General features: G+C 37.3%; 10 protein-coding genes and 1 long non-coding RNA gene across 20 annotated transcripts; 5 read left to right on the forward strand and 6 right to left on the reverse strand.

Moving 5' to 3' along the window:
• The first annotated feature begins 3,997 nt into the window (after positions 1-3,997).
• LOC109012370 (protein indeterminate-domain 7-like) lies at positions 3,998-7,178 on the forward strand. 3 transcript variants are annotated; one of them, XM_018993967.2, is made up of 4 exons: positions 3,998-4,457; positions 4,684-4,949; positions 5,074-5,470; positions 5,938-7,178. In XM_018993967.2, the coding sequence occupies exons 2-4, from the start codon at positions 4,739-4,741 to the stop codon at positions 6,953-6,955; spliced, it is 1,626 nt and encodes a 541-aa protein (XP_018849512.1). In that variant the 5' UTR covers positions 3,998-4,457; positions 4,684-4,738; the 3' UTR covers positions 6,956-7,178. The 3 variants fall into 3 exon arrangements, with proteins under 3 accessions (XP_018849512.1, XP_018849515.1, XP_018849514.1); XM_018993970.2 differs by having other exon boundaries at positions 4,769-4,949; XM_018993969.2 differs by lacking the exon at positions 3,998-4,457 and adding an exon at positions 4,465-4,561.
• A 4,835-nt stretch (positions 7,179-12,013) lies between these two features.
• Positions 12,014-25,458, forward strand: LOC108991647 (beta-galactosidase 17-like). 5 transcript variants are annotated; one of them, XM_035691683.1, is made up of 20 exons: positions 12,014-12,228; positions 12,772-12,816; positions 12,923-13,027; positions 13,569-13,764; positions 14,129-14,217; positions 19,925-20,005; positions 20,609-20,703; positions 20,920-20,990; positions 21,204-21,294; positions 21,369-21,486; positions 21,569-21,664; positions 21,752-21,800; positions 21,894-22,081; positions 22,196-22,267; positions 22,431-22,580; positions 22,726-22,776; positions 23,652-23,811; positions 24,257-24,402; positions 24,523-24,588; positions 24,992-25,458. In XM_035691683.1, exons 1-20 carry the CDS (start codon positions 12,070-12,072, stop codon positions 25,094-25,096), a joined length of 2,133 nt encoding a protein of 710 aa, XP_035547576.1. In that variant the 5' UTR covers positions 12,014-12,069; the 3' UTR covers positions 25,097-25,458. The 5 variants fall into 5 exon arrangements, with proteins under 5 accessions (XP_035547576.1, XP_035547578.1, XP_035547577.1 ...); XM_035691685.1 differs by having other exon boundaries at positions 12,014-12,138; XM_035691684.1 differs by lacking the exon at positions 12,772-12,816.
• A 777-nt stretch (positions 25,459-26,235) lies between these two features.
• Positions 26,236-30,967, forward strand: LOC108991737 (mediator of RNA polymerase II transcription subunit 9). Its single transcript, XM_018966116.2, has 6 exons — positions 26,236-26,642; positions 26,731-26,793; positions 26,893-26,973; positions 27,541-27,599; positions 27,708-27,788; positions 30,276-30,967. Exons 1-5 carry the CDS (start codon positions 26,373-26,375, stop codon positions 27,763-27,765), a joined length of 531 nt encoding a protein of 176 aa, XP_018821661.2. The 5' UTR covers positions 26,236-26,372; the 3' UTR covers positions 27,766-27,788; positions 30,276-30,967.
• Positions 30,968-31,497: 530 nt separating this feature from the next.
• Positions 31,498-33,795, forward strand: LOC108991718 (LOB domain-containing protein 22-like). The gene is made up of 2 exons (XM_018966090.2): positions 31,498-32,499; positions 33,447-33,795. The coding sequence occupies exons 1-2, from the start codon at positions 31,781-31,783 to the stop codon at positions 33,577-33,579; spliced, it is 852 nt and encodes a 283-aa protein (XP_018821635.1). The 5' UTR covers positions 31,498-31,780; the 3' UTR covers positions 33,580-33,795.
• Positions 33,796-33,913: 118 nt separating this feature from the next.
• LOC108991716 (putative pentatricopeptide repeat-containing protein At1g17630) lies at positions 33,914-36,300 on the reverse strand. Its single transcript, XM_018966086.2, has one exon. The coding sequence runs from the start codon at positions 36,283-36,285 to the stop codon at positions 34,153-34,155; it is 2,133 nt and encodes a 710-aa protein (XP_018821631.1). The 5' UTR covers positions 36,286-36,300; the 3' UTR covers positions 33,914-34,152.
• Positions 36,301-36,832: 532 nt separating this feature from the next.
• Positions 36,833-43,301, reverse strand: LOC108991717 (chaperonin CPN60-like 2, mitochondrial). Its single transcript, XM_018966087.2, has 17 exons — positions 43,161-43,301; positions 42,687-42,818; positions 41,589-41,748; positions 41,315-41,490; positions 40,857-40,952; positions 40,670-40,774; positions 40,061-40,147; positions 39,859-39,948; positions 39,007-39,087; positions 38,831-38,899; positions 38,671-38,748; positions 38,337-38,432; positions 38,166-38,265; positions 37,977-38,080; positions 37,778-37,883; positions 37,302-37,380; positions 36,833-37,209 (listed from the first exon to the last, which is right to left on the reverse strand). The coding sequence occupies exons 1-17, from the start codon at positions 43,218-43,220 to the stop codon at positions 37,104-37,106; spliced, it is 1,725 nt and encodes a 574-aa protein (XP_018821632.2). The 5' UTR covers positions 43,221-43,301; the 3' UTR covers positions 36,833-37,103.
• Positions 43,302-47,065: 3,764 nt separating this feature from the next.
• On the reverse strand, positions 47,066-48,423 carry LOC108991603 (NDR1/HIN1-like protein 6). Its single transcript, XM_018965927.2, has one exon. The coding sequence runs from the start codon at positions 48,042-48,044 to the stop codon at positions 47,280-47,282; it is 765 nt and encodes a 254-aa protein (XP_018821472.2). The 5' UTR covers positions 48,045-48,423; the 3' UTR covers positions 47,066-47,279.
• Positions 48,424-56,257: 7,834 nt separating this feature from the next.
• Positions 56,258-63,839, forward strand: LOC108991710 (receptor-like serine/threonine-protein kinase ALE2). 4 transcript variants are annotated; one of them, XM_018966077.2, is made up of 12 exons: positions 56,261-56,726; positions 58,292-58,381; positions 58,780-58,905; positions 59,014-59,139; positions 59,242-59,451; positions 59,571-59,672; positions 59,953-60,060; positions 60,177-60,548; positions 60,865-61,158; positions 61,489-61,884; positions 61,996-62,239; positions 62,484-63,839. In XM_018966077.2, exons 1-12 carry the CDS (start codon positions 56,651-56,653, stop codon positions 63,175-63,177), a joined length of 2,838 nt encoding a protein of 945 aa, XP_018821622.2. In that variant the 5' UTR covers positions 56,261-56,650; the 3' UTR covers positions 63,178-63,839. The 4 variants fall into 4 exon arrangements, with proteins under 4 accessions (XP_018821626.2, XP_018821625.2, XP_018821622.2 ...); XM_018966079.2 differs by having other exon boundaries at positions 56,262-56,726; positions 61,492-61,884; XM_018966081.2 differs by lacking the exon at positions 59,014-59,139 and having other exon boundaries at positions 56,258-56,726.
• Positions 63,840-64,376: 537 nt separating this feature from the next.
• LOC109017377 (protein HOTHEAD-like) lies at positions 64,377-69,607 on the reverse strand. The gene is made up of 6 exons (XM_035691689.1): positions 69,429-69,607; positions 68,751-69,141; positions 65,994-66,304; positions 65,506-65,891; positions 64,737-65,305; positions 64,377-64,618 (listed from the first exon to the last, which is right to left on the reverse strand). The coding sequence occupies exons 1-6, from the start codon at positions 69,502-69,504 to the stop codon at positions 64,564-64,566; spliced, it is 1,788 nt and encodes a 595-aa protein (XP_035547582.1). The 5' UTR covers positions 69,505-69,607; the 3' UTR covers positions 64,377-64,563.
• A 7,078-nt stretch (positions 69,608-76,685) lies between these two features.
• On the reverse strand, positions 76,686-77,312 carry LOC118348951. Its single transcript, XM_035691558.1, has one exon. It carries the CDS (start codon positions 77,310-77,312, stop codon positions 76,686-76,688), a length of 627 nt encoding a protein of 208 aa, XP_035547451.1.
• A 9,596-nt stretch (positions 77,313-86,908) lies between these two features.
• On the reverse strand, positions 86,909-87,694 carry LOC108985827. The gene is made up of 2 exons (XR_001995259.2): positions 87,499-87,694; positions 86,909-87,284 (listed from the first exon to the last, which is right to left on the reverse strand). It is a non-coding gene; the product is annotated as an uncharacterized LOC108985827 (long non-coding RNA).
• Between the last annotated feature and the right edge of the window lie 17,475 nt (positions 87,695-105,169).

Consider the following 105,169-nt stretch of genomic DNA (forward strand, 5'->3'; position numbering starts at 1 on the left):
CCAAGCATGCGACTAGTTGATGGCAAATGATCATGACATAATAAACTAGTAGAAGTGCATATTAACCTTAAATAATATTTGTCAATTTTGACAGCCACACATGATCATGAAGGCTTGCTTGCTTGCTCAAGAATTCCACGATCGAGCAGCTAGCAACGTCGACTGTTGCTAGGAAAGAACTGGCACCTAATTAATCCCAGAGAACTACTACTACTATATATAAGACAATCTCGTGCAGTGCAACTAGCTAGGGTTTCGTAGAATAATAGGGTTTGTCTTACTAATTTCATGTAATGCTTAATTGTAATTTGACGGGTATGATTCAAAACTTGACTAACCGTACACAAAATGACAGCAATTTATTTATTTTTTTCCTTTGTGCATTGACAGACAGAAGCACTTTGTCTATTCTGGCATAAAGTCACCAACTTGCTTGGGCTAATTAGCCGCCTCATGAGGGCGGCATAGTCAAGATCAGTTGGCCGTGGCGGCCTAACCCAAGACCTAACGAGTTGCAGCCTTGCAGCCACGTACGGCTACCATATATATATACATATCAGGTCCATGGTCAAGGTTTTTATTAATCTATGGCGTTGATTTTTTTTTTAATATTTAAGTCATGGCAGAGATAAGAAAAAGAAAAGACCAGGAGAAAGAGTTGCTGGATTAAATTATAAATGCTTAACTAAATGAGCACTGTACCGATGTTACTTTTCAGATCAGTAAGCTTCTAAGAAGCTTAATCGGGAGAGATGCTTTTAGCAGTGAAAACAAAAATCTGAGGAGTTTGAGAGCTCGACTTAATCTGCATAAATTGCGTGAACTTGATCAAGGGCAACATATATGATAAAATAATACTTACATATGTGTGTGTGTGCACGCTGGGCAACGAAAGAAATGTGAAAAATGCCTGAAAATGACAAGCATCTTGAAGTTTTGTTCGAGTATTAATATATATATAGGAAGGAGAGATCGTATGGGGGGGACCTCACACCGACAGATTCGATCCCGGCACGTACACAGACAACCAAACTTAATTCCATTTATCTTGCCTAGCTAGTGAAGAACTCTTCCATATATACATCTTCATATTCCTTCCTTGAAATTTTTTTCTAATATCTACAACAGACCGAAAATAATATGAAAGTTGAGGTTTTGATTATTTACTAAGCTAGCTTGTTGACTCGTGTGATCTGGTTCCTTATATCAGTATATATCACTATAAGAAAATTATTTATTTGTGATAAGTTATTTCCTGTCAAAATAACTATTAAAATAATCTATTTTCATCTTAAATAATTATTTTCGTAGTAAATAATCCGTCATAAATATTTATTTTTCTTGTAATATATATATATATATATATATATATAATATATAAAAGCTTGGAGTGATCTAGCTTATGCCATCATGAAAAGCTTGCATATCTGCAAGCTTCTATATATAAGATTTAACATGCCTTAATCTCTCATAAAGTAAAGGCCGAGTACTCCATGCATTAATTATCAAGTGGCATGCATGGAAATGAGATTGCGATGCAAGATCATGATCAGTACTTAATGGCAAAAGAAGCTTCGCATTAATTTAGCCCTCAAGGCTCGTACGTTGTATGATCTCATGATCAGGACCGAAGACGGGTTTAATTACTAACAAGCTTCTTTTGCTACGGACCATATATATATATATATGCATGCAGCATTACTAAGAAAAATTAAATTAATGATTCGAGATCGGCTAACTTTTTATTTGAATTTAATATCTGTTTGTCTTTTCATAATAAAGCCACCTAATAGAGAATGCATGTCGTTTATTTTATGATCATGGATTCATGCATATGGTTGGTTATATTCCATTAGTTTTCAGCAGTACTACTCTAGCTAAGCTACCTGACCATTAATTATATATATATATATATATATATGAATCTTTTAGCATCCAATTCTTATATATTCAAAGCGACAATTTGATCCAACATGTGATGTGGTCACGTGCAATATGTGGTATATATCGTCAAATGTAATGATAACTTGATCAATTATCGTTACTTTTCACAAGGATTCGGATGTCTGTGTGCTAGTGCACAAGCATATCTATTTAAGCCAGCAAATTAACTGCAAAAGGTTAACCTATTTATCAGTCCAAGAAATTGTGTGTCTGTGCGTGCGTGTCTGTGTGTGAGAGATCAGAGAGAGTGAGGGAGAGAGAGAGAGAGAGAGAGAGAGAGAGAGAGATCAGGAGTAGTATGAAACAGAAGATCACCGATATGATCTATGATCATCAGCATCATTAGGAGTTTTTCCCTCCAAAATTAACATATATATATATATATATATTATATATATTGAGCTAGGTTTTTTGTTCTGAATTTACCATGCAAGCAATCCTAGATAATACAGAGCTCACTTATAAGATAAAATTGAAATGTTGATCATGCCGATTAATTTGATCACATCTATATATATATAACCAGTCATGGTCCCGAATTATATGCCAAATGCAAGGTGCCTGTTGGCTGCATAACACTACTGATCAGGCCTTGACATGATACCACAGGCACGAAATCGTTCCTCTCATCATATCTTATATATAACTTAATTTGTACATTATTTTAAGACTCAGATGAGCTGGGAAAGCATATTGAGACTACTCATGTCGAGAGAGAACCCATTTCAAAAACTAAATCATTGAAGAATAAAACAAGAAAATGACAAAAAGAAAATGATTTTTAATTATACCCATTATTTAAACCCTTCTCTTTTGTGGGGGATCACAAACTCATCGAAAACATGAACGAACAGAAAGACAGTGTAGCTCCAGATATTATATGTACCCACGCTGTTTATATTATATATATATATATATATATATATATAGGGCTATGGGCGCATATATATACAATTATATATATTCATTCATAATAAACTATATATCCTTAATTAACCTACTTTTATATATATATATATATATCTGCAACGTGCATGAGGCATGGACGTTCTAGCTAGGTTTATTAACCAAAGAATTAATTTCTCATTGCTGCACTAAAACGTAGAGGGGCCATTATATATTCCACAAAGAGTACTCCCAATACATTTTTCATGGTAGTATATTAATAATCAAATAGCGTGAAGTAGTTTAGCCGCCCTCCCCCACATGCAATGCCCTAGCTAGCTCCCTGGTGTGCAAGTGTGCCTTTTTAATTTTCAGCATATATTTAATTTTCACTGCTAGCAATGAATTATTATTTACGTTTGTCGAGTCAGCTGCCAACAGAAAATAATTACACATAACGAGTGAATTAATAGGTTTTAATTGTGAACATGACCCTTGACATTGGAGTCAAGTAGTACTAACTTCTAATTTAGTGGCTTCTAATTTCAAATTTTTGCTTATTTTTTGGTCTTGGACTATATTTATATATAGAGGAATACTACGTATATCAGTCACTGTTTATTCCGATATCTCGCACCTCTAGTTTTTTTTTATAGAATAGATCAGTGTTTTTTATAAAATATGGGATATGTGATATTAAACAGTGGCAGATGATAAGAAGATTTTTTTTATTATATAATAATGATGCTGAAATGACGTCGACAAGTACATGCAAGCTGTTTTTCTCTGCTGAAGATACTGTGATTAAGAGAGGGGGGGAAGGAAGAGGAGGAGGTCAAGCATTCGTGTGCGGCATCGGGGATTCAATGTCTAATCCACTACTTTAATTATTATTATTTATATTTTGATGAGCCGCATGCAAAAAGGTCAGATTTTCAGCTTTTTTATTAGGAGTAACAGCGAGTAATAATGAAATAAAAGATAAAAGAAATAAAAATGTTGTAATAAAAAGGGTTGAAAGAGCTTTTAGCCATGTGGTTAGAAATTAATCAATGGATCAATCATGTCACTGTAATTGTAGAAAGCTGGGAAGGATCTCCTAGCCATGATAGAAGATATATATATATATATATCTGTATGATCTCTCTCGGCATAATACTTTCTTTCTACATGATGATCTACATGGTTGCCTTCTATTTTTTGTTTTCCCTTCCTGATTGCTTTATGAGAGATGGGAAAGGTGGGAGAGGGGGTGATTGAACAAAAGGTTTTAGCAGAAACTTAAGCTTTTTTAAAAGCAAATATACAACAAAGAAAAGGAAAAGATTTTTCTGGGGCTGGGAAAGAGAACAGAGGAAAAGACAGAAAGTGCAACGTCAGAGTTAGCCTTAGGGCTCCATGGGTTGTGGTTTTGGGGTGTTGTTTTGGACTGCTTGAGGATTACAGAAGGGAATCTGTTCTCATCCACGTCTCTCTCTCTCTATCTCTCTCTCTCTCTCTCTCTCTCACAGTTTTGAGAACTGGTTCTTTATTTTTTGTTCATATTTGTGTGGCTATTGTTGGATTTTTTTGGTATTAGCAAGCTTGGATATCGAACCATGAAGGAGAAAAGTTAGCCAGAGGATCTGGTTCGGCTCTCTCTCTCTCTCTCACAGCTTGGTTCTTTTTAGCTTTAAAAAAAAAAAAGTTGTCTCTTGGGTTGGTGCCAAACCAAGAAGAAACCATATTCAAGGTGTATAGCGGGGATTTTGGGTTTCAGACACTATTCTTAAGAAATACACTTTTGCCTCTGTTGGGTTCTTTCTCCCACTATTCTTTACTTAATTTAGCTGCTTCTTTGGTTTTTTTCTTTAGATCTACGGCCCATGATGGAACCTTAGGTTATCAAGAATTTCTAAGCTAAAAGAAGATGATAAAAGGTTTGATGTTCCAACAACAGATACAGCAGCCAGTTCTGGAGGAAAACATGTCTAATTTGACTTCTGCGTCTGGTGATGCAAGTGTTTCTTCAGGCAACAGAACTGAGTTAGGGAACAACTATTCTCAACAACACTTTGCTTCACCGCCACCCCAAACTCAACCTGCAGCGAAGAAAAAGAGAAACCTTCCAGGCAACCCAGGTCTTTCCAAATCCATATATACACAAACCCCACTTGCTGAATTGTGTAATACTGTATTTATGCTTTGATATAATTTTCGTTTTTCTTACCTGGGGTTTCGACTTTCTCTTTGTTTTCGAATCAGACCCAGATGCGGAAGTGATAGCTTTGTCTCCCAAGAGTCTCCTGGCAACAAACAGATTTATTTGTGAGATCTGTAACAAAGGGTTTCAAAGGGATCAGAATCTTCAACTTCATAGAAGAGGGCATAATTTGCCTTGGAAGCTAAAGCAGAGAACAAGTAAAGAGGTAAGGAAGAAGGTGTACGTGTGCCCAGAACCTAGCTGTGTGCACCATGACCCATCAAGGGCTCTTGGGGACCTGACTGGGATCAAGAAGCACTTCTGCAGAAAGCATGGCGAGAAGAAGTGGAAATGTGACAAGTGCTCAAAGAGGTATGCAGTTCAATCAGATTGGAAAGCTCACTCCAAGACCTGTGGCACTAGGGAGTACAGATGTGATTGTGGAACCCTTTTCTCAAGGTAACTAATTCCAAATCATTAATTTTAGGGCATGAATTGCATGAGTCCTATTTAAAGCACTAAAGTCAGATCTCCTCGTTAACGGAGGATGGGATTTTTGCATATCCCAGATAAATAGTAAACCACAAATATACGTAATGTTTCTGGATCGATAAAAATTTACATTCTTGATCTGATACGTTAGAGAACCGTGACTGTACAGTATTCGCGCATTTAGACTATCCAACTGTTACACCCGATCAGGTAGAGGGGCCGGGGCGGTGGTTTGCTTAGTACTGTGTCGAATATTTAATGCACTAGCTAATGTGCACTGTCTGTCCATGGCTCCTAGAAAGCCAAAAAGAAGGGTTGCAGAAAGAAATAGAGAAGCGAAGTGAGAAAGTCAATACTTTTGTCACCTTGCGTTGTCTTAGTAGTTAGTGACATTTCGCTTTTGTTTTCTTGTGTCTGTTCTTTTTGGTTTTCAGGAGGGATAGTTTCATCACCCACAGAGCTTTCTGTGATGCATTGGCAGAGGAGAGTGCAAGAGCCATCACAACAAACCAACTTCTGTCCTCTCAACCTGGCCCTTCAGCGTCTCACATAAACCAGCTCCCGCCCCAGTTCAATCCCCAAGACCTCCACGCATTTTCTTTGAAGAAAGAGCAACAAAGCTTCAGTCTAAGGCAAGAGATACCCCCATGGCTAGCTTTTCCTGGCCCACCACCTATAGATATCTCCTCATCATCGTCATTCTTCTCCACGAGATTAGACCATCAAGAATTCGCACAGACTCACCCAGATTTAGCCCTCCATGAAACGCAGAACTCTAACCCTAGTCTTGGCCCCACTCTCCCTCCCTACCTACTAGCACCCTCTCCACACATGTCAGCCACTGCATTGCTGCAGAAGGCAGCTCAGATGGGTGCAACCATAAGCAGCAACACTGGCTCATCACCAACCATGATGAGGCCCACCCACCAGGCTCACGTGCCTACTGCTTCTGATTCTGGCAACAATACAACTGGTAAGTTTGGCTCGATTTTGTCCTCACGTGGAGAAATGGCCACTGGGTTTGCCCATGGCTTGGCTCCTTTTGGGAATAAAGCTGCAGGCCCTTCTGCCTCTGCAGCGACCACTACTACAGGAGCAAGTACTGGTGCAGCCTCAGGTGTTCCTCCTTCCCTTCTTCATGACATGGTGGGTTCTCTTTCTTCTTCCACTGGGTTTGAAGGAACTTCTTTTGAGGATGCATTTGGAGGGATTTTGAATTCAAAGAAAGATGTTAATCAGCATGAATCTCTCTCAAAAACACCCAACAGCAGGAGCAATCTCAGTAGGGCTCATGAAACTGGCGGGAGTCATGGTGGTGAAGGTTTGACTAGAGATTTTTTGGGTCTTAGAGCTCTCTCTCACAGTGACATTCTCAATATTACTGGTTTTGGTAATTGCATGAACACTTCCAACGAGCATCAAAATCAACCCCAAAAACCTTGGCAAGGTTAGCTCCTATATATATATATGAAACTTTTTTTTTACTATAATTCGGATTTTCTTTTCTTGTGCTATCAATCTTTCCAAAGGGAAGGACTCGTTTGAAATATTATTATTTCCATGCCGTATCTTAGCTATTATATGAATTTTAGTCGGCATTTTATACATTAAAGCTTTGTAACTTTCAAGTATTCTATAGTTTTAAAAGACTAATTATATATATCCGGAAGGGAAACCCTAGCTAGCCTAGTTGTTTTATTTTTCATTAAGCAATGATACCAAGCAACTTCAAGGGAGAAATTAATTGCTTCGATCTCATGATCAATGGAAAACATGACTACTAGTACTTCAAGAAATTAAGAATATATATCACTTTGTTTTCATTATATATATATTAAATGCGAAAAGAGTTCTTTGTACTTTTAATATTCTAGCTAGCATGCAGCAGCTGCTAGCTAGCTAGTTCAGAATGTTCCGTTGTGTGGACCAGTTTTTGCTCATCACATGTGATCCAAATATTATTGCTACTATGCAAGATTGATCATTACAGCTTTCTGACTCACGTGAAACATCTTGGATCGATTGAGTTATAACGTATAGTACTTTCGTGATATATAATGCCAAAAAGAGTTTCTTTTTTCTTAATTAATTAAATTTACCTGCATGCATATATCCCAATGATTCATGCTATATATATAATATTATATATTAATTATGAAAGTTATTTTTAATAAATATGATTAATAAGGTTGTTAATTCCGATTTTAAATCGAATTAAATACATGCACCGGTAGTACTACTTAAGCGTTTCCTTAAGAGACTCCCGGCCGGCCTGTTTTTGTGGGAATCACATTCTCGATTAATCATTATTAATATATGAATGGAAACAAGAAACTTAATTCCAAACTTTATAACTAATTTTTTGGCAAAATGAACAATAATATTCAATGCATGTGTACTTAATTACTTTGTGACAACTTATATTATATATATAATGATCTTTTATCATTGGAATTAACTTCATTGATAGAATATCTATATATATGCAGGATTTAGTGGTAATGGAATCAATGGCTACCTTTTTCCTTCATCATGATTTTCCTTAATGATCTTATGTCCAGTAGGAAAAATTAGAATTATACACATGTGTATAATTCTAATTTTTCCTACTAAGTAGAATTATACACATGTGTACATTAAATTATACACATGTGTACATTAAATTATTGGTTCTAAAACTAAGTAGAATTACAAAATAATCACTTTGAGGACAAAAAAAAAATATTATATATAGCTAAATAAAACCAAAGCATGCAAGCTGCATCCAACTGACCCACCTGCATATAATAATAATGTCTCTCTCTCCTTGAAGTGTGAGATTTTGAATATGCCAATGCATGATACATGTTTGTATGAAGTTTTGAGGGATTACATGAGATGATGAGGGCCGGTACGTACAAAAAGCATTGGATTCTCTATTAATATTGGAGAGACTCGTGAAATGTGCAGAGATCGATGTGCAAGTTTGCTAATTGGTTTAGATAGATATGGCTACCTGTTTGTTCACAAAACAAAAAAAGAGATGCCGTTTGACACCTGATGTGGGTCCAGATCATAGCTAGGGATTCAATCCCGAGGGAGAGACCGGATTAGTAAGATCATGCCCGTCGGCCGGCTACATATATCCATTTTATATATATCTTGCCTCTTTTATGTAAAATTATAAGAATCAGGTCTATTTCCCCCGGCCCTTCTTTTTACGTGGCTCAAAAAAGTAAATTAATCGGACGACAAATATAACATTTGACAAAGGAAATTACTTTAAAAAAACAGCCAATGGTATTTGGGTTGTTTCTAGCTTATAGCTAGGATATTTCAGAATATATATATATATATGTATATACTTGGTTAATTTATACGTACAATGTATGTAAATAGGTGAAAGGTTCCTGCAGTCTGTGCATGCAGTGACTTCTGAACAAATTTGTGACGACCCAAATGCCTAGCTCTTATATAGTTCTGAACTTTACTGCTTAGAATATTGCAATATGATGATCAGATGGAGCCCTTATAAATCATTTGTACGGAACCATTCTAGCTTCTTAATCAATATATAGTTAAAGTTATTATATAAATAATAATTTAAGGATTTGAAAGATCAATTACAGTTTTGGGACACATGTTTTCAAAGATGCCTGCATTAATCTTTATGGATGCGCGTGAGAGAGAGAAAAAGAGAGATTAAGCAATAAAAATGTGAGTTTTATCACATCATTAGCTAGCCTATCATCAGATAAAGTGGTACTACTACTTAATTCCAGTGAGATCGACCTTTTATAAAACGATCGAGGCATGAGAAAAAGATGCTTATCCCAAACTTATAAGATTGAAGTGTTAGGTCAATGGGGGGAGATGTAAGCACTAGCTTCGAAAGCAGTGTTGACACCTGTCAATCACTGCCTTTAATGGGTTAAAAGTTCAAATATATATAAAAAAATTCCTCAGAATCCCCACCCCACTTCTCTTTATCTTATGTTTAAGAGAAATATCAAATATTAGATGCATGCTTTATACGATAATCTCTAGCTCCAGCTAGCTTGATTTCTCTCTGAACCTTCATTCATTTCCTGGGGAAGCAAGCTGCAATCCATAAACCCTTACAAATAACTTCATTTAGAATCTGAATAAGTACTTGCAGTAGAGCGAGTAGTAGTTATCATTGGCAGGACAAATTACATAATGAGGAGGGAGGGAGCTATACAGGTAGCTAAGAGACTACTGCAGGCGGCCTGTTTGCCATTAAACAATAAAGGTTTCTCTGAGTCGACATTGAAAAGATCAATAATGACATGTTTCTTTGTCATTTTATTCTCTCTATCTCCCAAACTAGAATTCTGATCTCTGGGGAGAATAAATAAACATTGACGTTTGCAAATTCATAAAGTTCATACATATCTTTCACTGCTTGCCTCAGACAGGAAGGTGATTACAGAAAAGTAGTAGATCGAGTGGTGGGCTACAGCACAGTTCCTAAATCCACCTTCGATCGGTTTTTGATAATCGGTGCCTTGTAGATAGGGTGCTTTTTGTCGGGCACAGTTCATGGGATAATATATATATATATATATATATATATATTTATATGATGGTATCTCCAAAAGCTGATCATCATGATTAATCAAAGCTGCTGCTGAGTGTTGGGCATGCATGGGATATTGATGATGAACATGAATTAGGTTTTGTTTGTTGTTTGCGTATTTTTATGTTGCAGGCCAGGCACGGGCTGTGAGCCAGTTGACTTGTCATTGCAAAAGATGCTCCCCTTTCCTTTAGCTAGGTAGCTAGGTTAATAATTTTACCTTTTCTATTTGACCCGCCTCTTTACACCCCCCTCTCCCTTTTTAGGTTTCATTATATATATATATATATATATATATATATATATATATATAGGTTGCCATCCCATGATCCCCATGAAAACAGCCTCAAATGGTACTTTTGTTTTTGTCCTGATCTATTGATAGAACGGAGGGTGCATGCATAAAAGCTAGCCAGCTGGAGACTGGAGTAGTACTACTCCTTTTTATGTATTTATCATAGCTTTCAAATAATATCTTATAGATTAGTTTTTAAATGACATGAATACACACAAAAACACACACATTAGGTTTCATAAAAAGCTAACTAGCTACAATAATCAAGAACAGAGTAATGTTATTCATCATCTCAATTCTTATTATCTCATAACGTGACATTAAATAATTAGAGACGATTTATTATATTATACTAGTGAACCGATAATCTAATATCACATTAACAAGAAAATATCGGATGATAAATATAATTTTTCTATATTTTGAACAGATGCCACAAGTGGTTTTTTCCTTATTTTGTATATTCAAGATCAGTATAATGGCAGGGAGTATAATTGGGTTCGTAGGGATTAGGACCATTTGCCAAAAGAAGAAGGGCATAAATTAAATTAATTAGGGCCATTGATGCTTATCCATGTCATTTACATTGAGTATAGGAGCTAGTCAGTCAAGGTCTTCTTTGATCTTCAAGCTATGTTGGGAATAAATTTTAGGAAGAAGTTGTTTTCAGACTAGGGTTCGTTCTATTTTCTTGATTCGTGAATTGACAGCACCAATAAACTCATTAGCCAGATGTATTGACTCTAGTCATGTACGTCTAGTCTACCTTCATTACGTTCGAATTGGGCTCTGGGAATAGCCCAATTCGCTTTCAATAGTACTAGGCCCATCTTATAAAGGCAGATTCTATCATTATACACATGAAAATTGAGCCCAAAGCGATTGTCTATAAAAATCAAATTCTGCTTGAATTTAGAAAGTGTTTCATTTTATTATTATTAAATTTTTAAATTTTTATATAAAATATAATAAATAATTTAATTTTTTTAAATCTCAATTTAATTTTTTTAAATTCTAAAATAATAATAATATTTTTTTTCAACTTTTATCTAAAACTATCTCATCTTATTTCTGAATCCAAACCAGCATAAATAATATAAGTGTCTCGTATTATTTTTAAAAAAATAATATATAATATTAAAAAGTAAATTTGTTATATAAATCTCAAATTTGTCTTTTTTTTTTTAAAGGCACCAAACTAGCTCACTCTAAACTTAAAAGAGTAATAATACACTTATAACTTTTTTGTAATTCATTTTATAATTAATTAATACAATTATGCTATTTTATTAAAAATAAATAAAATTTCTAAAAACTACCTTCAATTTCAATTAAAATTTAAAAATAGACGCAGGAGAATGGAATCACTTTCCACTCTAAAAACGTTTTAATATTATTAAGACTGAAAACGTCTTAATATCATTAAAAGATTTAAAAAATATATATATATTTATAATTGTGAAATGTGTAATGTGTACTACGTATTTATTTAAAAAAAATATGAGATTTAAATAAAAAATTAATTTTTTAATAATAAATTTTATTTTATTTTTAAATAATTATACGATGTTTACGCAGTTTAGAATTACTTAAAAAAAAAAAATGATATAATTGATTCTGGCCGAAATTACCGGCATTGCATTGGGTGTCTACTGCGACACTCTCAAGTCGTCGACCTCGAAATACTTGGCAATGGCGAGGAAGCGAAGCTCAAGATCCACGACCGCCTTCATCTTCTTCGCCTTCCTATCTATCATAGTGGTTTGTGCCTTCGTCCCTGTCTTTGCTCCTCTCCCTTCTCTCACCTCTCACTCCAACCAATCCCGCCGCCACTCTTCTCGGCACAAGAAAGTAGGCTCTTTCTCTCTTGCTCTCTGGTCTTGATATTGTAATTTTTAAATGCAATTCAACGTGGTATTGTTTCCGGGGTTTTGCGAAAAAAATTCCTGGCTCAGTTTGGCTCGTTTAGAAGGAAATGCTTTAGTTCGAAGGTGAACAAGTGTGTATTTGATTGATGAGAAAATGAAGGAAATTAAAGGAATTTGGATATTGGATTCTGAGATAGTGTTTTTAAATGCGACTGCAGTTGTATATTTCTGGGTTTTTGACTTGTGGCTTAGCTTTATGCAATCGATGGAAATATTTGAACTTGGCTTAGGAGTGATTGAAATGAAAAGAACTTGAAATTTCGCTATTAATTTATCAATCAAGAAAGGAGAATGTCTCTAACTTGGAAACATATATTCAGCACAAATTTGCTTTATTTGCTTCTTTTCTTTTCTTTTCTTTTTTTCTTCAGCTAACAACTTGATTCTTAGTAAAACATTCGAGCTTGATCATTTTCACCCAAATCTTGACATTGTGATGCCTACCTTTTTCTGAGCAATTGGACAGGATGGTGTTTTAGCTGCCAATCAGAGACTTTTTGCTGTTTCTAATGTAAACCGCACTTAAGTGTCGTACTGATTTTGCAATTATTCTCTTGGCACTGAAAGATGCCGTGAATTTAAGTGAGGTAAGATTTTTATTTGATTGTTGTTATCAGGTTACTGCTCGAAATTTCGAGATCTCCAATGACATGTTCTGGAAAGATGGACAGCCTTTCCAAATTATTGGGGGTGACTTGCATTATTTCCGGGTTCTTCCAGAGGTATTTTTATTGCAAGATTTTCAGCAATTAGCACCTTATAACTTGAGTTTTATATGATGGTGGTATGCATTTGTTATTTTAGCCTGTAATAGAAGGTACTTCACTGATCAATGATGTAGAATAAGATGCTGAAGCTTTATGACGCAACTGAATTCAACTCAACCTTAATCTCAAATAATCGGGACCGGTAATAAGATATTGAATATCTGTTAAAAGAACAAAACTATAATTTTATAGGATAAGGCATAGAAAGCTGAACACTAATAAGCTTCTGTAAACTCTCTCTCTCTCTCTCTCTCTTTTGATAATTAACTCTTTCACTTGATATAGTAAATGTAGTTATTCAATGTTCCCATGCTGGAAAATCTGTGGAGCTCCCCAAGTTTCACATCCATGCAAATACACCCTTGACCTTCTTCTGAACTATTAAGCTTTGTGGTTATCTTATTTCATGGACCATCTTGTTGAACACAAAATAATCTTATCAGTTTAAGTAAACCTTTTCTTGTTATAATGTGGTGTTTGTCTTTTATCCCTGCAGTACTGGGAAGATAGATTACTGAGAGCAAAGGCTTTGGGTTTGAATACTATTCAAACTTATGTTCCTTGGAATTTGCATGAACCAAAACCTGGAAAGCTAGTTTTTGAGGGGATTGCAGATATAGTTTCATTTCTCAAACTCTGCCATAAACTCGGTTTCCTTGTTATGCTTCGGCCTGGACCTTATATATGTGCAGGTCAGCCATAACAGACAGATCTAGGAGCTTTATGATTTGTTATTGATTTATGAAGTTCACTGTGCATGACCAGGTTACTAGGCGTACATATTCAAATCTAATTCCGATAGTATCAGGAATTCATTGCACATTGAGCTGGATAATCCTATTAGTGTTGTGAATCCCCTTTTTTCATAACAAAAATGAGTGTTTGCACAAAATAGCTATTAGTTTATGCCCGCCAGTGAGATTGAATGTATATTATTAGTTTTTTGCTTGCTTATAAAAAATATTAGTTTTTTGCTTTATTCTCTTGTTTTGAAATTGATGGTAATATGATATGTTGTTGGGATGATAGTCATTCAAAATATCTTTTTTGTTTCAGAGTGGGATTTAGGGGGTTTCCCTGCCTGGTTACTTGCCATAAAGCCAGCTATCAGACTAAGATCATCAGATCCTGATTTCCTCCATTTTGTAAGTCTTTTCTGTGTTTTATTTTACAAATTAATCATGTTCCATAGACTTGTGGTGTATTCAAGAGAAATTATATTTCAAAATGTTTTGTATTTTTATGTGTTATTATAAGGATATTGTGAATAAGGCTATAGCCTAAAACACGTGGAGAGGGGATGCAACCACAATGGTAGTTTTTTCACCCTTTCGGAGTTTGGACACGATAAGAGGAGGGGTATGATAGTGGTACCGGAAGGGAGGAAGGGTGAGGGATGGAGGATTTTTGAAGACACTATTAAGGAGCTCACTTTCTCCTCCTCTGTTTGGAGTGGGAGAAACAGAGGAGCCTGTGTTCTGGGGCCTTCTCAGGCAGGCAAGATGAAGGGACACAAGGGAGGTGGAGATGCTCCTTTGTCAATGGCCTTGGGTTCTCGTTCGTACCGAGAGGTGGTGCAAAATGTACTGCCTCACGTAGTGGTCCCAGACACGTCCAGTACAGAGATCGTGCGAAGAAAGAAGGAAGATGGCAGTGAAATGTTGGGGCTAAATGAGGAAATGTTGTTACGGTCGTTGGCTGAAATGGAGGAGAAGATTGGGTTTCTTTTAGAAGATATTTTCAGTCTTAAATGATGCGTTAAAGGGAAAGAAATTATGAAGATGGGCTTGGGTCAGGTGGGTAAGATGTCTCATGCGCAGGAAGGGGCCGTAATGGGCCCTGGGCCTGGTCAACAGAGGTCTGGTCCAAAGAAAGCATGGGTATCTCGGGTGTCTCGGGCGCAGACCGAAATATCGGCCCAGTGCATCCCTCCTACGACGCCGATACGCATAGTGCCGGACTCCCCACCGGCACAGAAACTCTCGCCGGACGCCGTCGACCACCACGGTGAGTCTGTACAGGCACTACACTCCGGTACAGAAGTTGGCAAGTTGGTAGACACTGTCCAGACAGTGTGCTCCTCTCCAGCGACGCCGATATGGGTTTCGCCGGACTTCACACTGACACAGAAATTTCCGATGGACACTGTCGACCATCATGGTGAACCTGTTATCACAGACTCCGTGATTGGTGAGTCGGTAGAGGCGTCGGCTAAGGTTGGGTCTTTGTACGTTGACTCGCCGTTGTCGCCTGGGGTTTTGAAGACACAGAGTCAGTCGCACGGGGTGGGGGAAGGCACTGATGGGATGCTTGTGCTATCAAATATGTCGGAGCATGAAGTTTCAATACAGGGGCATGAAGTACTGCTGTCGCATGGGGTTTTGAAGATACAGAACCAATCGCACGAGGTGGGGGAAGGCTCTGATGCGCTGCTGGTGCTGTCGGAGCATGCACCAGTGGTGAACCATTTATTTTTGGCCGAATCTAGGGGTGAACCAGTTTTAACTTGTAGCTCGGAATTGGCTTTACTTTCTTCTGATAACATTGGAGAGGAGGGGGCTTCTCTAACTCCTCTGTGTACGCTTCCTCCTAAATATGGGAGTTGTCCATCAAATTGGGTCTTCAAGAAGGTAGAGGAGATTCAAGCAGTGATAGGGATTTCTTTTGGAGGTTATGAAGAACAATTCAAGGCCCTTCTTATAGCACTTGAAGCTAGCCATTCCAAATCAGCTTCAAAGCAGGATAGAGAACTTAAACGGCTAACTTGTTCTATTAATTATGATGCGAAGGAAGGGAGTGGAGGAAGGGATAGATTGAAAGGGAGGGGTAATCTAGGTTTCTTATGAAGCCTAAGATTTTATCATGGAATGTACGTGGGCTTAATGATCGCAATAAACGCCTTCGTATCAAATCTTTATTGCGGATGTGGAAGGGGGATGTGGTTTGTTTTCAAGAAACAAAGTTACAATTCATTGATAGAAGAATTGTACGAAGTTTATGGGGATGCTCGTATGTGGGTTGGGCTTATTTGGCTTCTTTGGGAGCCTCAGGAGGAGTTCTAATAATGTGGGATAAAAGAGTGGTAGAGGTGATTGAGGAGTGTATTGGAGATTTCTCGGTTGCGACGCGGTTTAAAAATGTGGTTGATGGATGGGAATGGGCGTTTGCAGGTTCCTATGGTCCTAATGTGGACAGGGACAGGAGAAGGTTGTGGGAGGAGTTGGCGGGCGTATATTCACTATGGGAAGTGCCGTGGTGTTTGGGGGGTGATTTTAACATTACGAGGTTTCCTAGTGAACGTTCAGGGCATGTCCGAAATTCTGCGGCTATGGAGGATTTTTCTGAGTTTATCTTTGATCTAGACCTCATGGATCTCCCTCTGGTAGGAGGAGAATACACCTGGTCAAACGGGAGGGTTTGGTCGAGATTGGATAGATTCCTTGTCTCTCCTTCGTGGGAAGCCCATTATCCGGAAGTAAGCCAGAAACGGTTAGCTCGAGTTAGCTCAGATCATTTTCCTATTCTTCTAGACTGCGGGGGTATTCACAGGGGCCGCCGATATTTTAAGTTCGAAAATATGTGGCTATCAGCGGATGGGTTTGTAGAGAAGGTGAGTGCTTGGTGGTCATCATATCAGTTTGTTGGTACTCCAAGTTTCATTCTTGCAAGCAAGTTAAAGGCGCTGAAACAAGACTTGAAGAAGTGGAACTTGGAAGTGTTTGGTCACATTGACGATCAGAAGTCTGCAATGTTGGAGGAATTGCAAGAGTTAGAGCGCAAAGAATTAGGGGGAGATACCTCGGAGGAGGTGGTTTTGAGGAAGGGTATAGTTATGGCAAACCTGGAAAGAGTTCTGTTGGCAGAAGAGATTTCATGGCGTCAAAAATCCAGGGCCCTTTGGTTGAAAGAAGGGGATAGATGCACTAAGTTTTTTCACAAAGTGGCTAATTCACACCGGCGCAACAATGATATTGAGTCGCTTCAAGTAGACTCTCAGGTGATTTCTTCCCCTCCCGAGCTAGAAAACCATATAGTACACTATTATGAGAACCTTCTCACGGAATCCGAATCTTGGAGGCCGAAGCTTGATGCCTTGCCTTTCGAGGCAATTGACTCACAGAGAGCGTGTGATATAGAGAGGCCTTTTGCAGAAGAAGAGATTCACAAGGTCATCTCTGGGATGAATAAGGATAAAGCACCGGGTCCGGATGGTTTCTCAATAGGTTTTTTCCAAACTTGTTGGGATATTGTGAAATGTGATGTAATGCAGGTTTTTAATGAATTTCATTCTTCCCAAAAGTTTGAAAAATCTTTCAATGCGACTTTCATTGCTCTCATTCCCAAGAAACATGGGGCTTTGACTATTGAGGACTTCCGTCCAATAAGTCTGATCAGTTGCATGTATAAGATTATTGCGAAGGTTCTTGCCAACCGGCTTAGCCCGGTGTTAGAGCATATCATTTCCAAGACTCAGAACGCATTTATTCGGGGGAGACAAATTCTTGATTCGGTACTTATTGCAAATGAGTGTTTGGACCACAGACTTCGGGAGGGAGGATCAGGTGTTGTGTGCAAGCTTGACATGGAGAAGGCGTATGATCATGTGAACTCGGAATTTCTCTTATACTTGCTTGAGAGGTGTGGTTTTGGGGTTAGATGGAATTCATGGATGCGTCATTGTATATCCACGGCCCGATTCTCAGTTCTAGTCAACGGCACACCTGCTGGTTTCTTTGATAGTTCACGGGGTTTGCGGCAGGGAGATCCTCTATCCCCACTTTTATTTGTTATAGTTATGGAGGCACTAAGTAGGATGATGCAGGCTGTTGTTGGAGGAGGGTTTTTAGCTGGTTTTCAGGTGGGCAATGGCTCGAGTGGCCCTATTATCATTTCACATCTCCTTTTTGCAGATGATACTTTAGTCTTTTGTGAAGCGGATAATAGCCAAATCCAAACACTACGAGCATTGTTACTTTGCTTCGAAGCAGTGTCAGGGCTCAAAGTGAACCTAGGTAAGTCTGAAATGGTTCCTGTGGGTGCGGTTCCTAATATCCTCAGTTTAGCAAGCTTGCTGGAATGTAAAGTGTCTTCTTTTCCAATGAAATATCTGGGCCTTCCATTGGGAGCAACGTTTAAGAATAGAGCTATTTGGGATGGGGTGATGGAGAAGATAGAGAAAAGATTGGCTGGATGGAAACGAGTATATTTATCAAAAGGGGGTCGCCTCACTCTTATTAAGAGTACACTCACTAACCTTCCCACATACTTTCTATCCTTATTTCCTATGCCTGCAGGGGTGGTAAATAGGATGGAGAAACTTTTTAGGGCATTCCTATGGGGAGGCATGGGGGAGGAGAAGAAATTTCATCTGGTTAGATGGAAAACAGTTTGTGTCTCAGTTGTGAATGGAGGGCTGGGAGTGTGTAACTTGAGGACTTTTAATAAAGCCTTATTGGGAAAATGGCTTTGGAGATATCACTTGGAGGAGGGAGCATTGTGGAAGGAAACTGTTGATGCTAGATATGGCGTCGCTAGGGGAGGGTGGTGTTCCAACGAAGTAAGAGGGGGATATGGTGTGGGTTTATGGAAGTTTATAAGGAAGGGGTGGCCATGCTTTGCAAATCAAATCTGTTTTGTAATTGGTGAGGGCAATCGAATAAGTTTTTGGCGGGACATGTGGTGTGGAGATCAAACTTTGGAAAGGGCTTTTCCGACACTATATCGTATTGCAGTTAATAAGGAGGCGTCAGTAGCGGAAGTGCGACTATTTTCTCATGGTTCGTATCAGTGGAACATTCTTTTTAGTAGAGACCTACATGACTGGGAATTATCTATTGTTGCAGATTTTTTCAGATTACTATATTCTACACGGATCCCTATAGCACAACATGATCGTTTGAAATGGAGATCTAACAATCATAAATTATGCACAGTGAAGGCGTATTATAACATCTTGACATCTCAAGATAATACTCCGTTTCCCTGGAAGAATATATGGAGGTCTCGTGTGCCTTCTAGAGTAGCCTTTTTTGTTTGGAGTGCCGCCCTTGAGAAGATATTGACCACGGATAACTTGAGAAAGAAAGGATGTGTAGTCATGGAGTGGTGCTACATGTGTAGAAAGAATGGTGAATCGGTGAACCATCTCTTACTACATTGTGAGGTAGCAAGGGCATTGTGGGCTGAGATTTTTCAAAGGGTTGATTTAGCTTGGGTTATGCCTATGAGAGTGGTGGACCTGTTGGGTTGTTGGAGGAAGATGCAAGGTTGTCATCAAGTGGCAATGGTATGGAAGATGATTCCGTCGTGCATCATGTGGTGTATTTGGACGGAAAGGAATGCGCGCTGCTTTGAAGATAAGGAACGCACACTGGCCGAGTTGAAGAAATATTTGTTCCACACATTATTGTCTTGGCTTTCCGCCATTGTATTACAGGGGGGCAATGTTCATGATTTTTTGTCTTTAATCTATCGCACGTAGAATGTAATTAGGTGTTCTATTGTATACTTCCTGTGTACATGGGCTATACTTACTTCACTCATATATATAATATTGATCTTTTACTTATCAAAAAAAAAAACACGTGGGGTCATGGTGAGTCTTTCTTACAGAAAACTGCAAACAAAACTGCTTGGGGGATTTATTTTATTTTATTTTTATTGGTGAAACTGCTTGGGAGGATTGCTGCTATCATTTTTAGATTAATATGTTTTACATGCTTGAGTGGTCTCACTTAAGAAGAAATTTAGTATGTCAGTTTTCTAGTTTCTAAAATTTACCGTTTGTCTTTCAATTATTCTTTAAAATTCAATTTTTTACTACTAAATAATATCTATTGTGAACTTTTTAAGGTTGAAAGATGGTGGGAAATCCTACTTCCTACTGTAGCTCCTCTTCTTTATGAAAATGGAGGCCCTATTATAATGGTTCAGGTATGTTGAGTTGTTACTCTCTGACTAGAACACAACAAGAGTTAAATTTCCTATTTGCAAACACTGAACAGCAGCTCTTTTTAAGATGGAAGGTGGTCCATTCCAAGTCTGGGGAATTGTGTAAAATAAGTTCAAATCTGAGGCATTCAATATCATGTATGCATGGGAAAATTTTAATGATTGTAATATAAACAAATTAGATTGATTTCAGAAATAGGATTTCGTTAATGTGCAGTGAGGTTACGGTAAAAATAAAGATCAAAAGGTTCATGGAAAAATTGAAAACTGTTTATAAGATGGTTTGATGGATGTAGCTTATCTATAAACTTTTAATGATAAACCTCATCTCTCTCTTATATGACCAAGAAAAATATCATAAAAAGGGAATGGAAGTACTTCCAAATGATAATCCTAAATAGTGAGCACATTGTATATAATGGATATTTCATCTTATTTTCTAAAAAAGAATCGGAAAATTTATGAAAACTATCATAAAAATCTTGATCATTGTTAACATTTGTGAATAACTCAAATTTGTTCAACTTTTACAATTTTAGATTTTAATGTTTATAAGGTTCTAATATACTGAGATTATTTTGACAGATTGAAAATGAATATGGTTCATACGGAAATGACAAACCTTATCTTCATCACCTAGTCACCTTGGCACGTGGTCACCTTGGGGATGATATAATTTTGTAAGAGTTTTTCTCTCTTTAGACTGACCTTCTTTGTTCTATACAGAAATATGCAAGTTTAACCTCATAAATTTATGCATGCATTTATGAATTATCAATCTTTCCTTTACTTGATTTATTGTTTAGTACCTTCCATTCAATTTATAGTTTATTGGCCATTGTATTTACAAAAGGGTTCTATTTATCCTTTCCCTGATTATATCTTAATGATTTCAGATATACTACAGATGGAGGTTCTAGGGATACTCTTGAGAAAGGAACCATTCGTGGAGATGTTGTCTTTTCAGGTAAAGTTCAAGATCAAACTTAACTTGAATAATAAGTTAGGAAATTAATCTTTCTTTTTTTTTTTCTATATTTTTTACCATTTATTTAATTTCTCTGTCATCAATACCTATCGAACCCATATTTCTCTGTGTGTGTGTTTGTATCTGGGTTAGAATTTATATATATTTACAATCATCTAAGTAGTCATGACCTACTCTTTCTCTGTCGTTCAGCTGTTGACTTCACTACTGGTGATGATCCTAGGCCAATATTTGAGTTACAAAAGGAGTTCAATGCCCCTGGAAAGTCACCGCCACTTTCAGCGCAAGTATCTTGCTAACTTTCATTATTCTAATATTGTTCTTTGGTTTCATGTCCCATGATGTTTGTTACCTCAGGGAGTTTTACACAGGTTGGCTTACGCATTGGGGAGAGAAACTCGCAGAGACTAATGCTAAGTTTACTGCAGCTGCTCTGGAAAATATTTTGGCACAAAACGGTTCTGCTGTGCTATATGTATGCTCTCAAATTCCAAATTTGTTGCTATTAAGTTATCACTATTGTGGTAATATTTTGATCTGCACTTTCTAATTTCCAGATGGCACATGGCGGTACAAACTTTGGATTCTATAGTGGGGCAAATACTGGTGGAGATGAGACTAATTACAAGCCTGACCTTACGTCTTATGATTATGTGAGGAAAATATCGACTTCTTTGTTGTATAAAATTGAATTATTGGTTTGCAGTATACACACACCTAACTGATGCTTGTTTTCCCAGGATGCACCGATTAGGGAATCTGGTGATGTGAACAATGCAAAATTCAAAGGTATGATATTAACCAACTTCCCCTTTAGAGCCACAAGTCCACTCAACTTTTGTTGCAAATTATGATGGGAAAAGATGTGTCTACTGCTTTCAGAACTTCGGAAGGTTATAAAGCAATATAGCACAGCGTCTATTCCTTCAGTGCCTTCCGATAATGAAAAGACAGGATATGGCCTAATCCACTTACAGAGAAAAGGACTTTTCTTTGATATCCTGAATAGGTTGGATTCCATTGAGGTGGTTGAATCTGAAAATCCGATTTCAATGGAGTCTGTGGGCCAGGTGAGTAAGAATCATATCCCATAGCTTATAAATTACGTTGTTTACAGCTGCTTCATAAAGATCCCAAACTGCTAAATGCCATACACTTAAAGTTTGAATGTTCTTTTTGTTCAGATGTTTGGTTTCGTACTATATGTCTCTGAATATCCTTCAAAGGAAGATGGAAGCATTCTATTCATACCAAAGGTGCAGCCTTCCCTTAATTTTTATTTAAGCTGACTAATTTGATATGTACAATTTGTTGCTATGGAATCAGAATATGACGCGTTTCTTCCTTTTGTCTGATAAAAGCTTTGGAACCTAAGAAAGTACACAAAATCTTGACTTCTCTTACATTTATTGACTGCAGGTGCATGACAGAGCCCAAGTGTTCATATCATGCTCTTCTGAAGATAATGGTAGAAGACCAATATTTGTTGGTACAATTGAAAGATGGTCGAATCGAAAACTTGGCCTTCCCAAAACTAAATGTGTCTCAAACATCAGCTTATATGTTTTGGTACTGCACTACCTTGTTTTAGTTATTACCATTATAATGATCAAGCGATTTGACTTAGGGTTGTCAGCTTATCAGTGAAGTGTTATGATTTGATGCTTTTAATCATAAACTTTTTAATAATTCTAAATCCTTTCTATTCTTGTAGGTTGAAAATATGGGTCGCGTAAATTATGGGCCATACATGTTTGACAGGAAGGTAAAAGAAGTTGAAAAATAGAAAGTTGTGTTGTTGTTTTTGCATATCTGATTTCTGAGCATAGAGTTATTATGTCATTTGACTCCTAAAAATATAAAACTCGTTTCATACGCATGATTGTGGAGATATGAATTCCAGTCACACTTGAGGTCAGTTTACTTTCTCAGAAAAGAAAAAAAAATGTAATTTTACTTCGATTATCCATAAGACTGCATTCTGGAGAACTCCTTGACCTAACTATAATCATTTGTTCGCTGCCGGCGACGTCGCGAGAAGTCCATTGAACCTTATGAAATTCTTACTTATAAAAACAGAACTATAGTCCTTTGTACTCGATAATGTAGGTTACCAGCAAAACCTTGATGTGTTAATTTCTCGCTGTGTCGTGATTATCTATATGACTATTCATCCATAAATCTGTAGATTTGGACACTTAAAATAAGACAGAATTTGTAAGGTTAAAAAACTAAAGTTCGAGAAAATTTTGTTCCAGTCTAAGACATGCAGCATTTAATGAAATCTGAAGGCAATACCAATACTAATACCAAACAACGGAGTCATTTTTTTACATGTTTTAAAATTATGTGTAATACTTTTAGTGATTCTTTAGATAAAGTTGCTGATATGAGTAACAAAATATGGCGTTTTGTTGTCTTCATCGTCCTCATTAATTCTTTGGGTGCAGTTGTTTATAATTGCTGAACAAGTTCCAAGTTCTATAAATATATCTAGGTTAAGATTTTAATGATGTAAGGTATAAGTAGGCTTGACCTGGTCTCTGTTCAGGTAATTCTTTCTTAGCTCCCTAACTGATATCATAATATTGCACTTTTCTTTCTCTCTTGACATCTATAAAACAGAGTGCTTTCTTGCAGGGTATATTGTCTTTTGTTTATCTGGATGGGAGAATTCTGCACCAATGGAAAATGCTCTCAATTCCTTTGAACAACCTGAACAAGGTCCCAAGAGCTAATCCCATCATTCAGGTTGCATATTCCGAATTGACAAAAACTTCAGCCCGCAGAAAAGCCAAAGGTAAGTCTATCTGTTCTCAAGTGGTAAAAGCCTTGGGCTTGGGAGTTTGCTCTTCTTAGGTCTAAGGTTCAAATCCCCTTGGGTGCAAACAATCTATAGGGGCCATCGGATTGGGGGATTTTCCCCTTGAATTACCTGAGGTGCACTTGTGAGAAACTCCTTGTTGAGGGCCTGTGCACCCCCGGGATTAGTTGGGACGTTGTTCCTGGACGCTCGGTACCAATTAAAAAAAAAAGTCTATCCGTTCTCAAAAAATGATAAAAAAATCAAGAATAATGCTCTATTGTACTCATTGATTTATTTTCTTTAGCAACTCTCCCTAATTATATTTTGTTTTTATGAGTGCAAATTCGATCCATGTTCCAAGTATGTGTTAATTAGTGAGGTTATGAATGATGATGGAGACAAGACAGTTGACGAATTGCCAATGACTTTCCATATGCAGAGAATGTTTCAGAAGAACCAGCATTTTATGCCGGCCATTTCTCTATTGACAATGTAAACCATGTTAAAGACACATTCATATCATTTAGAGGTTGGGGTAAAGGGATTGCATTTGTCAATGAATTTAATATTGGAAGATATTGGCCGGTAAACTACTATTTCACTATGTTATGTAGTTTTTCTTGTGGTTTTGTTGCCTGGTTCGGCATTATGTCTGTAGTAGGTGTTACATTTTCTGTGAGGATTAATAAATGGTGCTTTCTACAGATGATGGGGCCACAATGCAACCTTTATGTCCCTGCTCCAATTCTTCAGCATGGGGAAAATATTGTGGTAGGAGATGCCAAAAACTGTATCTTTCCCCCCGTTGTTTACCGCATATTAGTGTTTGCCTTGTGATTGTTTTCCTGGTATATCATTTAGACTTCAAATTTTCTCTAGTTTCATGGTTAGTCGTTGTAGTGACTTCATTTATATTAACATGTATGTTTTATTGGTTATTTGCTTTGTCTCTTTTTTCTTTCTTAATGAAAGACCTCCTTGTTTAATCTCAGAAGCAAAACAAGTAAAATAGATTTTTCTCTGGCTTGTTTTTGGTCATAGAAAGAAAGACCCCCCTCCATTGCTACTAAAGAAAAGATTGCAACGCATATAATTTTCCCTTCTCAGATTATGATATACTACCAACTCTGCTGTAAATGTTTCTGCTTGAAATTTGCAATGGTGCTGTTTACAGGTTTTACTTGAGTTAGAATCTCCAAACCCTGAGCTTGTGATACATTCAGTTGATCAGCCAGAATTCACATGCGGATCAAGTATAGCACACGTGCGCCAGCTGTAGCACCCCAAGGAAAGCCCCGGTCCTTGTTGAACGCCAATTTGAGAATTCTGAATATCCTGCAGATCTATCCCACTCCCAGGACGTCTCTGCAGCTTGGTTTTTGCTCTCAAGTACACCTAAGCCCAGCCAGCCTCTTCATATTTTTTCCTCTCCTTACAAGTTGTCAATTGATTGAAAGGATAAAGCACATGAACATCCCATCCTGGTGTAATTTTCCCTTCTACACTGTCAATTGCGGTCTTTAGCTTTGTGGGTTTTGCTTTTGCTTTTTCCTTGCTGTGGTAGTAATGTAATACCCCTCAACCAGAGGAAAAACTTTAATGCACCATTTATTTTGGATGTGAATTTCTTTGTATTGTAAAGTTTTTAAGATTCCATTTGTCAGTTACACGTGATGTCAACGTATTGGGCTGGGCTAATTGTAAAGAGTAATTGCTACATCCTCAAAGGAATTATACAAGAACAATTTTATAAACTGACGTGACTTTATTTGATCTATTAAATCTACTTTATAATAAAAATAATTTTATAATTTGACGAACTATGTTAAATTACGTCAGTTTGTGAAATTATTTTTATATAATTTTTTTGTAATTAGAGTATTTATCAATTGTAAATGTCTACCAAAAAAGGTATGGTCTATGTTTTCTATGCTCCACCGATTCCTCTCCCACCGTCTCAAAAAATTACGAGTGTTGGCAGCTGATCATTCGATCAAATGGATAGCAGAACTTGGGAGTGCGTACAACAGTGACTTTGTTAGAGATTTTAGGGGAAATAAACCCCGTCGTTTTGTCCACTTGGAGATGTCGTAAGTTGTGCAGATACTGGATGGTCCTTCCTCATTCTCTTGGAGCTAAAAATAGAGTCAAATTTATTATTAAAAAAATTAATTTTTTTTATAAATTTTATATTTACTCACTTGATTCAAAAAAATTGTGCGGTATTTACACTCTATAAATATAAATAAAAATATAATATTTATAATCATAAAATATATAAATATTATATTTAAAAAAAAAAATAAATATAAAATTCACATAAACCAAACGTTGATTATGTGGACCTCGCTTCAGAATAGTACAGACAGCTCAACGAATCCAACAGTCGAGTCGCGAGCCTTATCTCTTTTTCATGCAGTCTTGCAACGACGTCGTGTATTTATATCTAGCTAGTCATCCTTTCTCAGGAGCGCGCCCGGCCGCGAGATTGGCAGAATCCCTAAATATCCCAATTATTGTACGCCGGCGAGCTACGCAGAGCGTGCGAGCGAGAGATGGACCATTACTCAGGAGGAAGCTGGACTATGATTCCGTCCGTGCCGACACACAGTAACACCTCTACACCCCCAAATCAAGACCATCTCTACCTCAGTCACCCGCAACCACAACAGCAGCAGCAACAAGTTCAACTCCAACAATTTCAACAACAACGTATCCTCCAACAACAGCAACAGCAACAGCAACAGCAGCAGCAGCAGCAGCAGCAGCAACAGCAACAGCACCATCAGCACCAATCACTGGCGTCTCACTTTCACCTCTTACATGTACCCAATGAAAACCCTAATATATACATGCATTTTGTTGTTGTTTTTTTATTTTAATTTTATTTTTCTTTTGTGATGTGGATTACAGATGGTGGAGAATTTAGCGGACGCGATCGAGCATGGAACTAGGGATCAGCAGTCAGATGCACTGGTATGAATTTTTTTCTCAGTTTTTCCTTTCGCATAATTCCATGCCTCTTTTTGTTTTTGGGATTTATTTGTTTAACTAATTGCGTAATTGTTTTCAAAGGTCAGTGATTTGAACAACCACTTTGAGAAGTGCCAACATCTGCTGAATTCAATCTCGGGTTCAATTAGCACCAAGGCTATGGTAATTGCCAACCCCTAGTTTTATTAAGGTTATCATTTTTTTTTGTTTTATGTGAATCATATATTATAAAAATCAGTCGTGGTGTTTGATAATTGATTATATTGGGTGCGTTTTGTATGTTATGCACGTTTTAGGGTAGACAAATCCATTGTTTCGACTGGAAATTTGGAATGAAGTAATGGATCCATTTTATATCGGGTTACAATGGTTTTTTTTTTGAACAAAAGTAAAGTAGAACTTCTAGAGATAAAACACTGTACGCCAGTAAAAACCAGTCATAAACATTATTGGGTTACAAGGTGATGACCTTGTTCATAACGATATGTTTCTAACCAGATTCATAATCAAATAATGTAGAGTCCTTCAATTTTCGTAGGAACATTCAAGGATGGACTTCTTTGATAATCATTTTCGCACAATCAAAGATTCCCCTGAAGTTCATTATAACTTGTGCTTTCTGGAATGTTGAGAGTTTATTCATCTATAATAACGACTTTATCTTGCATGCATCTTTAGTTCCAGAGGTGCTTTGTTTAACTGGGGAAAGTTTCTGGGTATTGTTTGCAGACAGTTGAGGGTCAGAAACGGAAGCTAGAAGAAAGTGAGCAGTTGTTGAATCGGCGGAGGTATTTGCCCCTTGCATTTGGAGGGTGGTTTTTTTTTTTTTTGCATTACATGCTTTGCTTGTTTAACATGTGTTCTGATTATTTTCTTTGGAATAATTTCGTTACCAGGGATTTCATTGCAAAGTACAGAAGCTCTATTGAAGAGCTTATCAAGTCTGAGCCATAAAATCGCCGTGCTTCCATTATGTGGTAAGAAAGGCATTACACTTGTTTAATGACCTCTTCTTCTTTTTTTTTTTAAATTTTTATAAGTAAGATAAATTTTATAAATTTGAATGAAATAGGTATATCCTGTGTACACAGGAGGTATACAAAAGAACACCTAAATGCATTCTATAAACGGTAAATTAAAGACAAGAAGTCATGTGTACTGTTCCCATTTAGTACAATAGCTGAAAACCAAAGCAGTGAAGTGTGTACAAAGAAATTCTGCAGCTTCGCCACTGTGCGCTCCTTGTCTTCAAAACAACGCTCATTCATTTCCTACCAAATACACCACATGATGCACAATGGGATCATCTTCCACACTGTCGCCACTTGGGAACAACCTTGAATAATTTTCCAACAGCCCAATAAATCTACCACCCTCGATGGCATTACCCAAGCAACATCAACCAACCCTTCTAAAGATCTCATCCCACAGCACCTTCGCCACCTCACAGTGCAATAAGAAGTGATCTACTGATTCTCCATTCTTTTTACACATATAACACCAATTCATCACAACGCATCGCCTCTTCCTCAAGTTGTTTGTGGTCAAAATCTTTCTAAGAGCAGCAATCCATACAAAGAAAGCTACATTAGAAGGCACACGAGACCTCTAAATATTCTTCCAAGGGAAGGGAACATTAGCTTGTGATGTCAATGTTTTGTAATTCACCCTGACTCTACAGTTCTTACTGTCATTGGACCTCCACTGCATTCTATCTCTCTGTGCCGTAAGGTGTCCCATGGAGTATATCAATCTGAAAAAATCTGAAACGGTGGACAATTCCCAATCATGAAGGTCTCTATTAAAAAGGATGTTCCACTGGTAAAAGCCGTGGGAAAACACCCGCACATCCGCCACTGAAGCATCCCTATTAGCTACAATACAATAGAGAGCTGGAAAAGCTCTATCAAGAGCGCAATCTTCGCAATGTTCCCCTCCCCACCCACCCCTCGATCCAATCCCCTCCCCACCCACCCCCTAATCCAATCCCCTCCCCACCCCCTTACCCTCCTCAACGCATCGTTATCATCCCCACCCCCTTATCCATCTCAACACAGCATATCATCCCATGTATATTTTTCTGCACTCATATATTTGAGTTTGCATTTCTGATACAGCCCGAAGCAACATTTCCTTATTAAGGCCAACATCTCCCCTGCCACCTTCCCATAGCTTTGATCCCCTACAGCAACGGCGATACCACTACGCAAGTCAGAACTAGCACCCAGGCTACCTGGTCCTCGGGCACCAGTCCAATATCCTCGGTTTCTGCAGAGCCTCCATGTACGACCGGGCAGGGAGTTGATATGGAGTTGCCGTCATTGCTGGTGGTTCCAACCCAACAACACAGCCTTCTCTGCCAATCTCCCTTAGAACCTCCACTAGTTTTCTCCAACCCCTATCGTCTTTGTCTTCCGAGATGAAAATACAGTTTCGGCGACCACCCTGTTTGCATTCCACCAACGCCATAAAAGCACCTTGAGAGTTAGAACACCTTTGTGCTATGATACCCGTGTCTCCTTCCCGATGGGCTGTGTAAAACTCCCTTCTTCCCACATTCAGGCAGTCCTCCAGCGTTAAGGTGAACCAGCGTGTCGCGGCTAACTCCAAGTGAAGACTTTTCACAAACTTCCACCCTCTTTCAGTAAGATGCACCCAACGTCCATCTCTTTCAGAAAAATCCATTTGCTTTCCCATACGTGCAGTAAAAACACAATCAAATGCCCATGGACAACATTGCAGACCAACTTATGATGAAAAGAAAAAAGTGTAAGATCCTTTACATATATTCGTCTGAACGAAACGTTACGGGACAGAGATGGATCGGAGTGAGACAGAGAGGATAGGGAAGTGTAAGATCTAGCATCAAACGTTACAGGACACAAAGTGTAAGATCCTTCATGGGAACTTTAAGATCTAGCATCAAAATTACAAGATTTAATGACCTCTTGTAAGTTGCCAATTCTATTTGGTGGGATTACTTATTAAAAAGAAAAAAGTTGCCTGTTCTATTTGGTGGGATTTGAACTCTTTGTTAGGTCTGTAAGAAATGACAAAAGGTTGACAGATTGAGTGGAGCCTTGAGACTTCGGGTGTGTAAGAACAATGTTATCTGTCCGGTCTCACCAAAAGGAGTGAATTGTTTTATGCTGAATGTTGTTGACCAACATTTTATAAGCCATTTTGTGGGCAGACTCCATCAATATCATTGAGAGACTTTGAAAGATTCTTGTGTAGAAAATATGGTTAGGGTTCCCTTTGCGTTTAAAACATAATAAAATTTGTGTTTCCCTGGGATGGTTCTTGGATATAGTTGTTTCTTATCTCAAATTCAGATATATTTCGCTCACATAAATCTGGTCTTGCGATGATTTATATCATTTCTCTGCCCGCCCGCCTTAGATCTTATGCATGTGTGATTGAATCCAACTGATCGAAGTAACTCTTTGGCTTCTTGATTTCAGGTCTAGTTGCTGTCAGAACGTTCTGTACTACTCCCAAGTTCTAAATGAAAGCCAGAGGTCCTGGAATGTGGGTTTAGATTAATTTCCATGGTTCTTTATATACAATATTGTTAGTGTATCATACTTGAGCCTAGATATTGAGCATGGAAGGCATCTCCTATGCATTGAAGTCATTGTTTGATCCAGTTTTAACGAGACCCACTGGTGCCCTCAATAGACTCCCTCCCCCTATTGCTTCAATTTATTCTGCCGAACGTGCTTTGCAAAAGTTGAAGAACTGTTGTTGCTTTCGGCGAATTATGCATGAATGATACTAGCTGATTTAGAAGAAGAAGTATTGCACAGGTTTCTATTGGGATGAAGGCTGATTCCTTAACTGGCTGGAGGAAGATTAGGAGCACTTTCTCACTGCTTCAGCATAATAGTTTTTACTATTGGAAGAATGTTGTGACTCTATATGTTTAATGATATTAGTACTTCGATTACAAAATAAAAATAAAAATAAATCACCATTTAGTAACAGAAGTACCGAATTCGAAAATTAAATCTATTTTATCTCTCATTTAAAATTAAAGAGTCATAAAATCCATTAAGTTGTTTGATTTTGATCCCACTGGTGATTTCCTATGTGATCTAGCATTTTGATATTTGAAAAATATGAGACAATAAAGAGTATCACCTACAATTATTTATTTGTTTATTTAGATCCCACTTGTGATTTTCTATTTGATATAGAATATTTTTATATTTTAGACGCAAAATATAGAGTATTGCCATACAAATTAGCTGTACGGAATGAATCATTCAGTTATATATTCCAGATTGCAGTTCGGTTTTGACTTCGTAAACGTTATCTACTTTCATGAGATGACTTTATTTCCTTTCCTCCCAATTCCAAACAAAAAACCCAAATGTAACTTTGATTTTTAGTTATTATTTTATTTATTTATTTATTTTCTCAATTAATTGGTGGTCAAAATGAGAACACATACAATAACAGGGCAATGAAGACATATGGCATTAACATGACTTTCCCTTCCAAATTAGGAAAAGTATGAGCAAATAACAACAAATCCAATATTGTTTTTAAATTTAAATTAGAAGTTGTATATATTTTCAGTTGACATTTTCAAGGTACATCTAAATACACCTCTTTAAACACACTACTAACCCATCTTAGAAAAAGCTTAAATTCCCATGCATCACCCAATTCATCATATATAGCTCATGAGTTGGTTAGGATCTCTCTCTCTCTCTCTCTCTCTCTCTGTGATGATATATCTGTCTCCCTCTCCTCCCATTAATTCTCTCCATCTCCCATTTTGGTTTCTTGGGATCGAGAAAATAAGGGAGAAAAAACACCAGAGAAAACCAATCCCCATCAAGCAAAAAAAGCTGCACTCTACGTACACTTACCATCCCCGCCGGAAACGCAGTTGATATCTCCACCCCTCCCAAAACCAATTACAACAAAATAAACAACAACCCAACGTCCCTACAAAAGCATGAACATTAATCCTCGACATGGTAACGGAACCACCCAAGCTTGTGCTGCATGTAAATACCAACGCAGGAAGTGCGCGCCCGACTGCATTCTCGCCCCTTATTTTCCTCACGATCGCCAAAGACAATTCCTCAACGCCCATAAATTGTTCGGAGTTAGCAACATCACCAAGGTCATCAAGAACCTAGACCAACCCGACAAAGACGAGGCCATGCGTACAATCATTTTCCAGTCCGATATGCGTGCCAATGATCCCGTCGGCGGCTGTTATAGAATGATCCGAGACTTGCAGCGTTTGATAGATTACAACAAGGCCGAGCTCGAGATTGTTCTTCACCAATTAGCCTTGTGTCGAGCTCAGGCTCATCAGCATCAACAGCCTCACGTCCAAATGCCGGAAGTGGCAGATCCAATATTCAACTCCGAGAATCATGTAATTAATAGTGCTGCAGATCCTTTGGGTTCATACAATAATGGGGTGCAATATCATTATCTAGGACTCCCCCATCAAGAACAATACTTTGTTGTTAATAATGATAATTTGCAAGAAGATGTTAGTGCTTGGGCTGTGCAAGAATCTGCGTCTAATTTGTCATCTTTGCACGTTAAGAATGTCGACGTTGGCGATGAATGCGATGATATCAAGCCGATTTTTGAGAGACCATGTGAAAGAAATGAGATCAAGCTGGGACATGATCAAGAAAAAGTTCATGAAAGGAGGTTTGTTCCATCATTGCACTTGTTCATATCGTCCAGGTTACCTGGAATTGCAGTTGAATTTTCGACATGATGAGAATCTCAATAATTTTGCATGCATTTTTTTATCTTCTATAGAATTGGCCTTAGGATCGAGCTAGTATAGATATAGGACATCTTATATGTTGGATGCATGACATGATGAGTAGGGCAGGGGATCGATATGGTGTCAAATATAAAAATTCATCTAGTTTATGGTACTGTCAATTAAAATTCTTATTTTAAAGTAAGATGAAAAATATATGATAATTTACTGGTGAAAAATATAATAACGGATATTTATTTTCAGAAGCTACGTACTGGAAAGACTACTATATATATATATATATATATATATATGCACACGTCCAATCTTGATCAATAAGCTGTAATTTAAACGTTTTAAAATAGATGGAATTTGAAAAGAGTTCAAATTTTGAAGTATTTAAGATAAGCCTATCTCATTGCATGCTATACGCGGGATCATGATCTTCAAAATTTGCATTTCAGGGTTTTACAAAATTAATTAATTGCACGTTTTTAAAATGTGAACGTTTGTCACGTGTCTCCAAGGATCAACACTTGTTTACTTCTAGGATCCATTTATAAGATAAATAGTGTTCTACGAGAATGCTAAAGAAATTAAACACGTTGTCCAAGTATATATGCATGGACGTAATCCACTATACATGCCTTTGGAACAGTACGTGTAGATCAGGAACAGTCTAACTTGATGCCTTGATAAAAAAGTTCGATTGATCTAGCCATAAATATACACACACCACTCATGAAGCTAGCATTCCAACAGAAATTTCAGCGTCTTCCTTGTTTGTCCATAAAAAACATCACAGAACCGTCGGACATCCTCTGGTTCATTGTTCTTTTTTTTTTTCCCCAGCTAATCTTACTGAAATCCAACTGAAAATTTGCAGTTATGAAGCAATGTTGAGGATAGACAATTCGATATTAAAAGAAGAAGATGGTTCCATCCAACAAGCTGCTCAGGAGGACCACGATCTAAAAGGTGCAGCTACTTTGTTTACCCTCACAAATTGTAATAGTTGAAGTCATCATAGAGTAGCAAACATCGATGATCTTCGTGTACATCACTTTTTGTCAGTGGATCAATAGATTTAGGGTTTTGTTGTCAGTAGATTTAGCAGAATGAGGAATGGTACGTATACGGTATACCTTAGCAATATATGTTCCCGGCCCGGCTCCATATGTATGATCTTTTTTTTTTCAACATAATTGATAGAGCATTACATTTTGGTATGATAATTCTCTTGAAATGGTTTCTGATCTCCAGAATGTTTGATAAGTCTTGCAATTAAATATGATAAGGTTGTATGGGGAATGCAAGGAAAAAAAGAAAACAGGAAAAGCATGATCATGTTGTTGTACTTGTAATTTTTGCTCCTATAGGTTAGTTGTGAGGGAACTGTTCTTCTATGAAACATATCATGGATTATATTTAAGAAGACCTAAATTGTGCATGCGTTACAATGGCATCCCTCATCTCTAAGCAAAGAAGAAGGTCCTTCCATGGAAAACCAAGCAAAGTGGATCTATTTGTGACTGAAATATTCCTAGTAGGAACATTTGATGATGTGACCAAAAGCAATAGCCAGTCTCCCATTATGCTGCAAGCATTAGTTTCGTTTCCTCATCAACATTTTGTCCAAAGATGCTGTTATCAAGTGTACTGCATTCAGTTTCCATTTGAAGTGCCAATTCCTCAAGGATCTCATAAACTTTCTTCAACCCTGGTTGCTCAGCGTTCCCTGCTGAGAACACATGAAGCTTTTTCTTTAACTCAATCCAACTCTGGCCAGGGATTTTCTTCAAACCTTTTGTCTTTGCTGAGACTCTCACCCTTGCAGAATCCTCCCATCTGCCACTTGCAGCATAAATATTTGAGAGCAGCATGTAGCTCCCAGTTGTGTCCGAATTCAGATTAAAAATATAGGAGGCAGTCTCTTCTGCAACATCTGTATTTTTGTACATCCTACAAGAATTCAGAAGGGCGCCCCAAACACAATCATTGGGTTCCATTGGCATGTTTTTTACAATGTCACTTGCTTCCTGTAAAAACCCTGCACGCCCAAGGAGATCAACCATGCAAGAATAATGCTCCATCTGGGGTTCAATCCTAAACTTTTTACTCATTTGATTAAACAGCCTACGACCCTCATCAACAAGCCCAGCATGACTACAAGCAGAAAGAAGCGCAATAAAGGTGACACTGTCTGGCTTTAATCCTGATTCAATCATCTGATTAAAAGTTTTTAAAGCACTTTCACCAAGTCCATGCATCCCATACCCTGCAATCATTGAGTTCCATGAGATCAAATCCCTACCATCAATTTTCTCGAACACCAAATGTGCTTCCTTGAAACTTCCACACCTTGAATACATATTGATCAAGCCATTTCCTACCAAGATGTTACTATCCATCAGAGCCCTAACCGCATGACCGTGTACTTCCCTACCAAGATTCAGTGCCGCTAGCTCTGCACAAACTGATAAAACACCAGAAACTGTCACACTGCTAGCCATAACTTTGGCAAGCTGCATTTGCCTAAAGAGTTCCAAAGACTCCTCACCTCGTCCTTTGGAAGCAAATCCATTGATAACAGCGCTCCAACTTATGACATTAGGTCTGCCTGTAGAATCATCATTTGCACTCTTCAGCTGGGAAAATATTGCAAAAGCCTCATCACATAATCCAGATTCGGCATACGAGGTTATCAAAGCATTCCAACTCACTAGATTCTTCATTTCCATCTCCAAAAACAAATTATGTGCATTCTTTACATCTCCACATTTCCCATACATGCATATCAGGGCGTTCTTTACAAACAAGTAATCTTCAAAACCACCCTTTATAACATAACCATGAAAGACCTTACCCCTGCCAACTGCAACCAAATCAGCACATACAGATAATACAACAGCAAGCACTTCAGCGGTAGCCCCTGTTCCTCTCGTCCTCATAATACCAAACAACTTTATGGTTTCTTCTTTCCGTCCACATCGAGCATGACTTGACAACAAGGACGTCCATGTCACAGGGTTTGGCTCCAACCCTTCCAACTCCATCCGCCAAAACATCTCAGAGGCACCATCACAATTATAGTTAAAGGCATAGCCCGAAACCATAGTATTCCACGAAATACGGCTTCTAATACCCATTCTATCAAACAACCAGCGGGCATCTTCCATTCGCCCAATCTTCCCATACATCCCTATCAATTCATTCACCGCGTGAAGATGATTCTGGAAACCCATTTGTAAAACATGACTATGAACATTCTTGCACAAGTTAAAACTGCCCATAGATGCGCATGCCCTTATAACCAAAGGCAAAGTGAACCCATCAGCCCAAACCCCAAGTTTTCGCATTTTATCGTAAAGTTTAAAACCGTCTTCAAAATACCCATTCGAGACAGTAGCTCTAAGAATTGAATTCCACAAAAGTACGTTGGAAAGACCTTCAATTGGGGTGGCATCAAATACTTTCCGGGCATCGGTAACAATCCCGAAACGTGCATAAACCGACACAAGCCGAGCGGCCAAGAACGCTGACCGATGCGTGCCAGAGACGAAAATATGGGTGTGAACTTGTTTGCAGAAGCTAACTGTGGAGCACTGTAGAAGAAGGTCGTTAAATGCATCAAGAAGCTCATCATGGGTGATAAAGGCGAGGCGGGCTTTACGGAAACATGCAGAGATCGGTGGGAGACGTTGAGAGGAAGCATTAAGGGGCATGAAGGTGAGGTTTTAAAAAATAAAACTAAAGCCGTTGACATGAAAGATTTTTATGGCGGGTTGTTAATATTTTTAATTTTATCCTGAAATTCGTGCTTTATATTGACATATCCCAAGCCCTGCATCAATTTGTGGGGTCACGAGCATGAAGCCGCCATATGTGATTTGTCAAAATGTCCCAACTAATATTTATCATTGCTCGCAACTCCATACTCAGTGATTTTATATTTTTGCAGTTTAAGTTCAGTAAGTTTCACACGCTTTTTTTTTAATTAATATAAAAATTTATTTATTTTTATGATAAATCTCATCTTATTTTAAAAAGTGTGCCGAACGTACACACTCTAAAATTGGATCTAACATATCTTTCAAATAACTAGTTTCTACAATTTTCCAATTTAAATGCTTTGTATAAATATAAAGACGACATATAGGCTGAACTAACATTTAATATTATGAAGTATTGTGCTTAAAAGATTAAAGAATTTTAATCCATGCCATGATATGATGCTCCAATCACACAGTTTTAACTTTTTACACAGTCGAATATTCTAAAATCAGACTTTCATTCGAAAGAATATTCATTTCCAATATCTCATTTTTCTGTGAAAAGTCATAACAAAGCTTGGGCTTCGGAACGAACTCACTTTTGTTTTTTGAAATTTTAATAAATACATGAGAAAAAAAAGAGGCCCAAATATTGATATATTGCAATGCTATTGTGTTTGAAGAATAGTCGTCTTCGCGGTCCATATCATAAAAAAATTTGGAAACCTGCGGTTGAGTTTATTTTTGAAGAATGGTCAGTGTGTGTGCTTCTAGTAGCCCATATCATCCAAATTTGGCATCCGGCTCGCAGGTTTGTGTTTCTCGTCCTGATGATCCACAACGACTGCCTCAGTTGTTGTCAGTAGCAACGACACGCTGTAACACAGCAAGCAGCAGCACATTGTTAGTTTAAGAAGAATGAAAACATTAGCCAGATATTGGGCATCGTTTGTTCATATGTTCTTCACCTGGCAGCATCTACCAGAGCCGTTCTAACCACTTTGAGAGGATCTATTATTCCCTGCTCCACCATGTTGACATATTCACCTGTTTTGCACAAGGACACCATTATTCACTTTAAAGTATCCGGGAAAGATTATATAAACAGCTTCAAATAACCAAACTTTATGTTGTCCAAAATGTTACATGACTTCACTATGGGAAATAGAAGAGAAATAAGATCCAAGCGCAATAAGTTAGATAATTCAAACTTCGAAATGATAATTATCCATATCAAACTGTTCGAATTTGCGTTTTTCGTCATTTAATAGAAAACTAGTCGACTTGGCCGGTGTAAAACTTGTTCCACTGTGGCAGTCAATGTCAATGATAGACCAAAAATACCACAATAGAGGTTTTGCATATAATTGAAGCCCAACACCAATCAAAAAGTATTATAAAGATTACCGTGACACCTAATTCTTGTAACAACTAAAAGACCAACCTTTAGCAGCATCAAACCCAAAATTACGATCATCTTGTTCCAACAATTTGCCGATAACAACAGCACCATCAAAACCAGCATTTGAGGCTATTGTGAATGTAGGTGCCTATAGCAAAGCAAGATGCCCACCGTCACTAAAAATTCAACCGCAAATAAACAGTCAGGTAACTGCAGGCTAAGCAAATTCAACAAAGAAAACCTTAAGAGCATTCTGGATTATCTTTATCCCTCTCTTCTGGTCTTCATTTTCAGTTTGAAGGTTCTCCAAAACTTTTCCAGCATACAAGAGGGCAACACCACCACCTAATGATAGCAACCAAGTTATAATTGTTCTTAAAGAGGTTTACATATGTATAACCTAGATGAATGACAAAAGAAAATTACCTACCTGGCACAATACCCTCTTCCACAGCCGCTCTTGTAGCATTTAAAGCATCGGTTACCCTATCTTTTCTTTCTCCAACTTCTGCCTCACTAGCCCCTCCAACCTGAAAGATTAGTTGCATATCAGAGCAATCACTTGCCACAATGCAGCAAGCCAGAAAGGTGAATAACATACCTTGAAAACAGCCACACCACCAGATAGCTTTGATAGCCTTTCCTGTGCTTTCTCCTTGTCAAACGTGGCAGTACTCTTATCAATAGCTGTTCTCAGCTGAAAATCATAATATAGCATCAGCAGTTGTTATCAGTGTTCTCTTTGTTCATTTCATTTTTATCTTTTAGAGTCCAGGTTAAGGTAATCTCATTCGAATAACTTCAAAATCCAATTGGTCTCTTTTCCAACTAACAAGAATGTATATATTTTTTCTTTTTGATAAGCAATGAAATTTTATTAAAGAAAGTTTGAGAAAAGAAAATGTAAAATTAAAAAACAGAAGCCTCCTGCATACCTGCTCACATCTTTCTTCAATCAGCTTCTTATCTCCACCCCCATGTAGAATTATTGTGTCATCAAGAGAGACAGTAACCTGTTATTTGAAATAAAAGTGAGTCTTGTCCCAAAGAAATTCAAATATAGCAAAGGAGCAAACCCTGCACAAAAACAGAAACCTTTTTTGCAGTACCCAGCATTTCAAATTGGACTTTGCCAAGGGTTAAACCACGGTCTTCGGTAATGACCTGTACGATAAATGTCTTAGCAAAACAGAAAAAAAATAACATGGAAATACGTATCGATCTAGTTTAGCATATATTATATATAAAGGTGGAGTGAAAGATTGCATAACCTCTCCCCCAGTAAGAATGGCAAGATCATCTAAATTTGCTCTTCTATTTTCTCCAAAACCTGGAGCTTTAATGGCACAAACCTAAACACATGAAATTAAACTAGTGAAAATAATAAAAGTTGAAACTAGAGCAAGCAGAATCAATGCCACAATATCTTGCTGATAAAGGGGGAAAACAAACAATACAATTAAAGTAGTATCAGACACTATGAATCCCTGATATGAAACAAAGAAGCACGCACCAAACATAGTAGAGAACTAATGTTTTATGTATGGAGAAGTTGATAACTAATGAATATCAATAAATAAAACATTGATTAGACATCATAAATCTAAGCAAACATAAAATGTTTGTAATTAATTATGAGAAAATATAGACAATCATCAAGCCACTGATAAGATTTTCAAGAAACACATCATTTGATGGAATTTTGAAGATAGGCCTGGAGACTATTGCAGGGCTTGAATTATAAACATTATTTACTGAGGAGCTCGTCTCAAGGTATGATGGCGATGACGACAATAACAATCTCAGATCCGAAGTCCTCTGGGCCTCTAGAATGTTTGGTAGTCGAATTTTGCTTCTTGAAGTCGAGTGCACCTTTATTTTTTTGGCACATCCCAGCACATAAGAGTCTTTTTACCGCAAATGTTTTTTATACAAGAAGAGAATGCATATATTGAGCATGACACATCACTACCAATTATCATGTAGCCCCCCAAGGAACCACACACACATAGCAACACATATATATCTCATAAGGATTTCACCATCAATGCAATCCATAGGCGCTTACATATCTCTGGCATTACACCTTGTAAAGTAACTTCAAAGTAAAGCCAACTAATCACCTTGAGCCCAGCACGATGCTTGTTGAGTATAAGCATAGCCAGTGCCTCACTATCAACATCCTCAGCCACAATAAGAAGTGCTCTATTTTTCTGTTTGGAATTGAATAGCAACAAAATGAAGTATTGAGAAACTTTTCTGTGAATTATTTTTCTTTTTTAACTCTCATCTGTGAAAAGAAACCACCAGGAATATGTTAATTACCTGTACTGCAGGCTCCAATATTCTCAGAAGTGAATTCATGTCTGAAATTTTCTTGTCATAGATGAGGATTAGTGGGTTCTCTAGTTCCTACAAATATTCAATCAACATATTTTTATGTTGTACGTCAAAATAAATCAATTTTGCCACATCAGATAAAAGGATTCCATAAGATGTGCAACAGGTGCAACTAGAAAAAAGTAACAGATGTAAAGCAAAGATGAAAATTCAAGGACAGTGGCAGAGGCAAAAATCAAAGGGCTTCCAAATACTTTTTTTATTTTATTGGCACCGGGACTCCGAGAACAAACACCCGACTAATCCCGGGGGTGCATGGGCCGTCGGCAAAGGGCCGCCAAATGCTAACTAATAACATCGTAAAAATAGCAGAAACTTCATGTCAAATTATAGGGTCAAGTGAATAGTCTATGAACAAATTGAAATATAGAAATATTTGCATCTAAGCTGCTAAGGAAAAAAGTAAAATAATGAATAAAAACAAAAGCAACACATGCTTAATATGGGCAAACTTTTATTATAGTAAAATGTGATGAGAAATGCACTATTTGAAGTACTAATATACTGGCAATAAGAATACAGATCTTGACTTACACATTTCTGGGTCTTCTGATCAGTCACAAAATAAGGAGATATGTAGCCTCTGGCTAGCTTCATTCCTTCCACCACTTCCAACTCATTATCCAAAGTATTCCCATCCTGTAAAAATTGGAAATTGTAACAAGGTAATATCGATCTGTATCAAACTATCATAAATATCAGCAGAAAAAGGGGTGCTCACTGCAACAGTAATGACCCCTTCCTTTCCAACTTTCTCCATTGCTCTTGCTATCAAATCCCCAATCTCATATTCACCATTAGCAGAAATAGTAGCAACCTAACACAGGAGCATACAAATAAAAAGTAAATTTAGCAAGCGAAATTAACATTATTCATATTACAAACACCAGTGGTTACTCATAAATACTTTATTCTAATAATTGATATGCTTGGCATGAATGCAAAAGATCTAAATGCCCTTATTTTTAAGCTAGATTTTAAACATCAGCTTCCACTAAATGTGCATGAAGTCAATTTCCATTCCTTAGAAGTACTGAACAGATTTTATTCCACTAGAGAATCAACTAATCCTGCTTCCCAGATGAGAATAAAAATAAATTATAGGAAACATAAATTGACCCTGCATTTTTACCAAATAAATTTACATGGAGAGATTACTTTCTCTAAAAAATCCATCACCTGTTTAATTTCTTCTGGTGTGCTTATCATCAATGCTTTGCTTTTCAGATCAGATATAACAGTATCAACGGCCATATTGATACCACTACGCAAATCCATCACATTCACACCAGCAGCTATTGACTTGCAACCTTCCATGAGTATTGCCTGAGTTAGGACAGTTGCACATGTAGTACCTGTAACCAGATGAGACTTGTATTGAAAATAACTAAAAAACATCTAATTAGAAGTCTGATTTCAAATAGTACAGACTAGAGAAACAAGAAGGAACTACCATCTCCAGCAGCAGTATTAGTAGCACTTGCAACCTGCTTTACAAGATCTGCGCCAACATTTTTGGCCTTTTCCTTGAAGCTGATACTTTTGGCAACAGTGACACCATCCTTTGTCACTTTGGGATCCCCAGGACTTTTTTCAATTATCACATTGCGACCCTGAATCAACCAACCAGAACAATAATAACAAGGGAAAAGCAAGATCAACGTCATTTAGATATGAACTATTCTTACTTTCATTATATTAGGCACATGGCTTAAGACACAAGCTAGTCTAATGAGGTGAGAATTCAGCCTTGAAACATTGAGGTATAAGCCTTACGTAATTCTAACTTCTGATTAGATATATACATCTAAGCAAGCCCCCGCGTGCACACACACGTCTATTAAAAACAGAAGACACTGTCGAGCTATCGAAGATCTATTAACCACTGCCAAGGTGAGAATTGACATTTTAGAAAGAAAGTCCAGCATTTTAAACAAGTTGGAGAGAAAAAATAGAAGTCCGGTGATGTCAGCTGCACATCAGCACATGCTTTTTCAAAATTTTCTTTGAACGGAACATGTGCATCCATTTTAGCATATTACTGGCATATGAAATATATTATGGTGTTTCATGTGCTTGTTTTAAATGTGTAGCGTTTCCAACAGTCAGGAGAATTATTAACGAGAGGGTGCCATAATAAACAAGTCCTACATAGAAAAACAACCAATAGTTTCAGCCTTAACTTGTCACTATGATTGCATGGTTTCAAAGTAATGCCAATACATCATAGACGTTATCTTCCAGTGAGTATTTCAAAGAAATCAAGCTTGAGACTACAGAAGAAAAATACTTATGTTCCAAATAATAGAGCCTTTCTTTCCCTCAACGCACAATTGAACTATTTTCTTTTAATATGGACGAGGAGAAGGAAGAAAAATAATATCAACAAAAAAAAGTTCTTTCCACAATTGAAAACTTTAGCTCAACAACAAAAGGGTACGTTACTAAAGCAGTAAAACAAGTGCCTGCTGTGTATGTCGTTTATCTAATACGTCTCCAACAAATGATAAAAATGACAAAAAATGGAAATATACAAAATTTAAGACAATACCTTTGGTCCCATTGTGACTTTAACAGCTTCTGCGACCTCGGAAACCCCCTGCAGCATTGCTGCCCGAGCCCCGACTCCAAACTTGATGGCTTTTGCCCCATAATTTCTGCTGCATATGACTCTGTTACACACCTTTCCAACCCAAATCATCAACCAAGATGTACATAAGGTTAATCCATATCCACCAAAACATCATGGGAATTTTAAACAAATCGTAATCGGTAGACTTTGTAAGCGTTTAGTTATTGAGAAATGCAAGGAAAAAAAACAACAAATAAAAATCCCAACCTGAAATGTTATGACTACGGAAGATGAAAATTTACAGGAAACTGAACTGACATAGAACATCAGATTCGTATGCTTTCATTTCGTAGGCTTTCCCCGCAACCAGACGGAGGGTTGATAAAAATGAAAATCGAGGAAAATAAAGCAAAACTGCAATGAATCAGAGACAAAATGGTAGTAGTCCCTTACTAATTTTCTTGAAGTACGTGAAGTGATCGTTGAAGCTGCTTTCGAAACTATTCGATGCATTGAGAGAGAGAGGGAGAGAGAGAGAGAGAGAGAGACTTTGAACTTTACAGAGCAGAGGTTTTGGTAGGGTTTGGCTCTGGGTTTTAGGATTGAGGAATGGCTTAATTTTAGTGGATGGTCTGGAAGAATCTGGATTGTTCGTATGAGGTGGGCCCCAATGAAGATTGAATCGCATATGTTTTGACGGTCCTGATTCTCTTAAGCCGTGTATGACCTGCAGGAAACTATGGCTCGTTCTTGCGACATGCTTTTGGATCATCAGGCCCAATAATGAAGCCCCATGTTTGTGTCCATTTTTCAGTCTAAAATGGGCCAGCTAGGATCGCTTTCATCGGTATAAATATAACTATTCCCATTTATTTTTATGGTTGAAATTGATGATCTAAACGATCGTCCTTAAAAGTTTTTATTGTTTTGCTTTTATTATCAATCATCAATCAAGTTTATGATAACTACAACTATAATCTTGATGGGTATTGTGAAAACATCTACGACAAACAAGCAAAAAAGTAAACACAAGCAAATCAATCACACGATACAAATTTAACACAGTTCGGTAATGTGCTTACGCCCACAAAGCTGCAAAAGATTTTATTATACTGGGAAATCACAAAATGCACTTTAAGGTGAAATCTCACTGTTCTAAACACTCAAGGGATACTAAATTATTCATTAAGTACATATTTATAGTGTTACATGACAGAAACCACAATTCTCACTTTTTTGTGTTATTCGCTTCAATGGCATGTCGAGCTCGTCTCGAGTGAGATCTTTGTCCGATGCTTGCTCGAGCAACTTGTCTAGTCAGAGTCGAGCAAACTTTCTATATATCGACCCAAGCTTAAGCTCCTTAAAAATTTGCCAAATAAACAATAACGCATCATTGTCGGGTTGGTTATCAAATCGGACCGACGCACCAACAAAACCAAACTCCACAACCCCCACAATGGGGGTTTGTCTACCAAAAAAATATAACGCATTATTATCGAATCAGGTCATCAAATTAGACCGACACACCAATAAAATCAAGCTCCACAAATCCAACAATAGGAGCCTAATAACATGGTTTTGTCATGATAAGGAGAATTAAAGTACAAACATCCGATCTCCAAATATTTATTATGAGAGACTAAGCGGATGTCATCGAGTTATATATATCACTCCTACACCATGATAGATTATAAACACTACAAAATAAACTTCGTAATTAAAACATTACCAAGCAATAATATGCCAAGTATTTATCAGTTTCCTAGCTACATAATCCACATTAGAATTGGCGATGTACAAGCCAACCAAAAAGAGCCTTGAAACTATCTTAAAAGAGGAGGCTTCTTTTTAATTAACCTCATTCACCATCCAAAACCAAGATCTCACAATTATTATTTACTAATCATTGGTTAATCTCCTCCCCTACTTATGACATGCATAGATTGCCAAGAAGAAATCCAAAAATTATCAGCATATATCTTCTTTAAGTAGTGATTGGTTATAAAACAAATTATTTTTTACCATAATTCGGACAGCTACCTTGTATGCTTCATAATGACATTCGGCTTGCCCGTATTAACTATAAAAAAAATTTCATAAAAATAAATGTACAAATTAACATGATTTAATATGATATATTAAATTGTAAAATAATTTTTAGTATAAAATAAATCTAATGTATCATTTAAAATTATGTTCATCTTTTTATCATTATCACATTTTTCTTATAAAAAAGCATGACTACCGCTAGTGGTCCCAAATTCAGCAATCATAGCGGGAACTTATATTCTCATTTCACTAGTACCATCAATAACCAATAATAGCACGTATCAATCCATCATGTTTTAGATCAGATTAGGGTCGGTTTGGATTCATTGATAAAAGATAAAAATTGAAAGTTGAAAAAAAATATTGTTACAATATTATTTTTTAATATTATTATTATTTTAAGATTTGAAAATTTTGAATTGAAATTTAAAAAAATTTAATTATTTATTATATTTTGTGTGATAATTTGATAAAATTGTAATAATGAAATGAGATAAAATACTTTATGAATTAAAACGGGGTATAAGGCTAGAAAAACACTTTTGAACAGTGCATATATCGATTAATATGACTCATTATTTTTTCAATTTTTCATAAAGAAATTAAATTTATTTCAAACTATTTCATACATATAAACCTAACAACCTTAAAGAGTTAAACTCATTTCAATTTTAAAAAATTAAACTCATATCAACTTTAAAAAATTAAACTGATCATCTCAATGAGATCAATAAAATACTATTATTTACAACTCAACAGCTAAACGTAGCCTATAATATTTAGAGTTTTTGACGAAGTTCTAAGACTTAAATGATAGAAAAATAGATAATTTATCGGATAATTATAAATGTTATATGTTATACTTCATATGTTTAATTATCTCTCTGACCCTTTACTTATAATTTAATATAAATATATATACACATATAGTAATATAGAATGAACGAGAGGCGAGATCTTGCTAATTGGCTTGTATATATGAGATATCCATATGCATTAATCCTCAAAAACCTCCAAAAGAATGATAAATGCCTCCCGTTATTTTCAACAGTAAAGTTTTTGTTTTTATTTTTATTTTGTTCGTGTGAGAATATTTTCAGGGCCTACTGCAAACGCACGCAATCAGAACAATAATTGGAAGTACTCTCCTCATGAAGCCCCTCACCGACACATCAAAATTGAAACAAAAAATATTTTTGATAGTTATTATTCACCGTCACATATATATCTTATATCTTATAAAAAATAATTTTATATCTTATAAAAAATATTCTTATATTATAAAAATTATATAAATATAAAACATAAAAGTAATCAATAATAACAGATACATAACATTTCTTAAATTAAAATTGATTATGCATGCACAAGTACGGGGATGACGAGTCCATTGAGTGATTGAACAACAAATAACGTTAACAATAATAAAAATCAACGACTTTTGCATCCGTGCAAAGGAAGCTAGCTAGGGACATTGTTAGCAGATTAGATTCTCTAGTAAATGTTTTGTTTTGTTTTTTTAATCATAAGAGAGATAAACATAGTGTCGTGACTCGTGACTATTTTATAATTTATAGTATTTAAGATATTTTAATCATTATTATCCCGATTGATTATAAGATAAGCTGGGAACTACCCCCAATTACCTACCTATAATTAATGTTGGTGTGGTTGACATATACAACGTGTTAAGATTTCATTATCCAACTCATCATTTATAATTGATGTACATCATAACATCAAGGACAAAATATGGATGATATATAACATCTAAATACATGTTATAATATTTATTAATTATTTAATATTGTTCGAATATGCAATAAAATATACTTAATTCCATGTATGGATAATATTTATTTAAAATTTTATATTCTCAAACCGATGTGTAAAGCGTACTTAGTAAAATATTTATATGATATAATTTAATTTAAAAAATAAATTTAAAAATTTAAATTTTACAAATTAAATTATATCATTTAAATGATATGGATGCATGCATGTGTGATCTATGCGGACTTAATAATATAATAACTCATATCATTTAGTTGAAAGCGCGCTAGAGTACCATTTCAAGTTTTAATCCTATCAGTACTCGTCAATCTATACATTATATTAAAAAAAAAAATCACGATATTTAATTGCTCGCAGTAACGTTTTACCAGTGGACCGAAATACGCGTAATAACATGCAAATGATGAGATATATACAGCCCAAATAAATGTAAATCAATATTGTTAAAACAAACAGTACCATCTAATCAAGAGACCACGTAGAAATTAGGTGTGAACAATGAACATGTAAGATATTTAAATTCTCCAGGTATTATTAAACAATCAAAAACAGACTTTTTGAGGGAAAAAAATGTCTCCTAATATTACAATCAACTCCCCAATCTTTCTTCCATATTTTACATAATCACAAGAAAAAAAAAAAAAAAAAAAAGGTAAGACAAAAGAATAATAGAAAATTACAAAAAACAACAAAATTCACACCTTCTTGTTCTCTCCCTTGCTGCCCTTAGAAAGTCCATTTCCAGATCTTGATTCTGATATCAACCTCACACTTGGAGTTTGAAGTGGAAGCTGTCACCGCCGTCTTCCCAGTAGGAACAGTAGCTTTAATGCCATCACAAGAAACTCTGATTCCAATCTTTGGAGAATTGAACCCTCCCATCTTGGCCTTGACTTTGGTGTCGAGCTCTATCTTCAAGGACAGACTGTTCTTACTCTTCACGTCGGTCTTTAAAGTAGAAGCAGAATCACTGTCCAGCTGCCTGCCACTGCTCGTAATGGCAGACTTCAACAGGGTCGTGTTCTTTTTGCCATGCACGAAGGAGGGTACAGTTCCCTCGCCGATATCTATATCGTTGGATAGTATAGAGATGGCGATGGGGTCGTAGGTGTAGACGAGCTTCTTGTTAGGGTTCTCAGCGGCGACGCTGAGGTCGAACTTTGAGTTGAGAGTGGAAGAGGAGGTGACATTGAGGTAGGAGACTTTGAGGCTGGTGACCGAGAAAGACGGACGGTGGGGACGGTAGACGACGTAGAAGATAGCGCCAGCGATAGCGACGAGGAGGATGAGAAATAAGAAGGTGAGGGTGAGCCAGAGGCAACAGGAGCACCAGCAGCTACGGCCGTGGCGACGGCGGTGGTGGGGTTGGGGGCGGTAGGCGGGACGCGTGGCGCCGTAGAGTTGTGACTTGGTGGCAGGAAAGGTGCCGTTGGGGGCTGGAGCAGCACCGTTGGTGGCGGGCTTGGAAGAGGGATAGACCCTGTCTGTCATGGTGCGCGTACGCGTGTCTGCGTCACAGATACAGAGAGAAGGAAATGAGGAAGAGAAAGGTGGCTAATTTGTTGGGTATTTAAGGGAAGAGTAAAGCTGTTTGCTTTGGTGGTAAAGAGGAGAAGGAAACTGGAAAAGGGGTAAGAGTGCAAGAGAGAGAGGCTTCTTTTGAAGCCAAGAAAACAAAGACAAAGGTGTTTGTTTTGGTTCTGAGCGAACAAATAAAGAAAACTGGTGAGATGTGTCTGTTTTGGTTGAGAGAGAGAGAGAGAATGCTTGTTTTGGACTCAAGATATTTTAGAAGTAAAAAAGCTTGTTTTGGTCTGAGAGAAGGAGAAGGTGAGGGTGCAGAGGGTTGGAACTTGGGGGGATCTGAACTGTGATGAGGTGATGAATGGGGATGGAGGGTGAAATGGCAAGAGAGCGACAGCAACATCAGAACCACTTACCACGGCCAAAAACTACTCCCACTTCCTAATTGGAGCGTTGTAAACACTCTCTGTAAGCTATAAACCACTCTCTAAATTAAAATTTTTTTTTTCTCACGTGTTCACGTGGAATATTTTCCATTATCATCCCTAATCAATAATATTTATTTCGGAAATATGATTTTGAGAATAATTTTTTTCTATTTTTACACAAAAATAGGATGACGAGGTGGTAGATTTTAGAAAAATAAAATCTACTATTTATAATTTTATAATAATAGTTCTTTACATATTAAATTTTTTTTATCTTTAATTCTATTTATTGATATAATATATTTTAAGTAATTTCGTATATTCGCTTAAATAATAGAGCTTAAATAATTACTTAAAACATGTCATCTAGCAGCAACTAGATGTCATTTTAAATGATAAAATTTAAAATAAAGAGTATTATAATTTTTAACTTTAGTTAGATACAAATGAATTAATTAAAGTTTTTGAGCTACCTATCTTGATTCTTGGTTTTGATGAATAAAAGAAAATGATATTTAGATTTTAGTGATTAAATGAGAAAAATCTTGTATGAAAATGAAGAGAAAAAAAGAATAAGAGAATTATGTGCGAAAAATTGAAAATAATTATTATATTATCAATTTCGTGTGTAGAGTATATAATTTATGTCACTTAAATTATCATATTTAATTCATAAGATACAAAACTTAAGATTTATATGCATAATTTATATTATATAGACACTTTACTAGACATGCTAGCAGAATTCTTTTAAATTTTTCGTTTGAAAAATAACTCCTTCCACATGTTATAGCCTCTTGGTATGATATTCCCACAATATGAAACGTGGACCAAACGCGCCCAGGTGAAAGTGGACCTACTATCTGATCTCAACCAACACGCAGATGGCTCCGGCACACCTGCTTTGGACTGACTTCTCCATATTGTGGAAGTTATATTGATTGTGAAGTGGAGGCCCACGTTCTCTCATGTGCCAGATCTGATTACCTAAATTCCAAGTCTCCCTTCACATAAATTGCGGTCGTTTAAAATACACCACCCCAAAAAAATAAATACGAAAAAAATATCAACTGGTTAAGGTTTGAGAATATTTACAAGAAAAAGGATAATTTATGATTATTTACGACGATAATAATTATTTATTATGAAAATAAATTTATTTAAAAAAATAATAATTATTTTTATAAAAAAATTGATCACAAATAAATAATTTTTTTATAATAATGTGTATATATATATAAATAAACATCATGGATCAACTACTCGAAAGGGATAAAAAGGGAAAAAATAGGTCTATTTTTAGCACTAGTTGCAAGTTTCAATCTCTCTCTTCCCATGTAGTAATCATTGACAGGATTGAAGTCAAGAATCCAGCAAATTGATTCCTTGCCTTCCAATTGCTTAACACCAAAGTTTTTTTTCTTAAAAAAGATATAACCAGACTGGCAATATTAATTTGTTTTTAATTCATAAATTAATTGGTGAAGTTATAAATAGTCTTATACCCCAAGAAATGAATTTTTCCTTTTATAATATATTTAACTCTGCCAATATTTTCCAATTTATTTTATGCCCCATAATTTTTCATGGTATATAACCTCATGACTTAAATCATATATCGATCCAGAAAAGTTATAATATCATGATGACGATAATAATAATGATGATGATGATGCTCGACTGATCAATCTTTCACATGACCGATCTTCACTTTCATGCGTTCTTTAGTTACAAGATCATGATGGCCATGGTTATATCGGTGTTCTTACGTGCAGGGCATGCATGCAGTTTGGAGTTAATTTGGACAAATAGATAAAAAAAAAAAAAAAAAAATGAACGCGTAATGATGAAGGTTTAGGTGATATAATCATGCACGTAACCAGTACATGAGGGTCCCTTAATTTCGTTCTCAAAATAATCATCCTCAACCCTGTTAAAGTTAAGCACGTATCCAACAGAAGTCAAATAGTGAAATAATGGATAAAAACTTTCTTGTGAAGACTGCAAGGAAATAAGCAGCCAACTCGTGTTTTCTTCTGAGAATTTTGTGAAGTAGTTGATCTAGCAATGGAGATCACGAGGGTTTGAGTTAACCAGGTGTACTATGTATTCAAATTGTTAACGTCGTATGTATTTCGTATGCCTTTAGATTAAGTTATAGCAACTCGGGTTTTTAAAATTAGACTTGCGAAAACGAAAAAAAAAAGCTGGGAGAGGGTGGTCTTGAGGCCGAGAAATTTCTGATGCTTAAGTCAATAGAGTATTATGAAAGTTTGTAAATAATGAGAGTCTAAAGAGTTTTTTCATATCTAAAAATTACTATTAATACCGGGAGTCTGGAGGACAGATTGTGCCTATCCCCGTGGAGCCTATGTCATTTTTATTGTTCATTTTGTCAGAATCATTTAAATACGGTGTGCATCTATGACAACACCATTAGTGTGGCGTGGCTTCCTGATTGCTTTATTCTGCAGACTCTGTTGACCGTTCATTGATGTTCCCTTATCAAAAGATTAAAAGTTTCCCGTCTTTCCCGTTCTGCTATGTACAAGTCTCCATGAGCGGGATGTGGCCGATGAGTGTCAAGCATATCCGTCCCATCAGGCATCATTGCTTACTTTCTCTTGCAAACGAGTTGTTTCGTGGACAAGTTTAGGCATTGGAATCAGGGTGAAACCTATTACTCTAGGCCGAGCGTCTAGTGGGTTTATGAGTAAGGAGAAAATCCCCTTACACAAATCTTGCAAAGGTAAATGAAATCAAGTAATCACGTGAGAGGTGTATATGTATAGTAGTGATCTCATCTTATCATAAAACTAAGGATAAATAAAAATAGTACTTCGTCTATGTTTAATTCAGAATTTCCTGCATATTTGGAAAACAGATCAGAAAAAATGCCATAGATTAGCCCAAGGCATGCAAATATGCATGGAGCAAAAGTTTTTGGAGATCTAGTACTGTCATGCTATAAGTGGACTTGTCATCTTGGGTAGGGCTGTTCATTCGGGTTCTAGTCCAGGAGCTCGGGTATATCCGGACCTGAACCCAAATTTCAAACTCGGGCCGAAATCAGAATAGAGTTAGCCCGAATCAGACCTAGGCCGGAACCCAAAACCCAGGTCATAATCCGGAAACCGATTTTTTTCTTCTTCAGGTGTAGAGTTTTTTTTTTTTTTTTTTTCCATCCCAATGGGAGTGGTCCTGATGGAACAACTAATAATAATAAAGTTAAAGTGTGAACGTTTGCCACTTTTCAACGTTTCTATCTTTGCGGGTTCAGAGTTCTTTCTTCTTTTCGATTCATTCAAGTGACAGGTTGGTCCTTTGGGCTAAGTTTGAGTTGAATGAGCATGACTAGATCTCTTGTAACCTGACCAGTGTCTATGTGGTTGAACTTGAAGGCCACAGTTGATTAAATAGTTTTATAAATTAATTATTTAAATACAAGATTATTTAGAATTGGAAGCATTAGTATTGAAGATGAAAAATATATTAAAGATAGAGAGGCCGAACAATAAAAAAAAAGAATTAAAAAAAAAGTACCATGTGTACCCAGATTTCGGACCGGGCCAGAAAAAATTCGGCCCAGATGATTAGTCCTACTCCTGGGGTCGGGTACGTATAGAGCAGTCGCGAGAGGAGCAGAAGAGGGAAACGTGTGGATTCGGATTTCCTCCCTTGAGGTTGTTGAAAATGTCAATGTCATGGTTCCTACTATACGTACAACTAGCAACTTCATGCATGATGCAGAATAGGGTATTAGTATTGATTTCATTTAATTTATCTTTAAAATTTAATAAAAAAATATATTTTTTATAAATCTAAAATCACTATCGTCATAATCTAATATTAGATTAGTTAAAATAATAATATAATAATATTTTTTAATAATAATATTTTTAATTTTTTTTATATTTTATAATTATACTGAATATATGTTAATTAATAATAATATTTTTTTCTTTATATATTTTAAAACTAAACATAAAAATAAAAGTAAAAAGACGTTCTAGAGATGTAAAAATCATAGAAAATAAAAATTGAAAAGTAAAGTAATTGAAGTAATTTTTACAATAAAATATTACTTTCGAAGATGAACAATACATTTTTAAATTAGAAAATATACTTAAAATTATTGTAGTTCATAGTTTAAATTTTTATTTTTTTAAAAATTCAATATAGATAATTTTATTTATATTTCTTAAAATTTTGAAAATACAAGCTAATGTCAGTGCTCGAATTAATGACCTCATCTCTTTAATTATTATATATGAAAATATAGTACTTTGATGTCTGGATGCATGGTCCGCATGTTCTGTGCATGGTCTGGTTCTGCTCCATCTGGGGAAGAAGCTCCTCCTATCAATTTCTTCTGGATCGACTCCAAATCATAGTTGTGATTGCACAAAAACACAAAATGGATCACGTATGATCTTCAAGCTTCCACGAAGCTACGTACATGTGGCCCCACCACGGTTTTTGCTAAATGTCGATCTATCACTACCCGGACGTTACCACCCCCTATATTCAATTTCAGGTCGCTAGTGGCCCCACGCCTTGCATGAAAACCACATGCGCCGTCCCATTTCCACCACTCCAACACCTCAATCAGCTCTACCCCATGTTCCCTAGCCCCAATCTCCCTATATATTCAGACCATCTCCCCTCTCATTTTTCCATACGCTAGTATTAGGGGCGAAATTAGGATTTGATGCCTAGGAAGCGATTGGTAAAGTGTACTGTATGTATTAGCATAAGTAATATATATTTTTTACACGTGATTATATAAAAAAATAATTATATATTATAAAATTATACAATTTTTTTCGATTTATTCATTTTTCTAAACTTTAAGAAAAATTTATAGATTAAGAATAAATCTGAAAAAGTATCTAATAATATAAAAATCGTTAGATTTTTTATTGTATAATTGTATTACTATTAATAAGTGAACAAAAAAAAAAACATGTGAATAACTAATAAATTATTCATAAAAGAAAATACATTCTTCACATACTCTCTATCTCTCTAGAAACGTCTCATCAATCATTTAACTAGATAAATTTGCTACCTCTTATATGCAAGAATCTTCTAGATTTGTTTTAACTATTAGATAAACTCTTTTGAAACTTCTAGCTAGTTAACTGATTAATATGTGGTTAAAAACATTTCAAAGATTGTAAAGCAAGATTATGTACAGGTGATAGGCAAGAAATTTAATGAAGTCGAGAATGACCCAAATGAAAAAAAAAAATAAATCGTGTAGCTATATTTGTATGCTCAAAAATACAATAAAAACTTATATAATATCATTGATATGAAATTAAACAAACCGCACAATGTACACCAAAAGCAAATAAAGAGAGATAGAAATGTCAAATCAAAACTATTATATTAAGGAAAATATTACTCTTACCTAGTTTCTACCGATGTGAGTTTTTTATTTTTATTTTATTATTATTTTTAATTAATGATTAAGTAAGTATTTTTTAATAATATTATGATTTTTTATTTTTTTAAATATATTTAATTGTATTAAAAAAATACATGTAAAAAAAAAAAAAACACATTCTAAAAGTACTAGCGGGAGCCCCAGCAGGAGCTCCCAATGGTGGGAGTAGCACCGCTCTTATGTTAATGGACTTAAAGATATTTAAGTGATATATTTTGTGTTTGAGTATTAGGAGAGCAATTTTTAATATTTTAAGAATATTTATATTTAAAATTATAATTATATAATACATAAAACTAATTTTTAAAAGTTTTGGGGCTACGATAACATAGTTCCGCCCCTAGCTAGTATAGTCGTGCGTGAGCCATTCTTATTACTGTTGTTTTTTTCAGTAGTTAACGAATAGAGAAATATATATAATATTTGCAGTTTTAAGTTCTTCATGAAATGTTAAGGTACTTTTTTTTAAAATATTTGGGTAAATTTGACAACTGGATAAAAAAATCATTTTTTTCTCAAATAAATAGTATGTGTGAATCTTACACATTTTAAAACTGTATTAACATTATTATTATTTTTTAAATAATAACTACATACATTAAAAAAATGAGAAATACTTTAACTATAAAAGAATTATACAAAAACAACCCTATAATTAATATAGTTTGATGTTGTTCGTCATATTATAAATTTACTTTTATTATAAAATAAATCTAATAAAATTACATTAATTTATCAGATTATTTTATATACTCTAAAAATATATCTAATATTACTGCTTTACAAAATTCTAGATTGTTACATCAGACACCGATCTTCTTGGTACATGATCTATTATGAAAGCTGAACCATTCATCCGACTCCACTTCTCTTTCATGAGTCTCCTGTTCTCTTTTCATTTTTATTACACCACAGTGGCATTGACACTTCCCATCCACTACTCTTTTGACAATTATAAATTCGCCTATAAACAAACTTATGTTTTGAAAGCCACTGGCAGAATTTAGTGGGAAGGTGAGGGACAGCCATTCAGAGTCCAATAAGATTAGGTTTTCATTACCTAAAAAATCTACCCTTTCACCTAATTCCCCTGAATTTTGTGACGTGCTTATTAATACATTGATGAGCTGATGAAGCACCGGAGAAAATCATATATAATTTTAAGTTTTTAACCATTTTAATTAGAGATTGCTCTCCAAAAAACTTCCAAAAAAAATCACCGACACATAGGAGGTGGGAATCATGGCCATGCCAGAGGGGCCACGGTCAGCACCATTGTCATTATGTAAAGAAAAAGATGGTGTTCCCTAACAATGTATTCCAGAGCAACTACCAAATCTTTAGGTGCTTGTCGTCGCTGGTGGGGACATTACTATATACTGGTTTTAATAAATCAGACAATTCTCCATCATGGTTTTTATCATTGAGTTTTTAGGAACACAAAAACACCTAATTGATTATATTACTAGTAATCTTACTTATAATCGTAAAATATATAAATATTGTATAATTATTTTTAAAAAGAATGAAATTTATTATTAAAATATTAATTTTTTTATATAAATTTTATATTTATTTATTTTTTTAAAATAATTACACGACGTTTACACTATCTACTATTATAAATATAATTCCTCCTCAATTACATGGATATATATGCCATATACAGAGAAGTCGAATGAAAGTTGAATGGTCAACAAAATGTCTTTTGATCAGAACTCAAGAGTTGAGACCCAGGACCACATGATAAATAAAGGTAATACCTCCAGCTTCCTACCACTTGCATATATACATGTTCTCAATTACGTATCTCTCACGGGTGCATTAAAATGATCAGACAGTCTAAACCTTGCAGTACTTGTACGATGTAGGTTGAACACATTATGCATGTGGGGCATCATCATTGAAGGCATTAAAGCAGAATATCGAATGTGCCTACCATTCTCATAATTGCAATTTGATGTTAATAAATGAGCGTTTCCAAACCGATCACAGATATTGCAAACTCGGAATTCGAGTACACAAAACATTCTCCGAACTATATCATCTTATAATCTAACACATGAATAGGAGAATCATAGCTTCAGTAGCCTCCAGACAAGAGTCACCTCTGTTATGATTGGAAGGAAGTTTGACTTAACCCATGTAAAGCAATCATTTTGGAAGATTAACTGAAACGAAGTAAAAGCATTCTCATATTAAACAATGCAAAGTCATTCAATATTGGAACAGTTCCGACACACTCTCCTCCTTTGTGTATCCCCACCAACCCTAAAAGTCTCTCACTTAGTTCTACTCTAGTGTTGTGTGCTGCTTTTTGCTTGATCGGTTACTGTTCATTACCTTTAATCGCCCATGTCAAGCAAAACTGTATTATTAGAATGCTCAAAGTTCTTCAAACTTCAGAGCTTAGTCCCCCAACAAAAGAATCACTTGCGTTCTTCCTACCTAACTCAGACTTGTGCTTTCACTTTCACCCTGCCGTCTCGTCATTACTTTGGTGGTACTATATGTGGGTCTGCTGTGGTAGTTTTAAAATCATCATAGTTGTTCCTTAAAGTTAGGCTCAAGTTTTGCTTGAGGGTTTTACTTCAGTATGCACTTCTTTCTCTTCATTTCCCTCTTCTCAGTTGGATGGTGGAGTTAGAAGTCTCAGATCTCGAGAATTGATCTCCAGTTTCTCTGGAAGTGAGATGGGGATGCAGCTGATTCTCCTGCTGACGAAAATATGTTTTACTCTCAGCGTTATGGAAATTCACGGATCTGCAGGTAATGGGTTTGGATTTTAGTGTCCTGAGCTGGTTTTTCATATCGAATTACGCTTGATCCAAGTATTTGTTTGATAGAGTTTGTGTGGATTCACAAATCTGAACTGAAACTTGGTTTCTCAGTTTTTTCTGATTACTATCTCTGAGATCGACGAGTAGAGGAAAGCTGACTCATGTTAGTACGGTTGTAAAACGTCCTAAAATTATATGCGAAACTGTTACATTTCAAATTGGATGTAAATTGCTACAATCGACAATCTGCATTTCATGATACTTGCTACGGGGCTTTCACATTCCCATAACTCGATTGTTGGGTTTATCGCTTTATCTTGTTGGATTTGGTGATCTGTAACTCTCGAGTGTCTGGTGGAAGTTAAAACATACGTATGAGATTGCCCACATGATGCATTAGTTGCATAAAACAACTTATTGGTTTAAAACAAAAAATCTGGGTTCCTGAAAACGAATCCACCTTTGCTCAAGAAGTTTATGCAGACAGTAGACTAAGGCAAAGCTGTATTTAAAAAAAGGGGTTGGGGATTTAGATTGTTTGTTTTCACAATCATTCTCATCCCATCTAATTATTATAATTTTTCCAAATTATCTGATAAAATAAAATAAACAATTTAATTTTTTTAAATCTCAAAACAAAAATAATATTTTAACAATATATTTTAATAATATTTTATTTAACTTTTATCCCAACCCATCTCATCTGCAAAAACAAACAGTCCGTTGTCATGTTATATTTATATTTTTCACCTACACCCTTAGCTTTGCAATCTCTTTCAAGCTACAATATTTCCAACAGGCAGCAACTTCTGGGCTTCTTAGAAACTTCTAGTGTAAGCTTACATTGAGACATCGAGCTAAGTCCAACAGTGCAGCAAAACGAAACTTCTCCTATTCCTGGCATAAATAAACTACTTCATTATCTGTACATATTAATGGTTGCCAATTTTGTCAGCCCTTTGATTTTCCCATTTACTCCTAGACCATGCTGGGGCAAATACGTTATCTGCCTCTTTCTGCGTCTGAGCTCATATGACCAATGCCACCTTGTTCCTGACAGGAGCACACTCATAGAAAGGTCTCCATCACTGTGCTGATATTCAAATGAACTATTGCAGTAGCCGTCAATTGTTAACCAGTTGAAAATGGTCCTCAGCCGGTTCACATTCCTCTGTTTTAGGCTTTTATTTTATACCATATCTGGGTCAATTCCCTTCATAAACTCTGGCTTAGAGGTGTCTTTCTATTATATATCGAGCAATATAAAAATATATAGAAAATATGTTAGAAAATATTTTGAGCATACAATTGAAGTGTCTTTATAATGCCTAGAATGATTTAGATACACCAGTATGAATTCGACATTTCGAGGTGTCCGTTGTTATGAAGTTGCTGTCCTAACATGGCTACAGAATTGCCACAAAAAGTCAAAAACCACTCACTATCTACCAGAGTACACTGTGATATTATCATTATAAGCATTTGCTTATAAGAATTGGTGCTTTCAATTTTTTTTTCTTTGTAATGAGTAATGAAGTTGCTCTAATGATGCAGTACCAGTTCCATCACCCACCAGGAAATCGCTACGAAAACCACAAACTCTCCACCCTTTCAGGCCAGGCCAACCACCATCTATACAACCAGGTGAACCTTGTAAAGTGAATTATTAAGTTAGCCACTAAATAGTAAATAGAGTTCTACATCTCTAGATGCACGAACTGCTTGCCAAGGTGCAAGCATACTTGTTTTTGTTTTTAATAGTGCAAGCGTACGTTAGGATATAAATTCGAATTTTCTTATCGGCTTAGGCTATTGAACATGGTAGTTTGTTGTGTTATCGGAACATGTGATTTTAGAGTTTGAACTCTATCTCCACCATGTTGGAAATTTCCTGAACCGTTGTTGCCATAGAAAGAAGGAATCAAAATTCTAGATTTGAATGAAAATAAACATGATGTCAAGTAGATAGCTATGTTTCAGTATTTGTAGAGTTGATTCACTATTTGATCATTTCATGGATCTCTTTCAACGTGATGTCACAGACCATGCTGTCCCTCCTGCATTAAATCCTCACAGCTTTGGCCAGAAAAGGCATGGCAAGCTAATTACTGCACCTCCCAACAAAGCATTGCACAATTTTCCTCCTCTGAACCACTCTCCAGTTAAAGGTAATTGAGTGTAATTGAAAATTGCATTTTCTAACTTTCAAGGTAGGGGAAAAAGAGTTCATATGAATGTATCAATATTTTAAATGCATTTATTTCATGATGTCACAGACCATGCTGTCACTCCTGCATCAAATCCTCTCAGCTTTGGCAAGAAAAGGCACGGCAAGCTAGTTACTGCACCTCCCTACAAAGCATCACCCAATCTTCCTCCTCGGAACCACTCTCCAGTTAAAGGTAATTGAGTGTAATGAAAATGGTATTTTGTAACTTTTAAGGTAGGAAAAAATAGAGTTCCTATGCCTGTATCAATTTTTAAAATGCATTTCCCTGTTGTAGGAAGCTTTCAACATCATCCCATTAGGCCTTCAAGTATTGCACTTCCACCTTCTTTATCATCTTTTGGAAGTCCTGAAAAGAAAGGGGCGCATGGTCCTGCATCTTCTCCTTCAATTCCGTTTCATAAACATTATCACGCAAGAAGAAAGTTCAACAACTCTGCTCCAGAACCATCTTATCTGATTCATCCGCCCACTTACAGTCAGCAAGGTTTGATTGGAAAGAGCTTATATTAGCTTGTTACATTTCTTTATTCTTGGTGACTAGTGATAGTTAAATTTATCTGTTTATCTTCTGAATCTGAAACAAATCTTATATGAAATTTATAGGCCCTGAAATCTCCCCATTCCAATCTCCCCATCCGTCATCCGTAAGCAAGGGTTATCTCGCACCTGCACCATCACCAATAATACCATCAAGCCACTTCAGAAGTATGGTGAAGCACATTTTAGTTCTTGCTTTAACCTTGCACTTTTCTTTGGGTCATATATAAGAAAAATTGTTTGATACTCTTAGGGTATAGATGACATGGTATTCCCATTTTATCACAAAATTCTATACTGATAAATTTACTTACATAAACACTTCAATAATATGGCATTTTGTGGTAAGATGAGAGGACTACACATCTGTATTGATACTACCTAATAATTAATCCATCTACAGTAGCTAATTATAAGTACCTGACAATGATCATGTTGTGTCTGCAAGTGCCAATTCTTCCACCTACAATTTCTCCTTTGCGTTTTTCCCATGAAAAACCAAAGACTCCGCCACCCTTGCCACTGATGACTCTACCACCTCCACCTCCAAATGAAGGTACATAAACACTTGGCTCTCACAAGTTTAGTTCTTCCTATCATTTCCATTAAATTATCGGATGATCAGATTACCATTCTAAAAAATTTATTAATTATGTTTGATCCTATCTGCAGATTGTACTTCTGTGACATGCACAGAGCCACTAACATATACACCTCCAGGGGCAACCTGTGGTTGTGTATGGCCAATTCAAGTTAAACTCCGCCTTAGTGTTGCAATATACACATTCTTCCCTTTGGTTGTACAACTTGCTGAGGATATTGCAGCCAGCGTTTCTCTAAACCGCAGCCAAGTTCGCATTATTGGAGCAAATGCAGCTAGTCGGCAGCTTGAGAAAACCAGTGTCCTCATCAACCTCGTACCCAAAGGACTGAAATTCAATGATACCGCTGCATTTTTAATCTATTATAAATTCTGGCACAGACAAGTTTCCATAAAGGCTTCAGTTTTTGGAGCCTACGAAGTATTCTACGTTCTCTATCCAGGTTATATATCTTTTTCCTCAACTTCATGTTTTGGAAGGTTCAATGAAAAAAATTTCTTCTCAACAATCATTTTAATATATGAATGCACATTTTTTACATTTTCAGGGCATTTGATGTTTAATTAATTTGGTCACGTTTATTATCTGTATCCTGCAGTTTCTCTGTTTTTTTTTTACAATTCTGAAGTTAACAAGCCTGGTGTTAAAGATAGCAGGCTGTTTTATCATTCTTGAAGTTGCTCTCAAACAGTTCTTTTTCCCGTTGTTTTGAATTTCAATATTTGGATTTTATTTCTGAATCTCTTTTACCTGTACAGGTCTTCCTCCATCTCCCCCTTCAGTGACTTCAAGCATTTCTGCAACAGATGATGGACCATATGCTGGCCATGACAACAATGGAAGGATAATAAAACCTCTAGGGGTCAATGTGCCAAGGAGAAAAAAGGATGGACTTGGTGGAAGCATGATAATTGTAATCCTACTATCATCTTGCACTGCCTTCATTATATGTATCGGAGTTGCTTGGCTTTTGATATTGAAATGTGGTTTTTGTGTTCATTGTCCTGAACAAATTCCACATGCTTTAATATCTTCCCCTACAAAACCATCAGGTACTACATTTTGACCAAATCTCCAATTGATCCATCAATCATGTGTTTCTTGAACCCTCTAATAATTATTTCTTTAAGTTCTTGTATCTTTGGCAAAATATAGGCAACACCTAAATAATATTTCCACTCAACTTAAATATTTTGATTTGAATTACTATTAAGATCATTGCAAAATATAGTCTTCATTCTTGTTTCCTGATTTTTTTTTCATGGAATTTTGCTATTCAACTCACAAATTTTGATATAGTTTTGTATCTAAGATATAAATTTCTTAGTTTAGTATTAGGCAGAGTGCACTAAAGTACCATAATGAATTATATTTAAACTCAGCAGAAGCTGCTGGGTCTATGCTGTTTGGAAGCATGCGCGGTCCAGCATCAGCGTCTTTTAGTTCTGGCACGGTGACATATGTAGGAACTGCTAAGACCTTTACTTTGAGTGACATAGAGAGAGTCACTAATAACTTTGATCCTTCAAGAGTACTTGGAGAAGGCGGATTTGGGCTTGTTTACAGTGGCATCTTAGATGATGGAAGGGAGGTGGCTGTCAAGATTCTCAAGAGAGATGATCAGCATGGTGGCCGTGAGTTCTTGGCAGAAGTTGAGATGCTCAGTCGTCTGCACCACCGAAATTTAGTTAAATTGATTGGCATATGCACAGAGGATCATACTCGCTGCCTAGTATATGAACTAGTTCCAAATGGAAGTGTTGAATCTCATTTGCATGGTAAGTAGAAATTCAACAAATGTCTATTTTTCAATGCCATGTTTGGTTGAAGTCTGAGATATTTATGGATTTGCATTATTAGCTTCTTCATCAGTGTTGTGTGACTTCCAGGTGCTGACAAAGAAACTGATCCATTTGACTGGGATGCTCGGATGAAGATTGCCCTTGGTGCAGCTCGAGGCTTAGCCTATCTGCATGAAGACTCAAACCCACGTGTTATACATCGAGACTTCAAGTCCAGCAACATCTTATTGGAATATGATTTTACACCCAAGGTTTCAGATTTTGGATTGGCCAGAGCTGCATTGGATGAGGGAAACAAACACATCTCAACACATGTTATGGGAACTTTTGGGTATGAACTCATCGCTATTAAGCATCACCCTTATCATGTCCTGTCATGTTGTTATAAATGAAATAAATCCTATCATGAACTATTCCACTCTAATCCATGTTTACGTGGTCATTCTAATCTATTAGATCTGTATCTATATTCTTGCCTGATATATGTAGTTTCTTCATGCGAATGTTTTATTGTCTGTGCGCTTTTTCCTAATTTGACCTCCTAGCTATTTATTTTACTAACATCTTGTTTGCAGTTACTTGGCTCCAGAGTATGCAATGACTGGACATCTTCTTGTGAAAAGTGACGTTTACAGCTATGGTGTGGTACTCCTTGAGCTGTTAACAGGGAGAAAGCCGGTAGACTTGTCACAGCCACCAGGTCAAGAAAATCTAGTTGCTTGGGCCCGTCCCCTTCTGACAAATGAGGAGGGCTTAGAAACAATCATTGATCCAGCTATAAAGTCAAATATTTCATTCAATAGTGTGGCTAAAGTAGCAGCAATTGCATCTATGTGTGTGCAACCTGAAGTATCTCACCGCCCTTTCATGGGTGAAGTTGTTCAGGCCTTGAAGCTAGTATGCAATGACTTTGATGAAACACGTGATCTAGGGTCAAGAAGTTGCAGCCAAGATGATCTTTTGACTGGTTTAGATAGTAAGAATCTTAAGAAAGTTTCAGGTGAGATCACCGAAGTCTCACACCCCCCTCAACCACCATCTGGCTGTGATTCTAGCCCTGATGCCAAGATGGCATCAGCATCAGATTTGTTATGCACATCCATGGAACGTCTTGAGGCTCAGGAATTTGGGTCTTCCGTCAGACACTCTACTTCCGGCCCTCTCAGGGAGGGGAGGAAAAGGCAGTTTTGGCAGAAATTAAGAAGTTTGTCTAGAGGCAGCATGAGTGAGCATGGTTTTTCATTGAAGTTATCTCCGGGATCTAATTAGGTCCCTGCTGAATCCCATTCCACTTACCGCAATATCTATACCAAATAAGATTGGAGTTTGATTGCATGAAGAAATGAAAGGTCTAGACTTGCATAAAAATGTTGTGAAGTGAATCTTGAAGTGATGAGCAGATTTTGGCATAAAGTTCTTGACAATGGCTTTTTCTGAGGCCCAAAATCAGCAATGAAGTTGCGTCTAGCAGTGAAAAATCCAACATTCAAAGCAAATTTGGCTATATTTTTTTCACCCCATTGAATATTTCGGGTGCAGTGAAGGTCTGGTCTTGAATAAATCATTCATCTGCTCCTTTTTGGTCTAGTTATGGGAGCTGCTTATTGTTGATGACTGGGTTATTTAAAGTTAGGAATGACATGTCATTCTTCTTTGAAACGTCAAACCCTTTTTGATAAATATTTCAGTTAAGGCTTCTTTAGCCCAGTGAACCATAACTTCTGAGTTTGTAGCATGTAAAGTCCCTCGGTTGTCTTGAGTTTGTAGATAAATCTCTTGGATGTCTACGATTGATTTGTATGAAGTAGACAACCGAAGGTAGAATGACTGCTAATGGTTGCTAGATGGCTGAACAAAGAGTTTACTCCATTCAATGAAAGAACGGGGGGGTCTAATCACCAGAACCGAAACTTATGTTGGTCTATTCTCAAGTATTGATGTTTCATGTTCTGACCCTACTAATATGAAAGCTTCAAAGTCATTGGTTGGGGTAAATGATATTATCTCAAGCACTCACGCCTGTCACTACTATTAAGATGAAACTTAACTACTCTTGTTCACACATGCATACTCCAATATCAATGCATAGGTCAGCGTTTTGGTGGACAGAACTTTGGGAAATTTTACCGAAAAATATAAACTTATGCATGGCAGGAAGGAAGTCTGCTATGTTGGCTGGAGAAAGAAGCAAGTGATGATACTGCATTCATAATTCCATTCAAATCCAACTCTTTATTAAATCTTATTGGTTGCTAACGGCTATTAATTTCACTACATTTGGTCACTGAGAGATTTGGACAAAGAATCTTGAACTTTGTAACTTTTATAGGCCAAAATCCAAAACCTCTGCTCAACTAAGCCAAATATAACTAGTTAGTTTAGCTTCTTTTCTAAGTTTTCCTTTTTTCCAAATCAAAATCACACATTGTAGATCTTTTTCTGCCGTTTTCTCGGCAACCAAACGGACAAATATCAAAAGTTGTCAGCAATACATTTTAAAATTACAAAAAACTACAGTGGAATAAGGATTTGCAATGGCAAGCCATTTCTACACAGTGCTGCTTGCTAATAGTTAAAATACTAGATTACATAATTTCCAGTACTATTACTGAACAACACTTCCCTTCTTATATCTTCCTCCCCGACCTTCCTTCCTCATATGCCAGCTGTTCTTCCCAATCTATCCCTCAAAATCTTCACTCCCATGTACCTGAATATCAAAGAAAAGGAAAGAAAAAAAAAAAACAAAAGCATGTTAAGAAAATAGAGGAAAAAAAAAAACATTGAAAAAAACATTACTATACTTTCCATCTTCCTTGTAATCTTACCTGCCCATCATCAGGACTGTGCCTTGAGGGTTCGTGCCTGGTGATTCATTGAACGTTGAGCCATCAACAATACGGAGCCTCTGAACACCAAGAACGTTGTGCTCGGGGCTAACCACCTTGCCCACATGGCACCCGCCATGGTAATGCCAAATTGTGATAACAGTGTCTTTGCAGAACTGCTCCAGGGACGATGTGTCATTCGGATGCCTAGGGATGAAGTTAACATTAGCACTGACACTCATGTTAAGTATCTTCTCTACAGATTCCTTGCCCAACTGTGTGTAGTTTGTGACATGTTCAGACTGGACAATCGTCATGGCCATGCGAATGCCCTCAACGCAGCGTTCAAGATCATATGGATGCTTGAAGTAGTTGAAGGTGACAGAGGGGTTATCATCCACATTGGTGTTGATCAGTCTGAGCTCACCTGTTGAAATGGGGGTGGCAATTTTTTCTAGAATGAAGCCTCCCTTGAACGCTTCATGGGGTAAGTCTCGCTTGCGTTTAATGTAAGCTTGAATGGCCTCGGGTGTTCTTTGCTTTGGAGGAATCGTGGAGAGCTGCCCAATCTGCTCGATCATAGTAAAAATGCAGATGTTCAGGAAGAGTGTTAGTTCAAGTTTCTAATACTTAAACGTACAGCGGCATTGTTGTTGTTTTTCATATATATATATATATAAATATATATATATATATATTAATTAGCGTACCTCATATATATATATATATATATATATATATATATATATATATATATTAATTAGCGTACCTCGGCAGACACTATACCGTGGTGGCAGTGAATGCTGTCGCTGGACTGTCCAAATCCACTGCTAGCTTCAATATACACACCCTTCTTTGTAATCCCTACAGTTTGTATGAGTGACTGCTGAACTGGACTTTTTGTGGGAACGAAAATTGAGTTCATGGGGTTATCCGCCATGCCCTTCCCGACAAACTCGTTATCAAGCACTACAGGAATTTTCAACTTTTGGAGATCAGCTTTTGGTCCGATACCACTCAGCATTAGCATTTGAGGGGTCGCAATTGCTCCAGTAGATAATATGATTTCACTCCTCGGCCTATTGACAAGAAGTGCTTGATGTTGCTCACCCTTTTCGTCCTTGAAAATGACCCCCACAGCCTTGGGCTGCTTTCCTGTATCAGACATCACCGCCTCAGAAATTAGCGTTGTCTGATATATCTATTAAACAATAACGTGATCAGTACATTGATATTAATGATGTTAACATAATATACCTGATGTGTCAAAAACAATCTTTTGGACAGTGGCATGAACCAAGACAGTGAGCTTCTGAGGGTTCCCGGAAGCAAGTAGTTCAGCAGCAGTGTGGCGACGGCCGAACCTGTCGAAAATGGTCCCGCCAATCTTGGTTCCATAGATGTGATCATATGTGAATCCATTAAAGGGAGACACCCCAACATCCAGAAGACTGTCCCTTACAGCTCTCTGCCATGGCGCAAGATTAGGACGATGGACAATCTGCTTCTCAACCCAAGGGTAGGACTCGTTCACTAGCTTGGCATCCCAACCCACCTTGTTTATAAAACTGCATGCCACAGGCAATTGCTAAGTACAGTTATCACCAAATTTGTTATGAATTTCATTTAATATTTTTCTTAAAATCTTATCTACGAGTTTTCAATTGTTTTTCCTTTTTTTTTTCGTTGTCAATAATTTTCAACAGCTTTCAATTTTCTATCTAAAGTCATAAACAGTAGCAAAAGTAGGTAAGAACCAAGCAGCATGACTGGTCCACCAGGCTCCCGGATCCAAGAAAGTGAAGGGCTTCAAACCTCTTTTTGGGCTAGGGTTTTTCACCAATCTCAAGCTACTATATATACCTCTTCAGAGCATTGGTTTTGACTTCGTCAAAAAATAATACATCTTTAAAATTTAAAGAAATATAAATAAAATCATTTACATTGACTTCATCAAAATGCAAAAGTTTAAACTTTGAGCTATAGTGATTTTAACTTCATCAAGATGCAAAATTTGAAGATGTATTGTTTATCATCAAAAGTAATATTTTATTATAAAAACTAAAACTTCTTTCCTACCTAAACGGTGTACAATAATATAATAGTTTGTTCTTTAAATAATAACCCAATTAAATTTGTGTAGGGTTAATACTATAGGGTTATAGCTACAGTAATTTTTATTTGTTATAATAATATAATATAATATTATTAGCTAAAAAATCCAATGCTCCCATCTAATTTCAGGCTAGCAAAAAAGTTGTCAATGTTATTTGGGATGCCTTCCGTTTAATTTTTTATTTTTAATTGTTGTGATCTTTTTGAAAAGTGTAATTGTAAAATATAAAAAAAAAATAAAAATATTATTATTAAAAAAATAATATTATATTATCATTTTGATAAATCTAATAGTTAATCCAATATAAAATTATAGATAGAGAGGTTTGAAATTATAAAAAATATATACTTATTATCAAATTTTAAAAATATCTTTAATAATTTTTAATAAAGTCAATGCCAGTACTCTTACACAAGGTATATATAAGATCCTTCAGCCTAGCCCAAATTAATATTACTGACATAAGAATTGAATTGTCATTTAAGTAGATTTCAACAATTCAAACTATTCAAAACAAAGAAAAATAATATTCTCCCTCTTGAATTATATTATCTTCAATTTCATTAATTGATATGATGCAATTTTTTTTAAAAATGGTTGATATAAAAACTTATTAAACTGCTTGACATCAACAAATATAATTAGAAATAATAAAAAATAAATAAAACTAGTAGTTTAATATTAATGGGCATGAGATAGAGATGAAATATGGGGTAGGTGGGATTAGTAAAAATGAAGGTGAGCTGTGATGACCAATGGACCACATCCGATGGGATCAATTTATGACAGCCTTAAATGTTCGATCGGTTTCCTTTCAGATCTAACACTGTATACTTGAACCGAATCACAAGGGTGTATGAGACTATGAGTCATGACCATGCATTTAATACATCAAGTTTTGGTAAGATGGAAACATAAATGTTCTGCTACATGGTACAATATTGACAGTGTCATCAGTCTTGTGCATGCCCCACCCCACTATATATAATATATGAGTTAGGTTATTCTGTCGCTCAGAATAACCTGTTACATTTGACCGATTATATTTTTAAAATTTTTTTAATATATTTAAATATTTTTAAAAAATAAAAAAATTTCAATACACTTAAATTTATTTCTTTAATCACTAAATAAAATAATAATAATAATTTAGTCAAACGGTCAAATGGAACGATATGTTAAGGAGGCAAAGTGATTTTATTCATAATATATATATCAATTCTTTCCATTTTTCTTTTAATTTTTTTATGTAGCCATATATATATATATTGCATTGTTTTATATAACATGGTTAGGTATAAAAAAGTGGTTTCTAATTATTTCAAGTGATTTTTATTTTTTTTTATTTTTTCAAAAGTCTTGCATGCGCAACTTTATCTATCTTGCACCAATTATGCTTTCCATATATATATATATATATATATATATATATATATATATATATAATAATCAGTCATGTGAAAAATAGTATATATTTCTCTTTCCATTATCTTCTTGCACTTTGCGTGGAAGTACCAATTATATAGTTTCATATTCTAGTTGTGGAAGAATTTAGATGCAGTGGGATTGGAATAAATTGGGTTGCTTTTGTCTTTTTCTTCATGTTCAACCACTACTAGTACTCTTCCTTTTCATGCTTTAGATGCAGTGAGATCAAGCTTTAGCATTTGCCATGATCTGTGTTTTTGAAGTTTAGGGGAAATCTAGAGCCTGCAACGCCCCAGTTTTGTACTCCCTCTCCCTCATATAGATGAGAAAATTCATGAAATATATCATGGAAATACCGTCTTTCAACTAAATAACCAAACAAGCAGACAAGAAAACAAAAGCAGGCTGCAGCAAACATCCTAAATAATCTTAAGAACATGCTAGTAGCTAGCTGTGTGTGTAAAGCATACCTTGAGCTTGCTCGGGTGTAAAAGCCAGCATTGATGCCTGTGCCACCGCCCAAAACTCTAGCCCTAGCATTAATGACCCCATCTGTGGAAACAAAGGCTTGGGAAGCAGAAGTTGGAGAGATGTCTGCTAGGGCAATGTGGAAGTTTCCCAGAAATGAGACGTTTGCATTGGAGAAAGGAGCACCCCCTCTTTCAAGCAATAGAACACTGAAGTTTTGAGAAAGGGTGGCAGCCAAAGGACACCCGGCTGTGCCACCTCCCACTACTATGTAATCATAAGCATTGTTGCCACCACTCGATGATGTTGAGCCGGTGGATGATGATGATGACGACGAGAACCAGCTCGCTCGCTTGATAAACGGGTATGGGAATTCCGAGAAATTCTGCTTACCTGCATTGATTGCAATTTGATCATTTCCATGACGTTTCGTATAAAACAAATTACAAAGTCAAAACTCAACAAACAAATGTGAGCCAAATGAAGGCAGAGAAAATGAAAGGAAGCCATGGAAGAAGGATTAATGATCTTCAAGAAGAAAGTTTACGTACACTAGCTAGGAATAAAAAACTACGTAGAATCAACACAAACACACACAAAGAGACACGGAAAAAGCATGAACATAAGAACCATGTACGCGTAGCTAGATATGCTGGAAGAAATGGGAGGAAGAAGAAAACCTTGAGAACAAGAGAGTATGCAGGAGAGCCATAGAACCAAACAGAAAAAGAGCTTCACTGCCCCAGCTAAGGCCATTGAATCCGCAGACAAAAGGCCTCAGAACTCTTACAGGAAAAAGAGCTTCTCTATGACCTCTATGTGGCTGCCTCTGGTTGGTCTTGTTTGACGTGTCTCCAGACACAAACACACATATATATATAAAATATATACACGTAAAAAAGAAAAAATAAAAAACAGAATTCAGGCCGTCTCAACTGCATTTAAGTTGCCTGAAACTACAACTGGGAATAGTTATTAATGGGGGAAATGAATGCCACGGTTGAAGTTAGGCATGAATGGCCGTTGGATTACTAGTTCTCTGTGATCCGATCAAGTTCGTCCATGCATGACAGCTCATTTTTCCAACCTACACACACTAAGAAAGGTGGGGGTATTAATTTAGGCCGATATATGCGTGTATATATACTGCTGCACCAGTTTGGGTAGTTAGAAAATAACAGCCCCGGCCTTGCAACTTTTTACGATGCTCAGATGATCAGAACTACTCGTACCGGCCATTATCTAAAAATTGAAGGGTGAAGAGAAGGCTGGACATGACTGATTACAGTCAATCATGAATTTCTCTTATGTACATATGTGTGTGTGTATCCAAAAATTAAGCTTAAGGGCTCATCAATATGGTGCGCCGGATAATTAGTTCAAATAATTACCACTTCATGATCAATGATCACGTGGTTTTTGGGTTTAAATGGTTGTCATCAAAGTGTCCAAATTTAATCACGATATTTCTCCATTAATACAAATGAGGGTGTCGTGTCGTTTTCTTCAAAAAACAAAAAAAATATTAGATATATACAAATATTGAATTTCTTTTATTTGACAGGCTTCACCTTCTTTTCAACGTGCTTGTCTTGAACTCAGACTAGCTAGCTTGTACAAATTCTTTCTGAAGATGACATGCGGGCCAGCCATCACTTAATTTCCTTCTCTCTCTCTCTCTCTCTCTCCCCCTCATTGAGCTACGATTTATAAATTTCAAACCAGCCTCTAGATATAGAAGTTTGGTACTAGATGAGACACGATTTCGGTGGTATTTCCGAAAGTATGTATTGTGCCATTGCAGCAAGGAAGCATTAATATATTGGGTATGCATTATACATACATATAGTAGTAGTGGTGGATGAAGTGTTTGTGCATGCATGGATCATGCTTACAGACAAAGAGATAGGTGGGGGAGGTGACATTGATGCATGCATATATATATGAGTAAAACCTTGGAAGGTGTAAAGTGTAAACAACTGGTCCATGCTTCACGTAACTTCATCATCATCAATATTGAGGGAGGTGGTAGCTGATCGAGCAATTACCAACCAGGTTGATCGATGATCTGATCATCTCTCTCTTGTTATACGAAAAACACTCCCATTAATATTACATAAATGACAAACTTAGATTGTCGATCGATTACCAGTACCCATCGAACACAGAAACACCACCTCATTAAACGTACGGCTAAATTATATGGTCTAAACAATATAGATTCAGCGTATAATGTACGTACGTACGTAACTGCATTATATATTTCTCTTAATTAAATCTTCATTATTTGATATTTGTGTGTGTGTGTATCTAAGATATATAGGACTGACTCAGTTCCTCAATCATCTTCTAATTAATTGCCGACAATAAATAAATAAATAAATAAATTATTGCGACCATTTTTAAACCAATTATTAGGACAACAAAATGAGTAGACTTGAGGCCATCCACACCCTAAACGTACATTTACTCCCAACGGTGTACGTAATTCAAAATCGGGAACTTATATAAGCGCTAGCAAAACATTTTGGAACACAGAAATTAATACATAAACGAATTCACGAGTACAGAGGACACCGACAGCTTGTCTTAATATTATCTTTTTTAGGCCAACACAGAGGGGGACAGTTAGCTTAATTGCCACAATTAAGAGGACCCACAAATGAATTATACAACGTAATTTTATAAATTAACGTGATTCTATGTGAATAGTTAGATTTTATGTATTAAAATAAAAATAATTTTATAATTTGACAAACTACGTCAAGATATATCAATTTATGAGATTATTTTTATGTAGTTAGTTACTTTGTGGTCACGAGTATTTCTCATAATTAATTATTGCAAGTCAACCTGAAGTCAACAAAACAAAGACAGCGCGGCGCCTGAGGTTATCCTAGGAGTGTCCGAATTATCCACAAATCATATTCCACCGTGTCACCCGTGCAAAATTTATGTGCTATGTATTAGGAGCCATGTACAAGACGATCGAGCATAATTAATAAATAAATTCCAGTGTGCTTTAATTTGCTGTATGCATGGTTAGAATTCAAACGTAACATTCGGACATGTTAAAAACTGTGTGCATAATTCTCGTGTACCTCTTTTATGCTGCAGCTTGCTTGCTTCTTCTTTTTTTCTTCACGAGAACAAGACATTCTGACAGATACCTTATGCATCAACAAGTATTATATATATCTGGGTTTTACTGCCCATAACATTCAAAAGAAATTACCACGTAATAACATAACATCTTGAATTATACCGCGTAACTATCACATACACTAGCTTTTAATAACATAACATCTTGTAATAAGATGAAAAATACCAAATATCTAAATTTCAAAACTACCTGACAATTATTCTAAGAAAAAAGCTACTTACAACCGGGTTTGGGGAACCGGTGCGTAACCATGTCCTACGTGGCACAAAACGACGTCGTTTGCATTTTGAATTAGATATCTTGTTTTCCTGCATATTTTGCCTTTTCACATTTCCCTCCTTCACTTTCTCCCGCTCGATCCAGACCCTGCCTTCTTCTCCCCATTCACATCGTCATAGTCTTCTCCACCAGAAAGGAGCCCCTCGGCAAGGCATATGCAGTCCAAAAGATGAGGGTCGGCATCACACATCCTTGAGTGGCCCTCAGCTTGCTGTTGCCACCGAAGACGCCCTTCAGGAAATGGTGTTTGATGTGGAGTCGAAGTCGGTGCACACCGAGATGGCCAAGAAAAATATTTTTATCAAAAGAGGAATATTACCGGATTCAAGCATCTATGATCAGAGTAAACGCATGCGAACTACTGATCTGGATATCATGCATCACCCAAGGGTTGTGGCTTCGATTGTAAGGTACCAAAATACTATAGTGCAACCTCGGTCATATGCAGTCCTAGTGTCATCGGATGAAAGGCTTGGGTTCTTCACCAGAACATGGCATGATTCAACACTAGCATCAGCAGCCATGGGTATCAATTTGGTTGTCGGTGGCAAGAGCAAGGTCAACAAGCCGCCCTTGTCTCTCTCCAATTTGGGCTCTGTTTATATTTTGTTTTCTATTTTGGGCTCTGTTAAGAAATTTTGTTTTGAATCCTGTGGAGAATTATATGAAAATTAAAAGTAGTGCAATGAATTTCCATTTGATGAGCATTGGATTTTGAGTTGCTGAAATTCATAAATGTGTTGTACTGCTTTTATGTGGTGTAAATGTGAACTATAACTGCTAGGTGTTGGAATTGATTCTATTTTCTTCCAAGGGTTGGAACACAAAATAGTAACAACGTTGGTACTGGTAATGGTACTCAAATGCTTGGAATTGATTCAATTTTCTTGAAAGCAAAATCTACCTTGCACTTTTTCTAATTTTTCCCCCAATATTATCTTTTCCCTGAAGTTATAATTATATCATGTGCAAGCATTTAGTGAAAGGTGTTGTGAAGTGAATGATTATGCCCAAAATTCCAAGACTGCCGTAAGTCTAAAGTAAAACTGAATAGCCGGTCATATACATATACATAGCCATAATTCTAAGACTGCCATAATTCAATCCTCCTCCAATTAGGACCACCCGTATATAGCTTCATGTGCTCAAGAAAACAAAAAACATCCAGCAGCTTTCATACACAGCATCACAATATTCTTGTGTAAACTCTCTTGCAAATTAAGCAACTCAAGCACTTGAACCCAAAACTAATTTCGTTTGCTAGGGACGCTCTCTGTCTCTCTCTTGATAACATTAACGCAGCTACCAAAGGCTATTGAACACTCTGCTTTTTAGCTGAAACCTAAAGGAGCCACCCACTTAAAAATAAAAAATAAAAATTCGAGTATTGTCTAAAACAAAAAACACCTCCTGCTATGCATGAGTCATCCAGCTAAATTCAAACATGAAATTACACCTTTACAAAGAAATATCTACAATAATTTATAGTTTGACTCCTCTATGAAAGGCACTAAAATATTTACAATAATTTATAGTTTTATGTTTGGTGACGCGCAAAAAAATGTTTTTCACAAGTGTTGAGCTCTCCAACCAACTGCAAAATTCTCATCACTGTCATCATCACCATAAAAAAACCTAGCAACCTGCATTTCCAATTTCTTCTTCCTCAGCATTTCAACTTTCTCTCTATAGGCCCTGCAGGAAATCGAATGAGATCATTAAGCATAAAAAGGCTGGACCAACAGCATGTGAAAATCTAACCAAGTATTTACACAGCCGAACTTACTTCTACTCAACAGATTCAGCCTCTTCTATCATTTCAGCAACATCAATCTGCAATAACAATGTAAAAGCCAGGACAATGATTTAAATTTTGTAGTGTGAAGAGATCTCCTGCAGATTAGAAGGCTAGCAATTATAATTTATAACCCTCACCTCCTCTTCTTCCAAACAGTCATCCACCTCCTGCAAATCCCGGATCCAACTTTTCAAATTCCATGTACTCATCTATAAACAATGAAATAATCTGATTTCCACTTAAAAAAAAAATATATATATATATATAAGAACTTTCAAATAAGATAGGACTATCATCAACTAGTTAAAAACCTAAGAATTGATTGGATCAAGATGACTTGGGAGTTTGGTAAAGGAAAGTGATATAAAAAAATTATAATAAGACAAAAGGTAGAAATAACAACAAGCTTCGAAAAGCAAAATCATAAGGCTTGTTTAAAGTAAAGCTAAACTTGTTTACTTGAAAGCAAATTCAAGTATTGAGCACAGTAAAGTCACAGTTCTAGTAATATGAACAGATGGACGGATGGAGTGAGCCTGATGTCTGCTTGTTTTAGCTTTACAAAAAGGTCACAATTTATTTGATCAAGCATGCATCAGCCACACCAAGTTTGATTGAAACTCATGGGTGAACCAAAGATCATTATCTATATACTTTGCTTGGAAACTGATTAATGATATCATCAAAGAAAACACAACAAAGGTGAGCATCAGATATAAACTACATGTGAGTCCATTTTCTATATACTTTGCTCCAAAACAGAATATTAGTTAATTACTTGTTACATTAAATATGGAATCTGTGCAGTGATTTCACCCCCACCTTCTGTAAAACAATTTGGCTATTCATTTCAAACTCGTTTGCCTAACAATTTCTCTCTCTTACAAAAATATTTCTCAAGTTGAACAAACAAAGATGCAGTATTTATTGCTATTGCTATCTGTACAAATATTTAGTGTAACATTAAATAAACATTCATGTAGAACCAATTTTCTGGTTCTCCTATATTCTACACTAGATAATAGTAATACTATAAAATAAACAACGATTCGGGTCATTGTTCAACGAACTTCATTGTTCGTTAGCATTGCTATTACAATTCTTCTATATATATCTGTAGCCATTATATAGAAGAATTGTAATAGAATTTAGCTTTGTTTATCATTTATTTTCAATAGCACCGAAATTTATTTTCAATACTATCACGCATCAGATTTAACATTCAATGTCTTATAGCTTCACCTTTGAAAATAAATTTCTTATTTCGTATGTATGAAATCACTACGAGTGTTAGAATTCCACTGACTAATATTGCAGCTCCGGCTATGATTCCTTCTCTTTTTATCTTGCTGGATTTCCCCTGTTTCTCAGTATTTTCTAAAAAATCCTATATTTACAGATAAAGAGCAAAAACTCTGATAAAATAAAAGAAGTGAAAAACTACCTAGTTCTGAACTCACCTAAATTCTTCTATATATCTTGTTGAACAAATAGCAATGCTTATTAGTAGATATTAACGTTAGCTTTGTAAGATGGAATCCATAAAACCAAACACTGTTGATCTGCTGTAATAACAATTCTTCTATATATTTCATTGAGAATGTGCTAAATGAACAACAGAAAATAAAATCTAAAACAAGAGAAAGAAATACTCTGGCGTTATGCAGTGGAAGAAGCAGACAGCGAAATCAAGAGCAGACCCACGTCGACGCTGGCTCAGATTCGAAATATGTGACGAACAGCAACCGCAACAACCTATTCTTCAGTCCACGACGGCGATGACGACAGACGGAATCCTTCCGAGGATGGGTCTCTGGGGGTTCAGCTCAAGGTAGATCGCTTCGGCTTCTTTTGTTCCGTTTCCCACCTTTCTTCCATTTCATTCGTTTCCCCCCCTCCCTTTTTCTCTAATAAAATATCCGGTTCCACGCCAGTTTCGCACCTGCAGTTGCATCTAGAAGAATTGATAGAAAAATAGCTATTTACATTGATTTAATATCTTTGCTAATACAAGATCTATTGAAGTGTATCCTAAGGAGCCATGCAAAAATTTTCTCTCAACGACGTAGTGGAATCAATTTTTTTTCTTGGTATTCGTGTGGCACCAAGAATGACTACTTGAAAGAGTTTTATCTCTCACATTCTACCCATTCTTTAGGTCGAGCATTAGTGAAACAACACATATTCTAATGGACCCAAACTGACTACTTCGAGAGAGTCACTCTCCAGAGATATGACAAGAAGAGAGAATGATAGAGGAGAGAAGAAGAAGAATCCAGTTGCTGAATGTACTTTTCGGTTGAGAGCTTTTCCCTCCAACCATCTTTATTTATATTGAGTATTCATATGAAACGATAGTGTCTAACAACATCACTTACACTTTTAGTAAGTAAAAAACGACTGCATTACAATTAATGAGAAGTAAAAGTGCTAAACGACAACATTCTACTAAAGAAACAACTAACTAATTCTATATAATACGACATCGTTCCAAGTCTGTTCTTCGAATACAACTAACAACTATCACCTTCCCTTTGCAGCATTAACCACCTTCCTTTTCTGTCTTCAAACACACAGAACCACCTCCATCCACCAACACCTTGCCCACTGCCATAACCCCTACGCAGACTGCAACCCTTCCACAACAGCAACCCTTCCACTCCAGCATCTTCTCAGCCCATAACACACCCTCCCCCTTTAAAGCACCTTGCCCACAAGATGGGAAAATTGTTGCCGAAGCTTCCAATAAGGTTCCCATGTCGAGTCTTCCACTCCAGCACCTTCCCATTGGATCAAGACTTCTACCATAGCTTTGTTGTCCCTCTCACTACTCCTACACTCAAAAATTCTCTCAGGTTGAGGCCTGAACTCTCCTTGTAAGTCAACTGGAGGTAGGGAAGAGAAATGTGTGAGCTGGTCTCCAATATTTTTCTTCAACACAGAAACATGAAAAACAGGATGCAAGAGTGAATCTGAGGGCAAACATAATCGATATGCCACTTTGCCAATTCTGTGAGTAATCTGAAATGGCCCAAAATAGCGAGGTGAAAGCTTAAGATTCCTCCTAACTGCCACAGATTGCTGCCTATAGGGTTGAAGTTTAAGATAAACCCAATCCCCCAATGAGAATTCTCTGTCAGTCCTACGCTTTTCATAATAATACTTCATTCTATCTTGAGCAAGAGATAAATTGGACTTAAGTGTTACCAAAATTTGCTCTCGAGTCTGTAATAATTGGTCCACTAACTGATTTGCAGTTAAACCAGGAATGTAGGCTTGAAGCCTAATTGGAGGAGTCCCATAAATAGTTTCGAAGGGAGTCATCTTTTTGGAAGTATGAAAGGTGGAATTATACTACCACTCAGCCAAAGAAAGCCAATCTACCCATAACTTTGGTTTATCACTAGAAAAAGATCTCAGAAAGTGTTCAAGGCACTTGTTTACAGCTTCTGTTTAGCCATCACTTTGAGGGTGATATGCTAAAGAGTAAGAAAGATTAACCCCTTGCAATCTGATAAGTTCTTTCCAAAAGGAATTGGTAAATGTTGAGAAACAATCAGAACAATGGTTTTAGGTAAACCATACAGTTTAAAAACATTGTTGAAGAATAGTGAAGCCATTTAAGCTGCTGTGAATGGATGTTTCAAGGACATAAAATGAGCATATTTTGACAACCTCTCCCCCACAACCATAATAACAGAATACCCCTTAGAAATGGGCAAACCCTCAACAAAATCCATTGAGAGGTCAGTCCATATTTGCTCAGGAATAGGTAAGGGCTGTAAAAAAACCAGCTGGGAGGAGATTTTGGATCTTATTTCTTAGGCAAGTTTCACATTCACGAATAAACTGCTTGACATCATGCTTGAGACTAGGCCAATAAAAATCCACTCTAGCTCTATGCAAACATTTGTGAAAACCAGAATGACCAGCAGCAGGACTAGAGTGTAAGTAATTCAAAATTTGTTGCTTCAATGGTAGAGAGTCAGGCACATAAATTCTGTCTTTCTTAAACAAAATGCCATGTCTTAGTTTGAATGAAGAATTAGAAGTAGGATCAAACTGCAATGCAGTAATTATGCACATCCTGATCTACATCATAAGCTGCTTTTAATTCTGAGAGCCATGTTGGTGTAGGAAATGATAAGGCTGCCAACTCTCCAAGCTCATCAACCTGATCTTTACAAGACAAGGCATCAGCCACCTTGTTCTCCACACCTTGCTTATACTCAATCGTAAACTCATAACCAAGGAGCTTAGAAAGCCATCTCTGCTGAGCAATAGTGCCAATCTTCTGGTCAAGCAAATATTTAAGGCTATGGTGATCAGTTTTGATCACAAAAGCACTTCCTAAAAGATATGGCCCCCACTTCTTAACAGCTAGCACTAAGGCCAAAAACTCTTTTTCATAAATGAAAAGAGTTAAATTTTTCCCTTTCAAAGCTTGACTGAAAAAGGCTAAGCGCCTTTGGTCTTGCATCAAAACTGCTCCTATACCAGTTGCACAAGCATCGCATTCAATGACAAATGCTTTGGTGAAGTCAGGCAAGGCAAGAACATGAGGTCTAGTGACAGCAACTTTCAAATCATTAAAAAACTTAGTAGCAGAATTTGTCCAAACAAAAGCATCTTTTTTTAACAAAGAAGTCAAAGGGGCAGAAATTTGACCATAGCCCCTAATGAATTTTCTATAGTAACCTGTCAAGCCTAAAAAACCCCTTAATGACTTTAGGTTTTTAGGTATTGGCCAAGTAACCACAGACTCCAACTTTTTAGGGTTTGCCCTCACTCCTTCATTTGAAATCAAATGGCCCAAATATTCTATTTCTTGACATGCAAATTTACACTTAGATTGTTTAGCATAAAGTTGATGATGCTGTAAAGTTTGCAAAACAGTAGAAAGATGATCCAAATGAGATGACATGTCCTTGCTGTAAACTAGTATGTCATCAAAGAAAAAAATCACAAACTGTCTAAGGAATGGCCTAAAAACTTCATTCATGAGGCCTTGAAATGTTGAAGGGGCATTAGTGAGACCAATGGGCATTACAAGAAATTCATAATGCCCTTCAAGAGTTCTGAATGCAGTCTTATCAACATCCTCATCCCTCATGCGTATCTGATGATAACCTGCCCTAAGATCCAATTTAGAAAAAATTGTAGAACCTGAAAGTTCATCCAAGAGCTCATCCACAATAGGAATGGGGTATTTGTCTTTAATAGAGGCTTCATTTAAGGCCCTATAATCAATGCACATTCTCCATGTGCCATCAGACTTCCTGACTAGCAAAACAGGACAGAAGAAAGGTGACTGACTAGGCCTACTAACCCCAGAATTCAAGAGCTCCTTAACAATTTTTTCAATTTCTATTTTCTGATCAAATGGATATCTATAGGGCCTAACACTGATAGCAGAAGTTTCTTGTTTCAAATTAATCTTGTGATCATGAGACCTATTGGGTGGCAATCCAGCAGGTTCATTAAAAGCTTCCTTATACTGCTGTTAAAGCTGCTGCACTTGTTCATCCTGCAATGATGAAGGTTCAATGGAGCTACAAGCAACTATCTGTAGAAAAATTCGCTTACTTCCACAGCCAAAAGTCTCAAATGACTCATCATCATCAATAAGATTTGACTGAGATACTGTCAAACCTTTTAAGGAAACCTTCTGGCCATCACACTGAAACTGCATACTCATATTAACAACGTCCCAGAGAATAGGACTCAATATAGATAACCATTGTATGCCAAGAACTGCATCACATCCTCCCGAAGGAAGTGTAAAAAAATCAACTATGAAAGGTATGCCTTGAATCGACAAAGGCACAGCCACACACTTCCCAGTACTATCAATGAGCTGACCATTAGCCACCTTAACACTAATAGCCTGGCCAAGTTGCACATGCAATTTACATCGAGCAGCAACTACAGTGTCCACAAAATTATGTGTACTGCCAATGTCAATTAAAATTACCAACTTCTTCTTGCCAATACAAGTAATAAGTCTCATGGTCTTAGGTCCTCCTCCACCTACCATAGACTGTAATGAAATAGAAGCCATCTCAGCTTCAACTTCCACAGGTTCAACAACCACCTCACCAATAACATCGGTATTTTCTTTAGCACTTGACTCGCCAAATTCCATACCTTCTAGTAAGAATACTTTTGTCCTTGCACATTTATGACCTAGTTTCCATTTATCATCACAAAAATAACGAAGGAATTTTTTACGCCTTTCCACCATTTGAGACTCAGAAACCTTATGATAAGGAAGCCTAGCTAAAGGTGAAACTCTCGATGCTCATAAAATTGAAGGAGTTTGTCCAGGCTTTAACAGACTCGACTCTGGACTAAACTTACTCAAATCAGTAAGTGAATTTCTCCAAGGTTTCCTTATACTCACCACATATTGTTCTTGAATTTTGGCTAAGCCAAAAGCATCATTCAAAGATGAAGGATTCAGCATCCTAACAGGTAATCTAGTCTCATCACGTAGGCCACTCAAAAAATAGCTCAACTTGTTTTTCTCATACAAGCCTTTAATACGAGTGGAAAGAATCTCAAATTCAGCTTTGTAATCATTAACTGTACTAACCTGCTTGAGTCGAGTAAGTGACTCCATAGGATCATCGTATGGAGTAGATCCAAAACGGATCTGAACAGCTTTGATGAAGTCCTCCCAAGAATGAAAGGTTCCTGCCTCACTGGCATCCTGGAACTATACCAGAGCTTCATCATCCATGTGGAAAGAAGTAATGAAAATACGTTGGCCAGGTGGGACTTGGTGATATAGAAAGTACTGATTTGCATGATAAATCCATAGTGATGGATTACCACCACGAAACCTAGGAAATTCTAGTTTAATCCCTCTTACAAAACCTCTGTCCACAAGTTCTCTATGGTGCACTTCCCCCATGCCATCCTACATATCTTCATTTCTGTGCAGCGTTTGTTGATCTTGATTATCTTGACGTCTATTACCAAGATCCTCAGAATCTTGACAAGAAATCTTTGAGATTTGTTGTAAATCCTCCTGAAACTTTATATCTTCTGTTTCCCTTTCCAATCGTGCCGCCTCTTGTTGTTTCAACAACAAACAAACCACATCTTCGATTTGATTTTGTTGTTGTTCCTGTTGCTGCCGCAAGTGATTCCTTGAATCAACTATTTGAGCATACGAATGCATTCCCTCTGCCATGGCTGATACCAACTGTAATGGACCCAAACTGACTACTTCGAGAGAGTCACTCTCCAGAAATATGAGAAGAAGAGAGAATGATTGATGAGTGAAGAAGAAGAATCCAGTTGCTGAATGTACTTTTCGGTTATGAGCTTTTCCCTCCAACCATCTTTATTTATACTGAGTATTCATATGAAACGACAGTGTTTAACAACATCACTTACACTTTCAGTAAGTAAGAAATGACTGCGTTACAATTAATAAGAAGGAAAAGTGCTAAACGACAACGTTCTACTAAAGAAACAACTAACTAATTCTATATAATACGACATCGTTCCAAGTTTGTTCTTCGAATACAACAAACAACTATCACCTTCCCTTTGCAGCATTAACCACCTTCCTTTTCTGTCTTCAAACACACAGAACCACCTCCATCCACTAACACCTTGCCCACTGCCATAAACCCTACGCAGACTACAACCCTTCCACAATAGCAACCCTTCCACTCCAGCATCTTCTCAGCCCATGACACGTATACATCTCTACTTTTTTATGTAGCTTTTAAATGTCATGTTACTTGAAAAAGAATACTACAATAAAGTACACTTAGCACAAAAAACTTTCTATAAGTGGTTCGACAGGATACTGCTCCAATGCTTAAGTCAACGTATTTCTTCAATAATACTCTTATGATGCAATGATTTAAGCCACAAAATTCCCAATACCAGGTACTATTCTCATTTTTATAATGATTTTTTTGGCAATATTTTCTCCTTATGTATAAAGTATTGCGTTTCACGGAGGCAAGATTTTGTTTCCTACTTTGAACCATTGATCAATATTCTTAATGGACCTTTGTGGGCTTCATGAGTATTAACCCAACACTTCTCAATCTATTTCGATATGCTTATATGAAATCGGTCCTTCGCATTTTAGTTAATAGGTCGTTAAGTTCATATACTTTTAGTATCTCTTCCAAAGTCTCCCTCCTATGAATTATTCTGCTCCTTTAATGAATGTGCTTACTCTTATGTCTGATGAAGTTCCGTGTAGAACGAGGGCCTTAAACAAAGAAAATGAAGCAGTACACTAGAAGTGAAATAGAGAAGCGCTTCTTTAGGTTTAAAATAGGTTTACTTTCTTTCATTTTAATTATGGAAAGTGAAAATAGTTTCGTTTAGTATGAGATCACTTGACACCTCGCGGTGCTTACACCTCTCTCCTATCCCTCTGGGATATTACAGTTTGGGTATGACCGGATAACTACTGATATCTAGAAGTTGGATATTTGCATTTGAATCATAAGACGAGATCATAAAGAGCATAATGTGAGTAGGAAGTCGGGGCCAGAATCAAGGTTATTAGATACCTTAGGAAGTCGGGTCCAGACTCAATAGTTAGGAAAGGTACGCCAGTGTCGAGCAGATCAAGCAAAAGGTCATTAGATACATTAGGAAAGTCGGAGCCAGAACCACACATGCATCAGAAGAAAGGGGATAGACAGAATAAGACTCATCAAGTCAAAATGCCTCAGTTTTGAATGAGGTCAAGCCGAGACATATGATAAGTGAAGGAAACACTCACCATGTCCCACAATTCTCTTACTACACTCTCTTAAGGTCATTAATGACAATCGAACTTGTTTTTGGGTCAGTGATAGTTTCAGTTGTGTGGATGATTTCATGGTGACCGATCTCTAGAGAACATCGTGTTTATACTTTCATTAATGCTAGATGATTGTTCAGAAAAGTTATGGCTTTGGTGTGAGATGTTTTGAATCCTTGCATTGTTGGTTTAGTGATTTGTGAAAATATGTTTGACGCTTTGTGACACTTGATGTTTATTCTTTTTAGAGAGCTTAAATGGGTGTTTGGTTGAGAAAAAAAATGTATGCTTTTAGAGATTGATTTATTTGATTTCTCAATTAATTATATGATAATTGTGAAATTGGTTTAGGGTCTTGAAGGATGATGATTCATGTGATGATTGACCTATGCTTGTGTGTGCCTTGGTTTGTTTGGGAGTCAAAAGTTTGGTTTAATAGGTTAGTTTCGGGCTCTATCCTTGATTTTATATATCATGTGTGTTTGTAAAGAAGATGTGTAGAGTAGTTATCAATAATTTAAATGGAGGGACCCTTGTACAAGTGTGTATTTTGACATGCATGGTGAAGCAAAGGTTTGATTTAAACCTAAGATAAATTCGGGTTCTATGTATATGTGTGCACATAAGTAGAATTTGCAAGAAACTTGAGCCTTGATTGGATTTTTGTTTAAAAATTATTTTGGGGTGGGATGCAGAAATGTTGGCTTAGAACGTATTAAAATGTGTTCATCAAGAGGAGTTTTGATGGTTTATCGAAGGAGGACTTGTGTCGAAAAATATATGGTTGGACCTTTGTATCATTTCAGCTTTGACTCCATAAATCGTGAATGGTATTTTTCCATGACTTAGAAATGGGTTAAGTTATAGGCCTCAACATGGGTAGAGTTATGTCTTTAGTGCTAATTAAGGGGGATATTTTTCAAGGAATGCTTCTCAAGGTGAAGAGAACAAAGTTGGAAAGAAAATGGCCTAAAAGCAATGAAATGGTAGGTTCGGTTTTGGGGTGATGGGGTGGTTTTCAAGGGTTAGTTGGAAATATATCCAAAAATAAGCCCATCTTGAAGTTCTAGGGCAATGTAAAATATAGAATAGTTAAGGGCTGAATCTGCAAATAATTGAAAATCAAGGGCCTCAGTCAAATTTAACCTTCCTCAAGGGCACGTTTACAAATTCAATGGGTCTCGATCAACTTATTAGAGTTTTTTTAACACTCTTTAGAAATTCATCATCCTATGCATTAGCCTAACTAAACCACATTTCCTCGTAAACTACAAACAAATCAATGCCTCAATCAATTTAGTCATTCCAGGTAAGTTACCCTAAAACCACTCTCAGTGATCATATAATATATGACTACATATTATAGATGATATTGAGAAGCTCCATTTTTATTATCATTCATGAAATAATCGTATGATTTTGCCTACACACTTGTCAATGGTGAGCATGTACATCAAAATTGCATGTTTTTACATAAAAATGTCATGAGTGTTGGATCACGATCCTAAGTTGAGATGGGGAATTATCCCAATTGAACTCCTCTAGTCACTTTGAAATGTTGTAGAATGGAGTGATGTCCTTTGGGTTGGCACTGGACTATCAACGACCTCAAACGAGAATGTAAAGGTGTCAAGCCGTAGGACTTGTCTCTTTGCTGGAGGAAGCTAGAGAAGTTTAAAGTGAAAGATGGTTAAGGGTAGCCTTAAGTGTTTTTGAAACAAAGTCACACTAAAGGGCATTACTCGTAATCGTGACCAAGGGAACAAAAACGTGCGCACTGTCACATGATATAGCATAAATGAAAGCAATCTTTCCCAATTTGAAGATGTCAATTACTTGGCCATTTCTGTCGCTTCATCTTCCTTGAGGAGGCCATCAAATAATAGCCATACTGCAAGACTTAGAAGGCAACTGGATCATGCATACGGTGGTCCACTAGTTTTTGGATGGCTGAGAGTGTGTAACTGGAGCAACGAATATTATAGTGGCAGCTCTATCGACTACTATGTTGGGGACAACGTGCCCTTTGGTTTGCCTGACAACATCTCCGTCTGCTTTACGACCACGAGCACTGACTTAGAGGACCTCAACAACAAGAATGGGCGGAGGTCCTAGAGTCCATCCCAAGGAATGGAACATGGCCACATGGGTACCAACTGATCCCCCCACAGGTCAATATAGATGGGATACAATTGACCACCATCGATCCCATTGAGCACAACCCTCCATCCACCTGAGCTAAAATACTTGGCTAGTACTATCTATTACAAACATATTAGCAAATTTCAAGAACGAAATTTTTATGAGGCCAAAATGCAATAGCTCAAGAACGAAATTTTTAACACTAAGAAAATTCCGAATTAGAGAAAAAAAACTTAATTATGAAAAATTCTTAAAAGTTTTAAGCCATCAAACTTTGCAGCTCACACCAAACAAAGTCAAATCTGGAGATTTACTTGTCCAGACGTACAAGACTCGAGATCGCTCAAATCATATATGGTGTTCGATCGTAGTGTGGTAATGCTGGTATGGTGTTTGCAGCGTGGTAGAACGGATATGTCCGGACCTTAGTGCCCTCCATATGGGCGTTCATGCAAAATATTGCCTGCAAATAGTACTCGACTCCCAAGCCATTCTTTCAAAATTTTGTCTCCTCTCAAAACTTGGTCCAAGTTCTGACAAAGAGTGTTCTTGAGAGTGTAAGAGCAAAGATAATGAGTTCTAATACCAAGGAGGAGGTTTCCAAGTAGAGTCTTCAAAGGGTGAATATTTCTAAGACAAACTCTACTCATTACATTCCAAGTTATGCCTAGAAGAGGATTATATGCAAAATATAATCTACTTTATGTAAGAACAACAAATTTCTTGCTAATATATAAAGAAAACACAAGTTCTTGCTATTTGTACTCTCATTGACCATAGGAGATGTAGTATAGGTTGAAAAGTCGTTTGGGATGCATGTAGAAGTCGAAATATGTAAAAAGAAAAAAGGGACTAGAATAGAGCGTGTGGTCTTCGTTTTTTACGACAATAAGACATGTTTGTACAAGTACTAGCCCGACAAATGTCTTTGGTGTCGTAGCACAATACTAGCTCGAAAGGGGTCTGGGGTGCCCTGTTGGGATACTAACTGTGAAACCTCCAGCTAGTATTTCAAAACCATGTACATTCATGCTCTGCTTGTTCCCACGTTGCTGCTTCTATAATTTGACATCATTTCTTTTCTTTTCTTTTTAATTGCCAAAAGCATGCTGCATGGTCCAAGTTTATAACAATTTGATATGCATAAATCCAGATTTCATGGTAATATAACACAACTTAGGGTATTCCAGTCAAGAAAATAATGGAGACATCTTGTTAAAAGGCTCTCATGCAGATCTAACAAACAATTTCTAGCTCTCCACGGATCGGCACAAACAGGAAGATAACAAGTAAACTGAGTAAATAAGGAAATTTCAACATAGCTGTTAGATTTAGAAATGGGGATTTTAAACCGGGTGAAGATGAGTGCATTTTGAACATTAAAGATAGTAAATTTATGATTCGGTAGAGACTCACTTCCAATCCCACAGAAAAATATGAGAGAATGAATGCTACAGATGGTGAAGGACCAGGAATACTCTGATGGTCGCTCCATATTATTTATACTTGGAGAAAAACTCAGTAATCATAGAGCCTTGATGGTGTGCTCCCTTTGGTTTAATCCTAGAAACCTAAAGTGCAAATAAATTTTAAGAGCAATCAGATTAGGGATGTTTTTCATTGAATTATCCGAGATGCCCTTGCAAAAAAACTTTTAATGAAGAGTCGAAGACCCAAGCAACTCTGAGATTAGTAGGACTTTATTCAGGACAACCAATGCCAATCAAAAAAGTATTCCTGGGAAGCATGCTCCTCTTTTCAATACGTGGATCTAAGACAATCAGAAATATCAACTTCTTTAGTGATCAATCTCTGGGGAGCATCAGTCACGAAACTCTCACAAAGATGGCTACGTTGAGAGATTATTGAGTAAAGGGTTATCATCTGTTTCAAGCAAGGGCAAGTAATTCCACAATGTTATGACATTAAGCATGCTAATCAAAAATCACAAATCTGTTAAAGAGAGATATAACAGTGAAAAGGCATTCCCATATGGCTTTAAAGAAAAAAATTAAAGGTAGAGCTCATGTAGTCACAAATTGTCCTAAGGATGTAATCTTGTGTTATTATGTCTTTGATATTTTTTACCTTCTTTTTTTTTTATTAAAAAAAAAAAAAAAAAAAAAACTATGAAAGACTTGTTTATAGATTCAGGAAAAGATTTAACCTTATCTCTGCTAGTAAAACCATTACAACCTAACTTAAACTCGGCAAGTCATGGCAAGGAAGTCACATCCATCATAAACTTCCAGCCCTGGCTGGTCCAGTTGATCCTCTTTAAAGCAAACACAGCGCTTACTCATCTTCCCAGTCAAAGCAATTTCCAGTGGCCTCTGGACTAACCTTGGGACGCCAACATCGCACCAAACCTAACACAAAATCATAATAAGAGATATAACTCATAGAACATTAAAATGTCAGTTCAATTATCATGAAACGTCTGAGTCATTTAATAACTATTTTTGACGAGATAGTTACTAACTCCACAATCTGCCTGACATGTATTATCAAAACTGAGACGAATACACAACAGTTAGAATAGCAGTAAGATATTGCTTCCAAGTCAATCATGAAAACGCATACCTCTCCTCCACTGTCCTGGCTCCACCTCGAATTGCAACTGAGTTGTTTGGCTTCTTCAATCTTCTGTTTCTCCAAAAGCTGTGCACCTCTCGCAGCCTTCACTTCAACTCCTTTCAAATATTTTGTTGGGTTTCCATGGCTGTCATAGTAACGACCTACTAACTTGCCAATAAATCTGAAAATAGGAGTTCAGCACTGAGTCAATACCAAGTATGGTGCTCCATCCAAGATTTTCATGTAACCATAAAATTTGATCAAAGCATTACAATCATTTACCAACCCCGATGCTGATTTACAGCAACATATTTAGCACATTTAGTAATGCCCAAAGCAAATTCTCCTATATTTTCTAATATTTACAGCATCATATTTACCACTATATTAGACTCCAAATCAGTAAGATGCCTGTTTTGCTCATGTTGTAACCATGATGCTGTATTTTGTACTGAGCTGATGGATTTGCTAAATATGGTAAATACAAAATTAGCCCATATCTCATGATCCATCCCAAGGGAACAAGTGGATCCATGCCTTGGCTGGAGGAGTTTTACACTTCTTTTTTAATTTAATTTAATTTTCTTGTTTTGTTTTGATTTTTTTAAGGAATGCAATGTGGCAATAGGGAACATGTTGGCATGAGTTGGCACGGTTAAGACGCAGCAACAGGCCATGCCCAGGCCCTGTGTTAGACCCCCACGTCGAGTTGCCTCTAGAGGGGCCGCACATGCCCTAGTCATGGTGGGGACATACACCTTGGCTAGCCCACAACCATGCCTTGGCTCGTGGGGTGACACGCACGGGGCGCCCAGCATGCATGCATGCCTTGGCCCGCGCGATGGCACCCACGGGGCACCCAGCATGGGGGCTAGCGAGGCTAGCATGAGCACAGGACAGCACCGCGCGCCCATGCACACGGCATCACGCACATCAGGGGGCCGCACGCCCATGGGCGCAGCACAACACCGCGCGCCCATGCACGCGGCATCATGCACCCCAGCGGGCCACAAGCCCAGACGCTTCCCAGTGCGCAGGCCCGTGAGCACATCAGTGGGCCGCGTGGCCCTGCGCGCGCCTTTGTGCCGCAAGACCATGCGGGCGCCCATGCGCCGCACAGGCAGTCCAGCCCCCGCGTGCGCGCACACCCAGACTTACCTTGCTGCACGCTTGCGTGCCCATGGCCCTCCTGCCTCACGCCAGCATGCCCACGCCCATCCTGCCGCACACCAGCAAGGCTATGGCACGCCCCACGGCTTGCCATCCAGCGCACGGCTCCAGCCCGTGCCTTGCACCAGGCATGCCCACCAGGCATGCCATCCAGTGCACGGCTCCAGCCCGTGCCATGCAGCCAACGCCCAAGCCACCAGCTTGGGCCATGCCGAACCACTTAGCCATGGACCAACCAACATGCAATCACTTAGCCCACCATGGGCCCGTGCATGTCACACCATGGTTTAGTCCATGGCTCTATCTTATTGTTTTCTCTATTTATTTAATTATTATTTACTTTCAAGGGACCTATTGGGAGTTTCCAAGTTGTAACTTATAAATAGGACTCTTAGTCATTTCATTCACATCTTTTGGCAAAACTCTTAGTGAGGGAACTATTGTTTGAGAGATCATTTTCGGTACCTTTGCACTTGGGCTTTTTGGGTGATATTCGTTGATCCTAAGAAGAGGATTACACTTTGCAATTCTTTGAATAAGTGTAGTTCGATTATCTTGTTCTTGCAACTTGGTTCAATTCATGAATCCAAGTTGGTTTATCAATATATGAGGTTTATTCAATACTTGTGCAACTCGTGAATCAAGGTTGAATTATCTTATTGTTCATTTTTATTATTCAAGGCACAAGTGTTCTTACTTGTGTTCTTGAGTGTTTTTCAAATTGTTCTTGGTGTTCATCCACAATTTCGGCTATTCAATCCATTTTACTCATAAAAGTTGACTAACCTAGTGTTAGTCTCCTTTCCATAAATTGTTGGACTCTTCCAACCCTAGTTGCCGAACATCATTCTCCATAGTGCTCACTTATCATTCGGCCAACACTTCCCTAATTGGGAATAACCCTAGCCGCCCACTCCACTTTCCAAACTAGGATTCCTATAATTTAGGAATTCCTAGTTGACCCAAAGACTTACCCCATTCGGCCAAATCATCTCATTTGAATTCCTTGATTTTAGGAACTTCCATCAATCATTCCCCAAAGCTTGTTCGGCCAACCCTAGCCGCCCAAAGCCTTGCCCTAGTTCCTAAACCCTAAACACAAACCCTAGCCGCCCACCTCCTTACTTCCAAACCTAACCTAATCCAAAGTGGCGCTAACCTCATTCTACCCTATTACCGTGCTCCACTTTTCACCCTTGCCTCCATACACTTTACCAACCCTTTTTACCATCTCATACATCCAACCTAGCCTAAACACTTAACCAAATCTCATCCAAGTGGTCACCTTGACCACCATTGTTCGAGAATCAAGCAAGAGAGGAACGAAGGTTCGGTCATCACATCAACCCTATTGGCATGGAGAACATAGTGTTTAGGGACTTGACCGAGGTCCCTAACACCCTGCCTGCGCGCATCATGCCAACATTTTCCTTGTGCATGGTTTGAGTTGTTCTTGACATTTTTCGGTACTTTTGCACTTGGGCTTCTTGGGTGAAGTTCATGAATCCCAAGGAGAGAGCATCACCTTGCAATTCGTGAATAGGTGGTGATTCCATGATTATCTTATGAGTATTTCTCCATTTAACATCCAATTATCTATCCTTGCTCATATATTTTCTTGCATGTTCATATATTTTCTTGTACTTTCTCGCATATCAAACATATCCTAACCTCATCCTATATTTTTTATTCCTCATATTATCATATTTCCTAATATAACCATTCATCCATCCCAATTGCCATAGCCGAAAACCCCAACCCCATATGCAAGTCCTATAATTTAGGATCCAAACCCAATCTTCCATTTTTTAATCCCTAAATTCTAGGAAGGGGGGACACTCGGGGTGGTTGAGAACATACATAAGGGTGAAACACTTCTTTTATTGGGAAGGACTTAAGAAGGCGGTGAAGAAGCTAGTGGCTGAGAGTGATGTTTGTCAAAAGGTCAAGTATGATACAAGACCTCCATTTGGGCTCTTACAACCATTGCCAATTCCAAACTTAATTTGGGAGGACTTGACAATGGACTTTATGGAAGGGCTACCTATTTGTAGTGGCTATGAGGTGATTTTGATGGTGGTGGACCGCCTTAGTAAGTATGCTCATTTCATTCCTCTCAAGCATCCTTACATGGTGACATTTGTTGACAATGTTGTGAAGCTCCATGGGTTTCCTAAGAGTATTGTGACCGATAGAGATAGGGTGTTCATGAGCACCTTTTGGAAGGGACTTTTTGAGTTACAAGGGAGCAAATTGAAGGCGAGTTCTCCTTACCATCCTCAAACCGAGGTGGTAAATAGGGCACTTGAGCAATATCTAAGGCGTGTAGTTGCCTTCGAAGTGGGGGATTATGTGTACTTGAAGTTACAACCATATGGGCAAAAGACCTTGAGAAAGAAGCTTAGTTTGAACTATCCAAAAGGTATGGGCCTTTCAAGGTGATAGAGAGGTTGGGAGAAGTGGCTTATAGGTTGGAACTTCCTCCAACATCAAAACTCCACCCGGTTTTTCATGTAACAGTGTTAAAGAAGAGGATTGGGGACCCTAGGCTCATTGTAGAGGGGTTGCCTTGCTTTGATGATGAAGGAAGAATGCTTTTGCAACCAAAAGAAGCACTTAACAATAGAGTTGTAACAAGGGGGAGGAAAAGGAGGAAGGTGTGGCAAGTGTTGATTCAATGGAGAGGAGTGCCAAGGGAAGAGGCTACTTGGGAGGATTATGATGACTTGGGGCTGAGATTTTCACATTTGATCCTTGAGGGCAAGGATGTGCTTGAAAGGAGGGGGAATGTTAGAACCCCAAGAAAAGTGGCCCATGGCCAAGCTGCCCATGCCTTGCCACTGTCGCTGACAAGCCAGGATAGCCCCTTGACACTGTTGCTGACTTACCAGGACACAAGCCCAGGAGGACCACTGAGGTTAGTGACAGCCAGCCCAGCGTGCAGCATAGCCAGCGCACGCGCAACACCAGCCCAGGCTAACGCCCAGGCCCCTACTTGGGCCATGCCATGCTAGCAACAATAGAAACTGCACAGCCAGCACCCAAGCCCCTTGCCAGGGCCATGTGTAACAGCCTGCTAAAAATTCATTGGTAGAATTTCTATTGACTTTAGGAATCTCGTGAAAACTCCATAAGTTTTTACAAATCGACCAATCGTGCAAGTTTTATTCTATCAACATAGTCAGTGTTATCACTCACTATGGTGCTAGAAATATGAGTTCAATTATTTGAGATAGTTAAAAGTGTCAGAATGTGTTTTGCTCTACGCCATTAGACTCAGTTGATTATTTATGATTTTATGGCGCAATAGCTCATTTTCATAATTTCGGACAAAACACTTGTTCGAAATTGTGAAATTATTTTTAGGGACACTTCAAGGTTGAATTTCGGTAAAAAAAATTCATTATAGGTTAATATAAATATTTAGAATTTTTCAGTACTAAATTTATTATGCATTTTTTTTGGAGTGAATAGTAACCTCAATAAATGCACCCAATGCGGTGTTTTCAAAATCTCAGTATGAAATATCCAAATTAGGTTAGAGAAGTTTTATTTGGACACTCGGCAAGATCTTAGCCACTCATAGTGAATAGTATTAGACACTTGACACAAATAGAAACCATTAGATGGATTTGTAAAGGAAGTCAATGTATGAGATTATGCCACCTAAGCAAAATTGTGTTTCATCTGTTCGACCAAATTGTGCCAGACCAAATAAGCTTTCAATCCTAGCGAAACTCTGAATGGTTGGAATCCAATTGAAACCCTAAAAGTTTGGTTTTAACCGAAACCCTAAAGGGTTTCCCAAACCCTAAAGTTGGCCTCCAAACCCTTTCTAATCCGATTTTTAGTATTGTATTTAATCATTTAATTAAATCACTTCCACATGCTATTAGTTAATCAAATTCTTATTATGACATCATTATCCAACCTTTTAAACCTTGAAATTTTGATTTGGTCAAGAAAAATTAGTTTTGGACTTGATAACATCTCAAATCCTAACCAAACCACCTTTAAACCCCAAATTGAAACCCACTTGGTTGGGGCCCGCCAAGGCCCACGAATTTGGCCACCTTGGCATAACTTCTTGAAGAAGTTTCCTCCCCCACATGGCAAACCATCCACTGCCATTGGCTGCACCCATTAGTGCCTTGATGTAAAGGAGAAGTCCACTCTATCAACCTCCATCTCTCACAGCTGCTGCAGGCAGTCCTTTGTCCTCATTACTCTCCACTTTATGTCACATAGCCAACTCCAATCAAGGGTCTTTCAAACCCATAACTTCCCCCTCCAAGAGTCTAAAGTCGTGCAAGACACACTTCTCTCCATTTTATCACTTCTTCCCCATGTTCTTAGAGAGAAACCCAAAAGAGCTCTCTCGGGCAGATTTCTAGGTCTTTTTGCGTGGCCATTTTTTATCCTTTGTAAGTATTTTCTCACGATGACTCATTCATAAAAGTTGTTCTTCTTTGAGTCTAGTTTCTGTGGATATCTTATTAGTCTCATTTCATGCTCATTTGATCGGTCAAAAGTATTTTTAACCATGGAAAGGCCATTCTAGGCGTGAAACTGAAGAGTATTATATGTTTTGAAATTTTTTACCAAACTAATGGACATATCTTGGTCCAAAAATTTTATGGAGTGTTGTTAGCATATGTTTATAAATGTTCATTGAAGTTTTGCTGCATGAATAAAGCTTTTAATGATAGATTTCCTTAGATTTAGAAACTTGAAAACTGGAAGTGGAAAAACAGTTTTTGTTTTGTGAAAGTTCGAATATTTCGTGGTTTGATCTTATTCCAAAGGCTTTCATATTTTTATGTGATGATCTTAATCCTTTTATATACATATTAGGATGTTATTTTAAATATATTTAGTATTATTTTTAAAGATTTGATTTTTTCTATGAAAGAAGATTTCGGTTAGGCATAAGATTTGATGTTGTTGGGTTAGATCCATGTTTTATTGAGTTCTAGCCATGTGATTTTAAGTTTGATGGTTGGATCTTCTTTATGATACATTTTTAAACCATGAGATGTTTTAGTTTGAAGATCACGTCTTTAAGCCATGGATCAAGAGATTGATCAAAGTTAGTTGAGAGAAAAGTTTTTGTTTTTGAACTAAGTGTAAAACCAAAAACTCCAAGGGTTGTTTTGTGATTTTGGTATCTTTTGTTTGATGATTTAAAGTATGGTTGATCTTAGGATGATGTTATGAATATGTTAGAAGTAAGATTGATTTTTTTTGGAATTCTTGGAAATGTTTTTATTAAGGCCAAAACTTGTGATTTAAGGGTTTACTTTTTGTTAAAAAGTTTGGTTCTTTTTACAAAAAGTTTGGTGTTGATGATTAGCTTTTCTTAATGGATATTTTAAATGTATTTTTAAACTTAGGATAGGAAGATCCTTGTTACAAAATTTTGGTTTAATCATGGATTTTGAAGATGGAAGAAATTGCAACCAAAATCAAGAGAAATGGCCTATGAATGTTTCGGCCATTGTGAGTTTTCCATAATTGCAAATGGTTTTAAATTTTTCTGAGTTGATATTTGTGTCTAAGACAATTTCCATGAGAAATGTAAATTTTGTTAATTTTTGGAGTTAGGATGTGAAATCCTTAAGTTAGGGATAAAATAATCATTTTCCCATATATAGAGGATAAAATGGTAATTTTACTCTAAGTTGTCCCTTTTCACTTTTCCAAATGTTAGTAATTAAATTTTTAACTTTTAGAATACCTTGTTACAGTTCCTCGAGTTTCACGCTTTATTCTCATAGAATACAACGATCGATGTAAGTCAGCTCTTAACTTACTATCAGTTTACTGTGTATGTGTGATTGGTAAGGGAACTACAATTTATGTTCGTATGTTGTTATATATGCCATGTCATGCGATGTTTATCTATTACACGAATTATTCTGTCATGAAATATTTATCTGTTACACAATATATTATGTCTCATGTTACTATCTGTTGCAAGTATGTCACATTACGTATGCTATCTGTTATATTTATGTCATGTCACGTAATATTCACTGTAAAATATTATGCAATGTTACGAAATATTATCTATTACATGTTATGTCATGTTACGAAATATTGTCTGTTACATGTTATGTCATATTACAAAATATTGTCTGTTATATTTATGCCTCAAAGTATGTCATATATGTCATCTTACGTTCATCTCACGTCACGTTACGAAATGTCATGTATGCCAGTTAAGTTATTCATATCAATCACGACCCTAAGCGCTAGGATAAGGTGATATCCTAGTGGAGCTCATTTCTTCACACTGAAGTGTCTAAATAGGTGTGAAATTCTCTGGATTGACGAAGTACAGTCAACAGGCTGCGAATGGGGGGGCCTAACTAGCTGGTCACCGGAGCACGCCAGGAACTAACACCGATGGAGCCATACTTTATGTTACGTGTGTCCACAGCAAGTGTGGCACAAACAATTCATGAGGCCACAATAACTGTGGAGCATATACTACGTGAGATACAACAATTGTGACACGTAGAATACGCAGGGCCACAGCAACTGTGGAGTACGTATTAACGCACTCACAGTTGGTATAGACATCTGTGTTGTGATACGGTAATTGGCAGGGACACGGCTCAAGGGGACCCGTGTAGCACCCGTATAGTCACTTTTATTAATTAAGTCTATTGAATAAGATTCCAAGTTCATGTATTTCACGTTTAAGTCATGTTTCACATTATATTATGTTCAAGTTTACGTTAATATCAAGTTTCAAGTTCATGTCAATCATGGTAACCTCATGAGATAAGAATACGCAATCATGATGACCCCATGAGACAATAATATGTTTCAAATTCATGTTTATGTCGTGTTATGTTCATGTTCGTGTTATGTTCAAGTTCACGTTCATGTTATGTCATGTTCACATTCACGTTATGTTTTAAGTTCACGTTTATGTTATGTTGTGCTCAAGTTCATGTTATGTTCAAGTTCATGTTCAAATTATGTATGTTCATGTTCATGTTATATTTCAAGGCCTGTTATGTTTCAAGTTCACATTCATGCTATGTTGCTAGTCCATATTATGTTTTAAGTTCACATACATGCCATATCACGTCAAATTAAGTTTCAGTTTCAGTTCAAGTTATGTCATTTATATCATGTTATATGTCAAGTTATGATATGCTTACTTATGACTTTGATTATGCATTCATGCTTTTACTGTCATGCATGCATCATTTACTTGTATGGAAGTTTTCTATTAACTTGCTGAGATTTGTAATCAAATATCACCGTAGTAGGAGGTTGATTAGACGCCGTAGACGCAACACGAAGATTGCAGCCTCCATAGTTAGGTCTTTGGATAGTATGGAGTTAGATCTCATTGTTTTGATATTACAGTCTTCTGAGACCCGTGCTGTAATCGTCAATGTTTTAAGTATGCATGATTTATGTTTTAACTATTTGAAATATTATAAGCTTGGTGTACAGTATTGCTCAAAAAAATTATCTGCTGCGAATATTGTATAATACTATATGCATTTTAGAAACATTGCATTTTATATGTCATGAACGGGAGCAGGTAACCTTGTATTGCATGTCCCGACGCTTCGGATGTTTGTCCGATCCCAAGCAAAATCTAGGGGTGTCACACCATGCCACAACAGCAGCTGCATGCCAATGCTTAGGCCCCCCAGCCTGGGTCGTGCTATCCAGCCCCCAGGCCAGCAACAAGCTTAGCAACGCCAGCCATCCTGTGGGCTAGCCTAGGCCACCATGGGCCAATGCATGCCAAGGGCCAACGTGGGGCCCATCCAGGGCCTAATTTACAAAGGAACCTTTTTAGGATTTCCCACTATATTCTTGTTTTAAATAAGACACTTGGTCATTTCATTTGTATCTTTTGACATTTTTCCATTGTGGATAGTTTATTTGTTCTTGAGATTACTTTCAGTGTTTTTGCACTTAGCCTACTTGGGTACAATTCGTGAATCCCAATGAGAGGATCATCACCTTGCAATTTGTGAATAGGTGTTGTTCCATTTATCTATCTTTGTTTAATCACCTTGCAATTCGTGAATATGTGTTGTTCCATTTATCTATCTTTGTTTCATCAACTTGCAAATCGCGAATAGGTGTTGATTCATTTATCCATCTCTTGCATATTTTCCATTCTCTATTCAATATCCATATTATCCATAGTTTGTTCTTATATTTTCTAATTTGTTCATATATTTTCCTGTGTTTTCTTACCTCACAAACACATTTTAAGCCTCCATCTTTCCAATCCCAAATTTTCCATAATTTCCACTTTCCAAAGTTAGCCTCCCTTCATCCAAATTAGCCTTAGCCGAAACCCTAGAGTCCCACAAGGAGATTCCTACATTTTAGGAATCCTCACCTTATCTTCTAAATCTAATCCCTTAAATCGCTTCAACTCTAGAATCACTCAATCCCACCAAAGACATTCATCCTCTTGTCATATTCTCTAAATTCTAGGAACAACCCTAGACTCATTCAAACACCACCAAATCCTCATTTCCAAGCCTTAGTCGATTGAGTCCTAGTCTCACTCATCCACATCCTTCCAAACCCTAGCAACTCATCCTACACACCAACCCTAATCCAATTCCTCCCAATTTCGTAATACCCCTTAACCACCACCCAAACCCTTGCCTAATTTCACCATACCAATCCTAAACATCACCCAAGTGGTGCCAACACTAAGGACCATCATCAAGTCATTTCACATTGCATCAAACACACAAATTCATCACTTAGATCACCCCAACTCATAATCATCATCATTTTCACTACTAAACACCATACATCCATCAATCTAGAAGCCCTCCATTGCCACAATTAGTTCAAGGCCAAGCAAGTTAGCAAGAATCATTCGGTCATCACAAGACAAGGCAAGCTAGCAGACTCTAATGTTTAGGAACTAGACCGAGGTCCTTAACATGTTGTTGTTGCGCGCACTTGTTAGGGATATTGGTCTAGTCCCTAAACATTAGAGGTCCGCGAGCTAGCCTTGTCTTTGTGATGACCGAGTGTGCCTTGCCAACTTGCTTGGCCTTGAACGTATGATCGCAATGGAGGGTCCCTAGGTTGATGGAAGTATAGTGTTTAGTGGTGGAAATGATAATGATAATGAGTGATCTAAGTGATGATTTGGTGTATTTGATGCAATGTGGAACGGTTTGAAGGTTGCCCTTGATATTGGCACCACTTGGATGATGCTTGGGGTTGGTATGGTGAATTGAAGCTAGGATTTTGGGTAGTGGCTAAGGGGGATTACGAATTTGGGAAGTGATAGATTAGGGTTGGAGTGTAGGATGGGTTGCTAGGGTTTGGAAGGAGGTCGATGAGTGTTGCTAGGACTCCTAAATTGTTGGAGGTGATTTAAGGATGATGGGAATCGGCTAAGGCTTGGAAGGAATGAGTTGGTAGAGTTTGAATGAGTCTATGGTTGTTCCTTGAATTAATGGATTTGGAGATGGAAAATGAGATTTGAATATGGTAAAAGATGAAGGTCTTTGGTTGATTTAAGTAATTCTAGGGAATGAGTAATTTTAGAGATTGGATTTAGAAGATGAGGTGAGAATTTTTAAAATATAGGAATTAACCTTATAGAACTCTTGGAGGTTTCGGCTAGGGTTTGTGGGAATGGAAGAAAGGCTATCTTTGAAATGTGGAAATTATGGAAATGTGATATTGGATGGATGGAGGCTTAGGATGTGTTTGATATGCGAGAAAATGCGTAAAAATATATGAACATTCAAGAAAACATAAGAACACAATGTATTTTTGGATATTTGAATGGAGAATGAAAAATTTGTAAAAGATTGATAAATGGATGATATGAAGCTTGAATGGAAAATAAACAAGAGATTAATAAAATGAGTCAATGCCTATTCACAAATTGCAAGGTTTTAACTCTCTCATTGGGATTCATGAATTGCACCCAAGTAACCCAAGTACAAAAGCACCGAAATAATCACAAGAACACAACTCAAACCGCCCACAAAGGACATATACCAAAAGAAGTAAAATGAAATGTCTAAGGTCCTATTTAAAGCAATAAGATAAGTGAAAAACCCTAAAAGGCCCCCTTATATAATAGGTCTTGGGTGGGCCCCATGATGGCCCGTGTCATATGTTGGCCCTTATGGGCCATGGGCATGGTTGGCATGGGTGCTAGTGTGTGGCTGGCATGGCCCTAGCATGGCCTTGGCGCTGGGGCTAATCCTGCGCTGCGCGCTGATGTCAGAACCCCTAGGAAAGTGGCCTCGGGCCACGCCTCGACATTGTCCTCAAGCCCTTGACACTATGATGGAGATCCAAGAAGGGTCATTAGTAATGCCACTAGGAGGGCTAGGCGTGCCGAGACTAGGAGTGTGGCATTGGGGTGCATGCATGGCTCGAGTGATGAGTCATTGGGTGCCCAAGACAAGGTCAACTAGAGGAGGATCAAGTTGTTAGCCAATTCCTTGGTTTTAAGGATTGATTGGCAAATCCCTTGAACTTAGGAGAGGAGGCAAACCCCTTGATTTTAGGGGATTAGGCGGTTGCAAGAGGGTTGGCCGAGTATCTCCTTCAAATTAGGGAGATTATCTATTTGTTAATTTGTTTGAGTTTGTTTCCTTTATTTTAGGCATTTGATAAGATTGTTTCCTTAAATTTAGGAGACTGATTTGTTTTGGGATTATGATTTCAAAAGAAGTCGTTGGAGGGAATAATTGGAAAGCTAGCCGAACCCTAGTACTATTTATTTTGGTTTTGCATTGTAATTAATTATTATGCTATTTTGAATGAATGAGAATTTTCTCTTCCAACTTTCGCAAATTGAGTACTAGCTTGAGTTAGTCTTAATTTTCACCAACCAACCCATTGGTGGGATCTTTGTGTTGCCTTGAGGTTACCCTAGATTCAATCACCCAGCACCCCACAAACACTTGAGTAAGAGTGAGGCTTCCATCACATTGTCGCTGACATGCAAGGACAGCCTCACTGACACGCCCAAGGTAGCCCAACAGGCATGCCACAGCACCAATCCTGACATGCCCTTGACAGCGCCCAGCAGGCATGCCACGGCACCAGCCTTGACATGCCCTTTACAACCCATAGTGCCCAACAGGCATGTCATGGCTGGGCAGCCCTCAGTGCCCACAGCAGCATGCCAGAAAGGTTAGTGGCATGCCTCAGCAAACATGTCATCCAGCACGCTACTCCAGCCCGTACCTTACAGATGAGGTTAGTGGCATGCCACCAGGCATGCCATCCAGCGCATGGCACCAGCCCATGCCTTGCAGCATCAATGCTCAAGCCACCTACCTGGGCCATGCCGAGCCAGTGCATGGCACCAAGCCAAGCCCACCAGCAGGCCAACGCATGGCACCATGCCATGCCCATCAGCAGGCCACGCACGACATGATGCTTTGCCCACCAGAAAGCCAATACATGGCACCATGCCATGCCCATCAGCAAGCCACATAGGACACCATGTCGTGCCCACCATCAGACATGAGCCAGACCAGCCCAACCATGGGCCATGATGCACATTAGGCCATCCATGGGCCATTGCATGTCACGAGCCACATTGGCCATGCAAGACCATGTTATTTTATTATCTTTATTTATTTTATTTAATTATAATTCAAGTGACCTATTGGGGGTTTCCACTTTGTAATCTCTATAAATAGGACCCTTAATTATTTAGTTTACATCTTTTGACAATTTCCCTAGAGGACGGCTACATTGTTTTGAGATCATATTTTGGGTGCTTATGCACTTGGACTACTTAGGTAAAATTTGTGAATCCCAAGAAGAGGATCATCACCTTGCAATTCGTGAATATGTGTGATTCATTTTATCCAATATATGAGGTTTCCTTTCAACTTTGTACACTTCGTGAATTGAAATTGATTTGTTTATCATTGTATTCATTCAAAGTTCTTGAGTGTTCATATATTTTCCATCTTGTTCATCCATATTTTCTTGCATACATTACATCGCCCCAAACACACCATACGCCCACCATGGTGCATTCCACACTTACCATATTCGGCTATAACCCTAAAATACCCTTCTTCCAATTCCTTTGACTATAGCCAAAAACCCTACTTGCCATATAAGGATTCCTAAACTTTAGGAATCCTTATTTCCTTCCCATACCCGATTATTTCCATCCTTGGCCAACCGGTCATACTTGCCATATTGAGATCCTAAATTCTAGGAACTCTCCTATATTCTCTCATTCATCCAATCAATCAACATCTCATAACCAAATCCATCATCTCCTAAATTACCTCCAATAATTTAGGAACCCTTCTTCTATCCAAACCCTAACCTCACTTATCATCCAAACCCTAAAACACAACACAAGTGACGCCAACCCTAAGAGCTCCCATCTTAGTTGTGCCTCCTATCTCAAGCCTTTGAGATCATCACTTAGTTCACCCTTTTCAAACTCTTAAGTTTAAGGAAACAATCTTATCAAATGCCTAAAATAAAGGAAACAAACTCAAACAAATTAACAAATAGATAATCTCCCTAATTTGAAGTAGATATTCGGCCAACCCTCTGGCAACCGCTCAATCCCCTAAAATCAAGGGGTTTGCCTCCTCTCCTAAGTTCAAGCGATTTGCCAACCAACCCCTAAAATCAAGGAATTGGCTAACAACTTGAACCTCCTCTAGTTAACCTTGTCTTGGGCGCCCAAGGACCCATCACCCGAGCTATGCATGCACCCCAATGTCACCCTCTTAGCCTTGGCACACGTAGCCCTCCTAGTGGTATTATGAATGGCCCTTCTTGGATCTCCATCAGCCAACCAAGGCCACCAAGGGCCAACCTAGCCATGGCCCATCATGGAGCCCGCCCAAGACTCATTTTATAAGGGGACCTTTTAGGATTTTCCCACCTATGTTGTTATTGCTTTAAATAGGACCCTTAGACATTTTCATTGGAATCTTTTTGGCTTTTTGATCATTTGACATTTTCCTTTGTAGAACGGTTTGGTGTGTTCTTGTGAACACTTTCGGTACTTTTACACTTGGGCTCTTTTGGATGCAATTCGTGTATCCCAATGAGAGGTTTAACACCTTGCAATTCATGAATATGTGTTGTCCATTTATTTATCTTTGATTCATCACTTTGCAATTCGTGAATAGGTGTTGAATCACTTATCTTTCTTTTTATCGATCTTATGTTTCATCACCTTGCAATTCGTGAATAGGTGTTGATTCATTTTATCAATCTCTTGTTTATTTTCCATTCAATCTTATATTTTCCATTCTCTATTCAAAAATCCAAAAATACATTGTGCTCTTATATTTCCTAGTTGTTCATATATTTTCTTGCATTTTCTCACATATCAAACATAACCTAAGCCTCCATCTTTCCAATCTCATAATTCCCATATTTCCCACTTTCTAAAGTTAGCCTCCCTCCATCCACATTAGCCCTAGCCGAAATCCAGATTGCCTCCATCATTCCATATACATAACTTGCCTTATTTTGGAAACTCTTAAGCCTTTCATAAGGATTTCCTAAACTTTAAGAATCCTAACCCTAGCATCCCTTCATCCAACTAAACCCTAGCAAAACCCTAAAATCCAACAAGGTAATTCCTACCCTTTAGGACTCTTCATCACATCTTCTAAGTCCAATCATCCAATCCCTAAAATCACTCCATCATTCAAATAACTCATTCCCTCAAATCACTCAATCTCTCAAACTACTCGATCCCTCAAATCACTCATTTCCTAGAATCACTCAAGTCAACCATTTCCAAATCCTTCTTCCATTTCCAAAACCGAAACCCAATCAATCCCTAAACTAATTCCTACAATTTAGGAATCATAGCTCACCCATCTCCATCTTTCCAAATCCAACCAAAGATCCTCATCCTCTTGCCATAATCCAAATCCTATCTTCCATCTTCAATCCCTTAATTCTAGGAACATCCTTAGAATCTACATAAGTGTTCTTGGTGGGTGGCTTCAATTTGATTTCCTTGGCTAACCAAGGCTTCAATTCATCAACAAAAGTGCTCACAAGGGCCTCCTCGGACCAACCTCTCACAAGTGTTTGAAGTTGTCTAAATTCTTCAATGTAAACATGCACCTTCCCTTATTGCCTCAACTTGGCAAGTTGACCATGATGATTAATAGTAGGGGATGGTACAAATTGAATAAGGAATTCTTTCTCAAAAGCCGTCCATCCCATTCTCTTTCTTTCTTTCTCATATTGGTCTCTTATCCATCTCCACCATGTGGTGCCCATCAACATCAGCGCACGGCACCATGCCGTGCCCACCAGCAGGCCCACACATGGCACCATGCACGGCACCATGCCGTGCCCACCAACAAACCCACGCATGGCACCATGCCATGCCCATAAGCATTGCACGGCACCATGTCGTGCCCCAACAACCATGAGCCAGATCAGCCCAGCCGTGGGCCATAAACCACACTAGCCCATCCATGGGCCATTGCATGCCACGGGCCACCATGGCCTTTGCAAGACTATTTTATTGCTTTCATTTATTTTTATTTAAGTATTTTCCAAGGAACCTTTTGGGGATTTCCACTTTGTAATCTCTATAAATAGAACCCTTAGTCATTTAGTTTACATCTTTTGACAATTTCCCTAGAGGACGGCTATATTATTCTTGAGATCATATTTTCGATGCTTATACACTTAGACTCTTTTGGGTGCAATTCGTGAATCCCTAAATAGATTATCACACCTTGCAATTCGTGAATAGGTGTGATTCATTTTATCTAATATATGAGATTTCTTTTCAACTTTGTGCAATTCGTGAATCGAAGTTGATTTGTTTTTTTTTGTGTTCATTCAAAGTTCTTGAGTGTTCATATATTTTCCATTGTGTTCATACACTTTTTTGCATAATTCTCATCTCCCAAACACTTCCATACGCCTACCATATTGCCAACCCTACTTTCCATATTCGGTTACACCCTTAATTGCCCTTATTCCATTCTCGAATTACCAAAGCCAAAAACCCTACTTACCATATAAGGATTCCTAAACTTAGAATCCTAATTCCCTTCCATATCCGATTATTCCCATCCTTAGCCAATCGGTCATACTTACCATAGTGGATCCCTTAATTCTAGGAATCATCTTAGAATTACTCATTCTTCATATCAATCCATTCCATCTTGCCATAACCGAAATCCATCACTCCTAAATTGCCTCTTACAATTTTGGAAACACTCTTCCATCCAAACCCTAGCCTCACTCATCATCCAAACCCTAATCTCATCACAAGTGGCGCCAACTTCAACGGTCTCTTCTCTAGACGTGTCTCATTACTCAAGTGCTTGGGTTCATCACTTAGATAACGCTTTTCATCACCATCATACACTATTTCATCACTAAACACCAAACCTCCATTAATCTAGGGACCTTTTTCAAGGTCAAGCAAGAGAGCTAGCCACTTTGGTCATCACAAGGAGAATCAAGAAGAGAAGAATATAGTATTTAGGGACTAGACCGAGATTCCTAACATTAATTGGTACTTTCATTGAAAGGATTCTTGCTTAGTGTTTTTTAGAAGTTTTCACTTCTCCTTGAGGTAAACGACGCGTTAACTTGAACCTTATGAATTGGTTGGGGAATCCCTCTGGGATTCCATTGTTATTTTGTTATTGTTTGTGAAACGAAGTTTGGTGGTTGAGGTAGAGGACGGAATAGTGTTACTTGAAGGGATCGACCACCCTTGAAGGTGGGGAGGATCCGAGGTTTGACAATTGTGCAAGAGGGGTCAACCACTCTTGAAGGTGGGGGACCCAAGGTTGGACTTGTGAAGCCGTGAACAAGCTCCACAAGCCGAGTTGCTGTCCAATTTTGCCGTGTGCAAGCTCAATTTGCAAGTTCAGTTTGCAAGCTTAGGTTGCAAGTGATAGACCGAAACTCAGTTTGCAAGCAGTTGCAAGATTTGAAGAATCATGAACCGAGATGTGCTAGAAGCCGAGGAACAAGGTGGTTCCAACCGGGAACGCCTTGAAGTTTTGGAAGGGCAAACCACAAGGTTTAACAATGTCCTTGGCAAGGTCACCACTACATTGGCCGAGCTAAGGATGGCCTTGAATGCCACATGCTGAGAAACTAAAGAGAATAGAAGGATCATGGATGTCATGAGACGAGACACAAATGCAAGCCTTGAGAGGCTTGAGAGAAGATTTGCAAAGACTAATGGCAAAGGGCCACCACCTAGTCTGAATATGCAAAGGCATGATGCCTTTGTTGATGGGGCCAAGACAAGTGTCACGGGTTCCGTACGTGAGCTACCACAACATGAGTTTAGAAGAGGAGGAAGAGTACAGAATGACCGTGTGGTTGTTGAAAGATGGATCCGTAACGAAGGCAACCACTCTAGAAGTCCGAGTATGAGTTTGATCATGAGAGACCGAATGGTCATGATGACCATGTTGGTAGAAGGCACCATAACCATGATAGAGAGAGAGCCCACCGTGGCCAAAGGTATGAA

The sequence above is a fragment of the Juglans regia genome, chromosome 7, assembly GCF_001411555.2.
Source record: "Juglans regia cultivar Chandler chromosome 7, Walnut 2.0, whole genome shotgun sequence".
Taxonomy (NCBI): domain Eukaryota; kingdom Viridiplantae; phylum Streptophyta; class Magnoliopsida; order Fagales; family Juglandaceae; genus Juglans; species Juglans regia.

Coding starts and splice junctions, on each gene's coding strand:
- LOC108991737 (XM_018966116.2), top strand. CDS start 26,373: ATGGACCATTACTCAGGAGGAAGCTGGACTATGATTCCGTCCGTGCCG. Junction 26,794..26,892: donor ATCAGCAGTCAGATGCACTG/GTATGAATTTTT, acceptor TTGTTTTCAAAG/GTCAGTGATTTGAACAACCA. Junction 27,600..27,707: donor CAGTTGTTGAATCGGCGGAG/GTATTTGCCCCT, acceptor TTTCGTTACCAG/GGATTTCATTGCAAAGTACA.
- LOC108991718 (XM_018966090.2), top strand. CDS start 31,781: ATGAACATTAATCCTCGACATGGTAACGGAACCACCCAAGCTTGTGCT. Junction 32,500..33,446: donor GAAAAAGTTCATGAAAGGAG/GTTTGTTCCATC, acceptor GAAAATTTGCAG/TTATGAAGCAATGTTGAGGA.
- LOC108991647 (XM_035691683.1), top strand. CDS start 12,070: ATGGCGAGGAAGCGAAGCTCAAGATCCACGACCGCCTTCATCTTCTTC. Junction 13,765..14,128: donor TGGACCTTATATATGTGCAG/GTCAGCCATAAC, acceptor TTTTTGTTTCAG/AGTGGGATTTAGGGGGTTTC. Junction 20,991..21,203: donor TGGAGATGTTGTCTTTTCAG/GTAAAGTTCAAG, acceptor TCTGTCGTTCAG/CTGTTGACTTCACTACTGGT.
- LOC108991717 (XM_018966087.2), bottom strand. CDS start 43,220: ATGCATCGAATAGTTTCGAAAGCAGCTTCAACGATCACTTCACGTACT. Junction 41,749..42,686: donor AAGTCACAATGGGACCAAAG/GTATTGTCTTAA, acceptor TGGTTGATTCAG/GGTCGCAATGTGATAATTGA. Junction 39,949..40,060: donor TATTGGAGCCTGCAGTACAG/GTAATTAACATA, acceptor AATTCCAAACAG/AAAAATAGAGCACTTCTTAT.
- LOC108991710 (XM_018966077.2), top strand. CDS start 56,651: ATGGGGATGCAGCTGATTCTCCTGCTGACGAAAATATGTTTTACTCTC. Junction 58,382..58,779: donor ACCACCATCTATACAACCAG/GTGAACCTTGTA, acceptor GTGATGTCACAG/ACCATGCTGTCCCTCCTGCA. Junction 61,885..61,995: donor TGTTGAATCTCATTTGCATG/GTAAGTAGAAAT, acceptor TGTGACTTCCAG/GTGCTGACAAAGAAACTGAT.
- LOC118348951 (XM_035691558.1), bottom strand. CDS start 77,312: ATGACTCCCTTCGAAACTATTTATGGGACTCCTCCAATTAGGCTTCAA.
- LOC108991716 (XM_018966086.2), bottom strand. CDS start 36,285: ATGCCCCTTAATGCTTCCTCTCAACGTCTCCCACCGATCTCTGCATGT.
- LOC109012370 (XM_018993967.2), top strand. CDS start 4,739: ATGATAAAAGGTTTGATGTTCCAACAACAGATACAGCAGCCAGTTCTG. Junction 4,950..5,073: donor AAACCTTCCAGGCAACCCAG/GTCTTTCCAAAT, acceptor TTTTCGAATCAG/ACCCAGATGCGGAAGTGATA. Junction 5,471..5,937: donor TGTGGAACCCTTTTCTCAAG/GTAACTAATTCC, acceptor TTTGGTTTTCAG/GAGGGATAGTTTCATCACCC.
- LOC109017377 (XM_035691689.1), bottom strand. CDS start 69,504: ATGGCCTTAGCTGGGGCAGTGAAGCTCTTTTTCTGTTTGGTTCTATGG. Junction 69,142..69,428: donor CATACTCTCTTGTTCTCAAG/GTTTTCTTCTTC, acceptor CAATCAATGCAG/GTAAGCAGAATTTCTCGGAA. Junction 65,892..65,993: donor GATTGTTTTTGACACATCAG/GTATATTATGTT, acceptor TGTCTGATACAG/GAAAGCAGCCCAAGGCTGTG.
- LOC108991603 (XM_018965927.2), bottom strand. CDS start 48,044: ATGACAGACAGGGTCTATCCCTCTTCCAAGCCCGCCACCAACGGTGCT.